This window comes from Bos mutus, chromosome X, assembly GCF_027580195.1.
Source record: "Bos mutus isolate GX-2022 chromosome X, NWIPB_WYAK_1.1, whole genome shotgun sequence".
NCBI classification, from domain to species: domain Eukaryota; kingdom Metazoa; phylum Chordata; class Mammalia; order Artiodactyla; family Bovidae; genus Bos; species Bos mutus.
The window spans coordinates 96306536-96450714 of record NC_091646.1 but is presented as its reverse complement, the minus strand read 5'-3'; positions in this window follow the sequence as shown (position 1 = coordinate 96450714).

The window sequence follows — 144179 nt, the reverse complement described above, 5'->3', positions numbered from 1 at the left end:
GAAGGGCAAAGTATTTTGAATCAATAATACAGTACTTGAGCTACATGAAGAAAAATGAAATAAAAACATAAAATCTTGGTTCCAATGATTAGAGACGTGGTTCTGCTGGCCAGCTTTACTTTTATTTCTAGGTTCAGAAAAGGAATGTAAATAAAATAAGCCTTGAGGGCTGTAAAATGATTCCATGGTGAGATGGATTAGGTTAAACTGCTTCACCCAAATGCAGCACAGCAATAATATAACAAGCTCTCCAGGGACAAATGGAAAATCCCTCACTTGTCCTGTGTTCAATAGCGGAACAGTTAAGCCTTTGGAAATCAAAACTAGGATATCATATTTTGTGTGTCTTTCTCAAACTGCTTCTTGATATTTTGTCACCATATTTCTTTATGATCAGGATTTTGTGAACTTTATCTTGAAGATCAAGAATTGAAAATGCAGAGATAAGTTTATGTAAGACATATAATGTAGCCAGTGCTGTGGTCTGACTTTTTCTGTTCCCCCAAAATGTGTGTATTGAAATCCTAATACCAGATGTGATGGTGTTAGGAGGCAGGGCCTTTGAGAGGTAATTAGGCCATGAAGTTGGAGCCTAATTAGTAGTTTTAATTTTATAGTGCCTCACAAAATAGACTCCACAAAAGTCTGTAGACCATTCCACCATGAAAAGATACAACTGGAAGATAACAACCCGGAAAAGGGCCTTCGCCCACCCATGCTGGCACTATTATCTTGGACTTTCCAGCCTCCAGAACTATGGGAAATAAATTTCTGTTGTTTATAAGCTACCAAGTCGATGGTATTTTGTTGTAGCAGTTCAAACTGACTAAGACAAGCAATATTCAAACTATCTTTTTTTCCTCATGAAAAAAGTCTACCAATTCTCATGAACAGTACGTAGCAAATTAGTTATGTATCCAAACACCTTTAGAACTCAAGATAATTTTTGAATGGAAGTACTATAAATGCTTTAAATGGTTAGCTATTTTTTTAATATAAGAAAAAAATCAGTCTATTTATAGAGTGTACATAAAGTCTGGAGATGTGGAAAAATATATAGAATATAATCAAGGACATCTTTACTCTGTAAAATGGTAAAATAATACTGTGTTTTCAGAATTCATGGATATAGAGATGGAACAATCTCCAAGATGTATTATTAATTAGGGGAAAGCAAATTGCCAAACAATATGTACTACTACTATTATTACATTTAGATAACAGTCAAATGTATGTTTAGTTTCATCCTTTTACAAGTGGTTGACCAGTTTTCCCAGCACCACTTTCTAACACCTTACACAAAAATAAATTCAAAATGGATTAAAGATCTAAACGTAAGACCAGAAACTATAAAACTCCTAGAGGAGAACATAGGCAAAACACTCTCTGACATACATCACAGCAGGATCTTCTATGACCCACCTCCCAGAATATTGGAAATAAAAGCAAAAATAAACAAATGGGACCTAATTAAACTTAAAAGCTTCTGCACAACAAAGGAAACTATTAGCAAGGTGAAAAGGCAGCCTTCAGAATGGGAGAAAATAATAGCAAATGAAGCAATGGACAAACAACTAATCTCAAAAATATACAAGCAACTCCTACAGCTCAACTCCAGAAAAAATAAATGACCCAATCAAAAAATGAGCCAAAGAACTAAATAGACATTTCTCCAAAGAAGACATACAGATGGCTAACAAACACATGAAAAGATGCTCAACATCACTCATTATCAGAGAAATGCAAATCAAAACCACTATGAGGTACCATTTCACACCAGTCAGAATGGAATTGATCCAAAAGTCTACAAGCAATAAATGCTGGAGAGAGTGTGGAGAAAAAGGGAACCCTCTTACACTGTTGGTGGGAATGCAAACTAGTACAGCCACTATGGAGAACAGTGTGGAGATTCTTTAAAAAACTGGAAATAGAACTGCCTTATGATCCAGCAATCCCACTGCTGGGCATACACACTGAGGAAACCAGAAGGGAAAGAGACACATGTACCCCAATGTTCATCGCAGCACTGTTTATAATAGCCAGGACATGGAAGCAACCTAGATGCCCATCAGCAGATGAATGGATAAGAAAGCTGTGGTACATATACACAATGGAGTATTACTCAGCCATTAAAAAGAATACATTTGAATCAGTTCTAATGAGATGGATAAAACTGGAACCTATTATACAGAGTGAAGTAAGCCAGAAAGAAAAACACCAATACAGTATACTAACACATATATATGGAATTTAGAAAGATGGTAACAATAACCCTGTGTACAAGACAGCAAAAGAGACACCAGTGTATAGATCAGTCTTATGGACTCTTTGGGAGAGGGAGAGGGTGGGAAGATTTGGGAGAATAGCATTGAAACATGTATAATATCATGTATGAAACGAGTCGCCAGTCCAGGTTCGATGCACGGTACTGGATGCTTGGGGCTGGTGCACTGGGACGACCTAGAGGGAGGGTAGGGGAGGGAGGAGGGAGGAGGGGTCAGGATGGGGAATGCGGGTATACCTGTGGCGGATTCATTTCGATATTTGGCAAAACTAATACAATATTGTAAAGTTTAAAAATAAAATTTAAAAAAAATGTATGTTTATGTCTATATAGGATGAACTCTTAATAAAATTATATGGTGATAGGGATGAGAGAGGGAATTGAAGAGAATTCATTAATTGGGTCCTTACTTGATAACATAAATGTTTACATACATTTTCACACTTACTCAAATCCATTCTCTTGTTCAGTCAAACCTGTTTACAATTGCTAGTCCACAAATCTCTCCCTGTTGGTAAAAATTACATTCAAAGTATTTTCCAAATAAGCAATAAACTCATATCACCAGGAATGCCAAAATTCCCTTAGCCATGTGGAAGCACTGAAGTTCAAAGAGGGAGACATTGTATTTTGTCTTGATATCTTTGGCCTCACTTTTCTATGTTCTGTTCCTCCTGAATACTTTTATATGTCATTTCTCTTCCTTCTGTGGAATAGATAAAGATCAAATATATGTTATTTATACCTTTTGATAAAATGACTACAGTGAGAAGTAATTTCTTCTCAACTTTGGCATTTTGAGGCAGTTATTTCTAAATGGCTATTCAGAAGAGAGCAAGAGGGAAAGAATTCAGAGAATGGTACATTGAGTAGGACCTAAGTCTTTCAATATTTAATGTGAAAATGAAATCTAAATTACACTTAATTTCAAATGGTTATTTTCAACACTGAAATGTATAGATAGAGAGGAAGCATCAGAAATAAGTTTCTGTAAAACTGTAATAAACAGGGTTACTTGTATGCTGTCATACACAGTTTGAAATATCTGTCAAGTGAAGCTATGCACGTTTTCTTTGATCACAATATTAAACATTAAACTAACAGTGCAGTGGAAATAATTCAGATTTGGAATCCGCAAGAAATGATTTCAAGTTCTAGTTTTATGTTATGTTACTGGTTATGTAACATTGGACAACCTATCTGTGACTCAGGTTGTTTTCCTGTTAAATGGGAGAAGATTATAGTCACTCAGTCATGTCCGACTCTTTGCGACCCCAGGGACGGTAGCCTACCAGGCTCTGCCGTCCATGGGATTTTCCAGGCAAGAATACTGGAGTGGGCTGCCATTTCCTTCTCCAGTGGACCTTCCCAACCCAGGGATCGAACCCGGGTCTCCTGCATTGCAGACAGATGCTTTACCGTCTGAGCCACCAGGGAAGCCCCCAAGTATTGATAGTAGAGCTTATTTTTCCTGGTTTGTGGTAAAAGTTAGAATTGATATAGATAATTTGCCTAATACAGAGTAAAAGCTCAGTAAGTGGGGCTTTAATCAGTCTTAATTTACATTTATTTGCTTATGGAAAAAAATGTGCTAATTTAGAAGTGCTAAAAAGAGAAATGTTTCTTCACCCCTTCCTAGCTATGTGCTTCTTAGATCTCCAGTACTTGGATCTCCACCTGTTCTTAGATCAGTTTTCTCTCACCCAGTAAGTGCTGAAGCCAGAAGCTGCTTTGAGGAACCTATCTCCTTTCAAGAAATAACTTCCTTTGTGCAAAGCTTCCAGATGTCAAGTAGGCTTACCTCACCTATGTTTCTGGTTAGTAGACAGCATATTTTATTCTTTTCTTAAATGTAAGCAAGACTTTCAAAATGAATTCCCATTCAAAAATACTAAGGTATTCACATTAGCTAGCTTGATAAAATTGATTTGTGTGTATGTGCTTCCAGTCCTCACTGAATATAAAGTTAACAGACAAGAAAAATCCTTCTGAACTTTACAGATATAAGCTTTTATTATCTCAAAGTTAGAAAAATACTCCATAAGAATATGTAACTAAATCTTAATCAGTGTTTGAAATTCTTTTGTATAAACAGGTGCTAAAAATAAATAATATGTTGATAGATCTTTATAGACTAATATTTAAATTACTTGCATGTGCTCAGTCATGAACTGTGAGGAAGTGAAAACTTACAAAAGACTAATTATTGCCAGTCAATAGAGACAAGTTTATTTTAGTAACAGGAAAGTATAAAATCTGGCCTGTTTGAAGATACGAAATTTGAGAAACTTTAAAGGAATTTACCCTTTCCCAGTTGTCAGTAGGAACCTATGGGGACTCAGCTCAGTTCCACACAGGCTTATGCTTTAAATTCCCTGTTTATTTGGTATAGAAAGAACCTTTTTACAAAGAGTGCTTTTTCGTTTTTCCCAAATCCCACCTCTGTGGATTTCACCTGCAGTTTTGGAGCTTGAAAAGTATATTATCGTCATCTACCTCTCTTACTGCCTACAAACCACTGTTCAGAGTACATTGCACCAGGGAATTCACCCTGAAACATTCACGCTCCTAAACCTTCATTACCCAAGATTTAAACTAGGCTGAAGACTATCGTTCTTCTGACAGTTCTGCACAGCGTTGCTATGAATATATGCCTCATATTCTCTTGCTTTCTCTGTGGTTATAATGTGTGCTGTGTATGTTTCTGTGGCAATAGCACAATTTAAGCTAATCACCGAATCAGAAGTTAGAATCTTTGCCTGAGTCTTGCACCCAAGAGCAGGGGTAATGTTGGAATTAAATCAATTATAAAAAATAAAATGAAAAAATGGAAATACAAATGAGGTCTAAATAAAAAAGTAGCATAAATTGATAAGCTGAACCTCGTTAAAATGAACAACTTTTGCTCTGTGAAAGGCAATAAATATCAAGAGAATTAGAAAATATTCGCAAAAGATATATCTGATTTAAGACTGTTATCTAAAAACTACAAATAACTCTTAAAATTCAAAAATAAGAAATAACCTCTTTAAAAAATGGGCCAAAGACCTTAACAGATACCTCACCAAAGATACACAGGTGGCAAATAAGCACATGGAAAAATGTTCCATATCCTTTGTCAGCAGGGAAGTACAGATTAAAACAACAGTGAGATATCACTACATGCCTATTAGAATGGCCAAAATCCAGAACCCTGACAACAGCAAATGCTGGTGAGGATGTTCTGCACAATGTACCTTCCTCTCAATTTTATTGTAAACCTATAACTACTCCAAAAAATAAGTGTCTTTTAAAAAATAATATAAAAGAATTGAAGTTCCTGCTAGACCTTAGTGTTTGTTACATATGTTGGAATGGAATTTTTGAAGGTCTTACTCATAAATGTACCTGCTGCTGATGCTGCTGCTGCTGCTAAGTCGCTTCAGTCGTGTCCGACTCTGTGCGACCCCATAGACGGCAGCCCACCAGGCTCCCCCGTCCCTGGGATCTCCAGGCAAGAACACTGGAGTGGGTTGCCATTTCCTTCTCCAGTGCATGAAAGTGAAAAGTGAAAGTGAAGTCGCTCAGTCGTGTCCGACTCTTAGTGACCCCATGGACTGCAGCCTACCAGGCTCCTCCATCCATGGGATTTTCCAGGCAAGAGTACTGGAGTGGGGTGCCATTGCCTTCTCCGTATAAATGTACCATCCAGATCTAAATAATATGGTTGATATATAAGAGGGACTGAAGTTGGCTCTGCATCAGGCGGCCAAAGTATTGAAGCTTCAGCCTTAGTCCTTCCAATGAATATTCAAGGTTAATTTTTCTTTGGGATTGACTGGTTTAATCTCCTTGCTGTCCAAAGGATTTTCAAGAGTCTTCTCCAGCACCACATTTTGAAAGCATCAATTCTATGCTCAGCCTTCATGTTACCAGATCCCTGATATAGAAACCTGAGGAGTAAAATGCAATCTCACTCATGAACATAGATGTGGAAATCCTACATACAATAATAATATAAGTGGAATATATAAAAAGATTAATTTACTATTAAAAGTTAATTTACTATTAAAATTCAATTAGTGTAAATTGTTGTAGTATTGTTAAGTATTGTAAGATGGAAAATTCATATAATCATTAATGAAAGAAAGACTCTACAAAATTTAACATACATGCAGGATTATGATGATTATTATACAAATCTAAACATGTTACAGCTCATAGAACTTTACAAAAAAAAATCAATTTTACTACATAATTTAAAAATTAGAAAAATAATTTACCTCTAAAGATATCTTATAAATTCTATGAAGTGGTAAGGCATTTTTGTGACTTTTCAATTTATTGATAATAAAAAGTAAAGCTTTAGAGCCACAGTCTTGACACTTGAATTATTAAAATTCAGAAGATATTTAGAGATGTAAAGTCACTGGAATAATAAACTTTTATTTACAACAAAATGCTAAATGTTTAGTCGAATTCCTCAGGAGATAGTGGCCCTTCCAAGCTATATTAAAATGTGGCCAACTTTACCACTCAAGACAAGGGTTTTGACTTGTGTCAAATTTTATTGTCACACCTAGAATTCCTTGTTGCAATGTGTTAATCCACCAAGCACTCATACTGTTGTCTGTTACTCTGTGTTTCACCATCACATCTTGACTCTACATGTAAATGCTTTTTATTTCAAATATAATATTGAATTTATAACTGACAGTGTTGTAAAATCAGGCAAGTCATCCCAAACATCAGAAACATCATCACAACCATCACTCTAAATGATGTGTTAATGGGGAAATTAACTCTGCCAGCAACATGAAATACGAAGCACAGTGCATTTTGAGCATTTTGAGAGCAGCTGATCTCCGTATCACTGGTATCTACCCTTGTTGTGCTGGGACCTCTGGCTGGGGCCCAGCCTGCCAGCTCTCCTGTTACTTTCAGGCCCCCAGTCCATCTCTGTACTGAGGGTGGAAGATTGGAGGAGCCTGCTGTGCTTTCAAGATACATCTTTCCTCCTACCTACCACAGAGAGCAAGAAGAGCCCTTTTCTGTGAGGGGAAAATCCCGCTACTCCATATGTGGATGAACTAATAGTTTTCAGTACAAGCCTTTAGGAGGAAGGAAGGCTAAAAATAATAACCGACTTGTCATCTGGAAGATTTCCCAAAATATTAAAGCGGTATCCTCAGTTTTAAGGCCACCATGTCCTCCGATTTCTCCTGAGGTTCACTAGGTCAGGGAGCGCTGGTGCCTGGAGGAGGCAGTCAGGAAGGAGGAATCATGGAGGCGGAGAGGGGGAACTCCGAATCAGGATATGGCAACAGGAGTCCCAGATACACTGCACAAGAGACTGAGCCATGCCTTCCAGTTACTAGAACTCTTTTTTCTTGGTCTTGAATTATCTGTTTTGTCTATTTTCACAGATTGAATAATTGGCATCCTTGCAAAAATTCACTCTACCGGTTGCTCTGTGATCACAGAGGAGCAGATGTATGGGGACTGGATCTCCATTCCTCTCTGAGGTGGAGCACACCATTGCTTCCACAGAATAAATGAAGAGAAAATATAGAATTCAGGGAAGGGTCTCATAAATGAGCATGCCCTCATCTGGAGCATTGCCCAAGTGTAGATAGAGTATAAATGGCCTTCGGTGGAGTCTGTAAATAATTCATTAGGTAGGAAATGAGAAAAACTGGCCATTCTGCTATTAGAAATATAGTGAGATTCTTTTTTTTCTTTATAAGAAAGCTTTTCATGACAGATGAGATCAATCATCTGATCAAAATGCCTTTCTCCCTTTTGAAACAGCAGAGTGCTAATGCATTTTCTCTTCTTCCTCTTCATAAATGTGAATTCTTATTACACATATTTTGTTGTTGGTAAAGAGAAGCCCATTCTCGCCTCAGAGTGAGCAGCACACTCTCCAAGGTTCATTAGAAGTATGGCAGATTATTATATATATTACATATACTTAGATAGTATATATTATATACTGGTATAGCATGTATAGTATATACTCTGGCCTTATGTGCAACAATTTAACTGCTTCTCTCAATATTTTTAAAAAGAATTTTAAAGTGCAATGCTCCAAGGGTAAGATTCTAATTCACTACAATGGAGGATGATTTTTTTCAAAGAGTTGGAACAGGAAAATCTGCACTTGAACAGCATCAACCTTCTGAACTCTTTCTCTAGTCTCCCAACTAAAAAACAAAAGTTTCCCTAAAATTACCTGAGATTAATTAGCACATAGGTGCATGCACCCTGGTGGCTCAGATGGTGAAGAATCTGCCTTCAGTGCAGGTAACCTGGGTTCGATCCCTGGGTCAGGAAGTACCCCGAAGAAGGGAATGCAACCCACTCCAGTATTCTTGCCTGGAGAATTCCATGGACAGAGGAGCCTGGCAGGCTGCAGTCCACAGGGTCACAATGAGTTGGATACGACTGAGTGACTAACACGCGCACACACACACACCCCTGTATATGCTGTGTTGTATTAACACTTTTAAAATGTAAAGTGTGCCCCCAGAAGGAAATATTCAGTTACTTAATAATCAGTTATTATTCCTTTAATCTTGAAATGGAAGAAAAAGGAAGAAAGAAAGAGAAATGGAAACAGACACAGAGGGATTAGGGAAAGTTGATTTGAAAAAAACGGAATTTGAGAGAGGGGCAGGAGGAAAGAATTGCTCTCTTTGACCTAAAGAGTTCACCGCAAGTGTTGCTGATAAAGTCTTAGATGAGAAATTTCTGGTGATTTGGGGCTGGGAAAGTCCTGAGGTACCAGCACTTAACCCAGATGCATGTGGTTCATAGGAGCCTCCTAGAACTATATTACAACAAAAATGTAATGGTCTCTGTCTTGGATTTTGTGGTTTTTACTGTTTTCTTTGTGTGGTTCTGTACATTCCACAATGTAGAAATTATTCAAATATTAAATACTGTTAAAATGATCATTCAGTTTTAGGTGTTATCATAGCACCAACGCTGTTTGGCTCCAAACAGGGCTCACCGTTTAATGAGTTACTCCTCAGAATTGTTAGCACCTTAAAAAATAGCATGTTGATTTTTCATGATTATATAAACAATATTATTAGGGAACTTAGATATGCTGGAAGATTAAAAACAAATTTAAAGGATGTACCTATAACTTTATCACTCTGATATCCCTGCTTAATAGATGTTGCTACTTTGTATGTTTTCATATTTTTATTATAGAACTAATAATGATAATAATAATAAAATAATGGTTAAGTGTTTTCTTTGTGCCAGGCCAGTTTTAGGTATGAAATGTATAAACTAATTTACTGTTGTACAATCGCACTTGTGTGTGTGTGTGTGTGTGTGTGTGTGTGTGTATGTGCTTAGTTGCTCAGTCATGCACAGGTCTTTGTGATCCCATGGACTATAGCCCACCAGGCTCCTCTGTCCATGGGGATTCTCCAGGCAAGAATATTGGAGTGGGTTACCATGCCCTCCTCCTGGGGATCTTCCCAACCCAGGATGGAACCCAGGTCTCCTGCTTGGCAGGTGGATTCTTTACCATTTGAGCCACCGGAGAAGCCCAGTAATACTGGCATGGGTAACCTATCCCTTCTCCATTGGAACTTCCCGACCCAGGAATTGAACCAGGGCCTCTTGCATTGCAGGTGATTCTTTACTGGCTGAAGTCCTATATTTAGAGATACAGCCAAAATTTGGGCACAGAGGGCATGGCCTCAGAGTCTCAATTGTTTAACCACTCTGCTGCTGCTCAGTCACTTCAGTTGTGTCAGACTCTGTGCGACCCCATAGACGGCAGCCCACCAGGCTCCCCCGTCCCTGGGATTCTCCAGGCAAGAACACTGGAGTGGGTTGCCATTAACCACTCTTAAGCTGCCTTAAATGTGTGTGTGTGTGTGTGTGTGTGTGTGTGTGTGCAACTTGGACAAGTGACTCATGGATTTAACCAATATATAGCTTAAGTCTTGTGGTCCAAAGCTGCTTGAAAACCAGTCATAAGGTTGAACTGGGTAATCTTCCCTTGTCACCATATGGACATTTTGGCAGATTCTATGACATACCTTCATCTTTTCAGCCAGAAAACCTCTCAATACAAATCTAGATTAAAAATGTTCTCCTGTCTATACATCCTTAACCAAATCTGGATTTTATGTTTCTATCTAAAAAGAGAAACTTGTATTGCAGTTTTCTTTCATTGTATTTAATTTTGAGCATCTTGTCACGTGATTGCATTTTTTTGTGTGTGGTTAGTGTGACTGAAGAACTGAATCTTTATTTACTTATTTTGACTTTTAAATTGTAATTTATTTTTATGTATTTTTTCCAGCTTTATTGAGGTATGATTGACATGTAACTGTATAGGTTTAAGGTGCACAGTGTGTTGACTTGATGCCTTTATATACTGTAAAATGATTATACAGCATAGCATTAGCTTACTCCTCCATCATATCACATAATTAGTATTTCTTTTTTTTGTGGTGAGAACATTTAAAATCTACTCTCTTAGCAACTTTCAAGCATATAATTATTAACTATATATAGTATTACTAGCTATAATCACCAAAATGTACATTAGAGCCCTAGAACTTACTCATCTTTATAACTGGAAGTTTGTGCCATTTGAACAATATCTTTCCACTTTCTCCACCCCTCAGCAAGTAGTAAACACCATTCTAGTCTCTATTAATTGGGTGCTTTTATCTTATAGTATTTATCTTTCCATCCATACTAGATACTATACACCTTAAACTACACACAAAAATCAACTCAAAATGGTTTGAAGACTTGAACTTAAGACCTGAAACTGTAAAACTCCTAAAAATAAACATAGGGAAAAAGCTCCTTCACACTAGTCTCAACAGTGATTTTTTTGGTTGGGGGGAGGTAACAGAAGTAAAAGGCGATCAAAGCAAAAATAAATAAGTGGGACTACATCGAATAAAAAACTTCTTCTCAGCAAAGAAAAACAACAGAATCAAAAGGCAACCTAGGGAACGGGAAAAAAATGTTTGCAAATTGCATATCTGATAAGGGGTTGGTTAATGTCCAAAACATATACTCGTACCTTCTGATGGCAAAAACAAATAAGCAATCTAGTCAAAAAATGAGCAAAGGAACAGAATAGACATTTTTCCATAGACGATGTAAAAATGGCCAACAGATACATGAAAGGTGCTCAACATCATTAATATCATGGACATATAAATCTAAGTCAGAATGAGATACCACCCACACTTGTTGAAATGGCTCTCTTCAAAAAGACAAGAGTTAACAAGTACTGGTGAGGATATGGAAAAAGGGAACCCCGGTGCACTATTGATGAAGACGTATATCAGGCAGCTACTATGAAAAACATTAGGGAGGTTCCTCAAAAAATTAAAAATGGTACTATGTAATCCAGCAATCTGTCTTCTGGGTATGTCTCCAAAGGAACTGAAACTAAAATCTCAGAGAGGTACATGAACTGCCAAGTTCATTGTAGCATTTTTCGCACGAAAAGCATTTTTCCAAGAATATGGGGGAAAAACCCCAAGTTTATATAAATGATGAATGGATAAAGAGGACATGATATTTTATCTCTCTCTCTCCATACACACACACACACACACAGATATATCTGTGTGTGTGTGTGTGTGTTAGCAACTACGATGCCTCCAGCTTTGTTCATCTTTCTCAAGATTGCTTTAGCTATGCAGGATCTTTTGTGGTTCCATTCCCTGTGGCTCAGATAGTAAAGAATCTGCCTGCAGTGCAGGAGACCTGGGTTTAATCCTGGGGTCAGGAAGATGCCCTGGAGAAAGGAATAGCTACCCACTCCAGTATCCTTGCCTGGAGAATTCCATAGACAGAGGAGCCTGGCAGGCTATATAGTCAATGGAGTCACAAAGAGTCGGACACAATTGAGTGACTAACACACATACTGTCAAGACTTTTAGAATTTCTTCTTCTATGTGAAAAATACCATTGGAATTTTTATAAGGATTGCACTGAGTTTGAAGATGGCTTTGGATATTATAGACATTTTTTATTAATTCTTCCAATCCTTGAGCATGAAGCATCTTTCCATTTATTTGTGTCATCTTTAATTTTCTTTCATCACTATCTTACAGTTTCAGTGTACAGATCTTTCCCCTCCTCAGTTAAATTTATTCATAAATATTTTATTCTTTTGGATGCTATTGTAAAGGGGTTTGTTTACTTAGTTTCTCTTTCTGATAGATCACCGTTAGCTATATTAATAGAAACACAGCTGATTTATTTCCTCCCCATCCCTAGATCCTTCCTTGTGTCACCAGGATTTTGGCAGTAGCTATGTCCCTCTGAGGCCATGCCTCAATTCTGATAGCCCCTGGTCTGCATGATTAGTTCTTATCAGATTCTCCTAACACCCTTTCCTCTCTGTGCCTGCCTCAGGCATAAGTAATAATGCCTCCAACTAACATTATTCTTTAGAGACTTTATAATTGCTTGCGGTTCTTTAAACATGTGCAAACTTATGAAAATTGTCCCTTCATTACTTTATTATATATTAAATTTTACCATTTGACGGAGGCTTTTCTCTACTTCTAAAAGCCTGTCTGATACTCTCATTTATCCAGAGGTTCTTATAAAGAAATGTACACTATAAGCTATGCAAATAGAGCTATCATTAGTCGAATGTAGGCTTTAAAATATTCATTAGTAATTATCACAGAGAGAATACAAAATATGCATTTAGTAAGAAATTTTTCAAGGGGAGTAGACCCAGAATCTTCTATCTATACATTCCTTACCTTTTATCTTCGAGGAATCACCTATAGCCAGGCTTTCTAAATTCTGAAGCTCTGAGATTAGCTTAACATTTAATTTCTTTTCATCACCATGCACAACCAGGTGCCAAATCTAGCCATATTTTCTGTGGCAATGCTAGATTTCATGCTAAGCCACGTGTCCAAGTCTTGACTATGGCTTTGTCTAAATCATGACATAATTTTAAATTATTTTCCTTTTGCCATTTAAGATATTTTACATTGTTACTCACAGAAATCCAGGAGCACCCCAGGGTTGGATATAAATTTATAACTAACCTTCAACATTTCTGCCTACAAAAAGTCAATAACATGTTTGTCCTTTTCTCCGTTTATCTTTTACCCTGAAAATCATGTTTTTTGTCAATTCCTTGAAATGAGATCCTCCTTTTAAATCTAACAATCTTTGAATAAATCATTCCAAATTTATGGGTACAATTCTTGATCAGAAATCATCTTCACTGATTGAAGTTCTGTAGAATATAGTTCTATAGAATCATAGACTCTAGAATACTTTGGAAAAATCAGTGGAAGTTTAATCTTTAACTTTTTTTTTTAAATAGTTTTCCCATTCATCTTGCTTCAGTCATTGTCAGTTTTCACAACCAGCAGCATTGTTTCTCTACATATGGCTTGCTGACCAGGGCTCCCTATGAAAGTTGCTGCCCTTGAGGTTAGGAATAACAAGAGGAAGTAGCCAAGACTTGCTGTGTGCCAAATGGGGTGTCACTACTTGGTTTTCATTCCAGAAGTGCTGTACTCCCCCAAAATGAGCCAAAATTGGGGAATCAGAATAGTGTAGAAGCCTGGGGGTGAAACTAAAGAATGTATCTTTAAGGAGTTAAGCACAGGCAGAAAAAAAGAAGCAGCAGAAAGGGAAATGAAGTATAGTATGTGATGGAGAAAAATCGTCTATCCTGTATCCTGCCCTGGTGCAGCTCATCAACAGAGGGTGGGACTATAAAGGGGCCGTCTTTTCCTTTGGCTGTCCTGTGAGGTGCTTCTGTATCAGTGCTCGTTCAGAAGTGGGATGGGTTTATAGGCTGTCACCCCATGAGACATTGGCAGAAGACCTCAGGAGGCCAGAGTGGCCTGAGCCTCCCTTCCTATGCCTTGGCATCCCTTCACTAATGACTGAGGTAGGCAGGTTGTGAAGAGAAGTGAAGAGCTGAATTTTGAAAGATCTGAATTAAAATCTATCAGGGTTTAGCTGATAAAAGGCAAATTAGCCTTATGAAAGAAAAGGGTGGGGAGGAAGGAAGAAGATAAAAAGGAAGGAAGGAGAAAGAGAAAGAGTGAAACTCGAGTACAAAAGAGGAAACCAGAGCAGGAACCACTTTGTTTGTGTCTGGGAAACTCAAACATAAGGAGCCTGCAATTTGGGTCACCTTTGGCACATCAGATACAAGGGTTAAACAGGTAATGTATTTTGCCAGATCTGGGCATGAAGCTAATATGTTAACATCTGTGATAAAAATCTAGTCAAGATCAGAAGCTAGATGCAGATAAGCATACAGCTTGCACAATCTCAGCGTGTGGAACTGAGTGAACTTCTGATAAGAGAAGGATGGACACTTTCTATTAAACTGAGGAGCACACAGTGAATAGAGTGGTTCAGTTCAGTTCAGTGGCTCAGTCGTGTCCGACTCTTTGTGACCCCATGAATCGCAGCACGCCAGGCCTCCCTGTCCATCACCAACTCCCGGGGTTCACCCAGACTCACGTCCATCGAGTCAGTGCTGCCATCCAGCCATCTCATCCTCTGTCGTCCCCTTCTCCTCTTGCTCCCAATCCCTCCCAGCATCAGAGTCTTTTCCAGTGAGTCAACTCTTCGCATGAGGTGGCCAAAGTACTGGAGTTTCAGCTTCAGCATCATTCCCTCCAAAGAGCACCCAGGGCTGATCTCCTTCAGAATGGACTGGTTGGATCTCCTTGCAGTCCAAGGGACTCTCAAGAGTCTTCTCCAACACCACAGTTCAAAAGCATCAATTCTGGAGGAGGAGCCAAGATGGCGGAGGAGTAGGACGGGAGAACACTTTCTCCCTCCCCACAAATTCATCAAAAGAGCATTTAAACGTCGAGTAAATTCCACAAAACAACTTCTGAATGCCGGCAGAGGACATCAGGCACCCAGAAAAGCAACCCAACTCTTCGAAAGGAGGAGCTCATCAAATGCCTCCATACCGACACTGAAACCAAGCACCACACAAGGCCAATAAGTTCCAGGGCAAGACATTGCAAATTCTCCAGCAACAAAGGAACACAGCCCTGAGTTTCAAGATACAGGCTGCCCAAAGTCACCCCCAAAACTATAGACATCTCATAACTCATTACTGACATTTCATTGCACTCAGAGAGAAGAAATACAGCTCCACCCACCAGAACACTGACACAAGCTTCCCTAACCTGAAACCAAACAAATCCACACACAGTGAGGAAACGCTACAATAAAGAGAACTCCACAAACTGCCAGAATACAGAAAGGACACCCCAAACTCAGCAATTTAAACAAGATGAAGAGACAGAGGAATACTCAGCAGATAAAGGAACAGGATAAATGCCCACCAAACCAAACAAAAGAGGAAGAGATAGGAATCTACCTGATAAAGAATTCCGAATAATGATAGTGAAATTGATCCAAAATCTTGAAACTAAAATGGAATCACAGATAAATAGCCTGAGACAAGGATTGAGAAGATGCAAGAAAGGTTTAACAAGGACCTAGAAGAAATAAAAAAGAGTCAATATATAATGAATAATGCAATAAGTGAAATTAAAAACACTCTGGAGGCAACAAATAGTAGAATAACAGAGGCAGAAGACAGGATTAGTGAATTAGAAGATAGAATGGTAGAAATAAATGAATCAGAGAGGATAAAAGAAAAACGAATTAAAAGAAATGAGGACAATCTCAGAGACCTCCAGGACAATATTAAACGCTACAACATTCAATCATAGGGGTTCCAGAAGAAGAAGACAAAAAGAAAGACCATGAGAAAATACTTGAGGAGATAATAGTGGAAAACTTCCCTAAAATGGGGAAGGAAATAATCACCCAAGTCCAAGAAACCCAGAGAGTACCAAACAGGATAAAACCAAGGAGAAACACCCCAAGACACATATTAATCAAATTAACAAAGATCAAACACAAAGAACAAATATTAAAAGCAGCAAGGGAAAAACAACAAATAACACACAAGGGAATTCCCATAAGGATAACAGCTGATCTTTCAACAGAAACTCTTCAAGCCAGGAGGAATGGCAAGACATACTTAAAATGATGAAAGAAAATAACCTACAGCCCAGATTATTGTACCCAGCAAGGATCTCATTCAAGTATGAAGGAGAAATCAAAAGCTTTTCAGACAAGCAAAAGCTGAGAGAATTCTGCACCACCAAACCAGCTCTCCAACAAATACTAAAGGATATTCTCTAGACAGGAAACACAAAAAGGTGTATAAACTTGAAACCAAAACAATAAAGTAAATGGCAACGGGAACATACTTATCAGTAATTACCTTAAATGTAAATGGGTTGAATGCCCCAACCAAAAAGACAAAGACTGGCTGAATGGATACAAAAACAAGACCCCTACATATGTTGTCTACAAGAGACCCACCTCAAAACAGGGACACATACAGACTGAAAGTGAAGGGCTGGAAAAAGATTTTCCATGCAAATAGGGACCAAAAGAAAGCAGGAGTAGCAATACTCATATCAGATAAAATAGACTTTAAAACAAAGGCTGTGAAAAGAGACAAAGAAGGTCACTACATAATGATCAAAGGATCAATCCAAGAAGAAGATATAACAATTATAAATATATATGCACCCAACACGGAGCACCACAGTACGTAAGACAAATGCTAACAAGTATGAAAGGAGAAATTAACAATAACACAATAATAGTGGGAGACTTTAATACCCCACTTACACCTATGGATAGATCAACTAAACAGAAAATTAACAAGGAAACACAAACTTTAAACGATACAATAGACCAGTTAGACCTAATTGATATCTATAGGACATTTCATCCCAAAACAATGAATTTCACCTTTTCTCAAGCGCACATGGAACCTTCTCCAGGATAGATCACATCCTGGGCCATAAAGCTAGCCTTGGTAAATTCAAAAATAGAAATCATTCCAAGCATTTTTTCTGACCACAATGCAGTAAGATTAGATCTCAATTACAGGAGAAAAACTATTAAAAATTCCAACATATGGAGGCTGAACAACACCTGCTGAATAACCAACAAATCACAGAAGAAATCAAAAAGAAATCAAAATTTGCATAGAAACGAATGAAAATGAAAACACAACAACCCAAAACCTGTGGGACACGGTAAAAGCAGTCCTAAGGGGAAAGTTCATAGCAATACAGGCACACCTCAAGAAACAAGAAAAAGTCAAATAAATAACCTAACTCTACATCTAAAGCAACTAGAAAAGGAAGAAATGAAGAACCCCAGGTTAGTAGAAGGAAAGAAATCTTAAAAATTAGAGCAGAAATAAATGCAAAAGAAACAAAAGAGACCATAGCAAAATCAACAAAACCAAAAGCTGGTTCTTTGAAAGGATAAATAAAATTGACAAACCATTAGCCAGACTCATCAAGAAACAAAGGGAGAAAAATCAAATCAACAAAATTAGAAACGAAAATGGAGAGATCACAACAGACAACACAGAAATACAAAGGATCATAAGAGATTACTATCAACAATTATATGCCAATAAAATGGACAACGTGGAAGAAATGGACAAATTCTTAGAAAAGTACAACTTTCCAAAACTGGACCAGGAAGAAATAGAAAATCTTAACAGACCCATCACAAGCATGGAAATTGAAACTGTAATCAAAAATCTTCCAGCAAACAAAAGCCCCGGTCCAGACGGCTTCACAGCTGAATTCTATCAAAAATTTAGAGAAGAGCTAACACCTATCCTGCTCAAACTCTTCCAGAAAATTGCAGAGGAAGGTAAACTTCCAAACTCATTCTATGAGGCCACCATCACCCTAATACCAAAACCTGACAAAGATCCCACAAAAAAAGAAAACTACAGGCCAATATCACTGATGAACATAGATGCAAAAATCCTTAACAAAATTCTAGCAATCAGAATCCAACAACACATTAAAAAGATCATACACCATGATCAAGTGGGCTTTATCCCAGGGATGCAAGGATTCTTCAATATCCGCAAATCAATCAATGTAATACACCACATTAACAAATTGAAAAATAAAACTATATGATTATCTCAATAGATGCAGAGAAAGCCTTTGACAAAATTCAACATCCATTTATGATAAAACTCTCCAGAAAGCAGGAATAGAAGGAACATACCTCAACATAATAAAGCTATATATGACAAACCCACTGCAAACATTATCCTCAATGGTGAAAAATTGAAAGCATTTTCTCTAAAGTCAGGAACAAGACAAGGGTGCCCACTTTCACCATTATTATTCAACATAGTTTTGGAAGTTTTGGCCACAGCAATCAGAGCAGAAAAAGAAATAAAAGGAATCCAAATTGAAAAGAAGAAGTAAACTCTCACTATTTGCAGATGACATGATCCTCTACATAGAAAACCCTAAAGAGTCCACCAGAAAATTACTAGAAATAATCAATGACTACAGTAAAGTTGCAGGATATAAAATCAACACACAGAAATCCCTTGCATTCCTATACACTAATAATGAGAAAACAGAAAGAGAAATTAAGGAAACAATTCCATTCACCATTGCAACAGAAAGAATAAAATACTTAGGAATATATCTACCTAAAGAAACTAAATACCTATATATAGAAAACTATAAAACACTGGGTGAAAGAAATCAAAGAGGACACTAATAGATGGAGAAATATACCATGTTCATGGATTGGAAGAATCAATATAGTGAAAATGAGTATACTACCCAAAGCAATTTATAGATTCAACGCAATCCCTGTCAAGCTACCAACAGTATTCTTCACAGAGCTAGAACAAATAATTTCACAATTTGTATGGAAATACAAAAAAACCTCGAATAGCCAAAGCGATCTTGAGAAAGAAGAATGGAACTGGAGGAATCAACCTACCTGACATCAGGCTCTACTACAAAGCCACAGTTATCAAGACAGTATGGTACTGGCACAAAGACAGAAATATTGATCAATGGAATAAAATAGAAAGCCCAGAGATAAATCCACGCACATATGGACACCTTATCTTTGACAAAGGAGGCAAGAATATACAATGGATTAAAGACAATCTCTTTAACAAGTGGTGCTGGGAAATCTGGTCAACCACTTGTAAAAGAATGAAACTGGACCACTTTCTAACACCATACACAAAAATAAACTCAAAATGGATTAAAGATCTAAACGTAAGACCAGAAACTATAAAACTCCTAGAGGAGAACATAGGCAAAACACTCTCCGACATACATCACAGCAGGATCCTCTATGACCCACCTCCCAGAATATTGGAAATAAAAGCAAAAATAAACAAATGGGACCTAATTAACCTTAAAAGCTTCTGCACATCAAAGGAAACTATTAGCAAGGTGAAAAGACAGCCTTCAGAATGGGAGAAAATAATAGCAAATGAAGCAACGGACAAACAACTAATCTCAAAAATATACAAGCAACTCCTACAGCTCAACTCCAGAAAAATAAACGACCCAATCAAAAATGGGCCAAAGAACTAAATAGACATTTCTCCAAAGAAGACATACAGATGGCTAACAAACACATGAAAAGATGCTCAACATCACTCATTATCAGAGAAATGCAAATCAAAACCACTATGAGGTACCATTTCACACCAGTCAGAATGGCTGTGATCCAAAAGTCTACAAATAATAAATGCTGGAGAGGGTGTGGAGAAAAGGGAACCCTCTTACACTGTTGGTGGAATGCAAACTAGTACAGCCACTATGGAGAACAGTGTGGAGATTCCTTTAAAAACTGGAAATAGAACTGCCTTATGATCCAGCAACCCCACTGCTGGGCATACACACTGAGGAAACCAGAATTGAAAGAGACACGTGTACCCCAATGTTCATCGCAGCACTGTTTATAATAGCCAAGACATGGAAGCAACCTAGATGTCCATCAGCAGATGAATGGATAAGAAAGCTGTGGTACATATACACAATGGAGTATTACTCAGCCATTAAAAAGAATACATTTGAATCAGTTCTAATGAGGTGGATGAAACTGGAGCCTATTATACAGAGTGAAGTAAGCCAGAAGGAAAAACATAAATACAGTATTCTAACGCATATATATGGAATTTAGAAAGATGGTAACAATAACCCGTGTACGAGACAACAAAAGAGACACTGATGTATAGAACAGTCTTATGGACTCTGTGGGAGAGGGAGAGGGTGGGAAGATTTGGGAGAATGGCAATGAAACATGTAAAATATCATGTAGGGAAACGAGTTGCCAGTCCAGGTTCGATGCATGATGCTGGATGCTTGGGGCTGGTGCACTGGGACGACCCAGAGGGATGGTATGGGGGGAGGGAGGAGGGAGGAGGGTTCGGGATGGGGAACACATGTATACCTGTGGCGGATTCATTTTGATATTTGGCAAAACTAATACAATTATGTAAAGTTTAAAAATAAAATAAAATTGGAAGATTTAAAAAAAAAAAAAAAATAAAAAAACAAAAGCATCAATTCTTCAGCGCTCAGCCTTCTTCACAGTCCAACTCTCACATCCATACATGACCACAGGAAAAACCATAGCATTGACTAGACGAACCTCTGTTGGCAAAGTAATGTCTCTGCTTTTGAATATGCTATCTAGGTTGGTCATAACTTTCCTTCCAAGGAGTAAGCGCCTTTTAATTTCATGGCTGCAGTCACCATCTGCAGTGATTTTGGAGCCCAAAAAAATAAAGTCTGACACTGTTTCCATTGTTTCCCCATCTATTTCCCATGAAGTGGTGGGACCGGATGCCATGATCTTCGTTTTCTGAATGTTGAGCTTTAAGCCAACTTTTTCACTCTCCACTTTCACTTTCATCAAGAGGCTTTTGAGTTCCTCTTCACTTTCTGCCATAAGGGTGGTGTCATCTGCATATCTGAGGTTATTGATATTTCTCCCAGAAGTCTTGATTCCACCTTGTGTTTCTTCCAATACAGCGTTTCTCATGATGTACTCTGCATGTAAGTTAAATAAGCAGGGTGACAATATACAGCCTTGACGTACTCCTTTTCCTATTTGGAACCAGTCTGTTGTTCCATGTCCAGTTCTAACTGTTGCTTCCTGACCTGCATACAGATTTTCAAGAGGCATATCAGGTGGTCTGGTATTCCCATCTCTTTCAGAATTTTCCATAGTTTATTGTGAATAGAGTGGTTATTGGTCAATATTCATTGGTAACCCAAATGAGTACTAGTAATTTAATCACAGTGTGAATTCTCATTAATTTTTGGTGACTTTGCACTCTTAAGGGTGATTTTCATTTTTTCTTATTTTCCACTTGCACTTCACAGTTTGTCTTTGGGCATATCAAGCTTGGGAATCCCAAATGTTTCTCTCTGGAAAGAATTTGAGTGGCTCTAGACAGATGGAAAAATGGACCGTCTGGTGTTATCACTGCAGACAGTTTAAGTCTGGATAACATAAGGGTGAATGGCCAACTGCCTAGATAAAACCACCGATTCTCTGGATGTACTGATTTTTTCCCCCAAGAGCTACTCTTCATCATGGGAATTTATTTTCAAGCAGAGCACTGTTCTGGTTGCTTGGGAGAAGAAAAACAAGTAAAACAAATTTAAAAGAATGAAAGGAAAGATTGTTAAATGCAGTGTTTGTTTTTTACTGCTTGTCTCTGACTAACCTTTTAGCTTCCTAGAGTTGTTAAAGTCAGCAACAGTGGGACCTTAACAGGATTAAATCTTAGAGAATGATCCAAATACTATAACCCTGAGTGAATATGGTATATCTTTTTTTTTCTGTTCAGTGTGTTTTTTCCCCCAAATGAGGAAATTCCTCTTGCAAGGCTGTCATAGTGGAATTCTCACTTATAATAAACTGCAGGAAAAAATTTTCCCTCTACCTATCTGATGAGTCCTTAAGGGATATAAAAAATAAATAGCTACAACTACAACACAAAAGAAGTCTAATGATTCCAGAAAGGGTATCAATAATTGGACTATTGTTGTTAAGTCACCTTTAAAGAAATGTTTGCACAGTGACATAGAGGCACTCTGTATCTCGAAACTGGTGTTCTGACCTAATACATTGTTGAACCTGGCATTTAAGAGACGACCTAAGTAGGATCCCATATAAAAGACTCACTCAAATATTTGTGGACAGAGATCATAACTTTCTTGTCTGTTAACTTTGGTGAATGCTTTAATATAGAGTTTGACACAGAGCAACAATTCCAAAAACAGATGAAGAAACTAGTTTGTTATCCTGCTTCTCTCCTAGCTCTGTATTTTTCCTTTTTAACTTTTCTTGTTTAGCAACTTTTTTTTTTTTTAATCATTTTACCATCATTTCTTACTGTTCTTCCTCATATATATTGTCCTAAATTTCCTAGGTTTGCACTGACTTTTCTGTCTATATGCTTCATCTGCCCATTTATGTTTGACACATTTATAGCACCCATAGGTAACATCTCCCTGGGCACGAAAGTGAAAGTGAAGTCTCTCAGTCGTGTCCGACTCTTTGCGACCCCATGGCCTGTAGCCTACCAGGCTTCTCGGTCCATGGGATTTTCCAGGCAAGAATACTGGAGTGGGTTACCATTTCCTTCTCCAGGAGATCTTCCCGACCCAGGGATTGAACCCAGGTCTCCAGCATTGTACGCAGACGCTTTACCGTCTGAGCCACCAGGGAAGTCTAGCGGGCATGACAAGGTCCCAAATATACTCTTTTCTTTACGTGTTTCTTGTAGCTTAATCACCCCAACACTCAAAAATTAATGTGCTAGGAGCCACTTTATCTAGATTCATGGTTCCTAAAGATTTAATTCTTGTGATATAAATTATGGCTTATTTTCTAAAAGTTGTCCACTTTTTAATGACACAATTTCTCAAGTGAAGCTGGGAAGATATGATTGAGACCAACTTTGATATCCAATGCCATTTACTGGAGTTGACTCCTAGAGTAGAACATGAAATGAGAAGCCAGCAACTCTTAAAGGTCAATAATGTATGTCAGGGCATCTTCTATAGACTGAATGTTTTTGTCCATCCACAGTTCATATGTTAAACTCTAAATCCCACGTGATCATATTTGGAGATGGGATCTTTGAGAATTGAGTAGGTCATGAGAGTGGAGCCCTCAGGAATAGAATCAATAGCCTTATAAAAGAGAACCTAGAGATCTCCTTTGTACTTTAGGACATGTGAGGCTACAGTGAGAAGACTGCTTTCTGTGAACCAGGAAGTGTGCTCCCACCAGACAATGAATCTGCCGGCGTCTTGATCTTGGGCTTCCTCCTCTTCAGAAGTGTAAGAAATATATTTCTCTTATCTATAAGCTACTCAGTCTATGATACTTTGTTATTGCAGCTTTAGAAGACTAAGACAGAATCCTTAATAATTTTTCTAATATTTCAGCCTAAGTCATGTCTGTGTTTGGAGTGTGTGGTTTATGTTGATATGACGAGTTGCAGCTGTCACAAACCAAACTATTTCCTTTGTCAGTTTCCTTACTCTCAACAAAGATAAGTAAATTCAAATGCTTTTCCAAAAATGGTTGCATCTGGTGATGTGTTGCAAACAACATAAAGAAGAGGTTGTAACAACAAATGCTTGTTACAGAACTGTCTGTTCCCTGAGTCATTTTGAGAAGGGGAAATCTTATTCCCTATATATTGGATTGCAGATTTAGGCTTCTTAGTCATGTCTGTATGGGTCACCTGGTGTGGGCTTCACTCCCTTCTAGTTTTTTTTCATTATCTACCAATCCCAGAAGATCAGTAGCAGTCTTGCAATCCATTTCTTTTTCTATCCAGAGGCGTTGGTATATATTGCATGTAATATAGCTAAGAAAATGACTGCTGTCTTCTTTCAAGTGAATGAGCTTTCCCCATAATTTTTTTTCACTTTTGGAAACATTATTCATATCTTTGATCTTGAATAGTTCAAATCCATATGGTATTTTTTTCACTTCTTGGATTCTGTACACATATAAGATTCCAAGCAATTCATTTTGTAGTGTAATCAAATGAAGGTGAGTCACAAATGTCTTCAACTTGTCAACATGCTCAGTAGCTGAATCCATTTATTGGAAGCAGTACTTTCAAAATTGTGAACAAAACCCAAGTCAAAATTACTGTAGCAAAATATTCTGATTTTCATGCATTAAACAAGTATTTCTTGAATATATATTCTACACAATACCTTATGCTAAGTGATAATCCCTTTAATTATGTCTGTGTGTGATGACAGATTAATTATTGGCTTTTTATTTCCTATAAAGGAGTACCAAGAGAGATTTCTCATTGCTATTAGCTACAAAAGCATAGTTAGTGAAGTAGTTGTGGAACCTATTGTTCCTGTTAAAATTGCAAGCAAGTCTTTGTCCGTTTGCACTTACATTCATCGTACAGATAATATTTGTTTTGAGCAGTAGTAAGTTTACTTTATTATCCTCTGTCATTTTCTGACTGAACTCCATACCTTTAAGTAAACATCACTGATAAAAAAAATGGTGGACTATGTTGATAATGTAGTTGGTGGGATGAACCCACCCATGATAATGTGGTGGGATGAACCCAGGTTTCTCCGACTCTCTTTCATATTGAATTTAGAGATCAGAGTGAAGCTATCTGGGCATGATGCCCTTCATTAATAGTTAACACAAGGAAAATTATAACATCCCCAGATCAGGGAAAGGGGAAAAACTCTTTTAATATAAGAAGATGCCTTTTGGTTAGAAATCAGCTCAAAGTCAAAGTAGATAAGGAAGAGGGATTTCTTTTGTGGCCCAGTTGGGAATATTTGAAAGGAAATTGTCTCCTGCAAGTTGAGATATGAATAATTTCAAGCATATTTTAAAGAAAAAGAAATAGAATGGAAGCCTTTCACTATTCCAAACCCCATTCATGGGACCAAAAGAGACCCCTCACCATTAACCCTTTGGGCAGAACCAGCAGTAACTGGGCAGATGAAATGCCATTCACATTCACTGTAACCAGAGTGCCACATTTGCAAGTCTTAAGGGGCTAAATTGATTTCCTTAGGTTGAGATGATAGCTTGGAAGGCTGGGGCCCTGAAAGTGCAGAAAGCCAATTGCTGATTAAGAGAAGATGAGGGAAAGGAGTTGGAATGAGCAAGTTAGGAGCATCACAAAAAAAGATCATGTATATGCTTGAGGAGGCCTATGGAATGTCCCTGGAGAAACTTCCGCTTCCACCCTTCACGCACAGCTCCCAATGGCCCAGGCAGTAGGACGTGTCTCTCTGCAAGGTGCATTAGTGGTGCTAGCTTGCTGTGTTCCGTCTCTACTCACACCCCACCGCAGTCTGTTTGGTTTGGGAACAATTGTCTGATTCAGTTGTGACCCTCTTATGGCTTCATTAAATCCTGGGAAAGAAGCACGTATTTTTTATTCTGGGAAAAACAGGCCAGAGAGTATTGGAAATAGGTAGTGGGGAGGTCACTCTGCCCTTCCAGACCATCTTCCTCTGTAGTCTGCTGAGCATGCAGATTGTGAATTCCAAGAAGGAGACCCAGGAACTTAATGTTATTTCAAACCATTTATTTTAAATAGTGAGTCTACTCATTGTTCAACTTGACAATAAATTTCAGTTTTATACCAATAAATAGTCTAAAGAGATGATCATCTGTTGCCAGAATTTTCTGAAACAGTCTATGTTCATTTCAGGTTTCCAGAGATAGATTAGCAAGTTTTATATCAACAAAGCAAAATAAATACTCTAAATGACTGGCTCCTTCTCAAATTCTGGTGGTACATACCCTCTTCTCCTAAACACACACACTATCAGTACTAGAAGCTAGGTAAGCATATCAAGCATGTGAATGTGAGAGAACGAGACTACAAACAAATATACAATTGTAATCAGTGACTAATGCAATGGAAAAATGCCTTCTCTAGACTTGCTCCTACTGCTGCTAAGTTGCTTCAGTCCTGTCCGACTCTCTGCGATCCCATAGACGGCAGCCCACCAGGCTCCGCTGACCCTGGGATTCTCCCGGCAAGAGCACTGGAGTGGGTTGCCATTTCCTTCTCCAATGTGTGAAAGTGAAAAGTGAAAGTGAAGTCGCTCACTCATGTCCGACCCTCAGCGACCCCATGGACCACAGCCTACCAGGCTCCTCGGTCCATGGGATTTTCCAGGCAAGAGTACTGGAGTGGGGTGCCATTGCCTTCTCCGTCTCTAGACTTGAACACAGCACATATTCTTTACATCAGTGGTGTTCAACCTTGACTGCCCATTAGAATCACTTGAGAAATAGTTAAAAATCTGGATGTTGTGAAATGCAGTATTTCCTGCCTTATTGGTACACAAGGATGTAACAGCCATCAACGATTTTGGGCTTCCACATATGAATGAGGGTCCCAAAAAGGAAAACAATGCCTAGTATCCCGGAGATGCTACCACCCCTTGTGGTGATTGCTGAGGAGCTGGGGGATGGGGTGGGTGGGGAGAGATAGAAGTCAAAAAACATGTTTCTGGCCCCAGATAGCTGAGATGCATATGAAAGAAGTGATTTCAGTGAGCCCAGACGTTTGCATCTTCCCATACATAGAAGAGTGCTAAATTCCTTGAAATATCTGGTTTTCCTTAATTAACAATAAATTTTGATGTTGAAACTGCCTGTCCCGCTTTGTTACAAACTTCTGTATGTCCTGACTCCTTCCCCAGCCTCCTTGGAGCAGTTTCTCAGAGCTCAGAGGTGCTGCCTCCCAGGCTTAAAGTCCTAAGATTTTCACACTGAATAAAACAACTCTCAACTTTCAGGTTGTGACTGTTTTTTTTAAGTCGAGGATACTAAGGCCATAGCCCATGCCATTAAATCACAATCCCTGGGACTTGGATCCAGTAGCCAGAGTTTTATAAACTGCAGGTGATTCCAGTATACAGCCAAGTTTGGGAATCAATAGAGGATCATTTACAGCTTTATTGAGGACTTTCCCTTCAATGTCTTTTATTATATAGTTTATGCCTCTATAAAAGACGTAGATATGACATAACACAGACCTCCAAAGATGCAAACTCACTTTATTAAGATACAAATTCGTGGTAGGTGTGAGTCATTCATAAGTCATATGTTTTAATAGGGGCTGTAGTTCTGAGAGCACATGTTCTTTATCCATAGACAGCTCTCACAGGGTTAGGGGTTCTCATATGATTCATCCTTCTCGTGGTGCATATTAGCACATACAGTGGAAGTCCACAGAGGCAAGCATCATTAGCAGGATGCCAGTGGAGTCAGGGGAAAAAAATCAATGCAGCACACTCATTGCCAGCATTGGGAAGCATTTGATATTTAATATTCGCAGGAGTGCAATGCTGAAATGCCATTTTCTGTTGATTTGCATTCCATGGAAAGGCAGCAGGGAGGCACAGCTGTCCTTTAAGAGCTCTCATAAACCCGACAATGTGGTTTTCATGCCATTGTGGTATTTAGTGTTGTAACTGATCTCAGTCATTTTATATTCCCATATTCTGATGGGGGCAATATATGCCACTGATTCCTGAAATAGAAAACAAGAGTTTAGTTGTATTCTTCAAGACCCTGTGTACTTCTTCTGTACAATCTTTATTTTCCAAATCCATACGTTTTTGAAATTAGAATAACTGAGACACTGAATCTTCCCAGGCACTCACTTTGCCAGAATCATTTCCTGTTGTTCTTAGCTCTTCCTTTCCCTTTTCTTTTTCTTTACTTCTTACTCCTAAGTTAGTGTTAGGACATAGAGAAAGGGAAAGGGAAGGTGTACGAGTATAGTTCTTAATAACAACTCCCTTGAGCAGCCATCATATAAAAAGTCTGTTTAGTACATAAAACGCAGATAAATTAAAATTTAAACAGTGCCCCCAAGCCTCTAGAATTTATATATTAGAAGTACTCAAATCCTTATGCTAGTTAATTTTAAGGAATTCAACTTCTATTTTGAACCTACTTTTTGTGACATGATTCAGTCTTAATAGATTATTAATTCAGTTTGGGGAGCCATGTTCTCATTAAAAAAAATGTATAAAACTGAGTCCATTCTCAAAATGAAGATGACAAAGCTATATTTTTAGAAACATTTACTCTTTTGATTTGTAACAGTCTAACGATGTTAAGGCTATGGTTTTTCCAGTGGTCATGTATGGATGTGAGAGTTGGACTGTGAAGAAGGCTGAGCGCTGAAGAATTGATGCTTTTGAACTGTGGTGTTGGAGAAGACTCTTGAGAGTCCCTTGGACTGTAAGGAGATCCAACCAGTCCATTCTGAAGGAGATCAGCCCTGGGATTTTTTTGGAAGGAATGATGCTGAAGCTGAAACTCCAGTACTTTGGCCACCTCATGCGAAAAGTTGACTCATTGGAAAAGACTCTGATGCTGGGAGGGATTGGGGGCAGGAGGAGAAAGGGACGACAGAGGATGAGATGGCTGGATGGCATCACTGACTCGATGGACGTGAGTCTGAGTGAACTCTGGGAGTTGGTGATGGACAAGGAGGCCTGGCGTGCTGTGATTCATGAGGTCGCAAAGAGTCGGACACGACTGAGCTACTGAACTGAACTGACTGAACTGAACAATGTTAAAATTGGGTTAGTATTCAAAGTATAAATGATTTTTGATAAGTGCAGGTGAAGTTTAGGTCAAAGCACAGAAGGTGCTTCTCAAGTCCATGTACCTGGGCCTATAGAAGTTCTTGGAAGTTATACAAGGTGGATTGATTTAATTACTTATTCAGAATTACTCAATATGTATCCTAGAGATTTTAAATAGAGAAAGAGAAACATTTAAACAAATACACTCAGTTGGGACTGCAGTGGCTGTGTGTGAGGATGCCATGGCACCACAGAAAAAGCTGTGCCAAAGTTTTTCTAGGATACTCAGAAATATCTTCTTTGGGAAAATTGAATTGATTTTTGAAATGTAAAGAAGTTCACAGCAAGGAAAGGGATGAAGGAGTAAAGCGTAAAGGGAGAGGGTAAAGCATATGCAATTACAAACAATGAAAGGAGCTTGACAAGGACTTGACTCTCAGATTGAAGCTTGGGTATCTGAGTGTGATCAGGCCCAAGGTGCAGTCAGCACCTCAGAAATCAAGCTCAGGAGTCTGAACTTTGTTCATTTGGGAAACCACTGCAGGTTATAGATAGGGAAACAGTGGCTGACTTTATTTTTGGGGGCTCCAAAATCACTGCAGATAGTGATTGCAGCCATGAAATTAAAAGACAGTTACTCCTTAGAAGGAAAGTTATGGCCAACCTAGACAGCATATTAAAAAACAGAGACATTACTTTGTCAACAAAGGTCCATCTAGTCAAAGCTATGGTTTTTCCAGTGGTCATGTATGGATGTGAGAGTTGGACTATATAGAAAGCTGAGCGCCAAAGAATTGATGCTTTTGAATTGTGGTATTGGAGAAGACTCTTGAGAGTCCCTTGGACTGCAAGGAGATCCAACCAGTCCACCTAAAGGAAACCAGTCCTGAATATTCATTGGAAGGACTGATGTTAAAGCTGAAACTCCAATACTTTGGCCACCTGATGTGAAGAGCTGACTCATTGGAATAAACCCTGATACTGGGAAAGATTGAGGGCAAGAGGAGAAGGGGACGACAGAGGATGAGATGGTTGGATGGCATCAACGACTCAATGGACATGGGTTTGGGTAGACTCTGGCAGTTGGTGATGGACAGGGAGGCTGGTGTGCTGTGGTTCATGGGGTCTCAAAGAGTTGGACATGACTGAGCGATTGAACTGAACTGAAGGCATCATCAGTTCTTTCGCTTTTAAAGATATATCTGACATTGGCCGAGACCTGGAATAACTCAAAGGGTCAGACAGTTTAGCAGGCCAAGGTGACAGTCAGAGCAAGGACCTCATTGGGACAGTGGCCCTTGATGTAGCAAGGGTGTGACAGACCTAACAAATTTAGTAGACTTAGCACCTGCCTTGGAGCCAAGTTGCTGGGTTCTGATTCTGAAATCTGCTGCTGACTGATGAATTTTGAGTATGTAACTCTCCCTCCCTGGGTCTCATATCTATCCTCTGTAAAATAAGAAACTTCTTTCCGCACAGATGATCTCCATGGTCCCATCAAGCTGTGAATGCTTGGATTTCATTGACCAGGCTTCAGAATAATGACTCATTATGACTTGAGGGCACATACTCACTCAGAGTGGCAGAAGAAGGAGGGTTAAAACCATCCCAGGGAGTTGTAGATCTCATTACTGGTTCTCCTTGAACTGCAGCAGGCAGGGCTTCTGATACTTGCAGGACTTGCAAGGTTCACTCCTCAGTTTTGCCCTGCCCCATTGACCCCAGTGTCAAACACAGGGCCAAGGCATCCTAATCCATTCCTTTTCCATGATGTCCTTTCCTGGCTACTCCATCTTTGCCCACTGGACTCTTAACAAACTTCAGAATGTTTACATGGTAGCAAACATTTGTCAGTTTTTGACTTCCCAGCACCTAATCATCCTCTTTACTTTGGAGAAACACTCCCTAACTGGAATCTTTGTGAAGGCCAGGATCCAAATTCCACTAAAAAGACCAAATGAAGGAGAATCTTGTTTTTTTCTGCCTCTGGCAACCAAAACAACACAACTTAATTAGTTAGAGAATGTTACAAAGGTGAAGGAAAGGAACAATTAGATGTACAACCATGGAAGCATCTGGCACAAGGGGCTGAGTTCAGCAGCAGTGGAAAAAAATCTTGTATCATTTTAGTCTTATACAAGCTTCCCTGTGCTTTCATTTTCTGAACTTGGTTCTCCAGACATCCTGTCAGTTCTGTAAGCTGACAGACATCTTTGCCATACATTCATTTTCTGCTTGAATAAGCCAAAATCAGTTTCAGTTTGCAACATGAAACCCTGACGTATACGTATCAGTTTTTGACTATATAGACAGCCCTCTCCATCCACCGGTTCCATATCTGCAGACTCAACCAACTGCAGATGGAAAACATTTGAGAAAAAAAGAGAAAAAGTTCCAGAAGGCAAAACATGAATTTGCCATACTTGGCTACTATTTACATACTATGTACATTTAAACTATTTGCATAGCACTTACCTTATATTAGGTTTTATAAGTAATCTACAGATGATTTAAAGTATATGAAAGGATGTGTGTAGGTTGTATGCAAATCCTACACCATTTTATATAAGGGACTTGAACATCCACAGGTTTTGGTATCTGTGGAGGTCCTGAAACCATCTCCCATAGATACCAAGGGATGTCTGGGATATTTGGGGTTTTGGTCTTGAATAGCTATGTAATAAGGAATATAAGGGACTGAGACTGTATATTATATTTAAAGTGAATTTCATCATAATACTCAAAACATTATAGAATATATAAGGGATTTATCAATTCATACTTGTCATTATATGTATTTATTAAATAATTTTGTCAATTATTGATGTATGGAGTGAGGAGTTTCCATTTGTATATGTCTGTAAGAACAACAATTGCAGATTAGATTTCATTTCTTTTAAATATTAGTCTTATTTGGTTTTACAAATCATGAAAGAAAAAATGAAAACCATTATTTCTTACATTAATGGACTGAATGATTAATGGTAGTAACAGCACGTCCACTTCTACAAACAAAGCAACACTTTTTGTTTTAACTAAGTTTGATTACAATGCCTTGTTTTTGTCTAGAAATGGATATTTTATAAGCTACAAGTTAAAATACAGCTGCTATACAGGATGGTTTCCAATTTTCCAATGACCTCAATATAAAAAAGTATTGTCAGGGAGACAATGAGGCCTAAAATAGTTTCAAATATATGAATGCACTCAGAGTAGGCTTTAAATGCTAGCTGTGGCTAAATTTCTCATCCTGGTGTAAAATCCCCAGGTGGAAAAATCTCCCTTTATGTAAAAAGTTACTTCCTTATTTTTGTTACCTTTGTGTTATTCAGAATGCTTCAAAATAATTCTGTATGTGCCAGTAAGTTGTATCCATATGTTAACCCTTGTTCCGCCAGACAGTCAGATGCATTTTCTGTGCTTGATAAATCTCCTTTTAAAGAAATGAGAAAAAGAAAAGAGTACAAAAATACCTCTTTTGGCTCAGCTTAGGACATTTCTGAAGGATTTCCCCAGTGCTCAAACTCCCCGTGGAAATGGTTGGGGTCTCCGAGACTGCACCGAAGCTTGACTTTGTCTTGTACCTCATCCCTCTTCTTTCCCCTTCCTTCCCTAGCTGTTGATCCCCAGGGGACCTCTTTCCTAAATGTCCTGTTTGCCAAACTCCACGTCACATTCTGCAACCCGGGAAACATAGTCCACTACCCTTGTCAAAAATCAGATAGAAAATGGCAGAGCTAAAGTTTTTACTTTATAACTATTGACAACAAAGTCCATTTGGAAAATTTGTATGCTAAATCTATATGACCATTTTGACCTGTATGACCAATGCTTCAACCAAAATTATTCAGGCTAATTCCCTGGTCTGAGAACTACCCAAAAGGCTTATTTCTAAGAAACAGTCCAATGAATGTCCACAGTCGATGCTTATTGATCAGCTGGGATGATGAAAAGACTGGTATTCAGTCATTTATAGGACTGACTAGGCTTTCCCAGATCTTAGAAAAAGTGGCTTGAATCGTCCATGGAGCAGCATAATGGATAGTTGTTCAATTGGCAGACTCTTCTTAAACAATGAATTCCCTTTCCAGTCTAGCAGGCTTCTTTATCCATCAATGGCTGCTCCTTTAAGCCCTTTTTCTCTTCTCATGCTTCACCCTTTAGACACTCTCTGATCTTAAATGATGCTTTATTTTACTTCTTAGCATTTTACATTTATTTATTCATTTTGTTAATTTTCTTTCTCCTCCCCAACTGGACTGTTTGTCTGTACTGTTCCCTGCTGTGTCTCCAGCACCTAGAATAATGCCTGATATGTATTAATATGAGACCCTAACTAACATTTGTTGAATAAATTATTGAATGGTCACATCTTCTACTAAATTCCAAAGCATTTAGTGTAGAACTTAATTATAAGATCTGCCTTATTATAACATAATTACATGTTTACTTAAATATCTCCCCATTAGCTCATCTTCAAGTCTTTCCAATGGAGCTTTAAATCTCCAATAAAGTATTCAAATGCATCAGATATCCTATCAGTTTCACCATTTTCTTGGACTTGTCTCTCCTTGAATATTCCATCCTCCTTCTCCAATTATTCTCTAGGCTTGCTTACAGCTATCTTTCCGGAATTTCCCTTCAGCATCAGCTCAAAATTTCATTCACCACTCACCTGTGTTATATCCCTATTTCCTACATTCCGTGCCTTCCTCTTACATCATTTACTTTCTAACTTTTGGTGGAACAGATCCTCCCATAATTTTCCTTATCTATTAGAGAGTGATCATTGACATTCTAAAATATCTTTTTTCTACCCTAATAGATAATACAATTAGGGACAGTATATTAGAGTGGAAATAGTTGTCCTTAAAAATATTAGGTGTTTCTTCACTATCCTCTCTCTAGGTGCCAATGTTGCCAATGAGGTATCCAATGCCTTTCTTATCTGTGATCCCTCTTATCACACCTCCCTATTATAGTTTAAGATTTTTCTCTTTATTACTGGTGTTTTATAATTTTGTCTTTATTTGCTTTGAATTTTCTTGTCACTGAGTGGGCCCTTTCAGTTCAAGGAATTCATGTCCTTTACTTCTGGAAACTCTTGTGGATCAATTTATTTTTGTTTAAATAATTCCCTGGCATCTTTTTCTTTTCCTCCATATCTTTCTTTTTGCAACTCTTATTATTCAGATTTAGTCATCCTCTAATTTTTAATGTTTTTCTTTATTCTATTTTGCAACTTTCTCTTTTTTGTGAAATACTTCCTTGATAATATCTTCTAACGTTTTTTTATTGATAACTTGATTACATATTTTTGGTCTCTCAATTTTTTAATTTGATGGCATTTATTACATCTTCAATGGATTTAATATTTTCTTATTTTTCTAAAAATAATATTATTTTCTATTCCCTGAATTGTTTTTAACATTTTTTCTCTATCTCTTCTCCCCTCCCTATTTCCTTTCCTCCCTCCGTTTCCACCCTGCCACCCACCCGCACCCCACACCCACACACGTTTTTCATGTTAGAGGTTTTCCCAAGTGTCAAAATTCTTGTTTGTTCATTTATATTTTGGAGTGAGATATGAGTTTGCTGATCACATACATTTAATGCACGAATGGGCCTTTAAAAATATTGATCTTCAAAACTTGATGGGTTAGGACTCCAGTCATTTCATCAGGGGCTCTATGAATGGCAATATTTGTAGGCCTTTGCTCTTGAGCTAGTTAGGACTTATTTTATAGTTTCTCAGACTAAATGCAGAAGGGAGCTCAGCTCATGGGGAGTGGTGGGTTCTCACCATTCTATTAACAAGTCTCACTTGATTCCCATGTTTTCACTGTGACATTTCATTCCTATTCTCAGTTGTGTGTGGTATCCTCAAATGTGTATCCTCTCTGGTTTAACTCTGGAGTAAATAAAACTCTAGGACTAGAGACCAGGGTGGAGTAGTATCTGTGCTCTGTTGGCTAGGGCGTGGGATTTGACACTGCTGAATTATAGCTGATTTTTGTGTTCCTGAAAAACAGTGAAGGACCCTATCATTTTGTGTTCTAGACAAGTGTTAGTTGCTCAGTCGTGTCAGACTCTGCAACCCCATGGACTGCAGCATGCCAGGTTTCCCTATCCATGTGATTATCCGGGCAAGAATACTGGAGTGGGTAGCCATTCCCTGCTCCAGAGGATCTTCCCAGCCCAGTGATCAAACCTGGGCCTCCCGCATTGCATACAACTTCTTTCCTGTCTGAGCCACCAGGGTTTACTACAAAGAACTACCCTTCTCCATACAACTTAGGTAAGACTCAGGAATGCTACCCATGTTTATCTGTGACAAGGCCAGGCACACTATCTTTAAATTCTCAAATTCTCATTCTTTGTCTCATAAATCAGAGGTCTCCAGCCTCTGGGGTCTTATGCCTGATGATCTGAGGTGGAGCTGATGTAATAATAAGAGAAATAAAGTGCACAATAAATGTGATGGGAGTTTGAATCATCCCAAAACCATCCCCCTTCCCTGGTCCATGGAAATATTGTCTTCCAAGCAACTGGTCCCTGGTGCAAAAAGGTTGGGAACCACGGTCATAAATTATTAGCAGAACTACTTATTCCTCTACTCCCACCAATCAGAACAAAATGCTTGCTAACCAAAGTGTTGGTTGATCTCTGAATGTTGGCCCACCCTCAGTCTAACCTAGGCACAACCCTTCCTTAACAGCATCTCCTGAGAATAGGCTGGATTCAGAACAAAGCATTCCCTGATCTTTGTGATAGCCACCTTTTCTTCCATTGTCCCCATTCCCAGTATGTTAACTCCTCTGCATAGAAGAAAAACTGCTTTTGCCAAGTCTCAAGATGTTTACAGACTTGATCAGAATATTCTATTTGCAGCAATGTCTTTGCATTAGTCCTTTTGAATAGTGTTTCCTTACCAAGTCTGAACAGGTATGAAATCAAATTGTCCCTTTAACAGATATACAATCAATTATATTGTTTTAAATTTACCTGATGAGCAACGTCTCCTTTTACTGACGCTTTCCAGAGTTCTTTTCTTCCATTCATTTTTTTCTCAAGTTAGCTTCCCTCTTGCTGGTTTAACATTCAGTCTTTCCTTGTACATGTAGTCCATTATTCCCTTGTGTAGAAGTATATGACATATTCATGGTTGCTCATTATTTTCTTTAATAATAGTTTTATGACCTTTGGGGAAATTCCTTCATTGTGAAATTTACATATCTCACAAACAGAAAGTAGAATGTCATATTCCAAGCCTCCTTTCAGCTAGGAACACGCATGTGACCAGGAGTGCTGTGGGTGAGTTTGATTCCAAAGTGAATAGCAAGAGGAAACAGGACCAGTATGGAGCTTCTATTCTCTCTCGCTTTCTCAGCAGAAGAGACATCTAGTTTTCAAAAAAGGGATGACTTGCTGTTGCAGAAATGGCACCGGTGCCGGAAAGCGGCTAGAAAGTCAAGTTCTTAGCCATTATTGCTGGTGGTGTTTGCTCTCATAGCTGCAGCAGCACGTTCCTGATTAAGACAGTCCTGTTTCTCAGTTTAGAGCACTAGCTCTAGACCTTCTCTCAGCGTCCACTAGAGCTAACCAATATTCTTTTATAAACCACTTTCACTTATGTTAGCCGGGTGAATTTTTTGTGTGGAAGTAGTTATTTCTTTTGCATCCTCATTTTCTTGTCTTGTATTGACTAAGCATGAGGTAAGCATTTTTTTTTTTTTTTAAGAATAACAGTACCCACTCCAGTATTCTTGCCTGGCGAATCCCATAGACAGAGGAGCTACAGTCCATGGAGTCACAAAGAGTCAGACACGACTGAGTGATTAATACTTTCACTTTATGGTAAATCTATTTACTGTTAGAGATGTGTTTTCTTTGCTTAAGCAAACAGAACACAAGCTTGATCCGCAGTTTGTGTTCTAGCAACTGTTTCCAACCCCCTTTGTTAAAAGGAAGAGGACAGAATAGCAGGCTTTCACTTGGCATGGATAGCAGTGCTGTTTCATCAGTTCACTTCAGATCTGTGTCAACTCTCTTATTCACTAAGTTAATCCACAGGGACCTTAGTTACCCTAAAATTGCCATGGGACATTCAATGAATATGCTGTATTAATAATGAATACTTATAAGTTCTAATAAGGATATAGTAGGTACCATAAGTGCTTTTTGGAAAGACTCATAACTGATTTTCAAGATAAGTGACTAGGAGAGTATGTTATATCACACTATTGTCAAACATATTTACCGTGTTTCCCTGCACTTTGACTCCTCTCCCACTGGAAAAATGCACTTTTATGTGCTGTGGAATTAGGCTTGGCCATATGCTTTGTTTCAACCAGATGATTTCTAAGTAGAAGTCAACTTGGTCATTCCTGAGAAGAGCTTTTGGCCAGAATGTACCTTACTATTCATATCCTTTTTTATCTGCTGAAAGACTGAAAGTATCTTAGGCAGGGCTTCTGGAATAAAGTCACATCTGGCCCATAATAGATATGTCAACTGAGTGAAAAATAAATCTTTGTTGTAGTAAACCACTGCAATTTTTCTGTTGAAAGTTGCTTTTGCAAAATTTAGCCTAAGCTGACTTACAAAAACTAATTTGTAACCTTACTTTTGTGTATTCAGTCACTTAGTTGTGCTGACTTTTTGTGACCCCATGGACTCTAGCCCACCAGGCTCCTCTGTCCATGGAATTTTCCAGGCAAGAATACTGGAGTGGGTTGCCATTTCCTTCTCCAGGGGATCTTCCCAACCCAGGGATCGAACCTGCATCTCCTGCACTGGCAGGTGGGTTCCTTACTACTCAGCCATCTGGGAAACCTTAACTCTGCTTTTATGATTGAGCAATTAGTTTTCCTATGTTAATAGTCTATAGGTCTCTAAAGTGACAAATTCATAGAAAGCTACAATATAGATAAAATAATCTTTTGTTACATTTTTATTTGTGTTATTCTTTACATAACCTCACTCAGTTGTGCTATGGGAAATTACTAATAAGGATTCTTTTGGTCTAGAAATCTTTTTTCAGCCTGGTTTAAAGAACACATTTTTGATTCTTATCTTCTTTATAGTAAACTTCTGGATCTTGAATGCAGAAGGACTCATATAACCAATCCAGTGTAGACAGTATCCAAAACAAATATGGAATTACTCTGATAACCTTAAAACATGGAAAATAAGATAATTTTCTAAGAATTTAAGCATAAAACCAGTGAATGAAAAATAATTTGAAAATATAAAAAAAGAGAGAATATGTCTCTATTTTGGTAAGACTTTATCTGAGTAAATAAACATCTGAAAAATGGTGTTGATTAGAATGGAGTTTACTCAGCTGATAAAGTATAGGAAAAGGAGAATGATTTTTAAAAAGTCATTAGCATTAACCAAGTATTTTATAGGGAGAAGGTGGTTCTATCATCATGTCTATTCCTACTTCAGACATGGAAGTTATAAGCAAACTAAACTTGACATTGTTATTTACTTGTATTTTTCGATTGCCTGCCAAACAAGCAGACTGCTGATTATAATGTTGCTTCCTGTGAACAGAAAGAGGATGCCCTAGTCATTTCAACTGCATGTGCATGTGAAAATCACTTCTGATTGTGAAGCCAGAAATTGTTATTCTGATGTATACATCAGTTTCTGTAAAAATGATGTGGTGGATATTCCTGTTTCTCCTCCAGACATACTCCTTTCATTGCTACATCCTTTTCTTTGCTCTGGAAGACTGATTTTGTGGACTGCATTACCTGAAACCCTTGCTGTTTGTCTTTTGCTTGTATAGTTGACCAATGTGTGTTACCAGCAGGAGAGCAAAAAGCAAAGAAGAGGGGGTGGGAACCCTGGAATGATAGAGTAAGGATGACTAGAAAACCATAAAAACAAAAAGAACCCTGGCCAAAATTGTCAAAATCAACTTTTTTAGAACCTTGACAATTAAAGTCCTATGATAATCAGAGGGGCGATTATTCAGGAGAGACCATTGGAATCTGGGAAAGAAAGGTGAGCTTTGTGGTGAAACTTTACCTAGCCCCTTAATAGCTGTGAAAACCAATAGCCTTGCAGACACTTGAATAAGTAGAAAAGCTTTGCAGCTCCTCCTGAAGCCTCCTCCCCAGATAATTGCAACTATTTTATCTCTCTGACAGCTCCCTGGGAAAAAACCATTTACAAGGCTTCTTATAATTTGACTCATCTCAGAACACATTCAGTGGTAAAAGCCCAAACTAAGGACCTGTGTCAAAAAACAAAAGAAATCAGTGGCAATGGATTAATATCACTACTGCCTAAGTGGACACTACCATTTGGGACAAACAAGAGGCTGACCAAAACACTTAAAGCTTCTGGGGAATGAGATATCCATGTTATGCTGTGCCTAGCCACTGAGTCACGTCTCTTTGTGATTCCATGGACTGTAGCCAGCCAGGCTCCTCTGTCCATGGGGATTCTCCAGGCAAGAATACTATATGGGTTGACATGCCCTCCTCCAGGAGATATTCCCAACCCAGGGATGGAACCCAGGTCTCCTGCATTGCAGATGAATTCTTTACCGTCTGAGCCACCAGGGAAGCCCAAGAATACTGGAGTGGATAGCCTGTCCCTTCTCCAGGGGATCTTCCTGACCCAGGAATCGAACTGGGTTCTTCTGCATTTCAGGCAGATTCTTTACCAGCTAAGCTACCAGGGTAGCTCATAGTGGGCTTTAAAAATCTCCAACATAATCGTGAGAATCTGGGGAGCCACAGACATATTCAGGGCTGCCCATGTGCCCAGGAAAGCTCTAAGAAGGTCCTGGAATCTCTCATTTAAGACCACTTTGTTGAGCCAGATTCAATTAACATACTTATGGTTTTCATCTCTTTAAAGTAGCAGATGTTTGGATCCCCTTGAGCAACCGAGGTAAACCTCCCAAGAATGTATTAATGAATATTTATACTGTTTTCTAACCATTACATGTTTTTATGGCAAACAAACTTTGCTTTTCTCACCACATTTTTTTGTGAGGGCCATCCTCACAAGGACAAGATTATGGAAAGAGTAGTGTGGTGGTTTGTGAAAAAAACAAACTGGGCTGAGTTGACTTTTACAGCAAAAGCAGGGACAAAGCATCAGAAGGAGCCTGGCACCCAAAGGAAAGGAAAAGTTTAGGGAGGGGCCAAGTGTGTTCTGAGTGCTCCAAAGAAGATACTGGACCCCTACTCCTTCTAGCTAGGGATTCCTAATGGTAAAAGCTAGGAAGGAACAAAATGACTGTCTTGAAGAAAGAAAGAAAATGAGGAAAAGGTCTTTTCACTCTTCTTCAAGAATAATGAAGAAAATAGTTTGTTTTGACAAGATAGAGCCCAGATATCGGAAATGTAATTTACTCTTAGGACCAGTCTTTTTTATTTTTCTTCATTTTCTTGTTGTAAGGGAGAGAAAACTGAATTCTTAAGGTAGAAAAAGTAAGATAGCAGCAGGGAAAATCCTAGCCAAGCTGAGGTTCCAGAAATTTGAATTTAATCTACTGATTTCATTCAGTGTTCAGTATGGCTTGTGGCTCTCTGATTGAGAACCGCTGTTTTAGCAAGTCCTTTGTTACTCGTTACCAATGACCACATGTCTGTATCACTAGTGGGTACTGAGGGAAAAGGAAACGATTGAGAATTGCTATTCCAGTTACTTCTAACAGAATAAAAATGATAAATAGCTTGACTGTGGAAGAATTGTGAAGGCACTGACAGCAGTTCAGAGAAACATTTCAGAATTGTTTGAACACAAAATGAATTTCAAAAATGGAGGGAATAATAATAATAGCAAACAATGAACATTTTTATTATTAACAGGAACTGTTCTAAGTGTAAATGTCACGTAGGTATTAGCTCACTAAATTCTTCCAACAGTCCTATAAGATAGATACAATTCCATTTTATAAAGAGGCTATCTTAGGTAATAAGAACCAGAATGACTTGTAATTACTTAGTATGGGACTCTGTTCTCAGTACTCTCAACCTTTGATCCTATTTACAGAGAATATTTTGCATTTAATAAAATTGGTATATATCCTTAGTTTCATCACTATCTGAGTGTAAGCTCCAGGTTATATTAAGAGATAGATGTTAATAAAAATATTTTTAAAAGTTGTATGCTGCTGCTGCTAAGTCACTTCAGTCGTGTCCAACTCTGTGTGACCGCATAGACGGCAGCCCACCAGGCTCCCCCATCCCTGGGATTCTCCAGGCAAGAACACTGGAGTGGGTTGCCATTTCCTTCTCCAATGCATGAAAGTGAAAAGTGAAAAGTGAAAGTGAAGTCGCTCAGTCGTGTCCGACTCTTAGCGACCCCATGGACTGCAGCCTACCAGGCTCCTCCATCCATGGGATTTTCCAGGCAAGAGTACTGGAGTGAATATACCCATAGGACATACCTCTATTACTATGTAGTATTTCCCTGGAGAAGGAAGTGGCAACCTGCTCCAGTATCCTTGCTTGGAAAATCTCATGGGACAGGGGAGTCTGGTGGGCTACAGTCCATGGGGTTGCAAACAGTTGGACACAATAGATTGCACACTCACACACAGAGACAGAAACACAGACACACACACACAGACTTTCTACTTAAATATGAAAGCAACAGGGCTTCCCTGGTGACTCAGTGGTAAAGAATCTGCCTGCAATGCAGGAGACACAGGAGACTCAAGTTTGATTCCTGGATCAGAAGGATCCCCTGGAGGAGGGCCTGGCAACCCACCGCAGTATTCTTGCCTAGAGAATCCCATGGACATTGTGTAATTATGTTCACATGGTATTGATATAAGATTTGGAAAAATCTTCATCAAATACAGGCCATGGGTAGCTTATACTATGCAGACAAGACTGCCTAAGTATAATATTATCTGTTTGGATAAATGTTATCAGAGAGACGAACATTGCCCCTAAATTCTTCTAAGTGTTCAAAGTTCAATTATGGACAAATGACAAGTATCTTATACATAGATATAGCAGAACTAGGCATGATGGTACACAAAGCTGATGAACATGACAAGGATTTATCAAATAATGTTCTTGAAGCAGAAATTTATAACGACATATAAATTAAAATGCCCAATTCTAGTGTACCACCAAAATAAAGCTACTAACATTGAATGTATTTTGTTCCCATCTCTGCAGAGGTTTTTGTTTTAGATAAATATGTTTATACTGTACATACACAATTTTATATCCTGATCTTGTTTTTTTTACTTAGCATTATAACAGAAATCATTTCTATATTTTAAATATTCTTTAGAAATATAATTTAAATGACTTTATAATATTTAATCAACCAAGGTGTATCTGATTTTATTACCAAGATTCTCTATTTTTGACTTTATATGTTTTCAATTTTTTGGTATAAAGAATTAGATCACCTAATTTCATGCATAGACATTTTTATATTTAGTTAATTTTACATAGAGATGTTCCTAAAATGTAGTTATTAAATGGAGTATAATAACATTTTTATGATACTTGGCACATATTGTCAGACTGCTTTCCAAATAGGTTATACTACGTTACATTACCATCCTCATTCTACTAAAATTACTAGATCAAGTAAAAACATATGCCATCTCCTATTTGTGGAAGTGCCATTTATATGACTCTCATATATAAGATGTCTTAATTTTAATGTTTGTTAATTTGACTTATGAAAACTTCTCTATTTCTCCCATTTTCTCTGTCTCTCTCACTCACTGGAAAATATGGATTTCAGTAATATTAATACATACTTAGGAGTCAAATAAACTTGAATTGGTGTCTTTATTTTGCCACCAAGAAGCCACATGACCTTAGGCAAAATATTGGGTTAGCCAGAAAGTTTGTTTGGGTTGTTCTGTAACATCTTATAGCGAAATCTAAAAAAATGTTTGACCAGTGCAGTATTTATCTCTGCTGAGCCTGAGATTCCTCCTATACATAACAGGGTTAATAATATGTTCCTTATAGAGTTATAATAATATACCAAAGTTTGAATAAATTTGAGCAAGTAATAGATACAGTAATAGTAGTAGTCAAAGCAGTATTTAGAAAAAAATCAGCAAATAAAATTTAATCATTTGGATAAATATCTTTGGATAGTTAGAATCACAGAACAGTGATATTAAAATATGCAACAACTGATATGTCCTCAACTCTGAGCAATCAAAGTGAATGCCTGCACCACTAAAAAAAAAAAAAAAAGTTAAAGAAAATGTGTGTAACAGATATGCTAAGAAAGGAAAGAAAATGGAATCATATGGAAGCATAAAATGCTCCATTATAATCACAAGAAGCATAAAAAGAGTCTAAAACAAGAATATGAACAAAGAGCAAAGTCACCAAATAGAAAACAGCAACAAATATGGTATATATTAATACAGATATATCAATAATCACATTAGACTTTAGAGGTCTAAATATGCCAGTTAAAAGACAGAAATTAACAGAGAGGATCAAGAATAAGACCAACTATGGGAATGCAAATTGATATAGTCACTATGGAGTATGGAGGAGGTTTCTTAAAAACTAAAAGTAGAGCTTCCATATGACCCAACAATTCCACTCCTGGGCATATATCCAGAAGAAACATAATCCAAAGGGATAAATGCACATCAGTATTCACTGCAGCACTGTATACAATAGCCAAGACACGGAAGCAACCTAAATGTCCATTGACAGTGTGTGGGCTTTGTCACTCAGTTGTTTCCAACTCTTTGTGACCCCATGGACTGTAGCTGGCCAGGCTTATCTGTCCATGGGATTTTCCAGGCAAGAATCCTGGAGTGGGTTGCCATTCTCTTTTTGAGGGGATCTTCCTGATCCAGGGATCAAATGTGTCTCCTGCATTGGCAGGTGGATTTTTTTTTTTTTTTTTTACACCATTGAGCCACCTTTGAAGCACACATGCTGTGAGGCAATATCCATTGAGGAATGGATAAAGAAATGTGGTACATATATACAATGGAATATTACCCAGCCATTAAAAATAATGAAATAGTGACATTTGCGGCAACATGTCATACTGAGTGAAGTAAGTCAGACAGAGGAGAAATATCACATGGCATCACTTCTGCTTCTGTTGTTGTTTAGTCACCCAGTCATATCTGACTCTTTTGAGACCCCATGGATTGACATTTTCCAGTTAAGAATACTGGAGTGGGTTGCCATTTCCTTTCTCCAGGGGATCTTCCCAACCCAGGGATCAAATCTGTGCCTCCTGCCTGTATCTCCTGCATTGCAGGCAGATTCTTTACTACTGAGCCACCAGGGAAGCCCTATGACATCCATTATACATTGAACCTTACTTACAAAACTGAAAGAGATTCACAGACTTAGAGAACCAACTTATGGTTGCTGGCAGGGAAGGATGGGAAGGGATTGTTAGGGAGTGAAGATGGACATGTATGCACTGCTGCATTGAAAATGGATCACCAACAAGGACCTACTGTATAGCATGGGGAACTCTACTCAATGTTACGTGGCAGCCTGTAAGGAGGGGAGTTTATGGGAGGATGAATACATATGTATGTATGGCTGAGTACCTTCTCTATTTACTTGCAACTATCACAACATCGTCCATTAACTGGTTATACCCCAATACAAAATAAAAAGTTAGAAAAAAAATAAGACCAACTGGATGTTGTCTATAAGAAACTCACTTTAAATACAGAGTCACTGGTAGTGTATATATGTCAATGTTCCTTTCTCCATTTGTCCCACTCTTTCCCTCCTCCACTGTGTCCACAAGACTGTTCCCTATATCTGTGTCTCCATTCCTTCCCTGCACATAGATTCAATAATACCATTTTTCTAGATTCCATGAAAATGAAAGTCTCTCAGTCATGTCTGACTCTTTGCGACCCCATGGACTATACAGCCTGTGGAATTCTCCAGGCCAGAATACTTGAGTGGGTAGCCTTTCCCTTCTCGAACCCAGGTCTCCCACATTGCAGGCAGATTCTTTACCAGCTGAGCCACATATATGCATTAATATATGATATTTGTTTTTCTCTTTGTGACTTTACTTTGTATAACAGGTTTATGTGTGAAATAGATAGCTGATGAGAAGTTGCTATATGACACAAGGAACCCAGCTTGGCATTCTGTGGTGATCTAGAGGGGTGAGATGGGGCAAGGAGAGGGAGGCTCATATGTATAACTATGGCTGGTTTGCCTTGTATGGCAGAAACTAACACAACATTGAAAAATTTTCCTCCAATTAAAAAATAAAGGAAAAATAATTTAGAAACATTTAGTTACTATCAACAATAAAAATATTTTTAAAATCACAAAAGTTGTCACATATAAATTAAAAGTAAATAGATGAAGAAAAATAAACCATGCTAATACTAATAAAAGAAAGCAGAAGTAGCTATCTATGTTCGTTTCAGACTGAGTAGACTCCAAGGCAAGGAGAGTTATCAGGGATAAAGAAGAGCATTACATAATAATAAAAGAGTCAGTTCTCCAAGGAGACATAACAGTCCTTAGCTTTTATGTGCCTAAGAAGAGTGCATCAAGCTCTTTGAGTCAAAAACAAATAGAATTTCAAAGAGAACTAGGCGAATCCATTATTGTAGTTAGAGATTCCAACACCTTCAGAAATGGACAGATCCACAGTATGGTGACAGATGGAAACTAAACTTTTGGTGGTGAGTACACTGTAGTGTATACAGAGCCAAAATATAATATTGAATACATGAAGCTTATGTTATAAACCAATAACAATTTTTAAAATAAATAAATAGGACTGATTCAGCAGGCAGAAAATCAATAAGGACATGGCTAAACTTGAAAACAGCATCAATCCACTAGGTATAATGACATCTATAGACCGCTTCATGCAGCACCAGGTGAATAGTATACAGTCTTCGCAAGCTCATATGGACTTGGTGAATACTGAGATAGACCACTCTCTGGGCCATAAAACACATCTTACAAGTTAAAAAATAGAAAGCATGTAATGTCTGCTCTCAGGCCACAGTAAAATTAAACTGGAAATAAATAACAGAAAGATATTTGGAAAATTCCAAAATATGTGAAGAGTAAACAACACACTTGTAAATAGCACACAGAGCAAAGACAATATATGAAATTTTAAAATATTTTGAACAAAATAAAAATACAACTTACCATAATTTGTGGGATATAGCAAAAGCAGTGCTTTGAGCAAACTTATAGCATTGAATATGTATTAAAAAGGAAGAAAAGTCTAAAATCAATCATTTTATCATCTTTCATGGGTTTCTGACTACAGTATTGATGCTAAAGTTCTTTTTTGTGTGGTTATCCACTGAAGAATTGATGCTTTTGAACTATGGTGTTGGAGAAGAGTCTTGAGAGTCCCTTGGACTGCAAGGAGATCCAACCAGTCCATTCTGAAGGAGATCAGCCCTGGGGTTCTTTGGAAGGAATGTTGCTAAAGCTGAAACTCCAGTACTTTGGCCACCTCATGCGAAGAGTTGACTCATTGGAAAAGACTCTGATGCTGGGAGGGATTGGGGGCAGGAGGAGAAGGGAACGACAGAGGATGAAATGGCTGGATGGCATCACCAACTGGATGGACATGAGTTTGAGTGAACTCCGGGAGTTGGTGATGGACAGGGACGCCTGGTGTGCTGCGATTTATGGAGTCTCAAAGAGTCGGACATGACTGAACAACTGAACTGAACTGAACTGAATCACACCTGGGCTCAATACTTTCAATAGTCACGTTTTGTTTAATGATCTTTATTTTTTTTAAAGAAAATCTATTTTTTATTACAGCTGCATATTCTATACCACAGAAAAAATTAAACAGATTTAGAAATTATTTTTTATTTCTAGGCTAAGTTACTTTATTTTTTAAAAATTGAATTACAGTTGCTGTACAATACTGTATAAATTATAGGTGTACAATATAGTGTTTCACAATTTTTAAAGTTCATACTCCATTTATAGTTATTATCAAATGTTGGCTATATTTCCCATGTTGTGTGGTACATCCTTGTAGCTTATTTTATACCTGACAGTTTGTACCTCTTGATTTCCTATCCTTATATTGCTCCTACTCTGTTCCCTCTCCCTACTGGTAACCACTAGTTTTTTCTCTGTATCTGTGAGTTTGCTTCTTTTTTTGGTTACATTCGTCAGTTTAGTGTAACTTTTAGATTCCACGTATAAGTGATATTTCCCAGTTATTTATCTTTATTTCTTTGACTTGTTTAACTTAGCATAATGCCCTTCAAGTCCATTCATATTGCTGTAAATGGCAGAATTTTGTTATTTTTTATGGCTGAGTAGTATTCCATTGCATATATGTACCACCACATCTTCTTTATCCATTCATCTGCCAGTCACCACTTAGGTTGCTCCATACCTCAGCTATTGTAAATATTGCTGCTGTGAACATTGAGGAGTATGTATCTTTTCGAATTAGTGTTATTGTTTCTTTTGGACTTATAGCCTGGAGTGGAATTGCTGGATCATACAATAGTTCTATCTTCAGTTCTTTGAGAAACGTCCAAACTGTTTTCCATAGTGGCTACACTAACTTACATTCCCACCAACAGTGTACTAGGGTTCCCTTTTCTTCATAGCCTCTTGGACATTCTTTGTGTTCTTTGTGATGATAGCCATTCAAACAGTCAAACTCATGGTTTTGATTTGCATTTCCCTGATGATTAGTGATGTTGAGCATCTTTCATGTGCCTGATAGCCATCTGCATGTCCTCTTTGAAAAATGTCTATTCAGTTCTGCTAATTTTTGAATCTCATTGTTTTAGGATGTTGAGTTGTATGAGCTGTTTATATATATTGGATATTAATCCCTTATTGGTCTTATCATTTGCAAATATTTTCTCCCATTCAGTAGGTTGTGTTTTTGTTTTGTTCATGGTTTCCTTTGCTGTGGAAAAGCTTGTAAGTTTAATTATGTCCCATTTGTTTATTTTTGCTTTTATTTCTTTGACTTAAGGAGGTGGATCCAAAAAATATTGCTGTGATTTGTGTTAGAGTGTTCTGCCTGTGTTTTCCTCTAGGAGTATTATGGTATCCCATCTTACGTTTAGGTCTTTAATCCATTTTGACTTTATTTTTGTACGTGGTGTTAGAGAGTGTCCTAATGATTTTTAAAAATAAAACTTCTGTAATGAAAGTTTATTTTGGAAAATTTAGCTATCTTTAAAAGGAACCAAGATTGTTTTAGAGGATAAAAGTATCATTCTTCATGATGTCATCATAGAGATAGTGAAAGTTATGAAATAGGGTTTTAAATTTTAGTTTCATATTTGAAGCTAAAACCTCCAAAAGCTTAACCTCCAGAAAAGACCTGAAGTAATTAAATATTCATCAGAATCAAATGAGTTACAAACATAAGAGACTTTCAAATAATATTATTTCTTGTCATCCTAAAGAAACTAAGTGTAAAAGAATGATTCTTGACTCTCTATTTGACTCTCTTTTGACTCTTTATTTCACTGTGTAAGCATTGCAATTATGTCAGATATGTGTTATTCCGTATACACAGTATGGTCACTTATACTTTACAGAATCCATTTCTCAGAAGAGAAAAACTAAGGTGCTTTGTACTCTCATAATTTCTCTTTCTATTAAATTAAAACAGTTGTTCACTGAAGTAAAGTTTTGAGTAAAAAAGTTAGTAGATATTTTGGCCCCATTGTTTTGAAGGAGCATATTTTATACTAGTGAATGTGTGGTCCTAGAACACGTTGAATAATTCTTGATTATAAGTCCAGGAAGCAGTTGTTTCAGTTAAACACAGAAATTTAGCAATTTTTTCAAGAACTTGATATCTGGAACTGTAGTGCAACTAGAAGAGCCTGCTACTTTTCCAATTAGATAGAGAATAATGGGACTAAATTTTGAAGTGCAAAATGGTTTCATCAGCATAGTTTAAAGAGATTTTTTTTTATTGCTAAAGGATCTTGTTAAGAAAGAGTTTATTAATCTTTTCACAGAATTCTGTCACCCAAGAGAGGTAAAAGACAAGGCAAATATCAAGGTCAGTGAATGCTAGTGTCAGAATCAAAATCAAGCAAGATTAAAGCAACAACAACAACAGCAACTTTGTTAGAAACAAAGTCACCACAGCACCTGGGAGTTTTATGAGCATTCCATAGCCAGTGAACTAAAGGAAAATTTCTAGATTTTCATCATTAGGAAGGATCAACAGACTTCCCTGGTGGCTCAGACAGTAAAGCGTCTGCCTACAATGTGGGAGACCCAGGTTCGATCCCTGGGTCCGGAAGATCCCCTGGAGAAGGAAATGGCAACTCACTCCAGTACTCTTGCCTGGAAAATCCCATAGACAAAGGATCATGGTAGGCTACAGTTCATGGGGTCACAAAGAGTCGGACACAACTGAATGACTTCACTTTCGCTTTTCACTTTCAACTTGTTCTTTGAGCACATCCTAAAAAAAATTGGATCTCAGTGAAAAGGAGGAGGAAACAACAGGTTTAATTCATCAACAAGGCAGATATAGACAGGAAAGCCATGCACTATGGGATTTACCTGGGAATCCCAGTTTTCACCCCTGTGCAGTTTTTTGTCCCCCAGTGTGGAGAAATGACTGTGGTAGAAATGATCCAGAGGTGGGATCCCAGCACTAATTCTCACAGACCTGGTTTTCCAGCAGTAGGATGCTTATGTCTTAAAGTGGATCAACATCAGTTTTGTTCAGAGAACCAGAAAAAAACAAAAATTACCAAAACTACATTATTTCTTTCAAATGGCCTTTTCTCTTGTCTAGGAAGGTACCATAGAGCTAAGCAGTGAGATATTTCTGTGACATTCTGGTGCCTTAAGCAACAGTAGCCCTTTAAAACAATAGCTCTGGTAAGCAGAATTGCTCAAAATTGGATAACTGAGAGTTGGAGGGAGAAAGTAAGAACAGGTGAATGAGCAGAGACAATTTTCTTAAGAGGGAAACTTTTCCTCAGTGGTAGAATTGTCACCTCTGAGATTAGTTCTCTGACACAGATTTTATAGATAACCAAGAGTAATAAAAAGATACCAAATCTGGAAATAGTTGTAGTCATCAGCAATCCCTCTATTATCTCTGGCTCTTAGTTTCCTTGGATGGAAAAAACACAGTGGTCTTTAAAATGTATCAAGCATTACCATTCTAAGACTCCTTTTTCTTATTGCTATCTCTGTTTTCCTGTTTTGTGCTCAAACTCACTTTTGTATTCTTTCCATTCCATCCCAAATAAGTCTCCTTGCTGTTTCTTGTCATCTCTGCCAAGGAGACATCCCTAGAGACTGTTAGTCAGACATACTACACAATTATCATCAATACTAGACAGCCAGTCTTCATCAGGGAGAGAGAAGAACTGAACAAGCATGACAACAGTCATTGGACTGAAATGAAGGAACATGAAGTATCATGAAGGCAAAAAACACTGGATCACTTCTATTTTTCTTTTATTCTGTAATACTTTTCCCTAACCAGAAAAGTTTCAGGAATGTTTTGCCCAAACTAGATAGGAATTATGGATCATAATACCTTCTTGATATCTCCTCCTTATCTCCTAGCTTGCTGCTGCTACTGCTGCTAAGTTGCTTCAGTCATGTCAGACTCTGTGCAACCCCATAGACAGCAGCCCACCAGGCTCCACCGTCCCTGGGATTCTCCAGGCAAGAACACTGGAGTGGTTTGCCATTTCCTTCTCCAATGCATGAAAGTGAAAAGTGAAAGTGACCCCATGGACTGCAGCCCACCAGGCTCCTCCGTCCATGGGATTCTCCAGGCAAGAGTACTGGAGTGGGGTGCCATTGCCTTCTCCAAGCTTGGGAGGTCCTAATTAATTCCCAACAAATTGATTAGCTGGCTACACAGTATGCGAGTCACCTTCACTCTGTGCTGCCTCTAGTGCCTTCTGCTTGTGGTGTTGTAAAATACGTGTGTGTGTGGAGATAGACATGTACTTTTTTTTTCTGTTTCAGGTTTAAGGAGAAGCCAAATCTTTTCTTGCTTGTGCTAAAAAAAATCAAGTGATGGATGATTTTGACATTTAATGATATTTAAAGTTAGGAATTACCTATACTGGAGAGGTCTAAATATAGTCAATTGTAAATTTAGTGTGGATATTCTTCTTCTGCAAAAGAAAAAAAATCCCCAGTGTGCTCTGTTGTCCTTGAAATGAGGTCTGAATCCCAACAGTGGTTATTTTGGGGAGGTTACCCCAGATCAGTCATTTCATTTAACACCAGATATTCACTGCAGATTGTAGAAAGGTGAAGAGAAAACAACAAGGTAGCCTGTTGTTTAGTCAAAAGGGATTTAAATTTGCGAATGGCAGCCAGGGTGTCATACATCAGAAAAGGGGGGAGATGGTAAAACATGAATTTATTGACTAGATGACTGCCACCATACCCTGCTATTAGGCACAAACATAGAAGATGATGCTATGAATTGCTGGTTCCATGCCCTAAAAGCCTGGCAGTGGTTTTAGGGAATATTGGATAGGCTATAGTGATATGTGGTGTTAGAGAAGACTCTTGAGAGTTCCTTGGACTGCAAGGAGATCAAACCAGTCAATCCTAAAGGAAGTCAGTTCTGAAGATTCATTGAAAGGACTGATGCTGAAGCTGAAGCTCCAATACTTTGGCCAACTGATACGAAGAACTGACTCCTTAGAAAAGACCCTGATGCCGGGAAAGATTGAAGGCAGAAAGAGAAGGGGACAACAGAGCATGAGATGGTTGGATGGCATCACCAAGTAGATAGATGGTCATGAGTTTGAGCAACCTCCAGGAGATGGTGAAGGACGGGGAAGCCTGGCATGGTGCATTCCATACAGTCAGAAAGAGTCAGACACGACTGAGTGACTGAGCTGAACTGATAGTGATATTCAAAACACGATAGTTTCTAAAACAGACAAGAGTGACATAAACAAGCATTAATTAGGACAAGTTAGTGTATTGGGCAACCCATTAGAGCACGTTTGGGATCTCAGTGCTGCTGGATCCACAGTACTCTAACTACTTTCATCATGTCCAGTTAATACTCCGTCAAACGTGAGGTATCAGGGCTCATTGTCTTGTTTTTTTGTAAATTAATTAATGTATTTTAATTGGAGAATTAAAATAAATTTATTTTAAACTTTAAATATTGTGATGTGTTTTTCCATACATCAATATGAATCAGTCACAGGTATACCTGTGCCCCCCCATCCTGAACCCCCCATCTACTTCCCTCCCACCCTATTCCTCTCGGTCATCCCAGAGCACTGGCTTTGGGTGCCCTGCTTCATGCCTTGTTGAAAAGCCTCTAGTGAAATAGAACTTAAACATGAAATAAGGGAAAATTAAGGAAAATATTGCTTAAACCTGTGAACTTATCTGCTGCTTGTATCTGTATAGAAGAATATATATTTTCAAATTACTGCTTTATGACACATGTAGTGCTTTTCCTTTTTAAAGTTGTTTGTGACAAAAGCTAGTGCTAAGTGCCCCAGACTCCACTGCTACCAATATACTATTTTAATGAAGAAAAAAAAAAAAGACTATATTTGTGGCAGTCAATCTGGGCAGTTAACCTTATTTTATTTTATTTTTTGTCACATACACACACAAATCTTTGAGGGCTTTATCATAGTAATGGTTTAATTCTCATGCATACAAAGTCTGGTCAGGTGGCTCTCCTCCATAGGTGATGGAGGTCTCCAAGCTCCTTTCATATTGAGTAACTGAACAAATGATTTCATGATTGCCATTATAACATCCAGTCAGCAGAAAGAGTAGGTATGAAGCATGAACGTGGGTCACACTCATCTTTATATAGAACAGTCTTTTGGACTCTGTGGGAGAGGGAGAGGGTGGGATGATTTGGGAGAATGGCATTGAAACATGTATAATATCATATATGAAACGAGTTGCCAGTCCAGGTTCGATGCACGATACTGGATGCTTGGGGCTGGTGCACTGGGACGACCCAGAGGGATGGTATGGGGAGGGAGGAGGGTTCAGGATGGGGAACACGTGTATACCTGTGGCGGATTCATTTTGATATTTGGCAAAACCAATATTGTAAAGTTAAAAAATAAAAGAAAATAAATGCCTTCATTTAGAAATGGCATACTACCGCCACCTTCTTTCCTCTGGAAGGGACTAGTCATGTGAGTCCACATAGATTCAAGGAGGCTGGGGGGTTCAGTTTAGCAAGTAGAATATAGATGTAGTTGCCTCAGAAAAAGGAGTGGGTTTGGTGAGTACCTAGCCAGTTTCTACAAGAGTCTACCATTCTGGTAATCATGTGTAAAACTTATTCCACTTTTCCAGGGAGAGATCTCTGACTTCCACCAGTTACTCTATCCAGTTCAAAGTTTAGGATCTCTGGGTGTTGCAGAGTCCTGTCCATCCAATACTGATGAGAATCCTTGTATTACAACAGCCTATAAGCTCAAAAGGGAAGCAATCTGCTCTCCACACCACATCTAAAAAAATGTTGAAACAGGGACACAATCACGATAATAACTATCCCTAATTATAAGGGAATGAATGGAAGCACACAGCAGCTCTTTATGCATTAATTTATAAAATTCCAATGAATAAACGTCATGAAAGTCCAGATTCTTGGCTGAGGGAAGAACTTCTTAGTCCACTGTTTTTCCTAGCCCCTGGATTTCCTCTCTGAGATTCTTCTCCATCCATGATTCTTCTTGGTGACATCAAAATTAAGTTTTGAAGAGTCTGCATTCCTAGAGTGCTGTGTAACTGTTGTAGTCTCTTTCTTCTGCCATGATTTTAAGACTCTCTGGAAAGTTACATTTCTTTAGCGGATGAACATTTTGGTTGATTTAGTAAATTCAAAAGCAGAGATATTACTTTGCTAACAAAGGTCCGTCTAATCAAGGCTATGGTTTTTCCAATACTCATGTATGGATGTGAGAGTTGAACTGTGAAGAAAGCTGAGTGTCGAAGAATTGATGCTTTTGAACTGTGGTGTTGGAGAAGACTCTTGAGAGTCTCTTGGACTGCAAGGAGATCCAACCAGTCCATTCTGAAGGAGATCAGTCCTGGGTGTTCTTTGGAAGGAATGATGGATGCTAAGGCTGAAACTCCAGTACTTTGGCCACCTCATGTGAAGAGTTGACTCATTGTAAAAGACCCTGATGCTGGGAGGGATTGGGGGCAGGAGGAGAAGGGGACGACAGAGGATGAGATGGCATCACCGACTCCATGGACATAAGTTTGAGTGAACTCCGGGAGTTGGTGATGGACAGGGAGGCCTGGCGTGCTGGGATTCATTGGGTCACAAAGAGTCAGACAGGACTGAGCGACTGAACTGAACTGAACTAAACTAATAGAATTCCCTCAAAAACCTGGTAGGTTTCTGATCTGTGTTTTTCCAGTCAGTTCCTTATGCCAGTGCCCTCTTTAACAATTATTTCCTAGTCATTATTTAACAATTATTTCCTAGTTTTCATATCTGCCTTATTTCTGTACTCATTCACCCTTTGTATCGTTCTTTCAGTGTAATGGAATATACCTTGAAGCTATCATGTTTGAGTGGAGGAGGGTGTACTGTTAATCTGACCTTTGGCTATAAGGCAGAGACACTCTGTTCAACTGAGAAATCACATTAGATCATTGTTGATTAAAACCATTTTTACTCTCATATACTGTGGAATCTAGAAGCTCCTGTTTTTTTCCCAGAACTGTAAGACTGTGAGTTATGCAGTTTTCTATACTACTTCATTTATATTAACCATTAAAATAGACATTATTTCCAGAACTCAGCACTCTCACAGTTTTTTAAACCAAATGAAGCTACTAACAAACAATCTGCTCTATTAAAGTTTGCTTTTCAACTTCTTTCCTTCAAACTATAAGCTCAGCGGTCTTTGGTCTGCCTCTTATTTTTTCCAAGCGAAAATGTTACTATTTATTTTTTTAAGTTAATCTCCTTGTAATGAAATTTAATAATTATTTATTTGTTTGGCTGCATCAGATCTTGGATGTGGCATGCAGGATCTTTAGTTGCGGCATTTGGGCTCTTGTTAGTTGTGGCATATGGGATCTAGTTCCCCAACCAGGGATCGGACCTGGGCCCCCTGCATTGGGATTGTGGAGTCTTAGCCGCTGGATCACCAGGGACGTGCCTTGACTGTTTCTAAATATATGGCATGCCATCTTTCTAGTCTCTGATGTTAGGTTCCTTGCCACCTCATGCCTTCTCTCAACATCCAATGGCAAATTTTTAGCTTTGTTATAGAAACATTCTACGTCAAGGTTCTAGTTTCTGCATTATTCATGTTCAGTTCAGTTCAGTCGCTCAGTCCTGTCCGACTCTTGGCGACCCAATGAATCCCAGCACGCCAGGCCTCCCTGTCCATCACCAACTCCCGGAGTTCACTCAGACTCCTGTCCATGGAGTCGGTTATGCCATCCAGCCATCTCATCCTCTGTCGTCCCCTTCTCCTCCTGACCCCAATCCCTCCCAGCATCAGGGTCTTTTCCAATGAGTCAATTTTTTGCATGAGGTGGCCAAAGTATTGGAGTTTCAGCTTTAGCATCAGTCCTTCCAATGAACACCCAGGACTGATCTCCTTTATGATGGACTGATTGCACCTCCTTGCAGTCCAAGGGACTCTCAAGAGTCTTCTCCAACACCACAGTTCAAAAGCATCAATTCTTTGGTGCTCAGCTTTCTTCACAGTCCAACTCTCACATCCATACATGACCACAGGAAAAACCATAGCCTTGACTAGATGGACCTTTGTTGGCAAAGTAATGTCTCTGCTTTTGAATATGCTATCTAGGTTGGTCATAACTTTCCTTCCAAGGAGTAAGCATCTTTTAATTTCGTGGCTGCAGTCACCATCTGCAGTGATTTTGGAGCCCAGAAAAATAAAGTCTGACACTGTTTCCACTGTTTCCCCATCTATTTGCCATGAAGTGATGGGACCAGATGCCATGATCTTCATTTTCTGAATGTTGAGCTTTAAGCCAACTTTTTCACTCTCCACTTTCATTTTCATCAAGAGGCTTTTTAGTTCCTCTTCACTTTCTGCCATAAGGATGGTGTCATCTGCATATCCGAGGTTATTGATATTTCTCCCGGCAATCTTGATTCCAGCTTGTGTTTCTTCCAGTCCACTGTTTCTCATGATGTACTCTGCATATAAGTTAAATAAGTGGGGTGACAATATACAGCCTTGATGTGCTCCTTTTCCTATTTGGAACCATTCTGTTGTTCCATGTCCAGTTCTAATTGTTGCTTCCTGACCTGCATATAGGTTTCTCAAGAGGCAGGTCAGGTGGTCTGGTGTTCCCATCTCTTTCAGAATTTTCCACAGTTTATTGTGATCCACACAGTCAAAGGCTTTGGCATAGTCAATAAAGCAGAAATAGATATTTTTCTGGAAGTCTTTTGCTTTTTCAATGATCCAGCGGATGTTGGCAATTTGATCTCTGGTTCCTCTGCCTTTTCTAAAACCATCTTGAACATCTGGAAGTTCACGGTTCACATATTGCTGAAGACTGATAAAGGGCTCGATAAAGAACAGAAATGGTATGGACCTAACAGAAGCAGAAGATATTAAGAAGAGATGGCAAGAATACACAGAAGAACTGCACAAAAAAGATCTTCATGACCCAGATAATCACGATGGTGTGATCACTCACCTAGAGCCAGACATCCTGGAATGTGAAGTCAAGTGCGCCTTAGGAAGCATCACTATGAACAAAGCTAGTGGAGGTGATCGAATTCTAGTTGAGCTATTTCAAATCTTGAAAGATGATGCTGTGAAAGTGCTGCACTCAATATGCCAGCAAATTGGGAAAACTCAGCAGTGGCCACAGGACTGGAAAAGGTCAGTTTTCTTTCCAATCCCAAAGAAAGGCAATGCCAAAGAATGCTCAAACTAATTATTCATGTTAGATTGGGCTTAAATATCAGTGAAAGTGAAAGTCGCTCAGTTGTGTCCAACTCTTTGTGACCCCATGGACTATACAGTCCATGGAATTCTCCAGGCCAGAATACTGGAGTGGGTAGCCTTTCCCTTCTCCTGGGATATCTTCCCAACCCAGGGATCGAACCCAGGATTCTTTACCAGCTAAGCCACAAGGGAAGCTCTTAAATATCAGTGGATTGACCTAATAAAATTATTCATCACTCACATCAAAGTTCAATTAAATAAGTGATGGAGAGCTCTATTAAGTTACTCTGAGACTTAGGATTCTTCCATGTAGGGACTTCACTTTTGTTTTGGTCATTCTTTACAAATGAATTGAATCCTCACTCAAAATTTAGATGTCAAGACTGTTGAAAACACACACACTCACACACACACACACACACTCACACACACACACACACTCACACACACCAAGAAAGATTTTGACTCACATCCCGAGGCTTTATTGGGAAAGCTGGGAAAGCTACTAAAGCAAGTTCAAAAGGATTGAACAGAGAGTAATGACTGACACAGGGTTTTCAGAAACTTAGAAGGTTAGGCTGGGTCATTTCCTCATTTAGGCTGAGCCAATCACAGTTTGAATTTACCCTTTGAATCAAAAGAAGGAAAACCCAGATATTTTTCTCAGCTTGCCCCAGTGTGGGTCAGAAGGAAAAAAGGGAAGGGTGAAGCTTGAAAGCATTTAGCAATCACACATCAAAAATTGAATCAAACTCTTTACTACAGCTCTCCTCTACATGTAAGGGCTTCCCTGATAGCTCAATTGGTAAAGAATCTGCCTGCAATGCAGGAGACCTGGTTCAATTCCTGGGTCGGGAAGATCCAGTGGAGAAGGGATAGGCTACCCACTCCAGTATTCTTGGACTTCCCTTGTGTCTCAGTTGGTAAAGAATCCACCTGCAATGTGGGTGAAAGACCTGGGTTCGAACCCTGCATTGGGAAGATCCCCTAGAGAAGACTACCCACTGTAGTATTCTGGCCTAGAGAATTCCATGGACTGTATAGTCCATGGGGTCGCAAAGAGTTGGACTCAACTGAGCAACTTTCACTTCACTCTACGTGTGAACTCCAAGGTTGCTGTGAAAGGGGGAAATGCAAGAGATTATTATTTTTTTAGCTGGGGTTTAGTTGCTTTACAGTGCTGTGTTAATTTCACAACATTTATGGTGGGCTTCCCAGGTGGTACTAGTGTTAAAGAACCTGCCTGCCAATGCCTGAAACATAAAAGATGCAGATTTGATCCCTTGGTTGGAAAGATCCCCTGGAGGAAGAATGGCAACCCACTTCCGTATTCTTGTCCTAAGAATTCTGTAGACAGAAGAGCCTGGTGGGCTACAGTCCATAGGGTCTCAAAGAGTCAGACACGACTGAAGCGACTTGGCACACATAATTTATGGTACAGATCTGGAAATCATGTTTATAACTTCCACCTCAAACAGCTGAGCATGACTAATCTTATATTCCACCCTTCTTTTCCACTTCCCCCAAATAAAAAGGGGTAACATGTAAGCATCTCCTGGGCCCAGGAGGATTTGAGGTGGCTTCATGTATACTTTGGCACAATCCTAATATGCTTATTTGTATGATTTAATTATGTACTATATGAAATGAAATATGTAAACAGGGATGTTAACATTCATATGATTTCACTGAACTCCTGTGACTGATAACTATGCAATTTCATGCATACAAAGCAAATAAAATTCCTTCGTATCTCGGTCCCATTAATGTTAAGCCTTTAGCATATGCTACTGGGGCAGGTGAAAAGGGTTTTAAGAAGAGGATGTAATCATACTTAGCACTTTAAAATCCCTAAAGATACACAATAAGTATCTAAGTTGTGTTTTTTATATGAGAGATAGATGAAGTTATTAGATATGCCTTCATATTTCTATATGAGAGATATAAAGGATAATAAGCAAAATTGTATCTTCTAAATGAAAAAAGTAAAACATGTTCAAAATGTGCTAGATCATCTCTTGTTGACTTAACTTGATTTTCTTAGAGCCTAGTACATAATTAATCATAAAATAGCATTTTCTGAGTAAAGGAATTAGTAGGTGAATGGATGGTTAGAAAGATGTGTGGGGTGGGTGTTATTGGCAAATATCTACCCATTATGATATATTACTTTTCTTTCTTTTGGAGCATAGACGTATACTCTTAATGAGCTAGAGTTAATAAGATAAAAACACAGCATTTGGCATCAAAACGACCTGAAGTCATGACAGTGCTTCTAAACTACTTCAGTGTGTGATGCTGAACAACATAGTGAAGAGATGTGTAGAATAGAATGTAGGTACATATAGAATAGATGAGTACCTCATTTTTCTCACGTGTTATAGTTGAATTGGGGTGTGTATCAATTTTTGATGATTACTTTTACCACAGTCTTTTTTATACTCTATTTTAAAATGAGATTGTATGATTTTTTTTTTGCTGTTGGAGTTTATGAGTTTTTAAAAATATATTTTGGATATTAACCCTTCTATAGAGTTTGCAAATATTTTCTTCCATTCCATAGGCTGTCTTTCAATTTTGATGATCATTTCCTTTGCTGTGCAGAAAGAAGCCTTTTATTTTTGGTGTAATCCCACTTACTTATTTTTGCTTTTGTTACTTTACTTTAGGTATCATATTAAAAAAATCTTAGCCAAGACTAATGTCAGGGAGCTGTTTCCCTTTAGGAGCTTTATGGTTTGAGGTCTTATTTTTAATTAATACTTTTCAATCAAATTTCATTCTGCTACATATGGTTTTCCAGTTTTCCCAACACCATTTACTGAAGGCACTATTCTTTCTTCACTGAGTTTTCTTGACTCCTATGTCAAATATTCAGTTCAGTTCAGTTGCTCAGTCGTGTCTGACTCTTTGCGACCCCATGAATCGCAGCACGCCAGGCCTCCCTGTCCATCACCAACTTCCTGAGTTCACTTAAACTCATGTCCATCGAGTCGGTGATGCCATCCAGACATCTCATCCTCTGTCGTCCCCTTCTCCTCTTGCCCCCAATCCCTCCCAGTATTAGGGTCTTTTCCAATGAGTCAACTCTTTGCATGAGGTGGCTAAAGAATTGGAGTTTCAGCCTCAGCATCAGTCCTTCCAATGAACACCCAGGACTGGTCTCCTTTAGGATGGACTGTTTGGATCTCCTTGCAGTCCAAGGGACTCGCAAAAGTCTTCTCCAACACCACAGTTCAAAAGCATCAATATTAGTTACTCATATATGTGAGGGTTTATTTATGAGCTCTTGATTCTGTTCCATTGGTCTATTTATATATTTTTATGCCAGTACCATATTGTTTTGGTTACTATAGATTTGTCCCATAGCTTGAAATCAGGAAGTATGATGCCTTCAGCTTTGTTTTCCTTTTCAGAATTGTTTTGGCTGTTAGGGGTCTTTCGTGGCTGCATAAAAAATTCTAAGGTAGTTTTTCTGTCTCTGTGAATGATTGCATTGTAATTTTGATAGAGATTGCATTGAATCTATAGATAAATTTGGATTATGGACATTTTAACAATATTATTTTTTTCAACCCATGACCATGGGGTATCTTTCCATTTATTTGTATCCTCTTTAATTTCTTCCATCAATGTGTTACAGTTTTCTGTGTGTAGCTCTTTCACCTCTTTGATTAAATTGATTCCTATGTATTTTTTGGTTCTATTGTGAATGTAATTATTTTCTTTATTTCTGAATGGACAATTTTCCAAAAAGATGTGTAAATAGCCAACAGATACATAAAAAATGCTCTGCATCACTAATAATCAGGAAAATGCAAATCAAAACCACAGTGAGATGATCTCATACTAGTTAGAACAACTGTCACTAAAAAGACACAAAATAACAAGTATTGGCAAAAATATAGAGAAAAGTGAGCACTTGTGCACTGGTGGTGGGAATGTGAATTGGTACAGACACTATAGAAAACAGTATGGTGATTTCCAAAAAAATTAAAAGTAGAGCTACCATATGATCCAACAATCCTACTTCTTGATATCTCTCCAATGGAAATGAAATCACTGACTTGAAGAGATCTCTTTATTCCCATCTTCACTGAAGCATTTTTCTTAATAGCCAAGATATGGAAACAACCTAAGGGTCTGTCAATAAATGAATAAAGAAGATGTGATACACACGCACACAGACACACACACACACACACACACAACAGAGTATTATTCAGCTATGAAGAAGAAGGAATTCTGCCATTCCTTCAACACGGATGAACCGTGAGTTCATTATGCAAAGGGAAATAAGTCAGGCAGAGAAAGCTTAATACTATATGTTATCACTTAAAGGTGCAATCTGAAAAAGCCTAACTCATAGAAACAGAATAGAATGGTGGTTACCAGGGTCTTTGGGGGTGGAGGAAATGGGGAAATGTCAATCAAAGCATAAAAACTTCCATGTATAAGATGAAGAAGTTCTGGGGATCTAATTTGCAGCATGGTTATTATAGCTAACAACATTGTATTAGGTACTTGATAGTTGCTAAGAGAGTAGATATAACTGTTCTTACCACAAAAATGTAATTATGTGACATGATTGAGGATTTTAGCTAACTCTATCATGATAATGATTTTGCAGTATATAAGTATTAACATGTTGTACGTTTTAAATTTGCACTATGTCATATGTCAAATAGATCTTAGTAAAGTAGGAAAAAAATTTTTTTTCTGTCTAGGCATGATTATCACTTCCCTCTGCCACACACACACACACACACACTTGTGCATGTGCATGCAAAAAACCAGTACAGAAAATACATAAGACCATCCTAAATTTGTGTCTTTGAAACTAACAAAAATTTTTAAATGAATCATTCCATAGAATGATTTAAAATTGGTTATAAGAGATTTCTTCTCCAAGTTTATTTGCTCAAATTACTTTCTGCAATTTTCTGGGTGAAATTAATCTTCCTTCTCTGTGCTAATAAATTCTCCCTACTCTTCCAAATCCTTTATATCTCTTCAAGATACAGGGTACTTTGTGTCTCTTTTACTTTTCTGTTAAGTATCTTTTTAATTTATAGACCCCTCCCCAAGCCAGCCTTTCTTCTGTTTTGAAAGATGACTTTTTAGCACAGTATACAAGAGTTTTGGGTTATATGCAAATTGTCATTTGAGAAAAGTGGAATATCCATTGTTTAACTATCAAAGGCCTTTATAATTGAGTTAACTATTGTTAATTGTGGTTTCATGCATTTTTATTTGTGGCTTTTCTGAAGGCCTTCAGGAGCTGGCAAAACTAGAGAAAGATACAGCAACAGTAGAGATAAAATGTGAATGAAGTAAGCAAAGATCATAGAAAAGTAACATAGAGACAAAGCATTACTGCAAATTAAAACAAAACAAGAGTATGTTTAGCCAAGAAAGAGTCATTCTGTTGTTCTTTTATTTTCATGTATTCCAATTTTAGTAAAAAGGAAAAAAAGAATTTTTTTGAGTGCATGCATTATGGAAACAAACAACGCATTTCAAAATTGAGATGACTGAAGGTTTTGTTCATAAGTCAGGGAGATCAGAAGGCTCTGGATCTCTCTGATGAAAGCTAGTTTTCTGTCATTACTTGACCTGTTCTATTTCATTATTTACCTGTGATGTGTCCTTGTTATGCAGCCGAGTTTCAGCTTTTGTGTATGTATCTAAGGCTTATAGAAAGATAACTCCTGATTAAAAGTTTACACAAAAGTCTCTGTGACAAGTTGAAATTTAAATATACTTGAGGTCAACTGTGTGGGGAATTGATGTGGAAATGTTATTGCCAAGAAATGCTCCTAAGTGAGAGATTTTTAAAAAATTTCTTTAGTCCCTAATTTCATGTTCATTGCATTTTGTTTCTCAATAGGTTCTTCTCAATGATTATTCTCAAACTTTCCATTAAAGAAAAATCAGCTCTGTCATTTTGCCCTTTTATTGCTCCTCTCCTTTTCTTCTTCCCATTATCTGTTTATTCTTGATGTAGATCTTGAATTTGAGCTAGAAATATCCATATCACTTACAGATTTCACATTAAAGAATCTAGATTTTGTGGAACATAAAGCTTACATAATTTGGAATGAGGTGACTCTTTAAAGAAAAATTCTGTAAATTTAACATGACCAGACAGCTTTGGAAAGGACCTGTGCAAGTGAAGGACCCTGAAGTTTGAGTTCATGTTAAATCTTCCTGTTATAATTAATCCATTCCAGACTTTTTCTTCCCTTCCATTGATTTCTCATTATAAATTTATTGGAGAACAAAATGTAACAGGGCTTTGGCTATTGTTACTCAGTACCCTATTTTCATCAACTATGAAGCAGCCAATTGTGTAAAGAATCAGCTGTGACTTGGTAGAAACTCTCAGAGATAAAATTCTTATCAAGGGACATCTGTCAATGACTAGAATTGACACTAGATGAGATTCTGAACCAGACAGGCTATTGTTTAGCAGTGCAATTTTCACTTTGAAAGAGAAGAAGCTGAAGATAGAGAGGCATGGATAAAGAGAGTTGACATATAGAACACCAGTTTTGCATTTGTTATGGAGAAAAATAATATAAAAATGAAAAGGAAATTTAAGCAATTATCGATAGTTTAAGTTAAAAGATATATCAGCTTATTAACTTATAATTAGTCCTTCTTTAATACTCCTTTGCATACTGCTGGAGAAGCAGTTTGAAGTAATGGAAAAACTGCAGGCTTTGAAATTATACTGACCTCAAACAAAACCTTGATTCTGACACTTCACATATGATGATATACTTCACTGTATCAAATATGAAGAGGAGAATGCTGTTGTTGACAGAACATTATTATATTTATGTGTGTACATGCAAGTACTGGATAAATCAGTCATCATTTTCATTATTAAATGTATGTAATAGGTATATAATAATAGGGAAAGGAGTACGTCAAGGCTGTATATTGTCACCCTGCTTATTTAACTTATATATAGAGTACATCATGAGAAATGCTGGGCTGGAAGAAGCACAAGCTGGAATCAAGATTCCTGGGAGAAATATCAATGACCTTAGATATGCAGATGACACCACCCTTATGGCAGAAACTGAAGAGGAACTAAAAAGCCTCTTGATGAAAGTGAAAGAGGAGAGTGAAAAAGTTGGCTTTAAAGCTCAACATTTAGAAAACTAAGATCATGGCATCTGGTACCATCACTTCATGGGAAATAGATGGGGAAACAGTGGAAACAGTGACAGACTATTTTGTTGGGCTCCAAAATCACTGCAGATGGTGATTGCAGCCATGAAATTAAAAGACATTTGTCCCTTGGAAGAAAAATTATGACCAGCGTAGACAGCATGTTAAAAAGCAGAGATATTACTTTGCCAACAAAGGTCCATCTAGTCAAAGCTATGGTTTTTCCAGTAGTCATGTATGGATGTGACAGTTGGACTATAAAGAAAGCTGAGCACCAAAGAATTGATGCTTTTGAACTGTGGTATTGGAGAAGACTCTTGAGAGTCCCTTGGACTGCAAGGAGATCCAACCAGTCCATCCTAAAGGAAATCAGTCCTGAATATTCATTGGAAGGACTGATGCTGAAGCTGAAACTCCAATACTTTGGCCACCTGATGTGAAGAGCTGACTCATTTTAAAACACCCTGATGCTGGGAAAGATTGAGGGCAGGAGGAGGAGGGGATGACAGAGGATGAGATGGTTGGATGGCATCACCGACTCAGTATACACGAATTTAAGCAAATTCCGGGAGTTGGTGATGGACAGGGAAACCTGACATTCTTCAGTCCATAGTGTCACAAAGAGTTGGACACATTTGAGTGACTGAACTGAACTGAATTGATAATCTTTTATGTGTGACATATTTTTGCAAAAGGATTTTGCATTTATTATAATCTTGGTAATAATTGTAAGTAGTCAGGGATTAACCCATGTATCTTTCTTTCATTTCTTACACTCCACACCTTGACCTAGAGAACCACATTCCATCACTTTTACCTCCAAAAGTTGCATATTAACACCTGCTAATTATCCCTATTTGAGATTTAGATTTTCAAAAAAGCCTGATCCAAGTCACAGTTTTTCCATTTCCTTAAGCATTTTTCTGTTGAAAATCATGAGCGAGCTTGAACAAAGTTTAATTGAGCTAAATGACATCAAAAGGGAATTTATTCAAAGTCTTACTGAAAAGATAGTTTGGAACACAGAACAGTTAGTACCTCAGTCATAACACATGTAGAAATGAGAGGTCTATAGAGGATTGTTCTCAACACAAAGCAAAATCATGACCTTGCCCTAAGACAAAATCTACTACAAATATATACATTTCATTCAAATATTTCTTTACCTCAACAGCAAAAAGTAGTGTGTTGTCCTTATTTTTTTTTTTCATTCTTCCAATTTTATTTTATTTTTAAACTTTACATAATTGTATTAGTTTTGCCAAATATCAAAATGAATCCGCCACAGGTATACATGTGTTCCCCATCCCGAACCCTCCTCCCTCCTCCCTCCCCATACCATCCCTCTGGGCCATCCCAGTGCACCAGCCCCAAGCATCCAGCATCATGCATCGAACCTGGACTGGCAACTCGTTTCCTACATGATATTTTACATGTTTCATTGCCATTCTCCCAAATCTTCCCACCCTCTCCCTCTCCCACAGAGTCCATAAGACTGTTCTATACATCAGTGTCTCTTTTGCTGTCTCGTACACCGGGTTATTGTTACCATCTTTCTAAATTCCATATATGTGCGTTAGTATACTGTATTTATGTTTTTCCTTCTGGCTTACTTCACTCTGTATAATAGGCTCCAGTTTCATCCACCTCATTAGAACTGATTCAAATGTATTCTTTTTAATGGCTGAGTAATACTCCATTGTGTATATGTACCACAGCTTTCTTATCCATTCATCTGCTGATGGACATCTAGGTTGCTTCCATGTCTTGGCTATTGTAAACAATGCTGCGATGAACATTGGGGTACACGTGTCTCTTTCCCTTCTGGTTTCCTCAGTGTGTATGCCCAGCAGTGGGGTTGCTGGATCATAAGGCAGTTCTATTTCCAGTTTTTTAAGGAATCTCCACACTGTTCTCCATAGTGGCTGTACTAGTTTGCATTCCCACCAACAGTGTAAGAGAGTTCCCTTTTCTCCACACCCTCTCCAGCATTTATTATTTGTAGACTTTTGGATCACCGCCATTCTGACTGGTGTGAAATGGTACCTCATAGTGGTTTTCCTTATTTTAAGTATCTATTTCTTTGGGCTTCACCATGGCTCAGTGTTAAGAATCTGCCTGCAATGTAGGAGACACAGGTTCGATCCCTGGGTTGGGAAGATCCCCTGTAGGAGGAAATGGCAACCCACTCCAGTGTTCTTGCCTGTGAAAGCTCATGGACAGAGAAGCCTAGTGGGCTATAGTTCAAAGTGTTGGAAAGAGTCAGACATGACTGAGCACACAGAGCACATTTCTTTCTAGTTTTTCATTAACAAATCTGCCCTTCTTTTCTAAATGGAAAGACAGTCTGGGTCTATGAGCACTAAAACTTTGGACCAAATGTATGAGTTGATCAAAGGTCCGAGTCAACAGGACATGGTGATATCTTGAGCATACTGAAAAGCCAAAAGACTGTATTATCGATATGGTTCAAAATGGCATTAAGAGGAACTGAACTTGAGACCTCTAAACTAGCATTACTTACTCATGCCTGACACAAAACAGAGCAAGGAGTTTGGCATCTCTGCCTTGTGATTCTTTTTGCTATTGCAAGTTTAATAACACATTTCCTTCTTACTCATGCCTGAGTAATATTCTATTACACACACATACACACGCACAGACACACACATATGTGTATATATATCTCACATCTTCTTTATCCATTCATCATTTGACAGACCCTAAGGTCATTTCTGTATCTTGGCTATTGTAAATAATACCACAATAATCATTGGAGTATAGATATCTTTTTGATATCTTGTTTTCATTTTCTTTGGATGTATACCCAGAGGTGGAATTATAATATCACTTATAAGTAGAATCTAAAAAAGATGAACTTGTAGAAAAAGAATGTAGAATGATGGTTACCAGGGCCGGGGGGAGGGGGTGGGTGGAATGGGAGAAATTGGTAGACTTTGGTCTAACACACTTTCAGTTAAAGGTTGAATAAGTCCTGGGGATCTAATGCACAGTATTGTGATTTTTATTTAATAAGACTGTGTTGCTGTATTGTAAATGTGAAAACCCCCATTTTCAAATGTGAAAGTTTGTAAGAGACTAGATCTTAAATGTTATCACCACAAAAAGAAAGGAAAATCATGTGACAAATGGAACTGTTAGTTAACATTATGGTGGTAATCATATTGCAGTGTATATGTGTCTAATTAACATGCATTGCACCTTAAAAAAATCAGCACCTCAAAAACCTCAACAAAATCAACATGTATATTTGCCTGCGAGAACAGCAAAAGTTTTGTTTTTTCCCCTTTTACTCAATATACAAATACTTAGAAAGCTCAAACCCTGGAAAAGCTCAGTTTATTTTTATATAGGCCTTTAGGACTAAATGTCCTTCTCCTTTGATCATTTAATCCTTGTGTCAGCAGACCTTGCTTGGTTAAAAGCTAAGCCAGTGTGGGTCAGGGCAAGGGCAGCCAGAGTTCCCTATTTTTTATGCTCACTGAGGCCTGTCCTGCCTGATCCAGTTTAAAACCTACTGCAAAATAAACTGCTGCAACCCAATAAGTTCAATTCCTCATGTGACATACATTCATTGAAACCTGATGTCCACCTCCCTCCCTGCCCAGGCTTTGTTAGAAGCCGGATTTTTTTTTTCTTCTCTAAATATCAGGTCAAAATTTCAAGGCAAAGATCCAAAATGTTGAGATACTAGGTGGTTGATGAATAGCATTCTTATTCCCTGTACCCAAGTTAGAAACTAGTTAAGAGGCAGGCAAAAAAATAAAAAAGATTAATCCAAATATAAGTATAGTTTTATTACTGGTGACATCTACAGAGGGATTCCTAAAGCTCTTTGTGATGTAGATAAACTTAAATGGTCATAAAAAAGCTTAGATATGGTAAAGCCAAGCATATACATAATCCTGATGGAATTGAAACTGTAAAACTCTAGAAGAAAATATTGGAGGCAAGGTCCTTGATGTTGATCATGGAACAGTTTTGGGGATCTGACACCAAAAGTACAGGCAACAAAAGCAAAAATAAACAAGAGGGACTGTGTCATAACTAAAACATTTCTGCACGGCAAAGTATACAATAAACAAAATGAAAAGGCAGCCTACAGAACGGGAGAGAATATTTGCAAATGTGTATCTGACAATGGGTTAATATCCAAAATGTATAAGGAACACTTACAACTCAACAGCAAAAATAAAACAAACTCCCAAATAACCCAATTGAAACATGGGCAAAGGATCTGAATAGACATTTTTCCAAAGACATACAGTTGTCCAACAAGTATATTAAAAGGTGCTCAACTTCATTAATCATCAGGGAAATGCCAAGTCAAAACCACAATGAGATATCACCTTATACCTTTGGGATGACTACCACTTAAAGGACAAGAGATAACAAGTATTAGTGAGCATATGGAGAAAAGGGAACCCTTGTGCACTGGTGGTAGGAATATTAATTGGTGCAGCCCCTATGGAGAACCATATGGTGGTTCCTCAAAAATTTAAAAAAGAACTATTATATGATCCAGCAATCCTACTTCTGTGTATATATACAAAGTAAATAAAAATTACTCTTTTGAAGAGAGAGCTACATTTCCACAGTCCTTGTGGCATTATTCACAATAGCTAAGATATGAGAAGTTAAATGTCTATCAACAGATGAATGGATAAATAAAATATGTGGTATATATACAACAGAATATTATTCATCCATAAAAAGAAGGAAATACTGCCATTTGTGACAACATGGATAAACCTGGGGGCATTATGCAAAGTGAAATAAGGAAAGGGAAAGAAGACAAATATTGTATGATATCACTTATATGTGGAATCTTTTTTAAAAAATGCTGAACTCATAATAATAGAGGCCAGAGTGGTGATTCTCAGAGGCTGAGGGAAAAAGGGGAGATGAAAAGAAAAAAAGAAAGTACAATGGTGATTGCCAGGGACTGGAAGGAGGGCTTATGGGAAGTTACTGCTTAATGGATGCAGGGTTTCAGTTTTGCAACATTACAAGACTATTGGAGGTAGGTGAGTGATGGCTGTACAACAACATGAATATACTTAATAACACTGAACTATACACTTAGAAATGGTTAATACAGTTAATTTTACATTAAGTGTTATTTCATCATAATAAAAAAAATGGAATTAGAAAGTACTATCAACTGAAAAGTCGTCAGGTGACATTCTGATTTTATATTATTATGAAATATATTTTTCTGACTGCTAATTAAATTCATAAATATACTGAAATAACTATGAACCTTATCTTTTGAGAGCATAAATACTACTTAAAATGTTGCTAGGGAGAGAAATTATTGTTTTTGTTTAGCGGGTAAGTCACGTCCAACTCTTTGCAACCCCACGGACAGTAGCCTGCCAGGCTCCTCTGTCCATGGGATTCTCCAGGCAAAAATATGGAGCAGGTTGTCATTTCCTTCTCCAGGGGGTCTTCCTGACTCTGGGATCGAACTGACATCTGTGTCTCCTGCATTGGCAAGTGGATTCTTTACCACTGAGCCACCAGGGAAGTCCTTGGAGAGAAAACAAACTGGTAAATTAAAAATCTTCAGAAAACATAGAGGCTAAAAGTACCCCATTTGGGAAAAGATTCTGTGAATTTTACATGAAGAAAAAACTTTTTTAGAGTAGTAAATTTGGAAAGTTGTACATTTGGTTAAATGTCTTACAGGAAATTGGTATTTGGCCACTTGACTCACCCCCACCCCCTTAGCTCACTATGTTTCAGCAACACACACCTCTGCCCCTTACTCAAACAGATCCAGTTTCTGTTTGATTTTTCCTCTGAGATATTTTTTTCTCTTTTTTCACCTGAAAAGTTCCTATGTATCCTTCAAGTCACAGTGAATTACTCAGAGCCTGTATTATTAATTTTTAATATGCAAAGAGCATAATAAATGTTAAAATATCATGAAGAATACTAAAACATATTGAACAAGCAAGATATATTTGCAGCAAGTATAGCAAACGTTTAACATCCTTATAAGAAATTTAAATATATTTAATTATATAAATTTGTAAGAAACACTAAGATCCTTAATTTAAAATTGTTAGAAATAGCAAAGTAATGGAACTTCCCTGGTGGTCTGGTGGTTAGGATGCCACACTTTTGCTGCAGGAGGCATGGTTCAATCCCTGGTTGGGGAACTAAGATCTCGCATGCTATGTGGTGCAGCAAAAATAAATAAAGTAAAATAAGAAAGTAACCTAGAAGAAGTACAGTGGTAATAAATAAGAAAACTATTCGATCTGCTAATCAAAGATAAGTATATTAAAGATCAGTGAGATTCCAATTTTCTCCTATTAAATTAACAAAGAATTTGTAAAATACTAATGTTCATGCTGATGAAGATATAATGAGAAAGGTATTTTATATGCCATAAGAGACTAATAAAAGAATTTTGTTGATATCAATCAAGTGTCTTAAATATATCTTAACCTGTGATTCAGTTATTTGACTTTCAAGAATTTGTTCCATAAGGAAAAGATAGAAATGAACAATTTCTATCTTTAGATAGAAAGAGCGATTTATAATAGTGAAAAATTGGAGATGGTCTCAGTGGACAGTCTTCAGAGCCAAAGCAGAATCTGTACAAAAATTATGTGTTCTGCCAATCTTACATTTCAGAACAAATGAAACAAAGGAATATTGTGGAAATTTTTACCAGATTGTATTTTTTAAATATATAGGTTACCAATTATTCAGAATACTGTAATTGCTAGTTATAGAAATATTGCTGGACCTTTTTTTTTTTTAATCTACTGGCTCTAATGGGTTTTCTAGAGTGAATTCATATATAATTTAAGGAAGTGAAGAAAATATTGGTTAGTTTTCCAATAGTCTGACAGCTTTTCTAGAAATCAATATCAAAATTTAAGAAGGTGAAGGATTTTCTATTCAATCTCTTCTTAATATCAATCTAAATGGTTAGGTTGATTAGTACCTTGTGGACAGGAGGGAAACAATGAAAGTTCTATTTAATTTATGGATTATTATATCAATGCATCTGCAGGTCACTCTGCTACTTTGAAAATTTTCTTCTTTCTTCTCTCTTTTCAAAGAGCATACTCTTGATAAATTCAAAAGCCAAGAAGACTGTTGTGTTTCCTGTCTATACAAGCATATCATGAGTTAAAGAATCATTGAAGATTACTTTTTATTACAATAAAGAGGGAATAAAATATAAAGAGAAGAGAAGAAAACATAAACTAACAACTGAATAGCTTTAACCAGCATTATTTCTATGGATGTTTTTGGTTAAGTGCAGTATGCTTATTTTATATATTATCAGCTTGAATAAAAGGAATTCTTATATAATTGAAAAGAACTGAGTATTTTCTCTCAAAACGACAGATTCGTAGATTATGCATCAAAGAAATAGCAGTAGTTGTGGAAGTCTGAAATACAGTATTTAATGTGTTTCCTAGAAGATGAAGTGATGTTAAATGATAACTCTACCTATAGTTAATTGCTTTTTTCTGAAATACTCTCTCTGATTTGCTCCCATGTTAGGACATTAACAGGGCTTCACTAGTGACTCAGATGGTAAAGAATCTGCCTGCAGTGCAGGAGACCTGGGTTCGATGGCTGGGTTGGGAAAATCAGCTGGAGAAGGAAATGGCAACCTACTCCAGTGCTCTTGACTGGAGAATCCTTTGGACAGAGGAGCCTGGTGGGCTATAGTCCATGGGGTCGCAAAGAGTCGGACTTGACTGAGCGACTATAACACTTTCTACTTCCACTTAGGACATTAACAAAGTGGACTTTACATACTCATTTCTGTGACAGTGTCTGTGATTGGCTCGCTCTGTCCACTAATAATTAAAATGGCACCCATTCTGTTCCCAAAGGGATCAGTTAATTTGTTCTGCCTCCATTACCATAGATTGTGCCATTTATCCCTGTCAGCCATTCTACAGTCAGCGTCACTGATCACAGGAAGGGTTGGATCAGAGAAGAAGATGAAATGGAACAGGAGAGGAAAAATCTCTCAAAGCATCATGCATTTCCCATCGGCAAAGATAGTTTGATCATTCAGAGGACAGAGCTTCCTTATGTCTTCCCAGGTGTTTGGGGCTTCCCAGGTGGAGCTAGAGGTAAGGAACCTGCCCACAAATGCAGGAAACATAAGAGACTCGGGTTCGATCCCTTGGTCGGGAAGATCCCCTGGAGGAGGAAAGGCAACTCACTCCAGTATTCTTGCCTGGAGAATACCATGGACAGAGGAGCTTGGTGGGCTCTAGTCCATAGGGTTGCATGGAGTCAGACACGACTGAAGTGACTTAGCAGCAGCAGCAACTCCCTTTTGTCTACTCCCAGTGTAGGTTGTTTCACACAACCCAAGGTACCTCCATAGTATCCCCGAAAAATGCTTCTCGAGTAAAACTTTGCAATTCCATTTTGAAATTTCTTTCATATTTATGTCAAAACTCAGACACTGAGTTGATAGAAATGATTCAGACTCTGGAGATTCGGGTTATGGCAGTTTACACAGTAAATAAACCAAGAATCATGCTGTGAAGCTTTTGATTCAACAGTAGCAATGTTGCAATTCCTTTCACATCTCCCCACAAAGAGGGGAGATAGGATTCCAGGTCATCTCCAGTGTCACAAAGCGAGTCATGCAAAGCATCCTCTAAAGTGTCTAGGGAAAGGTACCTACTGGGCCACTTTCCCTCTCTGAACCACACACATATAAAAAAAATTTTTTTTAACTGAATGAAAGATTCTTTAAATCCTATAGTTCTTTACAATTTTCAGGTATGATCCCATAATGACACTCCCCCGCTCCTATATCACCCCTCATTCCTTCTCTCTCCCTACTTATGACCACTAGTTTGTTCTCTATATTTATGAGTCTACCTCTTTATTATTTTATTCACTAGTTTGTTGTGTTTCTTAGATTCCACATGTAAATGATATCATACAGTATTTGTCTTTCCCTGTCTAACTTAATTCATTTAACATAAAGCCCTTGAAGTCCATCTCTGTTGTTTCAGATGGCAAAGTTTCATTCTTTGTTATGCTTGAGTAGTACTCCACTGTGTGTGTGTGTTTATGTATCACTTTTTCTTTATCCATTCATTTGTTGACAGACATTTAGGTTGCTTTCATGCCTTGGTAATTGTAAATAATGCTGTGATGAACACTGGGTGCAAGTATCCTTTTGAATTAGTGGTTTTGTTTCTTTTGGATGTCTGTCCTGAAGTGGAATTGCTGGGTCATATGTTAGTTGTGTTTTGTAGGTTTTTTTGTTGTTGTTGAGAAACCTCCATACCATTTTCCACAGTGGCTGCACCAATTTGCATTCCCACCAGTAGTGTACTAGGGTTCCCTTTTCTACCCATCCTTACCAGCATTCCTTATTTGTGTTCTTTGTGATGATAGCCATTCTGACAAGTGTGAGATGATACCTCGTTATCATTTGGATTTGTATTTCCCTGATAGTTATCTTTTCAGGTGACTGTTGGCCATCTGCATGTCCTCTTTGGGAAAATGTCTATTTATTTCTTCATCCCATTGTTAATTGGGTTGTTTATTTTTTGAAGTTGAGTTTTATTGACTGTTTACATATGCTGGATATTAACCCCTTATTGGTCATATCATTTGCTTGATATCATATCGTCTTCTCCCTTTCAGTAGGTTGTGTTTTCATTTTGTCAGTGGTTTCCTTTGCTGTGCAAAAGCTTTTAAGACGATATTTGACAAACCCACAGCTCTCATGCTAAAAGCATTTCCTCTAAGATCAGGAACAAGACAAGGATGTCCAATCTTGCCACTTTTATTCAACATAGTTTTGGAAGTCACAGCCATAACAATCAGAGAACAAAAAAGAAATAAAAGAAATCCAAATTGGAAAACAAGTAGTTTGCAGATGGTATGGTACTATAAATAGAAAATGCTAAAGATGTGACCAGAAGACTATTGGAGCTCATCAATGAATTGGATAAAGTTTCAGGATACAAAAATAATGTACAAAAGCTGTTGCATTTCTATATACTAACAGCGAACTCAGTTCAGTCAGTCATGTCTGACTCTTTGTGACCCCATGAACCACAGCACGCCAGGCCTCCCTGTCCATCACCAACTCCCGGAGTCCACCCAAACCCATGTCCATTGTGTCGGTGATGCCATCCAACCATCTCATCCTCTGTCATCCCCTTCTCCTCCTGCCCTCAATCTTTCCCAGCATCAGGGTCTTTTCAAATGAGTCAGCTCTCCGCATAAGGTGGCCAAAGTATTGGAGTTTCAGCTTCAACATTGGTCCCTCCAATGAACACCCAGGACTGATCTCCTTTAGGATGGACTGGTTGGATCTCCTTGCAGTCCAAGGGACTCTCAAGAGTCTTCTCCAACACCACAGTTCAAAAGCATCAATTCTTTGACACTCAGCTTTCTTCACAGTCGAACTCTCACATCCATACATGACCACTGGAAAAACCATAGCCTTGACTAGACAGACCTTTGTTGACAAAATAAAGTCTCTGCTTTTTAATATGCGTCTAGGTTGGTCATTACTTTCCTTCCAAGGAGTAAGCATCTTTTAATTTCATGGCTGCAATCACCATCTGCAGTGATTTTGGAGCCCAGAAAAATAAAGTCAGCCACTGTTTCCACTGTTTCCACTGTTTCCCCATCTATTTGCCATGAAGTGATGGGACCGGATGCCATGATCTTAGTTTTCTGAATGTTGAGCTTTAAGCCAACTTTTTCACTCTCCTCTTTCACTTTCATCAAGAGGCTCTTTAGTTCTTCTTTGCCTTCTGCCATAAGGGTAGTGTCATCTGCATATCTGAGGTTATTGATATTTCTCCCAGCAATCTTGATTCCAGCTTGTGTTTCTTCCAGCCCAGCGTTTCTCATGATGTACTTTATATATAAGTTAAATAAGTAGCATGACAATATACAACCTTGACATACTCCTTTTCCTATTTGGAACCAGTCTGTTGTTCCATGTCCAGTTCTAACTGTTGCTTCCTGACCTGTATACAGGTTTCTCAAGAGGCAGGTCAGGTGGTCTGGTATTCCCATCTCTTTCAGAATTTTCCACAGTTTATTGTGATCCACACAGTCAAAGGCTTTGAACTATCAGTTAGCAAAATTAATGAAACAATTCCATTTAGCATTGCCTAGAATAGAATAAAATACCTAGGAATAATCCTACTTAAGGAGACAAAAAACATGTACTCTGAAAACTGTAAGATGCTGATGAAAGAAATTGAAGGGGACACAAACAGAGGGAAAGACATAATGTGTTCTTGGATTGGAAGAGTTAATAGAGTTAAGACCACTATAATACCCAAAGTGATCTATGGATCCAATGCAATCCCTATGAAATATCAGTGGCATCTTTCATAGAACTAGAGCAAATAATATTAAAAATTTGCATGGAAATACAAAAGATGCTGAATAACCAAAACAATCTTGAGAAAGAATAATTGAGCTGGAGAAATCATGCTCACTGACTTCAGACTATATTACAGTGCTACAGCAATCAAAACAGTATGGTATTGGCACAAAACAGATACATAGATCAATGGAATAGGATAGAAAGTCCAGAGGTAAACACACGCACTTGTGGTCACCTAATCTATGACAAAGGAGGCAAGAATATACAACGAAGATAAGACAGACTGTTCAGTAAGTGATGCTGGGAAGATTGGACAACTGAGTGTAAAAGAATGAAATTAGAACATTCTCTAGCACCATATACAAAATAAACTCAAAACGAATGAAAGACCAAAATTTAAGACTGAATGCTATAAAACTCTGAGAGAAAAACATAGGCAGAACACTCATTGACATAAATCACAGCAATATTTTTTTGATCTGTTTTCTAAAGCAAGGGAAAAAATAAAAGATAAGTGGAACCAAATTAAATTTAAAAGCTTTCATATACAGATTTTATTCATAAAATAAGTGAATTTTATTTATTTCTTTAATTTTATCAGTAGTTGAATCTACCTGGTTGTTTTTTTAAAGAAGACTTTAAAGTGGACAAGAGCCTCAGATAAATCCTCAGAGTAACTTGACTGTTTGAGAAGTACATCAGAATTGAGAATTTTCCAAAGCACCATGTTCTCAGTTTTCAATTACTTTTGGAAAACCATCAAGTATCTCCTGGGATATACATACCTTGGGCTGTTTCTTATCACTAATACCACTGTAGGTTTATAGCAGTCATTCTTTCTCAGAGTATGGTCTCCAAATTAGTACTGTTAAATGTGCACCTTATTCTCCTTAAAATTACATAGTACTTGCTAAATTAGATATTTAAATGCAATGGAATGTAAGCACTGCAAACAAAAAAAAAATAAAAAACAACAACAAAAAAAAACAAAAACCTTTTGTTTAATGTTTGTAGCAGCTTTTATGACTTTTTTTCTCAGAACAGGTCCTGCATTAACCATATCGAAGATGCTTCACCACTTAGCTGTGGGCCTATTCAGATCACTTGCACTTGTAAGATTCAGTAGTGGCACCTAAAATTTCCCCCATTATAGCCAGTGACAGATTGGGCAGGTAGTGTATACTGATGTTCTAATTGTTGGAAGAAGTACATGGAATCAGTCCTGTGCTAAAATAATTATTTCCAGAAATATGTTTTTCTATTCAAATTACAACAATGAGAGGAAATGAGACAACTCTTTGGTTAGCTTATAAAAGCTGCACTTGGTGTTAGTAACTATTAAATGAACACCCTTCACAGACAAATAGGCATTACAGTATAATAAATCATTTATGTCACTTAGTCTAGAAAAGAGAGTGGTAGTAATTTAGGCTCTAAGACTGTTTTTCTGTTGTTGTTGTGTGGTCAGATGTTTAGAGAAAATTATCTTGCAGCTCTCAAAAATTATGTATGAATGAACAGATTATATACCTGTTGCAACAGCACAAAGACATGATGCTTTTCAATGGAATAAGACATACATACATGCAAGCAAACTATTAGATTCTCCTCATACACACACTCATATTTACATTTAAAAGTCTCTGGGTAGTATGTGCAATTCTAATAGGTAATTAAAGGAATAATGAAGTTTTACATCCAGAGTATAAGAATAGCACCCATGAGGGTTAAGCAAGTCAAGAGACAGCCCTGAAGCTTTGTGTTATTAAATGTCTGGTTCTGTATGATTAGGGTAGATAACATGCAGTCATATTACCTGTTATCATTATAAAATGACAGCAGAGATTAGGGATTTCGGTTTATGGCAAAGAAAAATACATCTCTTAAAAGTAAAAGTCTATTATGATTTTTCTTCAAATTTGTTAACTTTCATAGCACAGAAATCATCTCTGTTTTGCCTCTTTGAGAATCCCTCATCACATCTCCATGAGCACTGCACTTGTTAAGAAGCTCTCCTAAAAAAGGTTTTCAAGTTTTTCAAGTTTTCAAGTTTTTCAATATTACAGCATCTTCCAAAAAGCAAAAAATTTCATCTAAAATAAATCAGTGGTTTATGTCACTTCTTATTCACAATGGAATTGATGCACTTGGAGGGGATTGAATATAGAAGAGTATGTGTTGAACTTTGTCTCTTCCAATTAACATTTGAGATTAGAGGGATTAGAAAAATAAATACATCTTTTTATGTATTTCTCATGGAAAATGTATAAAGAGAAATCAAACTTATAATCTTCCCTTTCAGACAAGCTTCATCTCTATTTCTGTAAAGCATGGAACTACAATTCTCTCTATTATATAAGCTTAAAAGCTCACAGCCACCTTTCGTTTTTCACATTGGTCATGCACTAGGATCTGGGGAGATAAAGTATCAAACAAAAGAGCACTTTGATAGCCAGTCACCAAGATGTTCCTCAACCATTCTCTTCTCCTGGTATCTATACCCTTGTACAGTCCCCTCTCATTTTGAATTATGACTGACCTATGTGACCAATAGGATGTTGTAAAAGTAGCAGTGTGAGACTTCTGACCTAGATTATAAAAAACATTACAGCTTCTGCCTTAGGCTCTTCAGTTGCTCACTCTGGGGAACACTAGTCACCACAATATGAAGACGTACAAAGTGACTTATAGAAAAGCCTTCGAGGGGAGCAGTTGATGCTTCCTGCCAACAGCCAGCACTACCTTGTCAGCCATATGAGTGAGCCACCTTGGGAGTGGATGGTTCAGGCCTGGGTGAGCCTTCAGATAACTGTAGCCTTGACTAGCTGTTGCTGCTGCTGCTACTGCTAAGTCACTTCAGTCGTGTCTGACTCTGTGCGACCCCATAGACGGCAGCCCACCAGGCTCCCCTGTCCCTGGGATTCTCCAGGCAAGAACACTGGAGTGGGTTGCCATTTCCTTCTCCAATGTATGAAAGTGAAAAGTGAAAGTGAAGTTGCTCAGTCGTGTCCGACTCTTAGTGACTCCATGGACTGCAGCCTACCAGGCTCCTCTGCCCATGGGGTTTTCCAGGCAAGAGTACTAGCTACCCAAAACTTCTGAGATACCCCAAGACAGAATCCCATCCCCCAGCTAAATCAATTCCCAAATTTCTGATTCTCAGGAATTTTAAGAGACAATATACATTTATTATTGTTTTATGTCACTAAGTTTTAGAGTACTTTGTTACATATAACCCTTACCCACCATCTAATCTGCTGCCAAATACTAGAAATGCCACCTCCATATCTCACATGATCCCTTCTTTGCCATTCCCTTCATTAGTATCATGGTTAAGAACTTTGTAATTTCTCCATTTTACTATCACTCTTGCTCCCCAAGTGATAATGATGAGCCTACCCTTTCATTTCTTCACAACACTGTTGAGTTAGTGTGCTGAAATTTTAGCTCTGATTGTTTCATTCCTCTGATCAAAAGCTCTGAATAGTTGCTTACTTACTTCCAAAACTGAGACCCAGTTCTTCACTTTGTACATAAAACCCTTGTACAGAATATTTTTTGCAGCTTATCTTCCATGTTACCTTGTATTTGCCCAATGCCAGAACCAAACTGACTGTAAGTCTTGCTTATATATGTTTTCTTATGCTCTTCTCTCTCCAAATAGGCCCTCCTTATCCATTGTTGGCTACCAAAGTGATGCACAGATTCAATATAATCTCTTTCAAAATCCCAGATGCATTTTTTAAATAAAAAAGCTGATCCTGAAATTCAAATGAAATTTTAGAGATTCAGTTCACTTCAGTTCAGTTGCTCTGTCATGTCCGACTCTTTGCGACTCCATGGACTGCAGCACGCCAGGCCTACCTGTCCATCACCAACTCCTGGAGTTTCCTCAAATTCGTGTCCATTGAGTCAGTTATGCCACCCAACCATCTCATCCTCTGTCATCGTTTTCTCCTCCCACCTTCAATCTTTTCCAACACCAGGGTCTTTTCAAATAACTCAGTTCTTCACATCAGGTGGCCAAAGTATTGGAGTTTCAGCTTCAACATCAGTCCTTCCAATGAATATTCAGGACTGATTTCCTTTAGGATGGACTGGTTGGATCTCCTTGCAGTCCAAGGGACTCTCAAGAGTCTTCTCCAACACCACAGTTCAAAAGCATCAATTCTTTGGCTCTCAGCTTTCTTTACAGTTCAACTCTCACATCCATACATGACCACTGGAAAAACCATAGCCTTGACTAGACAGACCTTTGTTGGCAAAGCAATGTCTCTGCTTTTTAATATGTTGTCTAGGTTGGTCATAACTTTTCTTCCAAGGAGTAAGCGTCTTTTAATTTCATGGCTGCAGTCACCATCTGCAGTGATTTTGGAGCCCAGAAAAATAAAGTCAGCCACTGTTTCCACTGTTTCCCCATCTATTTCCCATGAAGTGATGGGACCAGAGGCCATGATCTTAGGTTTCTGAATGTTGAGTTTTAAGCCAGTGTTTTCACTCTCTTCTTTACTTTCATCAAGAGGTTCTTTAGTTCCTCTTCACTTTCTGCCCTAAGGGTGGTGTCATTTGCACATCTGAGATTATTGAAATTTCTCCCGGCAATCTTGATTCCAGCTTGTGCTTCATCCAGCCCAACATTTCTCATGATGTACTTTGCATATAAGTTAAATAAGCAGGGTGACAATATACAGACTTGACGTACTTCTTTTCCTGTTGGAACCAGTCTGTTGTTCCATGTCCAGTTCTAACTGTTGCTTCTTGACCTGCATACAGATTTCTCAGCAGGCAGGTCAGGTGGTCTGGTATTACCATCTATTGAAGAATTTTCCACAGTTTGTGGTGATCCTAACAAGTCAAGAGAGGACTCTTGAGAGTCCTTTGGACTGCAAGGAGATCAATCCAGTCCATCCTGAAGAAAATCAGTCCTTAATATTCATTGTAAGGACTGATGTTGAAGCTGAAACTCCAATACTTTGGCCACCTGATGGGAAGAGCTGACTCATTTGAAAAGACCCTGATGCTGGGAAAGATTAAAGGCGGGACGAGAAGGGGATGACAGAGGATGAGATGGTTGGATGGCATCACTGACTCAATGAACACGAGTTTGAGTAAACTCTGGGAGTTGGCGATGGACAGGTAGGCCTGGTGTGCTGCAGTCCATGGAGTTGCAAAGAGTCAGACAGGGCTGAGTGACTGAACTGAACTAACTGAACACAGTCAAAGGCTTTGACATAGTCAATAAAGCGAAAATAGACGTTTTTCTGAAACTCTCGTGCTTTTGCGATGATCCAGCAGATGTTGCCGATTTGATCTCTGGTTCCTCTGCCTTTTCTAAAACCAGCTTGAACGTCTGGAAGTTCACGGTTTATGTATTGCTGAAGGCTGGCTTGGAAAATTTTGAGCATTACTTTACTAGCATGTGAGATGAGTGCACTTGTGCGGTACTTTGAGCATTCTTTGGCATTGCCTTTGGGACTGGAATGAAAACTGACCTTTTCCAGTCCTGTGGTCACTGCTGAGGTTTCCAAATTTGCTGGCATATTGAGTGCAGCATTTTCACAGCATCCTCTTTTAGGATTTGAAATAGCTCAACTGGAATTCCATCACCTCCACTAGCTTTGTTTGTAGTGATGCTTCCTAAGGTCCACTTGACTTCACATTCCAGGATGTCTGGCTCTAGGTGAATGATCACACCATCGTGATTATCTGGGTCATGAAGATCTTTTTTGTACAGTTTTGTGTATTCTTGCCACCTCTTCTTAATATCTTCTGCTTCTGTTAGGTCCATACCATTTCTGTACTTTATTGAGCCCATGTTTGCCTAAAATGTTCCCTTGGTATCTCTAATATTCTTGAAGAGATCTCTTGTCTTTCCTATTCTATTGTTTTCCTCTATTTCTTTGTACCAATCACTGAGGAGGGCTGTCTTCTTTCTCCTTGCTATTCGTTGGAACTCTGCATTCAAATGGGTATATCTTTCCTTTTCTCCTTTGCTTTTGAGTTCTCTTCTTTTCGCAGCTATTTGTAAGGCCTCCTCAGACAGCCATTTTGCTTTTTTGCATTTCTTTTTCTTGGGGATAGTCTTGATCTTTGTCTCCTGTACAGCTTCACGAATCTCTGTCCATATTCATCAGGCACTCTGTCTATCAGATCTAGTCCCTTTAATCTATTTCTCACTTTACTGTATAATCATAAGGGATTTTATTTAGGTCATACCTGAATGGTCTAGTGGTTTTTCCTACTTTCTTCAATTTAGATCTGATATTGGCAATAAAGAGTTCATGATCTGAGCCACAGTCAGCACCCGGTCTTGTTTTTGCAGACTGTATAGAGCTTCTCCATCTTTGGCTGCAAAGAATATAGTCAGTCTGATTTCGGTGTTGACCATCTGGTGATGTCCATGTGTAGAGTATTCTTTTGTGTTGTTGGAAGAGTGTTTGCTGTTACCAGTGTGTTCTCCCTGCTCCTGACCTTGGACTTGGGGTATCTCCTCATGGCTGCTCACTCCAGTGCCATGCAGCCTCCACTCACTCCCTTTTAGAGATTATAAACAGGAAAAAAAAGAACAAAGAGGACAGAAAAACTCAAGCTTCCCATCTTCAACTTACTACAAAACTACAGTAATCAAAGAAGTATAGTACTGACCTAAGGATACATGTTCAGATCAATGGAATTGAATTGAGAGTTCAGAAATCTGTAAATCTATGATCAGTTGATTTTCAGCAAGACCATTCATTTCAGAAAGAATAGTCTCTTCAATGAATAATGGTGGGACAGGTGGATATCCACATGCAAAAGCATGAAGTTGGACCATTAACTTATATGTAGAAATTAAACCAAAATAGATCAAGTCCTTAAGTAGAAGAGCTAACCATAAAGCTCTTAAAAGAAGGCATAAAGGTAAATCTTCATGGCCTTCGACTAGGCAATAATTTCTTACATAAGACACCAGAGAAACAAAACAGGCAATAGAAGAATAAATAAATTGAACTTCATTGATTTTTTTTTAAAAAGCTATATATCACAGAACACTATTAAGAAAGTGAAAAGACAACCCAGGAAACAAAAGATAATACTTGCAAATCATATATTTGATAGGAATCTAGCAGAGAACAAAATAATTTATACAACTCAACAACAAAAAGACAACTAATGCAATTATAAAATAGACAAAAGATAAAAAATATTTCTTCACAGATGATATGAAATGACCAACACACACACTAAAAGATGTTCAACATGATTAGTCATTAAGGAAATGCAAATCAAAATCACAATGGGATACTATTTCATATCTACTAAGTTGACTAACATTTTTTAAAAACACTGGCTACTGCAAGTGTTGGTGAGGATGTAGAGAAATTTTAACCTTTATATATTGATTGTTGTTGTTCTTTAGTCACTAAGTTGTATGCAACTCTTTACCACCCCATGGACTGTAGCCTGCCAGGGTCCTCTGTCATGGGATTTCCCAGGCAAGAACACTGGAGCGAGTTGTCATTTCCTTCTTTAGAGGATCTTCCCAACCCAGGGATCAAACTGACATCTCCTACATTGGTAGGTGAATTGTTTACCATTGAACCACTAGGGAAGCTCCCCTACATTGATTGTAAGGATATAAAATGGTTCAGCTTCTATATATTTAATGCTGAACCCCTGGGGAAGCCCCCATACTTTGATTATAAGTATATAGAAATGGTTCAAGTTCTGTATATAATGGTTCAGGTACTGTATAAAATGGTTTGGTTGTTACTCAATGAATTAAACATATAATTATGTTTAATTATAATTATATACTTGTAGGTATATAGTTCCAAAATTAAAAACAAGTCTTCAACAAAAACTTATAGAGAATGTCCATAACAACATTTTTTGCAGTAGCCAAAAGGTGGAAATGGTTCATATGACCATTGATAGATGAATGGATAAATTATGATATATCCACACAATGTAGTGTTAATTAGCTATTAAAAGGAATGAAATACTGACAGATGATGTAACATGGATGGACCTTGAAAACATTTTGGTAAGTGAAAAAATCCAGACACAGTATACCACATATTTTGTGATTAAATTTATCAGTAAATTTAAGGAAACCGATAGAGACAGAAAGCAGATTGGGGTTGTCAGGCACTGTGGGGAAGGGATAATAGGGAGTGACTGCTTAGTGGGTACAGTATTTCCTTTTGAAGTGATAAATATTTTCTGGAACAATATACTGGTAATGATTAAACACATTGTGGATGTACTAAATGTTACTGAATTTTGCACTTTAAATGGTTAAAATGATAAATCTTATTTTGTGCACTTTATTAAATTTTTTAAAAGTAGACTGAGTCTTATGTAACTATATAGAAAGAGACTTATGTTATATTTTCTTTAAAAAGCAGCTTATGTAGCTGTAGAAACGAGTGTGTAGCATGATGGGGCACAGATGAATGCATGTGTGTAAGTTAGTATGTTTCTCTAATTTTAGTTAAGATGATGTTGGCTGTCCTAACAGGTAAGTCCCCAAATTTCATTGGCTTAAAGGCAATTGAAGTCAGTCTGTTGCTCATGTGGAATTCAAAATTTGTGTTTTGTATACAAAATAAGCGTTGGTCTTCTGAAGAATGATTTGGGGATCTTTTAAAATATGACACTGTCATCTTCAGCGTGCTTTTTATCTGACAGTAAGGGGAATGACATTGAAGCGCACACACGGGAATTTTTATTATGGGTCTGACCTAAAAGTGTAGCACAGCACTTAGGATCACATTTCATTCATCAGCATGTAGTTAGTTATACAGCCACATCTAACTGTAAGGAAGACTGGGAAATATAGTCTAGCTTTTTGCCCAGGAAAAAGAAAGAACAGGCTTAGTGAACAGCTAGTTAATATCTTCTACAAATATTTGTCAACAGAAATATATTAACTACCTTACCTCTGGTAAGTGGGTCAGGGATGAATATAACTCTATTTTGAATTATTTTCAATGAGCGTAACTTTTATGGGCTGAATTTTGCCTACCTCCTTCAGAATTCATATGTTGAAACCTTAACCCCCAGAACCTCAGCATGTGATTGTATTTTGAGCTTGGCCCTTAGGGTAAAATAAGGTCATTAGAGTGGGCCCTAATACAATCTAATTGGTGTTCTTATAAGAAGAGGAAATTTGGACACACAGAGAAACACCACCTGTGCATACACACAGAAGAAAGACCATGTGATAACACAGAGAGAAGGTGACCATCTATAAACCAAGGAGAGAGGCCTTAGAAGAAACCCGATCTGCCAACTCACTCCTTAGTTTTGGACTTTATGCTTCCATAACTATGAGAAATGAAATATTTGCTGTTTTAGCCACCCGGTTTGTGGTACTTTGTTATGGCAGCTCTAATGAACTTCTGTATTTCTATATGACATATTTTATAATAAAATAGAAATTAAACTTCAATACAGTTACCTTAAGTTTAATATTCGAAAGTGAGAGAAACAGCTTTCCCATGTCATAATAGCAAAATCTCTTCCCTTTCAGATAAGTGCCTAACATACTCTTTAATGGTTTTACATAAAAAGGTTTATGAGCCACAATTTTAAAACACCCCAGAAGTAGTACATCACTTTCTAAGAACAATTAAGTTTCAAATTAACCAGAAGATTAATTGTCTCACTTAGATTCTAAGAATGCCCATATAGTGCACTGAATTACTCTGTTTCAAATTTGCAGAGATGGAGAGTTGAATCCTTTTATGTTTTTTAAATAGCTGAGTTTCTGCTTTCCAGTATTTAAAAATTTTTTCTGTTTTTATTATAAATACTGAATTTTATGATCAAAAGTTGAAATTTTGTGTCCTCTGCATACTCCTGTTGGTTAAGCAGCAAGAAAACATGTGACAGCAAATATTTATTGAGCAGTCACTGCAACAAGCAAGCCAAGGAAGAGTCTATATATTGTTGACACAAACTTAATGCAGGCATTTATATATATGCAACAAATTGCAAGTTAATGATGTCTAACTCAATTGTCGCCAAAGTGGCAACTGATAACCACTTCCTTCTCGGATGTGGAGGAGACTATGATTCTGTCTTCAGGATTTTCTCCTTGCATTGCCCTCATACTGTTTGTCAGGAGGTGTCAAGTTCTTAATCTAATCCAGCTCCATGCAAGATTGTTCTCTTGCAGCTATCAGAAGCAATATTCTATTATAGCATTCTAAATGCATAGAATCCACATATTATGTCTTCATCCTAAATTCAGCTACTGTATTTTATTTCTCTTTTTTCTACATCAGTTTGAATTGCTGATGTTCAAACCCGTGCCATTCATAACTTGATGATGTAATATCATGCCCCCAAATTCCAAGAAATGCCTTCTGTGTGCACCTTGCTTGTACATGCTTATACAGTTTGCACATACTTTTATAGTTGGAGGAAGAAAAGTATCTCTTGTGATAGTGCTATCATTCAATTGCCCTTTCATTTGTAGCAGTATGCTTTTTTATATATATAAAGGAAATGAAGAGCCTGAAACAAGGGAGAAGAGTTGCAGGTTCAGTGAACCCTCTTCAGGTTTCAAAAGTGATACCAGGCTCTAATGCATCATAATTGAAGATATGACTTCCTATTCATACTAGTAATAGTCATATAATTCTATAAATGTGATACTGTGATATTCACTGTTCTTTTAATTACTCTTGCAACTTTTCCCACTTATTTTAAAGAATATTTTACTTTTCCTGTGATCATTATTAGCATCCTCTGTGAGCCTATCATTAGAGGAAGGTGAGTGTTCCAGGAGCTAAGGTAGGTAGCCAGGGAACCCAGTGGTGCTTTTCTTAGAGAGCTAAATCTAATTGGATTGGGTCAGAGGAGATGCAAACTTTATCCACATACATAGTCATTATCTTACTAGAGCTTCCTCTTAAGACTACTTAATACTGAAATTTTATTTCGTGTGTGTGTGTGTGTGTGTGTGTGTGTGTCTTTCCTCAGAAAATGTGTGATACTAAACTTGCTGACATAATTTTTATGGTTTCCAATGTATTAATAATGGAAAATTTTGGAGCCTCTTTGGAGAGAAGAGGAACATTGTTTATTTATTTTGTAAATGAAATCAAGGCTGCTTTCACCACATGCAGCAGCAGTCCAAGGCTGTGATTCACAGAGTGAAATTACCACCTGACCCTTGGAGATTCTAAGTGCATCAGCAAACTGCAAAATCTCATTCTTTGTTGTGTGCCCAGAGAGGCTCTCTGAATCACCCCATTCCCTCACCCCAAATACAAACACAGGCAAGAACCAAGAATTCCCAGGGTCTGCCAACCCTGGCATTGTTATAAAAATCAAGATAATAGAAAATGTAGTGCCTTCTCTTAAAATAAATAAAATGATTCACTTTGCATGGAAAGGGAACTACTAAAAAAAATTTAGTCAGTAGAACAGACTGAAGTGTTGTGTATAGTTTTATTTCTGTATTCTTTATTTGACATGAGATCAGTCAGACCATGAGTGTTTAATGAAAGTATAAAGAAATATATTAAAAACTTTGGCTCTGCACATTTTTCTGGAAAGTAAATAGATCATTCAACATATTAGAACTAATATATTCATCTCAGGCTCAAATTTATACAACATAATACCCTAGTTGGGCTTCCCAAGTGGTTCTGATGGTAAAGAATCTGCCTGTATCTGCCTGCAATGCAGGAGATCCAACTTTGATTCCTGGGTCGGGAAGATCCTGTGAAGGAGGGCATGGCAAACCACTCCAGTATTCTTGCCTGGAGAATCCCATGAACAGAGGAGCCTGGTGGGCTACAGTCCAATTCAGTTCAGTCGTTCAGTCGTATCCGACTCTTTGTGACCCTATGAACCACAGCACACCAGGCTTCACTGTCCATCACCAACTCCCAGGAGTTCACCCAAAGTCATGTCCATTGAGTTGGTGATGCCATCCAACGATCTCATTCACTGTCGTCCCCTTCTCCTCCTGCCCTGAATCTTTCCCAGCATCAGGCTCTTTTCAAACCAGTCAGCTCTTCACATCAGGTGGCCAAAGCACTGGACTTTCAGCTTCAACATGAGTCCTTCCAGTGAACACCCAGGGCTGATCTCCTTTAGGAGGGACTGGTTGGATCTCCTTGCAGTCCAAGGGACTCTCAAGAGTCTTCTCCAACACCACAGTTCAAAAGCATCAATTCTTCGGTGCTCAGCTTTCTTCACAGTCCAACTCTCACATCCATACATGACCACTGGAAAAACCCTAGCCTTGACTAGATGGATCTTTGTTGGCAAAGTAATGTCTCTGCTTTTTAATATGCTGTCTAGGTTGGTCATAACTTTCCTTCCAAGGAGTAAGCGTCTTTTAATTTCATGGCTGCAATCACCATCTGCAGTGATTTTGGAGCCCCAGAAAATAAAGTCAGCCACTGTTTCCCCTGTTTCCCCATCTATTTGCCATGAAGTGATGGGACCGGATGCCATGATCTTAGTTTTCTGAATGTTGAGCTTTAAGCCAGCCTTTTCACTCTCCATTTTCACTTTCATCAAGAGGCTTTTTAGTTCCTCTTCACTTTCTGCCATAAGGGTGGTGTCATCTGCATTTCTGAGGTTATTGATATTTCTCCCGGCAATCTTGATTCCAGCTTGTGCTTCTTCCAGCCCGGCGTTTCTCGTGATGTACTCTGCATATAAGTTAAATAAGCAGGGTGACAGTATACAGCCTTGACGTACTTCTTTTCCTGTTGGAACCAGTCTGTTGTTCCATGTCCAGTTCTAACTGTTGCTTCCTGACCTGCATACAGGTTTCTCAAGAGGCAGGTCAGGTGGTCTGGTATTCCCATGTCTTTCAGAATTTTCTACCGTTTATTGTGATCCACACAGTCAAAGGCTTTGGCATAGTCAATAAAGCAGAAATAGATATTTTTCTGGAACTCTCTTGCTTTTTCAATGATCCAGCGGATGTTGGCAATTTAGTCTCTGGTTCCTCTGCCTTTTCTAAAACCAGATTAAACATCTGGAATTTCACAGTTCACCTATTGCTGAAGCCTGGCTTGGAGAATTTTGAGCATTACTTTACTAGCGTGTGAGATGAATGCAATTGTGTGGTAGTTTGAGCATTTTTTGGCATTGTCATTTTTAGGGATTAGAATGAAAACTTACCTTTTCCAGTGGCCACTGCTGAGTTTTCCAATTTTGCTGACATACTGAGTGCAGCACTTCCACAGCATCCTCTTTTAGGATTTGAAATAGCTCAACTGGAATTCCATCACCTCCACTAGCTTTGTTTGTAGTGATGCTTTTTAAGGCCCACTTGACTTCACATTCCAGGATGTCTTGCTCTAGGTGAGTGATCACACCATCGTGATTTTCTTGGTCATGAAGATCTTTTTTGTATATTTCTTTTGTGTATTCTTGCCACCTCTTCTTAATATCTTCTGCTTCTGTTAGGTCCCTACCATTTCTGTCCTTTATTGAGCCCATCTTTGCCTGAAATGTTCCCTTGATATCTCTAATATTCTTGAAGAGATCTCTAGTCTTTCCCATTCTATTGTTTTCCTCTATTTCTTTGCATTGATTGCTGAGAAAGGCTGTCTTCTCTCTCCTTGATATTCTTTGGAACTCTGCATTCAGATGCTTATATCTTTCCTGTTCTCCTTTACTTTTTGCTTCTCTTCTTTTCACAGCTATTTTTAAGGCCTCCTCAAACAGCCATTTTACCTTTTTGCATTTCTTTTTCTTGGGAATGGTCTTGATCCCTGTCTCCTGTCTCCATGGGATTGCAAAGAGTGGTACGTGACCGAGCGACTAACACTTACATTTAAGAACCCTAGTTATGCATTATTTTGTCCATGTTTCTTTCTTATAAAACCTAAAGTTCTCCTTTTCTTTGTTTTATAAGAGCTTATAAGAAATACACACTACACACCATCACCATATGATTAGACCAAAAATACTACTGTGTAACCACAGTGTTCATCATGAAGCAACTAAGTAGGTTATTTTGTAATTATAGTTTAGCTATTAACTCTGTGTTTTTGTGTATAACTGTCATAAGTATTTTATTAAATTCCCAGAGAATAGGAAAACAGAGAAGCTGCTGTTGTTTTATAATCACATGCTATGATTCTGTTGCCAATAACAACCAGATGCATTTTCAGTATGGTCAGTTAGGTTCAAATGGTTTCTTATATTAATAGTGATTGTTGCCAGTAGAATATTTGAATGTCATGTTCTTTTTTAAAAGTATGAAAGTTCTGGTTTGAATGTGTTAGTGTAAATCAATTTGAAGTCTCCTTCAGTACAGCAATCTGAGGTTCAGAATATGGACAACAACCTATCTGGGGTCATGCAATCTTGATCTGTTCTCTGGGCACAAAGGTGTTGTTCAGTTGCTCAGGTGTGTACAACTATTTGCAACCCCATGGACTTCAGCATGCTAGGCTTTCCTGCCCTTCACTATCTCTCAGAATTTGCTCAAATTCATGTCCATTGAGTCAGTGATGCTTTCTCACTATCTCAGCCTCTGCTGCCCTGTACTTCTTTTGCTCTTAATCTTTCCCAGCATCAGCGTCTTTTCCAATGAGTCAGCTCTTCACATCAGGTGGCCAAAGGACTGGAGCTTCAACTTCAGCATCAGTTCTTCCAATGAGTATTCAGGGTTGATTTCCTTTAGGATTGACTGGTTCGATCTTCTTGTAGTCCAGGAGTCTACTCCAGCACCGCAATAACAAAGCATCAATTCTTTGGTGCTCAGCGTTCCTTATGGTCCCACTCGCACATCCATACCTGACTACTGGAAAAACCATAGCTTTGATTATACAGACTTTCGTCAGCAAAGTGAAATCTTTACTTTTTAATATGCTGTCTAGGTTTGTCATAGCTTCCCTTCCACGGAGCAAGTGTCTTTTAATTTCATGGCTGTAGTCACTGTATGCAGTGATTTGGGAGCCCACAAAAATAAAGTCTGTCACTACTTCTGCTTTGTCTCCTTCTATTTTCTATGAAGTGATAGGACGAGATGCCATGATCTTACTTTTTGAATGTTGAGTTTTAAGCCAGCTTTTTCACGCTCCTCTTTCACCCTCATCAAGAGGCTCTTCAGTTACTCTTTTCTTTCTGCCATTAGAGTGGTATCATTTGCAAATGTGAGATTGTTGATATTTCTCCCATCAATCTTGATTCCAGCTTGGGATTCATCCAGTCTGGCATTTCCCATTATGTATTCTGCATACAGGGATTATACTTAGGTGGCACTAGTGGTAAAGGCCCTGCCTGCCAGTGCAGGAGACATCAGAGAGGTGTGTTCGATCCCTGGGTTAGAAAGATCCCCAGGAGAAAGGTATGGCAACCCACTCCAGTATTCTTGTCTGGAGAATCCCTTATACAGAGGTGCTCGTTTGGCTACTGTCCATAGGGTCCCACAGAGTATGACATGACTGAAGCGACTGAGCATGCACACACTATGCATATAAATTAAATAAGCAGGGTGACAATATGCAGCCCTGTCGTTCTTTCCCAATTTTGAACCAGTCTGTTGTTCCATGCCTGCTTCTAACTGTTGCTTCTTGATCTGCATACAAGTTTCTCAGTTCAGTTCAGTCGCTCAGTCATGTCCTACTCTTTGCAACCCCATGGACTGCAGCATGCCAGGCTTCCCTGTCCATCACCAACTCCCAGAGCTTGCTCAAACTCATGTCCATCAAGTCAGTGATGCCACCCAGCCATCTCATCCTATGTCGTGCCCTTCTCCTCAGTAGTTTTGGTGTACAGGTTCAGCTGCCCTGAGGCATGTGGGATCTTTTCCAACCACGGATCTAATCCATGCCTACTGTACCAGCAGACAGATTCTTAACCACTCTGGACCACCAAGACGCTTGCTCCTTGGAAGAAAAGCTATGACAAACCTAGACAGCATATTGAAAAGCAGAGACATTACTTTGCTGACAAAGGTCCTTCTAGTCAAAACTATGGTTTTTCCAATGTATGGATGTGAGAGTTGGGCCTAAAGAAAGCTGAGTGCTAAAGAATTAATGCTTTTGAACTGTGGTGTTGGAGAAGACTCTTGAGAGTCCCTTGGACTGCAAGGAGGTCAACAGTCCATCCTAAAGGAAATCAGTCCTGAATATTCATTGGAATGATTGATGCTGAAGCTGAAACTCCAATACTTGGGCCACCTTATGTGAAGAACTGACTCCTTAGAAAAGACCATGATGCTGGGAAAGACTGAAAGCATGAGAAGAAGGGGACAACAGAGGATGAGATGGCTGGCATCACTGACTCAATGGACATGAATCTGAGCAAGCTCCAGGAGATGGTGATGGACAGAGAATCCTGGCATGCTGCAGTCCATGGGGTTGCAAAGCGTCAGAGACGAGTGACTGACTGAACTGAACTGTGGATCACCATGATAGTCCCTGCTGTGAATATCCTGGTACGTATCTTTTGGTAAACACATATATATGTTTCTGCTGAATATTTACCTAGAAGTGGAACAGCTTGGTTATAAGGTATGTTTTGTTCCATTTTAGTAGATACTGACAAGAAATTGTCCCAAGGGGTTGTACAAATTTACACTGATATCCACAGCCAAATCATGTCCTGGCCATTATATTGGTTTGACCAGGAATTTCATAACATCTTATGAAAAAACCCAAATGAACTTTTTGGCCAACCCAATGACTCCTCACCGATACTTGGTATTTTCTTCCTTTTCAAATTTTAGTCATTGTATTGATGCTTATACAATCAAAGGTAATGCATATTAACATTTACTAAAGTGCTTATCATAGCTCCAAAACATTATTATCATCACCATTGTTATTATCAGCATCATATTAAGGCACATTTTGAAAGAGATCTCATTGTATTGAAAACATCAAGGCACTATGCCTTATTATAAACAAATAGCCATCACAGAACCAGAGTAACTAATTTCTGTGCTGCTCCGAGTTTTCTTGTCAAACTTCTCAAATATGCATACTCATAATTGAGTTCTAAGAGGTACAGTACTTTGAATTTTTCCTCCTTGGATCTATTTAAATGCAAATGTCGTTATCTCTAATTTGCGTCAGTCTCAATGCTCTGAAGTCCAACTGGGCCCATCTGGCTATTCAGAGGCAGCTCAAGCACATGCATCTGCCAAAGGACAGGTTTGCATATGGGCTTCTGTGCCTCCAGTGCCATCTTCAGCCTCCACCAGGTGCTTTCAGGACACAGGCTTGCAATGTGCAAGTTCTTCTTGCATATCAGCTTCTGTTTGGTTGATTCCAGTTAAGCAAATCTGTTCCTTTTTTTAAACTAACATTCCATTCCTTCTTCCATGAGCTTATAGATCTGTTCTTGACAAGATATACTGCAAAGGACAAGATCTAAATGGAGCAAAACCATTCGAGCTCTAAAATCTGCAAACAGACTTGTTAAATATAAGCAGTTTCAGGAATGTAACATTTAGCCACTGTTGATAATCTGAAATAAGAACTTCCTTTATGCCAGAGCAGAGAAAAGCCCTTCTGGATAAAGTCCGGTAGCCCTATTTCAAGATGCTAAACATCTGGTTGGTCACATTGGAATTCAGCCTTATTTTTGCCACCTTCGTTATGATCTCTCTTCCCTTCGTGACACAGGCACCTGGACTATCTAAACATCCATTACTGTGTGGCTGATGGAAAGCCTAAGTGCTCAGTGTTTTTATTGGAGTGCTTTAACAGTTCCTCCAAGGATAAAGCCGAGAAGGCAGAGATTCAAGTTAGAAATTTTGGAGTGTTTCCTAAGCCTGTCAGCCACTATAAATGTGTTCAATTTTAAGTGTGCAGTGTACATGAGTAGCAGTTCTTAAATATTTTGTCTTCATTATGTGGTACTTACTAAACTCTTGGGAGACCCTTTTTTCTTTTAAGTATAATATTTCACAATGCCCTTATGTAAATGTTGAGTGCAGCTAAAAGCGTCTTCTACTTTTAGCAAGACAAAAGAGAAGGCAATAGTATTTAGGCTCTTTTCAAGAAGAAAATAAGGCCAATGATTCTGAAGGAAAGACGTAATACTGTCTACTGACCAAGACTGCCTTATCATTCCCTTCAGCTTGACTAAACTTTAGATATTTTTCTTCCTACCATTGGGCCCCTGACCTCCCTTTCTTAGCATAAAAACTCGCGACTGTAAATTCTTTCTCTATTCCTTTAAACTGCATGTAAATATTCTGCCAGCCTCATGCCCAGTTTTACAACCTTGGAAACACCTTTCTCACAGGACCTGTTTAAAATGTAAACTTCAAAGATGATAGGATGATAGTGCCCCTATCTCCCAGTCTCAATGGGAAGGTAAGAATCTAACTTTGATGGGTATCAATTAACAAACCAGATGCCCTAATCACATTGAAGATTATTTGCAAAGTCAGGAATAACTCATTGTGTTCCAAACATCCCATTGACTAACATCTTCCCTGACACCCTCCAGCACTTTTCCATCAGCTCACCCCAGTGCTTAAATACTCTCCCACCTTTTATTTCAGCAGGTTTGAGTTCAGTCGTGCTCTCTTACTGCACTAGCCTGTGCAATGTCTTCCTTGCCTATTGAACTGTAATGGAATTTTGGCTTCAGTGTGACATAATGATGGTGATGCTAGCTTAATTCTAAAACTGACAGCTAAGTGTTTACTGAACAGAAGGGAATAACCTTTCTTTGACATGTATAGTATGCTATACAGTGTGCTATTCATGTTATTTCATTTATTCTTACAAATGGAGGTGACTGACTGCCCGGTGTGCTTAAACTGAGGCTTTCCCAGGACATGAGGTTCTCAGTGCTGAAGTCAGGAAGGTCCTAGACAAACCCAGACAGTTGTCCACCTTACTCCCCATGTGGTGGTGCATTATGCAACAACATCTAATTGGAGGCGGGGTTTAAGAACATTAGGTAGCCTAGTGATTGAGTCCAGTTTCACAATCTGGATCTTAGGCTTTGCAGATCCAGTCCTAAATTTGAGCACTTAATATGTTTAAAACATTGTTGGTTATGACCCTGGAGATACCAAGACATAAGTATCACATCTTGCCATCAAGGAGTTTACATTATGAAATGGCAAGTGCTACAAGATCCTACTTAATACCCACTGAAAGGAAGATGTTAGTCACTTCCCTCTGAAATAACAGGAACTACTTCAGAAAGGACGTAATATTTAGACCTGATCTGAATGAATGCTGTAATAAAGAATCCTTCCCCAAACACCAAATAAATCCTAAAACCTGTCAGCAATACTATGTGTGAAAATAAGTGAAGACCACCCCAGTGAGGATAAGCAGAGGGTGTTTATTCAGTGCTTGCTGTAGCAAGGGGGTCAGCCTCCATAACTTGCATTTGGCAGAGACTCAAAGGCAAGGAAGAGAGTGGAGAAGCTTTTGTAGTTATAAAAAGAAAAGCTTCAAGTATGTTCTGATCTGAAGTTGTTGGCATGGAGAAGCTGAAGGCAGGCTAACTAGAAGCAAGGCATCTTGTGTGCTTATTTGGGAAGCATGTTTAGCCTTCTCTGGTTGGTCCTGGATTGGAAGTAGGTGAAAAATATAGGGAAGCTTCCAGGGACCGACCAAGTTATGACCAGTATGGCCTAATTGCAGTAGAGCTTAAGGTTTGGCTTCCCACTCAGGTTGCTGCACAGACTGTGGATCAGAGACCTGTTGGCATGCTTGGACTGATCAATGCCCCTTTTCCTTCTCTTGGGAACATGTGCTTTATCCTTAGAAAAGTAGAAAAATTATAAAACTCTTTCTTGTCCTGTTGTTCCACATGTAAGACAATTTGAAGTCACTGTTAGTCTATAATTTCTGTCCTGTGCTGAATTTATAAAGTGAGTACCTCTGTCTCCCACCATGTCTTTGTAGAAACAGTACATGCTGTAAGAGAGGGTATGCCTATGTCTTGTCACTGATGTCTGACTATGCCCTGACAGGTTAAGAACCCAGGAATGATCTGAATAATAAAATACCTCCTCCTGGGGATAAAAGTTGCACCTCATGTGGGAAATATCTAGGTATTTTTATGCATTAAAACTAAGAAGGGAGTAAAGGACACTGATAAATCCTTTTTTCCTCAGTCTCTATCCCTTATTTTCCTGTATAATATGTGTCTTTCTGACTTCAAAAATCATAGTGTGCTGTGAATCAGAATATGGTGGCTGCAGAAACGAAAATGAAGTTGATATAATTATCCAGTTTGAAGCACATTGTAGTATAAGTGGTATAGTGATATCACAATAGTGATAGTTGGAGACAGGAACCTAAACCAGAAACATACCATCCTGTATACGTATAGATATTGAGAGATACTCCTATCAGGCCAGCATCAGTGCAATTTCAAGCCCATGAAAGCCGAAGGCACAGATAAATGCAAGGCAGCATCAGAATGTCAGGAGTCTGTGAAGAAGACAGAATATGATGTGAGGAATTTCAGGATGTGGAGTTTTTAAGTATCATGTGAATAATATTATGTCATAAGTGTGGAAAGAGGCAAAGCATGCCTTGTGAACAACAAACTCCATGTACAGGAGAGCATGACAAATAAAAGATGAGACCAAGTTCAGTAAAATGATACCAGCGTATATGTGATTGCTTCCAAAGTGCAGTTAAACATTTAAAGAGCCACACTGTTTCTCAAAATGTGTTATATTGAGTTAACCCACTCTTCCATACATATATATACACACACACACACACACACACACATATATACACACACATATACATATATACACACATATATATATACACACATATATACATATATACACATATATACACACACATATTTATATATATATATATATACACACACATATATATACACACACACACATATATATATGCACACATATATATATACACATATATATACACACACATATACATATACACACATATACACACACATATATATACACACACATATATATATACACACACTATATATATATATATACACACACACATATATATATATACATATATATATAATGTAAGAGAACATTTCATACAGAAACATTCATGCTATTATGCATTAAGTTCTTCTTTGGCAGTAGAATTATAGGAAATGATCTTTAATAACTTGAATATGTCAGGGTATTGGGAGTGGGTATGGATGAGACTTGAAAGCATGGCAGAGAAAATCAGCACGTAGGCAAAAGCAGGCTCAGTCTTTTGTAAGAAGTTCCTCTGGGGAATTGGTGTTTTGGTTTGGGTTTAGCTAGAAGCCCAATGTGTTCATCATGTTTGTTTTCAAACTAGTTTGCTGTATTTCCAGCTTTCAAGTTGAGTGACTCTTCCTTCTACTCTATAGACACATGATGTCTGTCTAACTCTTCTCTCTCCATCGTGAGCTTTAGGCACCAATATAGAAGGATGGGCTATGACCAAAAGCTTGGTCTATCTACCTATATGCTATTTGGACTGTTATAGAGTTCCTTACATATCTTTCTCTAATGAAATTAAAGAAAAACTGATGATAAACTTGGGTTAGGACTTGGAATGAAGAGAACAAAAATAGTTTAAAATGATAATAAAATATATTGAAACGTGCTGAGGAAGGGCAAAATGTAGTATCTAAGAGCAGTAGCAGCTTGGGTCAGATATGAAGATACATAGAGCAGGAAGGAGAGATCTTTTTTTCCTGGAAGCTACAATAGTCATGAAAAAAGTGAATCCACAGATAACAGAAGATGGGCAGGGATAATTCAGGTGAAAATCAAAACAACATAAAAGTTGAAATGTTAAAAAAATAATTAGAGGTCTTATTCTGGAATAGTTTAAGATGGCTATGTCCTTGTATGAATAGAGGAGCTCTTTCAAATAACTGACTCTTGGAGTGTAAGGTATTTGATGGCATGGACAGTGACTCATCAGTATTTGCTTACCTCATGTGCCCAGTACAATGTCTTATATATAATAAGTACTCAATAAGTTGTTAGTAAAATGATCCGTATGGAAATTAAATAGTAAACTTGTTCAGCCGTACAGTAATTTATACTCAAAATCCTGTAAGAAATAGCTTAGACTAAAAAATGTGACTCAGTACATTAGTCTGTTGCTCCTCTTTCAGCTATCTGAAAGTATATTAAGCCATTCTGTAGCATATTTTCTAAAAAGCATATTAATAGACAGTTAATTTCAAAATAATAACAGCCTCCATATAATGAGCCTGACAATGTGCTGGGTATTTGTTGCACCAAGTTTTCAATATATATTACCCTTTTACTTTTCACAAAAAATCTTTAAAATAGATACTGTTTTTATAACAAGTGAAAAAATGTGGAACTGAGGGTAAAAGATATTCATTAATTTCCCGAGGAGCTATGATTTATACTCAGGCATTTATTAGGACTTTGATTTCTTATCTAATATTCTAAACTGTAATTAGGATACACTTCCATATTATTCATGTAGCTATCTCAGATAAAGTTTAATAAAGTTCAGCAACATGCTCAAATCATTCAGTTAGTACTCTCAGAAATCAAGTTAGATTTTGACATAATATATGGAATATTATAACTAAAATGACCTGATAAGAGGATTTCACAGCTTAAAAAATGGCTTTCCCTCCCATCATAAACTACTAAAAAACCACACAAATACATTCAACAATTATTTTCAGACATTGGTCAACACACATTGCAGGATTGTGGTCCATGAGATGAAAGAAATAAGTGATACTCTATGATTACTCCAGTTTATTGGCTGGAGTCAGATTCCAGGCCACAGTGTGGGAAGAGTGAAACCAGAGCCAGTGATCTCACTGAGTTGATAAGACAGATAGCAATGTTCATAAAGATTGAGGCACTAGAATTTGAAGGGTAGAATATAAAGAGGAAAGAACCTATAGAGGGCTACAAAGGACTGGGGAAAGAACTACCAGGAAGAGTTACCCAGAAGTTCCTAGAGCTCATAAAGGGATGAGGATAGTTTGTATTTTCATCAGCCAAAGGGGAGAGACCTCAGAGGGATGTCATGATTTTAGTGAGATTCAATTAAACTCAGGATAATGACTATTCAGGACCTTCCTTACCAAACTTTAAAATTAATTTCTGAAAAAATTATACTTGTTAGAAGTAATTTAACTCTATACCAGCAGAAAGTCAATATTCTTAAAAGAAATGTAACAGAATCCATTATGCAACAAAGTAAAATTCACAGTTTCAGACATCCAATAAAAAATTGCCTGACATATAAAGAAGGAAATAAATGTGATCCATTGATCAATAGATAACCCCATATGTTAGCAAGATGATATAAACAATGCAAAAGTGGAACTATAGAGACTAAAATATAGTATCTAAATATGTGGATGTATATCAATAGAGAAAAATAGAATCCCCTTTAAAAGAAAAAGATTACTTATAGTCTGTCCATGAAAACCAACATTAGACATGAAGACACAGATAGGTTATAAGTAAAGAGATAGAAATACTATACAAATGCTAATCAAATGAACGGAGGAGTGGCTATGTTATTATTATACAAAATTTTCTTCAAAACAAGGAAAGCTATAATAAATTTTAAAAAGTGTCATAGTGAAAAGAGTTCTAATTATCAAGTGAAGTCACTCAGTAGTGTCCGACTCTTTGCGACCCCCATGGACTGTAGCCTACCAGGCTCCTCTGTCCATGTGATTTTCCAGGCAAGAGTACTGGAATGGGTTGCCATTTCCCTCTCCAGGGGATCTTCCTGACCCAGGGATTGAACACAGGTCTTCCGCCTTGCAGGCAGACACTTTACTGTCTGAGCCACCAGGGAAGTTCCATCTAATTATCAAGAGGATATAAATTTAAATGTAGTACACAAAATAGAATTTAAAAAATACAAAGCAAAATAAGATTAAAATTAAAAAAGATTAATTAGGTCCCATTTGTTTATTTTTGCTTTTATTTCCAATATTCTGGGAGGTGGGTCATAGAGGATCCTGCTGTGATATATGTCAGAGAGTGTTTTGCCTATGTTCTCCTCTAGGAGTTTTATAGTTTCTGGTCTTACGTTTAGATCTTTAATCCATTTTGAGTTTATTTTTGTGTATGGTGTTAGAAAGTGGTCTAGTTTCATTCTTTTACAAGTGGTTGACCAGATTTCCCAGCACCACTTGTTAAAGAGATTGTCTTTAATCCATTGTATATTCTTGCCTCCTTTGTCAAAGATAAGGTGTCCATATGTGCGTGGATTTATCTCTGGGCTTTCTATTTTATTCCGTTGATCAATATTTCTGTCTTTGTGCCAGTACCATACTGTCTTGATAACTGTGGCTTTGTAGTAGAGCCTGAAGTCAGGTAGGTTGATTCCTCCAGTTCCATTCTTCTTTCTCAAGATCACTTTGGCTATTCGGAGGTTTTTGTATTTCCATGCAAATTGTGAAATTATTTGTTCTAGCTCTGTGAAGAATACTGTTGGTAGCTTGATAGGGATTGCGTTGAATCTATAAATTGCTTTGGGTAGTATACTCATTTTCACTATATTGATTCTTCCAATCCATGAACATGGTATATTTCTCCATCTATTAGTGTCCTCTTTGATTTCTTTCACCAGTGTTTTATAGTTTTCTATATATAGGTCTTTAGTTTCTTTAGGTAGATATATTCCTAAGTATTTTATTCTTCCCATTGCAATGGTGAATGGAATTGTTTCCTTAATTTCTCTTTCTGACCTAATTAACCTTAAAAGCTTCTGCACATCAAAGGAAACTATTAGCAAGGTGAAAAGACAGCCTTCAGAATGGGAGAAAATAACAGCAAATGAAGCAACCGACAAACAACTAATCTCAAAAATAGACAAGCAACTCCTACAGCTCAACTCCAGAAAAATAAATGACCCAATCAAAAAAATGGGCCAAAGAACTAAATAGACATTTCTCCAAAGAAGACATACAGATGGCTAACAAACACATGAAAAGATGCTCAACATCACTCATTATCAGAGAAATGCAAATCAAAACCACTATGAGGTACCATTTCACACCAGTCAGAATGGCTGCAATCCAAAAGTCTACAAATAATAAATGCTGGAGAGGGTGTGGAGAAAAGGGAACCCTCTTACACTTTTGGTGGGAATACAAACTACTACAGCCACTATGGAGAACAGTGTGGAGATTCCTTAAACAACTGGAAATAGAACTGCCTTATGATCCAGCAATCCCACTGCTCAGCATACACACTGAGGAAACCAGAATTGAAAGAGACACGTGTACCCCAATGTTCATCGCAGCACTGTTTATAATAGCCAGGACATGGAAGCAACCTAGATGTCCATCAGCAGATGAATGGATAAGAAAGCTGTGGTACATATACACAATGGAGTATTACTCAGCCATTAAAAAGAATACATTTGAATCAGTTCTAATGAGGTGGATGAAACTGGAGCCTATTATACAGAGTGAAGTAAGCCAGAAGGAAAAACATAAATACAGTATACTAACGCATATATATGGAATTTAGAAAGATGGTAACAATAACCCGGTGTACGAGACAGCAAAAGAGACACTGATATGTATAGAACAGTCTTATGGACTCTGTGGGAGAGGGAGAGGGTGGGAAGATTTGGGAGAATGGCATTGAAACATGTAAAATATCATGTAAGAAACGAGTTGCCAGTCCAGGTTCGATGCACGATACTGGATGCTTGGGGCTAGTGCACTGGGACGACCCAGAGGGATGGTATGGGGAGGGAGGAGGGAGGAAGGTTCAGGATGGGGAACACATGTATACCCGTGGCAGATTCATTTTGATATTTGGCAAAACTAATACAATTATGTAAAGTTTAAAAATAAAATAAAATTAGAAAAAAAAACAAACAAAAAAAAAAAAAAAAAAGTAAAATTAAAAAGAAATAGGTACTTCTACAGAGATATTAATATTGGAGGCATCAATATTCATCTTGAGTGAGATAAATAATTGATAGAACATATGAACAGAAAATTGGTGAGATTTCAGCAATGCTATATACCAACTTGATCTAACTGAAATTTATAGAGCACTCCACTCAAAACACAGCAGAATACACATTATTTTCAAATGTACTTGGAACATTTACCAAAATAGAACATATGACAGGCTATAAAATATTTCTTAACAAGCTTTAAAAGATCATATAAAGGATGCACTTGTATGATCAGGCCACCCATGGCAGTGCCTGACCAATGCCTGCTCACTTACCTGCTCACATGACTGGCCTTCCCTCTTAATCAGAGAGACATACTGACCCCAGCTCCAGCTAGTGGGTATTCTAATCTTTAGAACGTCTCCATGATGGCTTATCAAAGGGGCAGTGAGGATCAGTGCTCCTTTACTGGTTTCCCTGTCCCTGGTAACCAGTGAACCAACCTGACATCAGTGCCAATTCTTTGATAACTGGTAACCTCCCCACTTGCCCCCCCCACCCCCCACCTTGTCATGCCTGCCTGCTGTCTGCTGCACACAGTGAGGTGTTGCTGTGTCACTCCAGGACCTTAATTCAGGCATGTAAGCTCCCTATCCATTAAACTATTCACGTGTCTGTTGCTGACTCCGGGCTCTTACTTTGGTTTTGAGGCTGGACAAGCACAGGCCTACGCAGTGCAGCCCAATGGTACACTAACCACAATCAAACTGAATTAGAAGTCATTGACAGAAAGATATCTGGATGATCTCCAACTATTTAGAAATTAAATAACAAATTTAAATTGCACATGGATGACAAATAAAACACAAGCTCAATTAGAAAATATTTTGTAAATGAAAATAAAAGCACAATGTATCAAAATTTGTAAGATTCATCTAAAGTAGTCTAGAAGGAAATGTATAGTATAAATGACTGTTGGAAAAGAAGAAAAATCTAATACTAATGATACAAGTTCCCACCTTAGGAACTCAGGCAAAGAAGCAGTTTAATCGCAAAGGAAGCAGAATGAAGGAAATAGTAAAGCTAAGAAAAAACTCAATAACATAGAAAACTGGCAGAAAGAGTAAAATTAGTGAAACCAATAGTTGGTTCACTGAAAAAATTAATAAAATTGACACAGACACTCTGTAAGTCAAGATGAATAAGAAAATGCTGGAAAACAAGAGTTTGCGGTATCAAGAATGCAGCGGCTTATATTACTACAGACCCTACAGATACTCAAAAAGATTACAAAGGAACATTATCAACAACTTTAGGCTAATAAATTTGACAGCTTAGATCAAATGGGAAAATGTAATAAAATGAACAAATAGTAAATGATGCAATTTACCATCTCTCTCTCAAGAAAAAAAGTTTTATATCACTGTATCTATTAAAGAATAGCACTGACAGTAAAATCTTTTCAAAGAAAACTTCAGGCCTACATTGGTTCTCTATTACTTCTGAAGATTACTATAACACATTTACTTATTTATTTTTGTTGAAATATAGTTGATTTGCAATGTGTTAATTCCTGCTCTACAGCAGAGTGATTCAGTTATGAATGTATATACATTCTTTTTTATAGTCTTTTCCATTATGGTTTATCACAGGATACTCAATATATTCCTTGTGATGTACAGTAGGACCTTGTTATTTATCCATTCTATATATAATAATTTGCATTTGCTACCCCCAAACCTCCCACTGCATTATTCTCCCACCCCCATTCCCCTTGCCAACCAATTTGCCATCACAAATCTGTTTTCTACGTCTGTGAGTCTGTTTCTGTTTTGTAGATCCATTCATTTGTGTCATATTTCAGACTTTGTATATAAGTGCTATCGTGTGTTATCTGTCTCTTTCGGACTTACTTCACTTTGTTTGATAATCTCTAGGTCCATTCATGTTGCTGCAAATGGAATTATTTCATTCTTTTATATGGTTGAGAAATATTCCATTTTGTGTGTGTGTTTGTGTGTACCACATCTTCTTTACCCATTCATCCACTGGTGGACATTTAAGAATTTCCATGTGTTGGCTATTGTGAATAGTGCTGCTGTGAACATAGGGGTGCGTGTATCTTTTTGAATTATAGTTTTGCCTGAACATATACCCAAAGCAACACACATTTATTATCTTATAGTTCTGAAGGTGAGAAATCTGGAATGGGTTTCACTGGTCTGAAAATAGGGTGTTGCAGGGCTGTGTTCCTTTCAGAGGCTCTAGGGGAGAATCTGTTTCCATGTCTTTTTTAGCTTCTAGAGCTGCATTCCTTCGTTCACAGCCTCTTCCACCATCTTCAACGCTAGCAGAATAACATCGTCAAATCTCTCTCTCCCTCCCCATCACACATGTATTCTAATCTAACCTCTCCCTCCCTCTTACAAGGACACTTGTATTAACATTTACTATCTACTTGTATAATTCTGAAGAACTTCTGCGTCTCAGGATCCTTGATCATGTCTGTGAAGTACCTTTTCTCATGTAGGGTAACATTCACAGTGTCCTAATATTTGAATCTAGGTATGTTTGGGGGTCACTATTCAGCTGCTCTAAGGCCCAAATGTCTTCACTGGTGAATTCTGTCAGATATTTAATAAACATTATTATTTATTCTGTACATATTCTTTCAAAAAATAGAGGTGGAGCAAATACTTCCAACTCATCATTTGAGGACATCATTACCCTGATACTGAAACCAGACAAAAACAGCAAAAAAAAAAAAAAAAAAGAAAGAAAGAAAGAAAAAAAAGGTAAACTAATTTTCCTCAAGAACATAAATGGAGAAATACTAGACCAAGTATTGGAGAATATAGCAAGATATACACATGATATTATTTTGTGACTAAATGAGCTTTATAATAAGAATGAATAGTTGGCTTGACACTGAAAGTAATTAATATCATTAAAATAAACCTAATAATTTGATGCAGAAAGTGTTTGCCAAAATTAAAACACTCATCATAAAAATTCTCTTAAAACTAAGAGATGTTTTCTCAAACTGATAAAGGAAATCTTTTAAAAACCTTTTATCTTATTATACTTAATGATGAATAACTGAGTGCTTTCTTCCTAAGATTATAACCAAGGCAAGAATGTCCATTCTCAATATTCCTGACTGTTTTGGAAGTTCTAAGCAGTGCAGTAAGGCAAGCAGAAAAATATTAAAGACATACTGATTGCAAGGAAAGAAGTAAAACTGTGTTTAGTCATAGTCAATATGACCTGTGCAGAAATTTCTAACGAATCTAGAAAATACTGTAAGAATTAATAATGAATTTTACTATCATTACTGGTTAAGGTCAATATATAATAAGTAGCATTTCTATGTAGTACTAGAATACAACCACTTGAAACAAGATTTTTTAAAATCGCCAGTCCAGGTTCGATACAGGATGCTTGGGGCTGGTGCACTGGGATGACCCGAAGGGATGGTACTGGGAGAGAGGTGGGAGTGGGGTTCAGGATGGGGAACACGTGTATACCCGTGGCGGATTTATGTTGGTATGTGGCAGAACCAATACAATATTGTAAAGTAATTAGTCTCCAATTAAAATAAATAAATAAATTTATTATTTCTTTTCCAGACAAGAGTACTGGATTGGGTTGCCATTTCCTTCTCCAGGGGATCTTCCTGACCCAGGGATTGAATCTGCATCTCCTACATTGGCAGGCAGATTCTTTACCACTGAGCCACGAGGGAAGCCCCAAATTCAGTGTGATCCCAGTCAAAATTATAGTAGAATTTCTTTCAGTAAAAATTGACAAACTGTAAAATTTATACTTTCCCTCATGGCTCAGACGGTAAAGAGTCTGTCTACAATGTGGGAGACCCGGGTTCAATCCCTGGGTCAGGAAGATCCCCTGGAGAAGGAAATGGCAACCCACTCCAGTACTCTTGCTTGGAAAATCCCATGGACAGAGGAGCCTGGTAGGCTTTAGTCCATAGGGTCGCAAAGAGTCAGACACAACTGAGCGACTACCCAAAGTCACAAAACAAAAATTTATATGGAAATACAATGAACCTGACTGAGCAATTCAAATTCTTTTTAAAAGAAAAACAAAGTTGGTGAATTACTTTCTTTTTTAAAAAATTATATTTATTTATTTTTATTGGAGACTAATTACTTTACAATATTGTAGTGGTTTTTGCCATACATTGACATGAATCAGCCATGGGTATACATGTGTTCCCCATCCTGAACACCCCTCCCACATCCCTCCCCATCCCATCCCTCAGGGTCATCCCAGTGTACCAGCCCTGAGCACCCTGTCTCATGAATTACCTTCTTTCAAGATTTATTATAAAGCTAAATAATCAAGACTGTGTTGTGGGCATTTAGAAGAATTGGACAGAATATAAGACCCAGAAATTAACCTCATTTATATGGTGAATTTAAGATGCCCATTAATTCAGTGGAAAAAGTATAATCAGTCTCAACAAATTGTTCTATAATTATTAGATATCGAGTGGAAAAAATATACACTGTCACTCTTACTTCTCCCCGTACACAAACTTGTAATTGATCATACACCTATGTGTAAGAGTGAAAACTATAAAACTTCTAGGAGGAAACATTTGTGGCCTGAGTTAGGTAGCAATTTCTTGAGATGACACAAACAAAAAAAAAAAACATAAAAGAAAAAGTTTTGCTCTTCAAAAAATATTATTAACTTTGGTGAGGAAAGGAAAAAGGAAAGAGTCTGTTGTCTCCATAGATTCAGATAATATCTGAAAAGATATTTGTCATTAAGGATTTGTGTATTTAGAGCATTTAAAGGAACCTTTATAGTTCATTAATAAGAAGACAATGAAACCAGTTGGACAAAAATTTTGAACAAATATTGCAGTGTAGACACTATACGAAATCCCAATGAGCCCATGAAAAGATACTCAATGTCGTTAGGCATTCTGAAAACACAAATTTAAACCATAATGAGAGGCCACTGCTACCCATTACTTGTATCAGCCACTCCTAGGTATTTACCCAAGAGAAATGAAAACTCGTGTCTGTTTGTTTTTTTTTTTAAGAACTTATATGTGAATATGTATAACGCTTCTATTCGCAATAGCCAAAACTTAGTTAACAATTGAAGTGTCGCTACAGTGAAAGAAAGAAAGTAGTTGCCAAGGACCAAAGAGTCGGTTAAGGAGATTGACTACAAAGGAGTGCGAAGGATCTTTTTGGGGTGCTGGAAATGTTCTACATCATTATTGTCCTAGTACTTACATAAATGTATTACATTTGTCAAAATACATTTATTTGTGCATTTAAACTTGGTGAAATTGTATGTAAACTGTAATGATTAGGCAGATTTATAGACATATCTTCTTCTCTCCCAAAAAATAAGATTAAAAAAACTTTGGAGCCAAACTCTGGGTTTCAATTTCAACCATGAATTTCCCAGTATCTATTTGTGTAACTTTGGAGAAGTTATATACCCTTGAGATCTGCCTTCTAGGGTTGAAAAGGAAAGTGAAAGTCATTCAGTCATGTCCGACTCTTTGCTACCCCTTGGACTATACAGTCCATGGAATTCTCCAGGCCAGAATACTGGAGTGGGTAGCCTTTCCCTTCTCCAGGGGATCTTCCCAACCCAAGGATGGAACCCAGGTCTCCCGCACTGCAGGCGAATTCTTTACCAGCTGAGCCACCAGGGACTGCCATTTAACTTTGCCAACTACATAAGACAGTATTCAGCACAAAGTAAGTGCTCAGTGAATGTTTGCTGTTCTCAGTTGTTGATCTTGGTTTTGCCATCTGATATGACATTGACCAAATAATTTAATTTTATATAACTTTTTCCAACCTTAAAAATGTGATGACGTGGATCCCTATGGTATTTCAGGTTTTCTGGCGCCCTAAAGTCTATAAAGACATAGAATGATTTTTTTTTCAACTCTTTTAGGAGACAGGCTTTGCAGTATTGATTCAAGGAACATTTCTAAAAGAAGCATCTGTACCCTGAAATTATAGGTTTGTCTAATAGAGTGATTTTTGTTTCATTTGACAAAAGTCTTAAGATGGCTTGCACTTTTTCACCTTAAATAAACCAAATTTCACGAAAGAAAAAGGTAGAGTAAAAATATTTTTTAAATTTGATCAATATCTATTGTTTTAACAGTTTGCTAGCACACACTTTTTTACTGCAGTTTTGCTTTATTTTCTGGTATATCATGTAAAGTTGTCTTTCAAGATTGATAAAAGACTCCTGATTTGTTTAATGTAGTGAAATACTAGGCTTACAAGTTTCCCTTGATGTAGACTATTGAAGGCATCAAACTCAGGAGCTTGTATCAGATCAACACTTTTGCCCTAGCTACCTCATCTCCCCCTTCATTTGATGATGCTGTCCTTGATAATGTAGTGATGCTCAACAAGCTGGAGGCTATAGGTATCAGGTAGTAGAATCCTGACAGATATTTGGCAGAATTATTAGTTTTTAACCTATTAAATACGTCTCCCTGAAAGTGATTTGTAGTGCAACAAATTAGAATCTAATAGTGAAATGCCTGAACACTCAAGAGTTATAGCAATCAGTTAACTGTGTAGAATTGCAGTGGAAGGTCCATTCTATTTGAAAATTCTGTCAAAGGATCTTTCACTTCCTACAAGAAGCGAGAAACCTACTTCAAGGGTTCAGATAACTTGAAGTTCATACATATAAATTATACAGCTTTCTAAAAAATAAATAATACAGGTTTTTTTGCAATAATAAAAGACGATCACTAATATCTTTCAGAAAGATGCATCAAGATTCATCTCTAATGAAATTTCCTATCATATTTTTGGATTCTCCCTATGAAAATTCTTGATGAGTGATTGCATGTTTAATAAACAATATATATTACGGTTGTCATGTTCTTGCTAAAACTTTGTTTCCCCTCTGATAATTGTGTGAGGAAAGAGGAGTGTGATTATACTTGTCAGTATTTCCTTGAATGGTGTTTTATGCAAAGACAGCCAAGCTCCTGAGGCTAATTCTTTCATGGGCTGTAGCCAATATGAGCATTTTGTGTACTGCTAGATGCCACTGCTCGCTTTCCTCCCTGAAGATGAAAACCCTGTATGATGGCTCACCCTCAGGACTCCAGAAGGCTCTCAGTCTGAAATCAAGGCTCTCTGACTACTAGGATTGTGTGTTTATCTTCTTTGAGGTAGTCCCAACCTCTCTGTGCTCTGAGGAAATATCCTTCACCTTAGGGCAGTGTTCCTTTAATAGTGGAGTCATGCAGAAGAGTACAGACTCTCATTGAAATATCTCATTGAAATAAGATAAAAGTACAGTTTCAATAACTGATTCTCCAAGGGGGATGAGTTAAGAAATTTATTTAAAAAATAGAACAAAAGAGATGACCCTAAGATGGTATTAAGCTAATTCCAGGATTTCAGGCTGCAGTGGCCAGAATAATACGCCTGTTTCCCTACTACAAGGAAACGAAATCCTGAAACAATCATAGCTCCTCCTCTCCCTCCTTTCATCTGTCACTTATTTTGAATTTAATCACAATGGAACAATAGAAAAGGGTCAGTTAAGGTGATGTCAGCAAGATGGAGGCCCCAATACTTGTCTCCTCTGCAAAACCCACAAAAACAGTGAATAACTAATTACAAACTAACAAAAATAGCTCTGGGGGAAGGCTCTGGACTTCAACGAAGAAGCAAGCAGTAACACTGCAAGGCTAAAAACCAAGAATGACCATATAGAAAAGCATGGGAAATATTTTACCTCTGCCACTCTACCCCCCAGGCCAGAACAGCTCGATGGCAAGAGGGATCCCTTTGGAGGGGTTTCATTCTACAAGGAAAAGAAGAGTAGGAGTAACCCAGAAAGCCTCACCACCAGAATACTTGTGGCCTTTGCTACCAAGGACCCCATAGACTTCACAAGTACTGATTCCAGCTGATGGAGCTGCTTAGGGTGTGGCTTCTACATTTCTTCCCCAGGGCGGGAGTGATCCCTGTGGTGATCCTGTTCCCCAGGGCTCCAGTTGCCTCAGTGTCTCTGCTCTCCAGCATTTGGATGCCACAGTGCATCCCCATTGAAGGAACCAAAGCTGCCACTGCTCTGCACACCACCCCCAAATCCCAAGTCGTAGATTTGACCTGTGATTGCTACAGCTGCACTGCTTCTGCTCCACACCCTGCCCCTGGGTCCTAAGCCATGACTTTGACTTATCACTGGGGCTGTGCGATTACTGTTCTGCCCCCTGCCCCTAGGTGCTAATGCAAGGCTTTACCTGCTGTTACTGTCCACTGTTACTGTCCACTCTGTTGCTGGTCTGCACACATCCCAACCCCAGGGTCTAAATTGTGGCTTTCTCCCAGTGGTACTGGAACTGAACTGTTGCTATTCTGCAAATACCCCTCTGAGACCAGAATAACGACTTAGACTCACCATCCCCAGGGTGTGCTACTACTGCAACCTGCATCCTAACAGACACTCACAGAACATTCCTTCTAAAGCAGGAAAGTAAACTTTCTTTTCAAGGAAAGAAAGTGGAACATTATGTAGTATAGATCATATGTTAGGTCACAAAACAAGTCTCAGTAAATTAAAAAAAATCAAAATCACAGAAAATGACTCCACATATAAGTGATATCATATGGTATTTGTCTTTCTCTGTCTGACTTACTTCAGTTCAGTTCAGTCACTCAGTCATGTCCAACGCATTGCGACCCCATGGACTGCAGCACGCCAGGCTTCCCTGTCCATCACCAACTCCCAGAGCTTGCTCAAACTCATGTCCATAGAGTCAGTAATGCCATCCAACCATCTCATCCTCTGTTGTCCCCTTCTCCTGCCTTTAATTTTTCCCAGCATCAGGGTCATTCCCAGTGAGTCAGTTCTTCCCATCAGGTGGCCAAAGTATTGCAGTTTCACCTTAAATATCAGTCTTTCCAATGAACACCTAGGACTGATCTCCTTGAGGATGGACTGGTTGGATCTCCTTGCAGTCCAAGGGACTCTCAAGAGTCTTCTCCAACACCACAGTTCAAAAGAATCAATTCTTCAGTGCTCAGCTTTCTTTATAATCGAACTCTCACATCCATACAGGACTACTATAAAAACCATAGCCTTGACTAGACGGGCCTTAGTTGGCAAAGTAATGTCTCTGCTTTTGAATATGCTATCTAGGTTGGTCATAACTTTTCTTCCAAGGAGTAAGTGTCTTTTAATTTCATGGCTGCAGTCACCATCTGCAGTGATTTTGCAGCCCCCAAAAATAAAGTCTGACACTGTTTCCATTGTTTCCCCATTTATTTGCCATGAAGTGAATGGACTCGATGCCATGATATTATTTTTTTGAATGTTGAGTTTTAAGCCAACTTTTTCACTCTCCTCTTTCACTTTCATCAAGAGGCTTTTTAGTTCCTCTTCACTTTCTGCCATAAGGGTGGTGTCATCTGCATATCTGAGGTTATTGATATTTCTCCGGCAGTCTTGATTCCAGCTTGTGCTTCTTCCAGCCCAGCATTTCTCATGATGTACTCTGCATATAAGTTAAATATGCAGGGTGACAATATACAGCCTTGACATACTCCTTTCCTAATTTGGAACCATTCTGTTGTTCCATGTCCAGTTCTAACTGTTGCTTCTTGACCTGACTTACTTCACTTAATCCATAAATGTGTGGAAATCAAGCAATTCATTTAAACAATCAAAGGATCAAAAAACTTACAAGTGAAACTAGAAAATACTTTGAGATAACTAAAAATAAAAACACAGCATAGTAAAACATATGGCTTACAGTAAAAGCAGTGATCAAAGAGAAATTCATAGCTGCAAACGCCTACAGTAAAAAAGAAAAAAAAAAAAGACCTAAAATCAGTAACCTAAGTTTGCCCTGTAAGGACCTGTTCTTTGTTTATTCAGAAATTACACAGCCTAGCATGCAGTTCAGAAGAAAATATCAAGTAAGTAAAAGTGATCTTTTGCATATAAATATGTTTAGTTCCCTTAGAAGCAGCACTATAAGCAAGGAAAGACTTAGGGAAAGTTTGGGAGTCCTATAAGATACAGAGTGTAATATTTCGAATACCTCCATCTTTTTCCAAAAAAATTGCAAATTGCGTCTGAATCACTTGCTAAGGTGTGGAACTTGAAAATCAAAGCAGTAGAAGATCCAGCTTCTCTCAAGCATAATCTCACTAAGTGTCTGATTTCCTCACCGAATATCCCACTTCTGGACATTTCACATTGACCCATATGGCATGTATATCATCCTGATCTTCAGGTTTGAATCTTAGAAACTGTGATTGCTGACGTGTGGAATCAGTGAGCCAAAGGTTTTTGTCTCACTTGAGAAAATCAGGGCATGAATGGTTCACTACTGATTCAAGGTTAAGAAAACACAACAAATGTAAAACCATTACATGAATCCAATACAAAAGATGCTGTAACTTAAGGAATCAGAAACAATACATATAAATTTTTGAAAAATAGGGTACCTCTGAAGATGTTTTTCTAAAGAAGCAAAAATACGGATTCAGACTTTTTGTTTCAAAATATATGCAGGAGGGTGAATCTTCTATGAAATAGAATGGGCAGGTGTCTTAATGAAGAAACAAATAGTCTAGAAAGCTCAACCTAAAATGCTGCATAATGTTGTTTTCAATTTACATGACATGCTAGAAAAGAAAAAGCTAAGGGGATTAAAAATGGTAGTTGCTTGTTTTGTGGCATAGGAAGAGAGCTTGACTACAAATGAGCATAAGTGAAATTTTGAGGTCATGGAACTGTTCTATATTGTGAATACAAAACTCTAGGCATTTGTCCAAACTCAAAAATCGATATAGCACAAAGGGTGAATTTTCATATGTAAGTTAAAATAATTAGGATATTATGGGAAAGCAAAATGGGGTACAGACTATGACAATTGAATCTCTTTGTATTGTAAATGAGTGCTCTGATCATAGTGAATGAAATGGTGAAGAAATAAGCTGCAGCACGTAACTTTAAAAAACATTGTTTCAACTGGTTGTTGGTGATGATGGTTTAGTCGCTAAGTTGTAAGTCTAAAGACAAAAATATTGGTACACAAATACTGCACTCGAGTTTATAAGTTTAAGTATGTAGGTTAGCAATTCTGAAATGGCCTTTCATGTATACCAGATTTGAACAAATAATATGTTACAGAGGCAGTTTCTTAGTCATAAAATGGGGAGATGATGGTAGAATGAACCATGTGGTTCATACCATTAGAGGTAAAGGTATAATTTTGAACTCACATATATGTAGATAGATAAGTAGATAGATGATAGAGCTATGGAAATTAATACAGATATGTGCATATATATGGGTTTCTATGCAAACCCATGGAGCTCTCCTAGTAGCTCAGCTGGTAAAGAATCTGCCTGTGGTGCAGGAGACTCCAGTTTTATTCTTGGGGTGGGAAGATCCCCTGGAGAAGGGATAGGCTACCCACTTCAGTATTCTTGGACTTTTCTGGTGGCTCAGATGGTAAAGAACCTGCCTGCAATGCAGAAGACCTGGGTTCGATCTCTGGGTTGGGAAGATCCCCTGGAGAAGGGAATGGCAACCCACTCCTGTATTCCTGCCTAGAGAATCCCCATGGACAGAGGAGCCTGGCGGGCTACAGTCCAAGGGGTTGCAAAGAGTCAGACGCCAACTGAGTGACTAAGAACAGCACAGCACATGCAAACAAATATGGCCCAGCTTTATCCCCCAAGAGAACACAGAGGCATTGACATCTTGGTAGCAATGAGCATACCTAGTTCCCAAGTCTTTGTTTGTAAATGACATCTTTTCTTTTAAAATTGAACTACAGTTGATTTACAATGTTGTGTTAGTTTCAAGTGTACAGCAAAGTGATTCAGTTATATATATACATATATATATATACACATTTATTTTCATATTCTCTTCCATTATAGGTTATTATTAGATATTTCCCTATGCTGCACAGCAGGTCCTTGTTGTTCACCTATTTTATATATCAGTTGAGTTCAGTCGCTCAGTCGTGTCTGACTCTTTGCGACCCCATGAATCGCAGCACGCCAGGCCTCCCTGTCCATCACCAACTACCGGAGTTCACTCAGACTCACGTCCATCGAGTCAGTGATGCCATCCAGCCATCTCATCCTCTGTCTTCCCCTTCTCCTCCTGCCCCAATCCCTCCCAGCATCAGAGTCTTTTCCAATGAGTCAACTCTTTGCATGAGGTGGCCAAAGTACTGGAGTTTCAGCCTTAGCATCATTCCTTCCAAAGAAATCCCAGGGCTGATCTCCTTCAGAATGGACTGGTTGGATCTCCTTGCAGTCCAAGGGAATCTCAAGAGTCTTCTCCAACATCACAGTTCAAAAGCATCAATTCTTTGGTGCTCAGCTTTCTTCACAGTCCAACTCTCACATCCATACATGACCACTGGAAAAACCATAGCCTTGACTAGACGGACCTTTGTTGGCAAAGTAATGTCTCTGCTTTTCAATATGCTATCTAGGTTGGTCATAACTTTTCTTCCAAGGAGTAAGTAGTATGCATATGTTAATCCCAAATTCCTAAATGCTGTTCTTTAATAACCGAAATGAAGGCTCCTTGGAACCCTGATCTAGGGCTGCTCTCAGGCTGGGGAATGGAATACACAAGTCGAGCATAGAACTTCTGGGAATATTAGAGAGATGGAAAGTGTTAAACAAGTTGATTGGGAGCATGGCAAAAGGACAAGAGAAATCAGTTAGAGCTCCCAGTGGCCAAATCTAGAAGAGTCTGTCACAAAATAAATAATGAATGTTAGACTCTAACTCTGTGATGGTTAGCTTTATATGTCAAAGTCTTGAAAGACAAGGAAAGACTGAGGAACTATCATCACACATTAAAAGAAGCTTGGGAAAAACAACTAAATGGAAGTGTGGTATTCAACGTTAGATAATGAATCGGAAAAAAGCACATTGTGGAAAGACTGGTAAAATACGCACAAGGTATTGTTTATTTAGATGTAATTTAATTTCTTTTGTTGATTTTTTTACTTCTTTACAATCAGGTTATGGTTGTGTGGGATGTTATCATTGGTGTAACTGGTTGAAGGGTGTATGAGAGTTCTCTGTACTATTTTTCCAACTTCTCTATAAGCCTAAAATTATTGCAGCTAAAACCTAAACAAGTAGCATTTATAATCTATGAGATTTCAATATACCTCTTAAAAAATTCTATTCAAATGAAGCCAAATCTGAGAATTCTGATTTCATCCTCTTTTCTTCAGTGTAAATCATTTAATTTATTTAAATTTTCTTCACTTTCAATATACAATTCATCTTTGTTTTTCTGGTCTGCATTCTTTTCAGAGCTCTTCATCTATCTTAAGCTTTGGTGAAGCAACATCCTGATTGACACAGGCCAAAGCATGCCATATTAGCATCAATATTCACTACATTTTGACCCAGACTGCAGCTATGTAAGCCTGTCTTGAAATACTAATGAGAGGGATGTTGAAGGAAAAAGTCTCAGAGTTCTAAAGTTCACATAAACGTAAACAGTACTGGAAAAGTTGTAGAAAATAAAAGTTAAGCCTGAAAAGAGTAGACTCAGCTGTTAAATGTATAAATTATAATGAAAATTTTAGTTTATAAATTATTTGTTGCAAGTTATTTTTTAAATTTTGTAAAGTTTAATTTGAAGTCAAAAATAAATTAGGAGAATTTTATATCTAATACCCAACTATTTGAAAAAATATCAATAAAGATATTAATACTTATTTTAAAAGATATTACTCATTTAAAACTGAATTTACATAACAGATACTGAAGGAATGACTTTAATGTAAAATCTGAAACTGTAAGAAAATTTTATACTTTAATAGGTAGAAAAGTTTTAGCTTTTAGTTGGCTCCTGTGATTAGCTGTATGCATGCCTTTAGCTAAGTCACTTCAGCCAAGACAGCTCCATGATGGTCACGTAGGGACCTGACACCTGTCATTGTACAATTCCAGCAAGGGCTGTTCACAGATTCACTTCAGAGTCCGTGGAATAGGACTCTTGGAGTTGTACAAAAGAGTTCCTGGAGTGCAATTATTTGTCCTTTCAGATGAATAAATCAAGTTTCTGTGAGCTTCAGAAATGGATGGAAAAATGAGAAGGTGGCAGCAGGGATTCTAGAGTTAGTAAGAAGGAGAATTTCTGGACAGGGATTATAGTTCTCATTAGGTAAGACAATTCTTGTCCTGACGTGGATCTGCTAATTATCTAGATATCTTTCTTATGGCCGATTATTTTTTTACTTGGGGTAGAATTCATGTACAGCCATATCCTCTAATGTGAAATGTACAACTCAACATAACATCTTTGAGATTCACCCTTATTGTTGCATATAGCAATATTTTTTACGTTGCTGAATAGAATTTCATTAAAGAAATATGCCACTGTTTATTCATTCCACGTCTCATTACCTTTTAACTAAAACTTTTAAAGAAGCAATTGTAGCTGAGATAAGGCAGTCTGGTTATACCGAAATATTAGGTTGTTGTGGTAGAGCTGGGTAATTTCCAACAGAGACAAGAAAAGGTCTCTAGGGCTCTGCTCTCAGGATCTTGCCACTGATGGTCTAAGTCAGCAGTCCCCAACCTTTTTGGCACTAGGGACTGGCCTTGTGGAAGACAGTTTTTCCATGGACTGGGAGGAGGGGATACTTTGGGGATGATTCAAGTGCATTATATTTACTGTGCACTTTATTTCTATTATTATTACATCAGCTCCACCTCAGCTGATCAGACATTAGACCTTGTAGATTGGGGGCCCCTGGTCTAAGTCATGCCACATTTATGAGCAGGTAGTCATCACTTTGTCTTTTTAGACATTTCACTAAATGTTTTGTTTCAAATCTTTATACATGGCAGACATGACACTATTCAGAATTCTCCAAAGTGGCTTCACACAAGATTCAGATGTAATCATAGCCCTGGGGCTTCACTTGTAAAGGTCGTGGCTTCTCTAGATCTCTTATACGAATTCATGCAAAGGCAGAAATATAGATAATATTTCTAGCCAATCCACATATGTTGACACCACTCAAGTCAGCAATTAAGATCATTCCTTACATTATACTAATTAACAAACCATCTGGTGCTGATCAGAGATAAACATAGTTGAAGGGCACTGGCACAGCCTAAAATTTCTGAATACAGACTGTGAAATCCAAAGTAACAAGGCCCAGTAGTGAATGCTCTTGATTAGGGGCTTCAAATGCTCACTGATGATCTCCAAGATACAGATTGAAAGCCAACACACACATATATGTTCCACAAACCACATTTAAAACATTTTTAAGAAAACTGCAGACAATATCAGAAATTTTCTTATGAACAACCAAGTCTAACTTGTTAAACAGATCTTATCTCTACATGAAGAAGGGAGGCTCCTCTTCTTGACAGAGTGGTGAATGGCTTCCCTGGTGGCTCAGATGTTAAAGAATCTGCCTGCCAATGCAGGAGACGTGGGTTCAGTCCCTGGATTGGGAAGATCCCCTGGAGAAGGAAATGGCAACCCACTCCAATACACTTGCCTGGAAAATCCCATGGACAGAGGAGTCTGGTGGGCTACAGTTCATGGGGTTGCAAAAAGTTGGACACAGCAGAGCAACTAACAATTTCTGGCTATTCAATTGTTTGCCTCTGTCCTAGCTTCTCAGCCTCAGTCGCTCAGTCGTGTCCGACTCTTTGAGACCCCATGAATTGCAGCATGCCATGCCTCCCTGTCCATCACCGACTCCCGGAGTTCACTCAAACTCATGTCCATCGAGTCGGTGATGCCATCCAGCCATCTCATCCTCTGTCGTCCCCTTCTCCTCCTGCCCCCAATCCCTCCCAGCATCAGGGTCTTTTCCAATGAGTCAACTCTTCACATGAGGTGGCCAAAGTATTGAAGTTTCAGTTTTAGCATCAGTCCTTCCAATGAACACCCAGGACTGATCTCCTTTAGAATGGACTGGTTGGATCTCCCTGCAGTCCAAGGGACTCTGAAGAGTCTTCTCCAACACCATAGTTCAAAAGCATCAATTCTTCGGTGCTCAGCCTTCTTCACAGTCCAACTCTCACATCCATACATGACCACTGGAAAAACCATAGCCTTGACTAGACAGACCTTTGTTGGCAAAGTAATGTCTCTGCTTTTGAATATGCTATCTAGGTTGGTCATAACTTTCCTTCCAAGGAGTAAGCGTCTTTTAATTTCATGGCTGCAATCACCTCTAAGGTTTAACTCTCCTTAAAAATATTTAAGAGTGAGACCTAGTGTTGTTGTTTTTCAGTCACTAAGTCATGTCCGACTCCTTGTGACCCTGTGGACTGCAGCACACGAGGCCTCCCTGTCCCTCACCATTTCCAGGAGTTCTCCCAAGTTCATGTCCATTGAATCAGTGATGCTATCTATGCAAGCATCTCATCCTCTGCCGCCCTTTTCTCCTTTTGCCTTCAATCTATACCAGCATCAGGGTCTTTTCCAATGAGTCAGCTCTTTGCATCAGGTGGCCAAAGTATTGGAGTTTCAGCTTCAGTATCAGTCCTTCCAATGAGTATTCAGGGTTTATTTCCCTTAGTGAGCAAATTGTTATTTATTATTATAGCATATTGTTAAATTAGAGCCCCTGACATTTAACTCTGTAAATAGTGGGAACATCTACTATATTTATTAGCTCTGCCACAACACTCAGTGACTTTAACAGAAGTTTTTATTTCACTGGATCTGCACTTGGATGGAATAAGTCAAATGAGAGTCAGGCAGTCTAGTCTGGGCTGACTCAGCTCTGTTCATGTCTCATTTGGGGTCCAGGTTCAAGATGCAACACCTGATGAAAACTCTTCTCATGCAGAAACTTGAGGTGCAAGAAGGGCAGGAGAAACACAAGAGGCCTTGTAGGGTCATCCCCACCTGCATGCCATAAGCCAGAGTAAGTCTGCAGACCAAGCTGAAAGTCAAGGGTCAGGGAGGGGCACTCTACCCATGATGAGGCTACTGTCAGGCAGTAGGTACAAGGAGAGCAGCAACATTTGAGTCCTTCCTTCAGCTGCCACAGTCTCCCCATGAACTAAAACATACTCCTCCTACCTTTCACTGAATTAAATATTTCCCCCTTTAATTTTACTTATTAAAACATTATTAACAAAGAAGGAAGATGTTTTGCTTTATATACTTTTTGTGTACAAGCCTCCTGCAAATAGTACCTGATGTATATCCATTTTATAAACATGTATCCATTCATTCGCTTATCAAATATTGAGCGCCTACTAGATACAGATTATTAAGTGAAGCAATGTGACAAATACAAAGAGGTTTCAGATAGATTCTTTCTCCGATTCTTTCTCAATGATCTTAGGGGTTTGGAGCTTCAGGAAGAAAGCTTGGGGTTGGAGTAGCATCAAGTACTAAAATAGAATAGGGTGGTGAAAGCAATTAGTTTTGGACTCTGCTGCTGCTGCTGCTGCTAAGTCACTTCAGTCGTGTCCGACTCTGTGTGACCCCATAGACGGAGCCCACCAGGCTCCCCCGTCCCTGGGATTCTCCAGGCAAGAACACTGGAGTGGGTTGCCATTTCCTTCTCCAATGCATGGAAGTGAAAAGTGAAAGGGAAATCGCTCAGTCGTGTCCAACTCTTAGAGACCCCATGGACTGCAGCCTACCAGGCTTCTCCGCCTATGGGATTTTCCAGGCAAGAGTACTGGAGTGGGGTGCCATTGCCTTCTCCGAGTTTTGGACTCAGGCAGACCTAGATTTGAGTCTTGGCCCCAACATTTCAGGCAGGCTATTTTCCTTCTCTTTTAGTTCTGCCCATTTCTATCCTATTTGACAAATGGACAAAACAAGATCACATACATTATAGATGGAAGAATGAAAATTTGTTTTGATAAGTTATGCCTGGCATCTGTAAGTATTCAGTTAATAGCTAGCATAGGTTATGAGATTACTTTGACCAGAATGTACACCACCTCCCCACCAGGGAGCTCTCGCGTTCCCTAAAGAAATGATAAGGTGTATCCTGACTGGAACAGAACCAGAAAAACCTGGATAGAATATTCATGTCACCAACTTGACCCTGTTCCATGTAATTCACAGCACAGTCTAGTTGGTTGTAAGACCACAGAGTAGATTTTCTGACAAGCGATTGATTTTCGGGAATTTCACTAAGAAACACATTCTCAAAATCAATCAACTAGGAGACATGACAGCTCCAAGATGAAACAAAACAAATAAGCAAGCTGCTTATGTGAGTTTAGGTTGAGTTTGCATAAGGATTACTCCATCTTTACACTGGAGTTCCGTCCCCGGTGAACCTCTTGGGGCAACAGTCAGTCCCTGCCTGCCCCGCCCTGTGAAGTGAGTAGGAGGCAGGAGCCATGAAGCAGTTATTTACAAGGATATTAGCATCATCAAGAATGATGGAGGAGTTGGGATGGAGAGAAAAAGTTTTCTTTTGGACATATAAAATGAAAATGTCTATATTATCAGATAAAATTTACATATATAAGTGACCCATGTTTATCATTAGGGACTCAAAAGGTTTAGCAAGGAACATATCTTCTGTCTTGTGATTGAGGAATAGAGCTACTTCCTGACACAGGGGGAAGTTTCATGAAAGTTAGTCTCCTCCTCTGGCCCAAATATGGATCAAAGTGAATGGGAAAAGGGCTTTTACCACCATGTAGACACATGGCATTTCTTTTTTAATTTTTTAAATGGATAAAAAGATAGCATCATTGTGATTTCTACCCAGTAATAAATCTTTTGGTTCTTACTATTAAATTGTATGACAAATACTCATGAAATAAGCTGAAGACTGGAAAACTTTATTCATGAAGAGGATTCACCCTGTGTAAGGTGGGCTTTATGAGAAGCAAGCACTCTTAGCCACAACTTTGTACTCTTTCATTAGTTCCCCCAAAGCCACAGAGTCTTCCTGAGTGCTACATTTGTAGACTTAGAAGCTGGCCTGGAGATACTCCACTGAACACAAGCCTTTTACTTCAGCATACCCAGGTCTTTTCCAAAGTTAAAATAAGGATGTCCCTTTCCTTGATACTTGATACTTCTACTGAGAGAGTTACTCACTATTTGTGTTTTTAAACTTAGTAGATTATAATGTTTGGTTCGTTGAACCAATGGGTTGGAACTATCAATTTTAAAAGACAATAGCATTGCAGGAAAAGTAACTGATTGTGATAGAAGTAGTCTTAGACACAGCTGGAAAATATAAATTTAGAAAGTGTAAATTCAATCCTTTCTTCATTTTGTTTCTTGCTTTCTCTTCTCAACTCTGAAGTCCCAAGACCTGAGTCTCCCACTGATCTTCCAGAAAACGTCTATGCTCCCAACTCATAATTTTTCCCTTCACGCTCTTCACCCATCCCAGTTCTCAGTACTTTGGGCCTGTTTCTCACTGACTTTTATAGGGAAGACCTTCCTAATGTACTAAATGACAAAGTGTTTATTATGCATCAAAAAGGCTTTTAAACTAAAGGTTAAATTGTGGGATAAGGGAATGAAGAGGAGAGGACTTCATGAAGTTGTATGTGTCAAATCAAAATTTCTCAATGGCATGCACCAGAATTACCTGCGGGACTGGTTTACAACAAAGTCCTGGGCTCTGCCTCTAGACTCCTGGGGCCTGAGATTGTGCGTTTGAAACAAGCTCCCACATGCTGCTGTTGCTGCTGCTGATCCATGGACCACACCTTGAGAACCACTGCTTTACATTAAACAGTCTAAGTCACTTCCTAATTTGTCTAGACATCCAAATGCCGCCATGAGCAGGATGCTGGCACATTCTACCCAAACTTCTTGCTCAAAATTTGAGATATTTTTTCTCATTCATTGTGAGAGTCATAAGCTATACTATTAGGAGTAAAAGATGGGATTTGGAATAAGATTCATTTGTTGTCCACTCTGGATGACAGAAGATGAGACGTTTGGATGGCATCACTGACTCAATGGACATGGGTTTGGGTGGACTCCGGGAGTTGGTGATGGACAGGGAGGCCTGGCGTGCTGCAGTTCATGGGGTTGCAAAGAGTTGGACATGACTGAGCGACTGAACTGAACTAAACTGAACTGCCACTCACTTGAAATTTCTTTAAAATCTCCAAGCTGCCCTTTTGTACTGTAAGAAATAGAACAATAAATTCAGTCTGTCAAGTTCATTGTGGGGCTCAAAACACAAGACGTGTGAAGGTGCTTTGTAGGCTATTAAGTGCTCTACGCATGGTACAATTGTTATACAGAAAGTGGCTTCTCTGAGGTAGCTATTCAAAATGAAATTATGGAGATCCAAACCCTGTTTTCTGAACACTGGAGCTACCGGTATTCTCTGTGTCACCAACAAAGCCGGGTTCCTTAAAACCTTTATGTCATGGGCAAAAAGGAACACTATATAGTTTTGACAGAAGGCTTTTTATGCCCTGGAGAGTCTTACACAATGCAGATCTTTATAGAACAAAGAGAAACTTTCTGGCATCCTACACATTCCAGGAGGGGCCTTAGTCACCATTACGGAAGATCCATAAGAAAAACACCTGTACAATCTTTCTTAGGGTCAGTGTATTTGGAAAGCATCAGGAAAGAGCTGCATTAACATGATTCATTGAATGTATCCCATTCCATTTTTTACTCCTCATCCTTCACAAAAAATAATAATTAGGGGGGAAATATGTCCTGTGAATACAGCACACTTTGCTATGCATTCCATTTGTTAGACTCAAATCTCATTCTTAAAATCTTTATGCCGCCCCTCCCAGCCCCTGAAAATACACAGCTCTCAAAGGATACAGTCTCAGATTCAGGAACAGCTGAGAGGAGCCATTATTGTGGCCCATTCCCTGGTTGTTCAGACAGTGAAGAGTCTACCTGCAGTGTGAGAGACCTGGATTCGATCCCTGGGTCAGGCAGATCCCCTGGAGAAGGGAATGGCTACCCACTCCAGTATTCTGGCCTGGAGAAGCCCATGGACAAAGGAGCCTGGCAGGCTATATATAGTCCATGGGGTCCCTAAGAGTTGGACAGGACTGAGCAACTAACACACATACCAAGTCTCACACCCAGAGCTAAGACAGGAATGAACAGTGTCTGCAGGGGACAATTCTAACCCCTTGGAATCATTCCTTGCAGGTAGCAACCCTTGAAGAAGGTATAAGCGCTGCATATCAGGGGCTTGCCTTTTTTTTTTTCCCCGTCAGCTGGTAAGGTCCCTAACACTCAAGATTCTTCTTTCACTAATATAGGAGCAAGTGAATGCTCAGGTGCTGAATCAAGGGACACAAGACTCCATACAAAGCTGAAAAGAACTGAGGTGGGATAGCGAACTCAGATCATGTGATGCCATGCCCAACTCACCTGCTGACACACCAAATGAGATTGTAGGTCCCCACATGCATAGGGAAAGTTTAGAAAATAAGGGAGAACATGGGGGAGGAGAAAGCTACAATTTTGCTTCTTGTACATTTTCTCATCAAAACCTCACCTTGCCCTCTGGTATTCCCTCTCTCAGAGGAGGCAATTCAAAGCCTCCAGGGTCAAATAGTGATGGGTGTCCAAGACTACAGTCACCACAGTAGCTCTGTGAGGTCACCAGAGTTGTGTGTGTGTGTGTGCAGGGGGGTCATTTATCCCTCCTATTTTTTTTTTGTTGACTATTTTTTCTCCCTCCTGAAGTTCTAAAGGGATTTAGATTTTTTTCTCTCTACTCCTTCCACCATCCTCCTGTTCTGTTTGCAAATTCATTTGTGAACATCTTCCAATTATAATATGCCCTTCGAAGGTATGGGAGGAATGCAAGACTAAGAGATGTGATATCTTTACACCTTTAGTTCATTCACTTAGTCAACACATGGTTTGCAACCATATTCTATGTAAAAGCCATTCTTCCAAATACTGGGCATGTATCACTGAACAAAACAGAAAAAAAAAAGATAACTCCTGTCCTCTCAGAGTTTATATTCTAGTGGATTTATAATCTGAAATTAAGTCTAATCCTCAAATCCTTATTTTACATGAAAGAATGAAATGTGTTTATTCTCAGGAGGAATAAATTCTAATTAAATCAATATTTCTCAAAGTGCTTTCCAGAAAACCTCCATCAGAAACTCTTAACATGCTTGTCCAAACAAAGATTAATGATCTTCACAGCAGGCTCACACAGTTAAACTCCAGAGGGTAAGGTGCAGTAACTTTAACTTTCTTAGCATGAGTGCCCTCTAACCTTTGAGTGTGTGCATGCTAAGTTGCTTCAGTCATGTCCAACATTTCAGGCACCAACACTAGAAACCAATGTTTCCTAAACTTCCTGTTAAAATCACCCAGTCAGTCCAGTCGCTCAGTCGTGTCCAACTCTTTGCAACCCCATGGACTGCAGCACCCAGAGGCACCTGTTAATATTGGAGTTTCCCAGACTCATTTCACACAGATCTGGATCTAGTGGGTGTGTGGTGGGGCCACAGGCGATTCTGGGGTTAGCAGTAAAGTTTAGGAAATACAGAGCTTTATGATAAGACTGCAAATCAGGGACATCAGACCAGTTTCACACTCAGGGAAAAATACCTGAGTGATATATTATTAATAGTCACTTTTATTTTTTCCTCCATTTAGTAACTCCTTTTCTAACATGAAGAGTTTACTCTGGCTTAGAGGGTAAAGCATCTGCCTGCAATGCAGGAGGCCCGGGTTCGATCCCTGGGTCGGGAAGATCCCCTGGAGAAGGAAATGGCAACCCACTCCAGTATTCTTGCCTGGAAAAATCCCATGGACAGAGGAGCCTGATAGGCTACAGTCCATGGGGCTTCAAAGAGTCAGACACGACTGAGTGACTTCACTTTCTAACATGAATTTGCTGGGTTTTGCTTTTCCATTTTCTTTCTCTGCTGGATTTGTCTTGAAAGCTCACCTGTGTGAGCCCTGAGCTTGATGGAATAAGCTTTTATCACAAGACTTGTCAAGGTTTATACCTATTACCCTGGCCAGTCCTCCACTAGATCATTAGATCATCAAGGGTGGGGACTAATCTTGTCAAATCAGTCCCCAGTAGGTGCCTCTCCCCAGTAGGTGCTCAATAAATATTTACTCAACACTAGTCTGGTTAATAGTATTCTGAGGGATTAGACTGTGTTTGAATTTCATTTATACCACATCTTGCAGTCCTCCTGTGGTCTTGCAGTCCGTTTTTTACCCTTCAGTAAATGAAGCACCAAGTGTCAGTACTTTTGCAGATCACCCCAGCACACCATTTGGTTCTCGCTCCCTGATGTCTCTTCTGCATACCACACCACCCCCACACCTCTCCCCAAGGACAGTAGGAGAAGAAAGCAATGTGAGCTGATCAGCAGAGATCAGAACTGCACTTGAAAGAGATTACAGCTTTTGATTTCTTTCTTGGCTGCTGACATCAAGGTGGGTAACTTCACAATTGCTGTGGCATTTTGGTTTTAAATAAAGGTGCACTTTTAAAGCAAACACATTTATTTTGAATTTTTTGACATTGAATAAAAATCTAATTACCATCTTTTTTTTTTTTTTTTTCATTTTTATCAGCATGGTCAACTGAGGTTTGAAACAGAAAAAAAAAATGAGATCATTTGCGAAAAAGATATATGATTAAAGATGGATTAAAATGTTAAGTAGGTTTGAAGAAAGGAAATACAAAAGAAATGTGGTGTGAAAATATCCTCTTTGAAAATCTCTCTGCATGTCTTTTTTGATAAGGAACTGTGGCTGTCTATAGTGAGCCGAAAAGCTGCTCAGATAAGAAGAAAAGAGCAAAGACAGTTTGCAAGATGGGGAAAGTGGAAAGAGAGCAGACTTTAAAGGCAACTAAACCCAGGAAAACATCCAGATTCTTCCACAAAATGACCACATGATACTGGGCAAGTCACCAACCTCTTGAACAATAGCGAAATGTCCCTGAAGGGTTTTTTAAAAAAGATTTGTCGGAATAAATATGCAAAAGACTTGTCAAGCCAAGTTTCCTCCCTCTTCTCTGAAGCGATGTCCGATGAATCTTTAGGAAAGGAATAATATAGGACAGATATCATGAGTTGTAAACTTGTATATTGGCACAGAAAATACAGCTAATATGGTCCATTAACACTGATTTCAGCCAAGCAAAGTAAACAGATCCCTGCCTCAGTTGAAACTAGTTCATTTATTAAAGTTCTTATATGTGTTAAAACAAAAAGCAGAACAGAAGAAACAAGGAAAAAATATTTATTACACAAGAGATTTTAAAATAGGTACTTTGTGATTTCATTTTGAATTCAAGTTTAATTTGCATTTATCATACTATTATGTCATTTGGAAACCAGGTCAACATTTCAATAAATTTTGAGTAGCTGTAAAGTAGGGTTTCTTTTTCTTTTTTTTTTTTTTTAAAGTAGGGTTTCTTACATAGACTTTGAGGAGTCTATTAATCACTACTCTGTGCCTTTGGGGTAAAAACTTCCCTACCTTTTTTAACGTGAAAGAAATCCATTAATTTTACCAGCTAGGCAGATTATTGAGATCTAGTGATGGCCACAAGATATTGCTAAATCCCAGCCTTCTGCCCCAAATCCAATTTGTTGCTTGGTTTATGTTAGTAGATGGGGCAATAAATAATCAAGAGGTTGTTCAGAACCACACAGGAAATCTGTTTCAGTGCAATAATCGATTCCTGAATTTGTTATTTGGCAAAAAAAAAAAAAAAAAAAAAAGGAAGCTAAATTCTACCCAGCTTTCTCCTTTTCTGTCTCCTCCAACACAGTGATAACATGTAGTATAGCATAGACAGAGGTGAGTACTGATTGGCAGAGATGAATACTTTCAGATACTATGGGATGTAGACTTCTGAGAATTCACATGAATGCAGTATGCTCATAATGTAAATTCAATGAAGGTTCAGCTCCAGGCTCTGTTTGGTAACTGAGATATATATTCCATCTGAACAAGTAAAACAGATTTTAAACAAGATTAACTGATTTATTATGAAGATCATTCATCTTCCAAAAAGAGGTCCTGTCCTTCTGAAAGCAGAATGTACAAATATGAAGTCAGGGCATGCATCTGTTAATGAAAAATATGTTAACCATCCTACTTGCCATTTAAAAGTAAAATCTTCCAGAAATTGGCCACATTAGAAATTACCTAGTTTGTATTTGAAACATAAGATCTAATTTAAATGAAAGACTGATGCCAACAGATGCAAAAGTTTCTATATATTCAGAATGTGCTTTCTGAGTTGATAATGAAGCAGTGTATTTGCCCTTTACGTTACAAGGAAAGTTGAATCATGTCCTTGTGGAGGAAAGTGACAATGAAAAGTAAAGACCTTACAGCTAAATCTTCACTTGATGTTATACTCTATTAAAAAGTATAAAGAAAGTATTTTACTGTTTGTTAATACTTTATAATAATATGCACAGAGTTATTAAGAACTAAAAATATTATCAGGGACCAAGTGGGCTTTTTGGGGCTGCTTTCTTGTATGTGAATCCTCTATAACTAGGTAGCAGAGTGCTGCTGCTGCTGCTGAGTCGCTTCAGTCGTGTCCGACTCTGTGCAACCCCATAGACGGCAGCCCACGAGGCTCCCCCGTCCCTGGGATTCTCCAGGCAAGAACACTGGAGTGGATTGCCATTTCCTTCTCCAATGCAGGAAAGTGAAAAGTGAAAGGGAAGTCGCTGAGTCTTGTCCGACTTTGAGCGACCCCATGGACTGCGGCCCACCAGGCTCCTCCGTCCATGGGATTTTCCAGGCAAGAGTACTGGAGTGGGGTGCCATTGGAGTGAGAAGGTGTTAAATGTGCCAACTGAACCATATTCAAGGGGCAAATAATTAAGAATTCTCACCCTTGCAGCAGAAAATAGATTGCAAACTTCTTAATAAACAACTGTTTTAAGGATGGTACATTTATTTCTCACTCTGAATTTCCTCCAACTCTGAATTTATTGTATGTCTTACCAAGGCAGATCTAGCTCTTGTGATGGTGGTGGGGCCGGTTCCCTAGCTATGTGGGGAGGCTCTGTGCTCATTATGTTGTTGCCTCTACTACCTCCTTGCACAGATGATGAACCTGTTAAAGGCACTAACTGGGTAAACCCTAAATTCAATTCAGTAAAAAATGACAGAGTTTGACTTGGTGGTTATTTGACCTCATGGTCTCCGACCCTGTCGCTCCAGACCCCTCAGACAGAGAAGTGGGTTAATTTCCCTCCCTTCCTCTGGAAAGTGGCTGATGTGTGACTACACGTGGTACACCCCAGCTTCACCTTGGAAGCCAGAAAAATATCCTGGGAGGAAATTCATAAAGCTACTGGGCAGTAAAATAATTACATCATAACTTCTTTCCTCTTTTCTTCCTTTTCTTGTTCTCATCAGTGCTGAATGCGGAATTTGTAGAAATGAAGGGCCTGTGCATCCAGTGCATTATAGATTGTGAGGCACTGTTAGGATTCAAGGCTTATTGTTTTTATATGGGTGCCCCTGAAGGCAGGTGCCAGCTGTCACCTCCCGTCCTCTGGTCCAGCAAAGTTGAAAAGGTGCCTGATTAGAGGGAAAGTTCATTTGGAGCAATCTGGGCACATTCCTGAGTGACTGATGGCAGGATTCTTGCTAGGAAGCAATTTTCCGTGGACCACTCACATTTCTGCATGTCTTATAAGACAGTGGCTACCCTGGTGGCTCAGATGGCAAAAAATCTGCCTGTAATGCAGAAGACCTGGGTTTGATCCCCGGATTGGGAAGATTCCCTGGAGAAGGGTATGGCAACCCACTCCAGTATTCTTGCCTGGAGAATTCCATGGACAGAGGAGCCTGGTGGACTACAGTCCATGGGGTCATAAAGAGTTGGACATGACTGATCAACAATTTCACTTTCTTTTGAGTAGAGGCACTGAGAGTTTTGCTTTGGACTCTTTTTTTCAAGGATGTTTATATTAATAGTGGCCTTGGATGACAGAGAAAGTGTCTCATTCCTTGGTCAGAAGACAGATTTGTTAGCTCTCTACGACCTAAAGATGTTTGTTGGCAGTGCTCTGCAGAAGATTCTGGCTCCTCAGCTGTGACACAGACATATTGTGTGTACAGCATTCTCTGAGTCCTCCCATATCAATCTAAGAGGATTTGGGAAACCAATGCAACTATAAAGTTCATGCTGCCTACTGCACCATGGGTAATAAAGTCCTTTGTCTCTGACCCAGAAGTAGTTTATCTTCTGCCAACATCCATGAAAACATACAGACTAACTTCTTAGCCTGTAAGTAGGGTAAAATCTCACCACTCTGACCCCCAAATATCTTCCCCATGGGTTTCTCTTAAAATATTCTGCAATCTATCTTTTGAAAACTATTTCAAGTATACTCAACCTTGGTGAATGCAGCAGGGTGAATATTTCTCAGTCCTCCTCCAGGACATAGGTTTACTAATTTTGAGTTTTTGTTGCTCAGTCAATCTTTAAGTATACTGGGCATGTTAATCTTCCTGCCAGCATCTTGTCCACATTGCCCATGATATAATCATGAGATTTCATCAGGATTCCTGATGAAATTAAGGTACACTATGTCTATATTTCTTCTGATCTGTCAGTCTGTGGTTTAGTTGCTAAGTCACGTCTGATTCTTTGCAACCTCATGGACTGTCACCCTCCAGGCTCTTCTGTCCATGGAATTTCCCAGGAGAGAATACTGGAGTGGGTTGCCATTTCCTTCTGCAGAGGATCTTCGTGATCCAGGGATTGTACCTGGGTCTCTTGCACTACAGGCAGATTCTATACCAAAGGAGCCACCAGAGAAGCCCTGTCAGTCTAGCACTAGCTATGATTTGGGGAATGATGATTATCTCTTACAATCTAATGCTACCTCCTATTTAGCACTTCTTTTATAGCCATTTGTGTACACAAACTCAGTGTTCTCATTCCCCCCTATGCCCACAGGAGAATGATTCTATTATTTTAAATAGATGATTTCAATTATATAGACATGTTGTTATTTTCCTAGTTCCTTTGTTACTGATTTGTGGATGTGTGTGTGTATGTTTACACATGAGTGTGTGTAAAGGAACTTGAAACATCTTAGATAGAAACCTAATATACCATATACATCAGACAAGAGGTGGGTGCTCCCATTAACTTTAACACAGAAAGTTTGGAAGACCTTGTTCATGTCATTTAATCTTGTAGGGCCTCTGCCTGCTCACATGAACAGGTTGAATTAAACTATTTTGACAGAAACTCTGAAAGTATATGAAACTATAATATTTACCTTTGTTGCTAAATATATTTATATATATTGAGAATTCTTCAGAAACAGGATTCTAAGTCACATCTGGTTTAAATCTTCCCATTGGCAATGAACAGATAATGAAGATGATAACCCAAAGCAAAAGATTCTGAAAAGTAGCCATAGACTCATGTATGATATAGGATTTCCCTAGCTTCATCACGGATTAGATTCTAATCTTTAAGTACTTTCCTGAATTATCTGATTACCTTTAATAGATGATGCAAGATATTTATTTGGTTATGAAGTATTTCCTCAGAGAGTGGAACATTATATTGTTTTATATCATTGATTAAAATAAATGATAACATAAGGGCTGCATCAGGAGCTAAGTATTTTTGTAGCTAGATTGCATTCAGCTTCTTTCATCATACATGAAAAATCATTATACCCAGGGGGAGCCTAGGCAGATCTACGCAAGTTTTGCTTTAATGCTTTTTGTGTGATTCTAAGCTTCTGTGATGGCCCTAAATCCCTCCCTCTTTACATCTACTGCTCAAAATGTGTTATCTCTTCCAAGAATTCTTATTGTTCAAGATTCATTGTTGACCAAAGTGACTGTTGATGAAGTAATTAGAGCTGAAGATGGAATTACAATTGCTAATCGGCTGACTTTAAAATAAGGAGATTATCCTGGTGATCCCAGAGTAATCACAAGTGTCCCTAAAAGCGGAAGAAGACAGCAGAAAAGAAGAGGTCAGTTATGTGATGAGAAAAAGACTTGGCTGATCTTTGCTGGCCCTGAAGCTGGAGGAAGGAAATGATAAGCCAAGGAATGCAGTGGCCTCTAGAAACAGGAAGACACAAGGAAATAGATTCACCCTAGAAACTCCAGAAAGGAATGCACCCATGCTAATACTCTAATTTCCATCCAGTGAGATGTTTATTGAACTTTCAGCCTACAGAACTGCAAGATAAATAAATCTAGTTGGTTTGAGACAGTAAGTTTATAATAGTTCATTACAGTAGCAACAGAAAGTATAACAGCATCTATTCTCACAGGCTCTGGTTAAGGTTTGTGTATTTTAATGTGAAGTACTATCCTGGCCGCCCTTCCCACCATGACTTCCTGTGGCCAAGTGAGAACATGTCACTTAACACAAGCCAATCAGAACTCCTCTCCCTAAAATTTAAAACTTAATCAAAGAAACGGATAGAAGGTAGCAATGCTGTATTTACCCTTAAAGACGTTGCTCCTGTTCCTTCCCTCTCTACAGCTGCCCAGTTTTGCTTTTCTGAGTCCAAGTCTGGTACGATTTATTCAATATTTTTAGATATATCACATTCTTACTCCAAATATCCTTTGCACTGAAGCTAGCCAGTGTCATATTCGTTTGGTTGAATCTGTTAACACTTGAATTGATAAATAGTCTCAGGTAACTTCTTTGCATTTTCATTTATTCATTCATTGTCATTGAACTTCTGTTACATGCTAGGCAGCCTTCTAGACACAATAAGACAACTCGGAGGAGGAATTCTCATGGTAGAAATTTCAAATACTAGATTCTATATTTTGAGTAAGGGAGGAAGGAAAGTTTATAACATGTAGGTGGTTATGTCTGAGCTGTTTGTATAGAAACTGAGTTATGGGAGAGGTAAAGAGTAAGCATTAGCCCCTAGAACAGTACCTCAGGCATAGTGAACACACAGATATTTGTTCAATGAATGGATCAAGATGTGGTATTAAAATTTGGGGCGTGGTGATGGGAATAATTAAGGCAAAGCAAAAGAAAAAAAAAGCTCAAAACCAATAAAAAATGAATAAAACTGTGTGTATAAAGTAGGATTCACCCACCTTTTCTCTTTGATCTGAGAAGATTTCAGGAAGAGCAAGGAGGAATGAAAGAAGTAGAAATGTAAGAGATGGATTTATTCAAGATGCTAATGAAGAAGTGCAGATTTCTCATGCTATCCAAAAGTAGAGGGCTCCCATGAAAACTTTCATAAACCAAAAAGTGTTAAGTGAAGAAGCAGTTACAATAGGACATATCTTGCTAAGGATGCACAAAAGAAATAGAAATGAAGCACAGATGCTCACAGACACAGTTGAAAGGTGTGGAGGCTTGATGCTGAGTGCAGTTCTCAGAAAGGAGCTTGGTGGTGCTACTCTTGCTCCTCTGCCCATGCGCAGCCTCTGTAATGGATCCCTGCAAAAGTAATGGTAAATGCTGTTTTTGCTTTGGCCTTTTTTCATTAAAGTGAAAATCCTCTTTGGATATCTTTGGGTTAGTAAAAATAAGTACTGTTGTATTAATAGGTCTTTTGTATAAGCAGAGCGCCATAAAGCGGCCTTTTGAAAAGCAGGGGATACCCATACTCAGTGTTTAGAGATTTCACTGAAACGTGGCCCAAAGAGTCTGTAGCATTCTCAGCCTTGATGAAAATAACGAAATAAATTTTAAAACTGGAGAGTTTTTGCCTAGCCTACAGAAGCCACATATACAAAACAAAACTTTTTCCCTCAGCTTATTTTGGAAAAATGTCACATGGAAAAGTTGCAAAAATAATAAACACACATGTATTTTTTTTACCTATTGTATATGTATTTCAGAGTTTCTAAGAGTATATCTTAAGCATCCTTACCACATACAAAAAAAAAAAGTTAACTCTGTGAGATAATGGATGTGTCGGTTATCTTGATCTTTGAAATTATTCAGCAGTATTTAAATGTATCAAGTAATCATTTTGTACACTTAAAATATATACAATTATACTTGTTTCTCAATAAAGCTGGGGGAAAGGACTTAAACAGTTTTCCAAAGAAGATATACAAATGACCAACAAGCACATGAATACATGTTCAACATCACTAATCACCAGGGAAAGGCAAAGCAAAACCACAATGAGATATCACCTCACACCTGTTAGGATAGCCATTACAAAAAAAAAAAAATAGTAAGTGTTGGCTAGAATGAGGAGAAATTTGAACCCTTGTGTATGTTTGGTGGGAATGTAAAATGGTGTGGTGTGTCTGCTATGGAAAACAGTATAGGGTTTTTTAAAAATTAAAAATAAAAGTAGTATATGATCCAGCAGTCCCACTTCTGGGATACAGAAAATATGGTACATACATGCAATGGAATATTATTTAGCCTTTAAAAAGAAAAAAGTCCTGTAACATGGACTGAAACTTGCTAAAAGAGATAATCCAATCACAGATGGACAAGTACTACTTGATTCTACTTGTATGATGGATCTAAAGTAGTCAGACTTATAAAAGCCAGAAGTAGAATGGTGGTTGTCAGGGACCGGGGGTGGGGAGAAATGGAGAGTTGCTCTTCAGTGGGTATGGAGTTCTAGTTATACAAAATGGAAAAGTTCTAGAGATTTGATCTATAACCATGTGCATCGAGTTAACAATACTGTCCTGTACACTTAAAAATTTGTTAAGAAGGAAGACTTCATGTAATTTTTTTAACCACAAAATGAAACTAATAGAACAAAACTAGTAAATATCTGGTTCCCTAGGAAGCTCTTACCCAATGGCTGTAGCATCCATTTCTGGCTGAAGCAATTATTACTATGATCTTGCTAAAATAATAACTTTCCAAATTTGTCCTCCTTTCTAGATTAGTTGAAATTCTTTTATGAAGCAGAGCTATTTCTCCTCTCTTATATTAGTTTAGTTTCAGTATAAAATCAGTTTAATGGGTTATAGTTTATAATTGGACTTCCTTTCTTTCTGGCTTAGTAAGATGTATCAGTATTTTCCCTGGCCAGGCCAGGAATCAGCATTGATTCCACAGCTCTGAGTCCTTTCAGTGGGGAAAGGGTGATAATCACATCAATTATAATGGACCTACCCTGACAGGCCTCAGCTCTCTTTCCTTACTCCTCCCTCTCCATTGTTTTATTTCAGTATCATTGACTTTCTGAGTGTTTAAAAAACACTCAGAGCTTACTTTCTATAATGGCCTCCCTCATATATTGACTTAGCCTTTCCAACTTCCTTCTGTTCTCTGCTCAGAAGAAATCTCAGGTGGAGATTGCCATCATCTAGAGAATATATTCCCATGTTTGTCCTTCTTTATTCCCCTTCACTGCTTGGTATTTCTTCACAGCTTTCATTACATGATGCCATATTATATGCTCACCGTGTGTTTGTCAGAGCCTTCCCCCAGGCACCTAAGAAGTATCAGGCACCACAGGATTAAATAAATCTGCTAAATAAATAGATGAAGCTTAAATATTTAATAATGAATAGGTTTCTTTTTCATACATATCAAAATTTAAAGCATAAAACAACTGTCTTACAATAGTTGCCAAAACTATCTATATTATACTAAAAGTATAAGAATCCCATGTCTTGTATTCAAAGAAAATAAATCATTATCTTGAAGAGACAACTTCAATTCCATTTTCATTACAGCATTATTCACAGTAACCAAGAAAATGTGATACACACACACACAAATATTATTCATTCTTAAAAGGAAATCCTGCCATTTGCATCAACATGGATGAACCTGGAGGACATTACATTAAGTGAAATAAGTCAGACACACAAAGAATAATACACCATGATCTCACTTGTATGTGGAATCTTAAAAAATAATAATCATATAACTCTTAGTAAGAGACAGTAGAATGATGGTTACCAGAGACTGGGGGTGGGGAAAAAAGAGAGAGATTTATCAAAATATACAAACGTCAGTTATAAAATGAGAGAGTTCTTTAGACCAAACGTGCAAGCATGGTGACTGTGGTTAACACTTGAAAACAGAAAGAAATCTGTGTCCTTATTTGTTATTATAAACACAGAATTGCTTTATCACAAAGAAAGAAATTGATATGTCTGAATGTTCTCTGAAATGTATATAATAGTGCATGTATTCAGTTGGCCAAAAGGTTCATAAGATATTACAGAAAAACCTGAATGAGCTTTTTGGCTAACCCAGTATAATATGCAAGAGTTAAATTGGGCTTAAAAGACAGGAAAACAACTGATTACTTCCTTTTTTCACCTTTCTTTCCTTCCTCCTTCTTTCCTTTACTTCCTTCCTTTATCTCTATTAAAGAGTAGTGACAAGCTACAAAGTTCATCATCAGTGCATAGTTAAAAGAAAACATCATTCTAAAATCTGTAAACAAAATTGGTTAATCTATCAGCTCAAGATATTGATCTGTAAGTCTCTACTATGTTACAATTTTCATTATAATACATTAGAATGGGTATGTTTTACCATTTAAAAGTAGTTTAATATTATAGTAAACTTTAAAATTGAATGAAACATTTTTAGAATCCCCAGGTGGTGCTAATGGTAAAGAACCCACCTGCCAGTGCAGGAGACGTAAGAGACTTGGGTTCGATCACTGGGTCAGGAAGATCCCCTGGAGGAGGGCGTGGCAACCCACTCCAGTATTCTTGCCTGGAGAATCCCATGGACAGAGAAGCCTGGCAGGCTACAATCCATAGGATTGCACAGAGCTGGACACAACTGAAGCAACTTAGCACGAACAACACAAATTCTAAAATTCAGAAGGAAAATTGTTGATATTACTCTTTCTCTGTCTTTCTAATATGTTTTGGGGGCAAAGTAGTTCCTTCCTAAAAAATACCTTGCTGTTGCCTAGAGTGTGGCATATGGAGATGGAAGATTACAAATGCAACTTTTCCAAATATGATTTTAACTTGATTTGAATATGTAAATCAGAGTTTATTGCTTAAATCTTTTACAGGGCATCTGATTTTTTAAGGATATGTTTCATCACAAGTAGATTCATTCTGTAGCTAAAATGAAAGGGTAAATGGATTAAAGTTCTTTTTTTTTTTTTTTTAAAAAGGCAAGTCTTGGCAAAAGTACCAATGTATAGATAGGGGGGAAAAAGGATATGGGAATTTTGAAAAATAAGGTGAAGAAGAGCCTCCATGTGATAACTTCAGGGGAAAAAATGAAAATGACTAATTGCTTGTTTTATTTCATAAATCATTATGCAGTGGAAAAATGTTATCTCAACAAGGACTTAGGAAATTTGAATTCTAGTCTCATTTAATAACTTGTCTATAAGATTGCATTGATGAAATCATTAATCTTTGCACTTTAATTTCCATTTTCATACACACAAAAAATGGGATGAAATCAGTATTAGCAAGGACCTACAAAGGATCAAGGATCCAAACTGAGAATTCAATTCAAGCTGAAACAAATGTAGACAGCAATGAAGAGAACTGAACATTGCTTTGTCCCAGCTGCAGAGATGAATCTGACTACATAATTTTGAGAGAAATAAACCAGTCACATAATTATGCTTACAATAACACTGAAGTGATATAAAGGTTAAAAACAAATGACATTATGTATGCTTATGTAAATGGTAATAGTGTTCACCTTTGGGTGGAAGGGAATAGGGATTGGGAGAGGAGCGAAGTGAGGCTTCTAGGATTCTGGCACTGTTCTATTCCTTGGTCTCTGTGGTGACTTTAAAAACAACTGAACTCTTAAATTATGCTTTGTTTACTTTTTTCTGTAAATTTTTATTTCAATAAGATGTAATTTAGAAGGTAATATGGGTAGTTTTGTGTAACTATAAAACTATAGCATCAGCATAACTATAAGACTCCCAGTATATCCTCTAAAGGACTTCCCTGGTGGCTCAGATGGTAAAGTGTCTGCCTGCAATACAGGAGACCCAGGTTCGATCCCTGGGTTGGGAAGATCTCCTGGAGAAGGAAATGGCAACCCACTCCAGTATTCCTGCCTGAAGAATCCCAGGGACGGAGGAGCCTGGTAGGCTACAGTCCATGGGGTCGCAGAGTTGGACACGACTAAAACTCTGAAGAGAAACTAGAGCAACAAGTAAAATCACATACATCTGTTGTACTTGAAATGATTATAAATAAATGGTCAAACTTTAACCTACCTGTAAAAAGAAAACAAAACCACAAATTCCAGTGAGCTTACATTTACTGTAAGCCTTGTCAGAGAACAGGAATAATTTGGGAAAACCATGTGAAAAAATAAAGAGGAAAGTAAAACAGCTTCCAGAAAGAGAGTTTCTACTAATGTGAAAAACAAAAAAGGAAAAGAAAAACACATGTTAGATTAGAATACTAACTAAAGGATAGAGATTTAAAAATGTATGAGTCAAGCAGGCAGTCCTGGAAAGGCAATGTTTTAATAGGGGAAGAAGAGAAGATGATTCAATGGGGGAGTTGCCCTATGAAAATTGCATAGTAAAAGGGAAAAGCAAAGCGAGAAATGTATGATCTCTTAAGACCAGGAAAAAAAAAAAAAAAAGAAATTAAGGACACTCAAATCCCATGTTCACCTTTCTCACCCTTAAAATAATACATGACTCAGTAAGGAAACTGTCCTTTTCTATACTACAGAAAATGGTCTATTCGAACTGTGAATTTTATAAAACGTATTAAATCACCAACATGGTTCATGGAAATATGGATTAACATTCTTCCTCTAGTCAAAACTGAAGAATCCCATGGACAGAGGAGCCTGGTAGGTTACAGTCCATGGGGTCGCAAAGAGTCGGACACCACTGAGCGACTTTGCTTTGCTTAGCTGTTGTAAATAGTGCCACTATGAAACTTGGAGTGAATGTATCTTTTTGAAACAGTTTTTGTCTTTTTCAGATATATGCTCAGGAGTAGGATTCCTTGATCATTTTTTAGTCATATTTTTAGTTTTTTAAGAACAATGCTGTTTTCCATTAAACTATTAGACTTTTAAAACAAAGATCCTCAGAATATCCAGTGAAACAGATCCAATAACTTTCCAAAGCAAGACAGAGTGGAATCATACTTCTTAGGAAACACATACAGACTGACAATAGAGCACCACTTTCAAAATAGTCCTGGGTAGAAAGTATGAATCAAGGGTTTTCTATCCAGTTGAGAGCTCCTCAGTATCAAAGCTACAAGAAAATATTTTTAAACATTGAAGAGTTCAGAGGCTTATGTATTTATCATCCTTTCATGAAAACCCTATGATTGTGCAAGGTAAAATTGATCCAAACCAGAGATAATTAGGGCCAAATACTTAATGCAGAGCATTTCATAATATCAGTTCGGTTCAGTCGCTCAGTCATGTCCAACTCTTGGCAACCCCATGGACTGCAGCACCCCAGGCTTCCTTGTCTATCACCGACTCCCGGGGCTTACTCAAACTCATGTCCATTGAGTCGGTGATGGCATCCAACCATCTCATCCTCTGTTGTCCCCTTCTCCTCCCACCTTCAATCTTTGTCAACATCAGGGTCTTTTCAAATAAGTCAGTTCTTTGCATCAGGTGGCCAAAATATTGGAGTTTCAGCTTCAGCATCAGTCCTTCCAATGAATATTCAGGACTGATGTCCTTTGGGATGGAAAGGAATTGAGATCCAACCTTGCAATCCAAGGGACTCTCAAGAGTCTTCTCCAATACCACAGTTCAAAAGCATCAATTCTTCAGCACTCAGCTTTCTTTATAGGCCAAATCTCACATCCATACATGACTACTGGAAAAACTATAGCTTTGACTAGACAGACCGTTTTTGGCAAAGTAACATCTCTGCTTTTTAATATGCTTTCTGGGTTGTTCATAGCTTTTCTTCCAAGGAGCAAGAGTCTTTTAATTTCATGGCTGCAGTCACCATCTGCAGTGATTTTGGAGCCCCCCAAAATAAAATCTGTCACTGTTTCCATTGTTTCCCCATCTGTTTGCCATGAAGTGATGGGACTGGATACCATGATCTTAGTTTTCTAAGTATACTTCTAAGTATACTTAAGAAATATTCTAAGTATATTTTATAATAGACTTGATATAAAAATAAAAGACAATATACAAAATATTATTATTCTACCAGTATACATATTGTGTGTTGTGTGATCTGACAAAGTAAAAAGAATACAAATAAAATGGGAGATTTCAGAGAGGAAATAAAAGAATAGAATAAGCTCATTGCTTATTTAATGTTTTAACTGGGAGGTTAAGGGATATGATTTAAAAGTAGCCAATGATATAGTAAGGACTGAATAAGGAACAAGAGAACTACTACTACTACTACTAAGTCACTTCAGTCATGTCCGACTCTGTGTGACCCCATAGACTGCAGTCCACCAGGCTCCCCCGTCCCTGGGATTCTCCAGGCAAGAACACTGGAGTGGGTTGCCATTTCCTTCTCCAATGCAGGAAAGTGAAAAGTGAAAGGGAAGTCGCTGAGTCTTGTCCGACTCTTAGCAACCCCATGGACTGCAGCCTACCAGGCTCCTCCATCCATGGGATTTTCCAGGCAGGAGTACTGGAGTGGTGTGCCATTGCCTTCTCCAAACAAGAGAACAAAGGCATTAAAAAGGTATAAATGCAAATGTAACCACAAAACATTTAAATACCAAAAGAAATTTAAAAACTAAAGGGACAAAGAGACACATAATGTAGAGTAATAGCCACAGTAAATGTTATATAACACAAATAATAATAACATAAATAACATAGTTGAGAGCAAATAGAAGTCTTATCAATGAATGTAAATGAAATAAATGAGCTTCACCCTACTAATTAAATGGAAAAGATTTTTAATTTGGCTTACAAAGCAAGAAAAACCTTTATGTTGTATAAAGGGACATGCAAAAATGGAAATGTTTTAGAACACTATAAAGGATAGGTAAAGAAAATATTCCAGGAAAATAGAATATAAGAAAATGGGCATAGTGATACTGGTATCAGTCAAAGTAGAATTCAAAATAAGTAATTTTATAGCTAAAAGGCAGAAATCATGATTAAGATGAGATAATCAAAAATGTCTTTCACCAGTTAGTAGAGAAACAAAATACTAAGCAAGTTAAGCATGGTAAGCAAAACATTAAAAGATACAAGGAAACAGAAAAAGAAAAAAAATAATAGAGTCATTAACATACCATTCTCAGCACAAGATACATCAAGTGGGCAAAAATAAGTAAGAACAGTCTAAGGACATCACCAAGATAGCCACATAGAAGACCCCAGCCTCCATTTCTCCCCACCTCCCCTGAAAAGATAAACAGTTAGATAGCTATACACAAATCAAAACAGCTCTAAAGTCCTGTTAAGAAACTTCAGCAATACAGTAGTTCAAACAATCCTGAGAATAACAGCACAAAAAGAGAAGAAAGCTTCATTTTTCCTGCATCATCCCGTCCCCCAAGCTGGCATTGCTAAGCACAAGAAGGAAACTTCCCAAATAGAAATAGAGCCCTTCATCAAGAAGGGAAGAGTGGGGTGAGCAACCAGCTCCCCCAGCCTTTAGGACACTGCATGAGGGTCCCAATTTGGTTTTACTCCACCCACATTAGCAAAACTGAGACATGTAGAGATGGAAAAGAACAAGGAAGTAAAGCAGAGTCTACAGGGAGCAGCCACATAGCAGCAGTGATTGCGGTTGATTGTGACCGGCTCTGTGGACAAACCAAGCAGGTTTTGCCAGTGAAGAAATTCACAGCCAGCACAGCCAGCCCTCTACGAATTTCACCAGTGTTTCCCCCATCAAGCATTCATCTTTGATGATGCCAGCCACCTGAATTCCTCCCCACACCTCACTCCTCAGCCCAGAACAGTACTGGCAGCCACCCCAGGCCTCTGCAGCTGCATGTGTGAAAAATGCCAGCCTAGACCTCTACGTCTGACCCCCACTGCCATGCACACACTCAGCGCTAGCCTCTCCAGTTGTGCAGTTGCACACCACCAGCTTGACACCAGCCACTAGAGCATGTGCCCATGGGGAGACTGTGTAGCCCACATAAGAGTATGCTGACAGGGTACCTGTAGTTGGCCTTGGCCTTTGTCACTACACAGCATCTGCTGCTGGTCCCCACACCAAGTGTGGGGACACCACCAGTTCCGGCCACTGCTGCTGCCTTCCCTGGTCCCTAGCCACTAAATCTGGAGGTGTTGCTGAGGATGACAATAGTCCTTGAAGGTACTTCAGGCAACTTCAGATATTTGCCAAGGGCCACACAGTTGTCAATACTGTGTGTGGACCCCACAGCCAGAGACAAAAGGACACAGACTACCCCATACCCCTCCCAAGAACTGGTGCTGCCATACAACACTGGACTCTGTGCCCTGTACCGTTACAACCGGGGTCACAGCATATTCCAGCTTGGCTCAACCCAAAGGTGAAATTCTTCCTTTACTAAAGTCAATCCATGGAGTGTGGAAGAGGTGGTTGCCTCTTCAGTTATGCAGACACCTATGCAAGGCTACAGGGAACATGAAGAATCAGGGGAACAGTAATCTACCAGATGAACCCTGGAAAGCTTCAGTAACTGACCCCAAAGAAATGGAGATCAAAAACTGCCTGACAAAGAATTCAAAATAAATAAGATGCTCACAGAGGGCTAAAAGAGGGCAAAGGTAGACAAATTAACAATGTTAGAAAAACAGTAAAAGAATAAGTTCAACAATAAGATAGAAAACATAAGAACTAAGAAGAAATTTGGAGGTGAAGAATATAATGACTCAATTGAGGACTTTAATAGACAGCTTCAGTAACAGATTTGAAAAAATAGTAGAGAATCAGTGAGCTCGAAGAAGGAACTACTGAAATTATCTGATCAGAGGAGCAAAATAACAATGAAAAGAAATAAAGCCTGTAGGAATTATGAGACACCATTAAGGAAACCAAGAAATGTATTGTTGGAGGCCCAATAGGAAAAGAGAGGGAGAAAGCAGCAATCTTATTTAAAGAAATAATGGCTAAGAACTTGCCAGACAGACGAACTGTAGATCAGATTGCAAAGGGCAGGAGGAGGATTGAATAGGAAGTGATTGCTATTTGGGGGAGATTAAAATATTCTGGAATTAAATAATGGTAATAAAAAAAATGATAACGGCTCTATAGCCTTAAAAATATGCCAAAAAACACTAAACTGTGCAGTTTAAAATATTGAATTTTATAGTATGTGGATTATATCTCAATTTTAAAAAATAAATAATTATGTTTAAATAGAAAATCCTCTGAACATTAGGATGCAGACTTTGCTCCCCATTCAGTTTAGATTTTTAATTCTCCCCAAGGACGTTCTCTAATTATTAACTAAATTTGAATTGGAAATACGTGTGATTCACAGGGGCTTCCCAGGTGGCGCTAGTGGAAAGATGGGTTCCATCTGCCAATACAGGAGACATAACAGACATGGGTTCAGTCCCTGGGTCGGAAAGATCCCCTGGAGGAGGGCCTGGCAACCCACTTCAGTGTTCTTTCCTGGAGAATCCCATGGACAGAGGAGCCTGGTGGGCTACCGTTCATGGGATTGCACAGAGTTGAACACGACTGAAGCAACTTAGCACCCACACATGCATGTGATTCACAGAGGTAACAGTGTAATATAGTCAAAAAAAAGAAAAAGTAATGATAATTTTGTGGCTATTTGTTTTAGATACTTTATCTGAGTTTCTAATAATGAAATTAGATACAGTAAAGAAAAATGACATGTAGTCACAAAAAAAGGTACATATTGACTTTCCCCTACTTACTGATGTGCCAGAGCCCCTGATCTCAGCATTAAGGCTCTGTGGTAATGATAGAGCAAGAAAAGGAATAAGGAGGCACATTTGTGCCAGTGAAAGATGTCAGGAGATTGCCATGGATGAACATTTTAGATTGACATGCACAGTTCCTTTAAAGTTATGCACAGTAGTGGGTTTCTTCTATGTGTCTTCATTGTGATAGCATCTTTTTTTCTTCTATACATGTTCAATGTGAGAACATCTTATAGTCTGTATGAGTTTTAGTGAAATAAATCTAGTAGATCAGTCTATTTTGTATAGACTCATATCACCGTGTATATCACTGTGTAATATAACAAGAACTTTTCTATGGGATGTATAAAGCCTTGCTTTGTGAGTTAAGTCTGGCCATAAAGGAAATTTAACAGTGGACTTTCTTCTGTGAAACACACTCCCCCATGTCTTTCTCAAGAATGTTTGGCTTATGATGTATTTTAGTGTGGAGGCCAGAAGGTAAGTCACACCTCTTTGAGAATATGGCAGGGTCTTCATCAAGGGGTCAGACATCTTATTATTACATACGTGCTTGGAGAGGGAATGGTAACTTAGAAGGTTTGCCTTAGACAGATAACAGGACAAAGCTGTTCTCTCCATCTCTATCTCATCCTCATTTGTTTGGAACTGGGAAGTCTAAATAAACATGTATGTAGACACTTCTTGCAAAATTATAATAATGACACCTACTGTTTATTGTGTAAGTCAATTGTTTTAGTGACTGTGTTAAATGACTTTTTTTTATTAGATCATTTAGTTCATCCAGTAACTATATAAGATAAATACTGAATTGTCCCCACTTTGCAAATGAATGCACTAATATGTGTGCCATAACAACTCAGATGTTGAAAGTCTCACCTTTAGCCCGATTTTCTATCATCTTCTTTAAGCCATTCGGTCCCCTAAGATTCTCTCTCAGCTAGTCTTGCCCATTGGGAAATAGTTACTCTGAAATTGTGATGCCTCAGGAAGCCACTACCTGGCCTGCAATATCTGTGATAATATTCATCGTTGAAAATTGCTTTTATATTAAGAAGTATTTTGATATGCAGATTTCTTTGTAAGAACACATTGTTTTAGTAAAGTGGTTAGATTAGCCTGGAGATGGATCTTAGTTTTCTTTTTAGTGTATAATTAAGATCATGTGTATTTGTTGAATCTAAAGTCTGCTACTTATTTGTTGTGCAACTTTGAGCTAGTTACTTAACCAACTTCCTTCTTTCTCCAAAAAAGACCATGATTTGCAATGATAAAGGCAAACTGAGACTTCAAAGAACTGGTTTGAGGATAAAATACATGAGTTTAGGTGAAATTTCTAGAATAGCATTTGGTAAAGAGGTCGTCCTCAAGACATGTGCGTTCTTCTTATTACCTCTTGAGTAAGAAAAGCTTCTGATGATTACGGGGCTGGAGAAGGGAAAGTGAATAACAAAGGAAAGGGACAGAGGAGTTACTAGAGCCTAAGCCAGTGCCCACTGAGGAGAGGTCTTGGTAGAATATCATTGTACAACCCTTGGGAAGGCTTGAGAAGCCCTAGGTACGCTGGATAACTGAAAATAAGAGAACTGTAAAGTAGAGATCACTAGGGAACATTTAAACGTTTAGCATGTAGCCTGCCATCCAGTTTTGTCCAGCCCCTGGCCCTTACTCTCCATCTCAATGCAAAATTAATTTCTAGTCATTTCTGTCTCTCTTTTCTTAACACCAAGCAGAAGTCTCTGATTTGGACCTAGATAGAAACAAATAGGTAATGGGAAATTCTTACAGAAAACAAAAAAGATCACTCTAAACCAGATATTTCTCACACAGCAGTTCAGCTTAACACCAACTGGCCATTAGCTCCTAACACTAAGGAGGCTGTTTGTTCTTTGAAATGGAGGTCTCTTTACTTGACCTTAACAGCTGTCCTCTTTCTCTGAAGTGCCTTTGACTTTTCAATCCCAATTTTTCTTATGTGAGGAAAAGGACAAATAGAAAATATAAAGACATAGACAGGCCTTTCATGGTAGAGGAAACATATGTAGGGGAAAATCGTGTGAAATGGTGGTTCAGCTGCATTGGTAACCAGTGAAATGCAAATCGATGCCAGGGCGTGATGTCATTTTGCACCCATTTTATTGGTGAAAGAAAGAAATCTGATCATACCAAATGGATAATACCAAGTCTTGGAAAAGATCTGAATTGCCGTTATTACTTAGATTGTGGGAGGGTATAGCCACTTTGAAAAAGTTGACAGTATCTTGTGAAGATGACCTTTTACACACCTGGCAATTTGCCTACCAATCATATACCCAGCAGAAACTCTTGCACAGT